Source organism: Protomyctophum parallelum (genome assembly GCF_964188405.1).
Source record: "Protomyctophum parallelum genome assembly, chromosome: 21".
Lineage (NCBI taxonomy): Eukaryota > Metazoa > Chordata > Actinopteri > Myctophiformes > Myctophidae > Protomyctophum > Protomyctophum parallelum.
Genome location: NC_139713.1, coordinates 21,872,739 through 21,995,273, shown reverse-complemented (window position 1 = coordinate 21,995,273; position 122,535 = coordinate 21,872,739). Strand labels below are relative to the sequence as shown.

Genomic DNA, 122,535 nt, shown 5'->3' with positions numbered 1-122,535 from the left:
AGTTCACAAGTTCCCTCCTCCTGCCTGCATCTGGTCTCTCTCAAGCAGAAACGATGAACCGGAAGAGAGTGGGGCCAAAAATCTGATATCTCCATAATGATTTTGAGTTGTACAGTAGTCTTGTTAGGTTGTGTTTACATTTGCGCTGTGGCAGCGCTTCAATACGTCATCAGTCTCACGTTGATCCCGCCTCTAGCGGCCCCATACAGCCGCATATCGCTCCGATCAGCATTTTATCGGAGTACATCGTCTCTGCCCAAGAGGGACCAGATTGGAACAGGAGGAGGAACTCACTGCTGCCGCCATCTGGCGGAGTCAGGTAGTGTATTCTCATGGCACCGACACCATCGTACAACAGTGTAAATGAAGCCTTTCTTACATGCTCATGCACAGACCTTGGAGCAGGATAGTGCGAATCGGGGCATATTGCTGCAAGCTACTGAAATCATTTGTAAGATATGGTCAGGAAATTCATGGAGGTCATGAAGGCCATTCCCAATATGCCCAATCAGTGTGGTAGTATGGCCTTCAAGTGATGTGCTCTGAGGCCACAGTGGCCTTGATGCCCAATCCACTCTGTCCCAATGCTCCGGCTGATTTAACAGTTTTCTCCTCTGTCAGCACCAAGAGATAATACAGCACTGTGTTTTTGTCTATGAACTATTATTCTTGGGTATTGTCTATTGTTGTTCAGGGGCCCAGGGGGCCTGGCTCCCATACTGTATAGCACCCATTGAAGCTCTTATGGAGGAGCCCTGTAGAGAGTGAACGGTGTAGAGAGTTCTGTATCCGAGTAGGAAACAAGGATTTGTCCTGCAGGGCAAAGCTGTGTCTCCATTCTGTAAATTCCCCTTTATTTACCCAGGGTAGTAGCTGAGCACAAGTGCTCATTTTCAGCAACACCCTGCACATAGAAATACACGACAGACACATTAAAACCTGGGAGCTGCAGTGCAACTTATACTGGCCAACTTATACTGTTGGCCACTAAGCAGCTCCACCGGAGCATTTGGGGGTTCAGTGCACTTGTTTATGGCCAATTCTTAACTTTATCGATTCCACACAGGTCTTTTCAGCAGACAGATGCTATTTTCAGTGTTTGTGTACAGTATGTTTACTGGCAACACATTCTCAGTTGGCTAATTGCTACGATAAAAACATTTTTCCACACAGCTCAGCATTTGTCAGTGAAAATTGAAGGGAGCCTAAGTCTTATTTGGATAAGGATGTCATCGAATTAAAGGCTCCATAATGGGTTATGAGCTGACAAAGACACCAAATCTTTGGTGCTCATTATTCCCATCTTGCCTCAGTACTGTATGACACATGGGTCTCGAATCCAGCAGCTCGCCTGGCCAATCCTGTGTATCTGAAGAGACTTTCATTTGATCATTATTCCCGTTCTGTTCCTCAGTACGGCTGCACCGGCTTTGATAAGACAGGAGTGATGCTTTGTACAGCATTTTTACTGGGTAATTGTCCAGTGCTGCTGAGGAATGGATAAGTACCAAACAGAATGCAGCAGTTACAGTATACTCTCTCTGAAGAATGAGTCTGCATCCCTTTTCCCTGAAGAAGAAGTTGTTCTATGCCTTCTAAGCATTTGTAGAGTTTGTGCAACACTCAGCTGCTTTGGCTAATATTCCAGATGCCGGGGGGAGAGGTTGCCCTTGCAGAGGGCCTGACCAGTAAGCACTCCATTACCCGCTCAGTTAACACTTTGACGTGTTCAACATCATTGTTCGCTGATGACACGCCCGTGTCGTAATTGTGACTATATAGCTCAGGGGCAATAGCTTCAACGGTCCCGGTGAAAAACGTGCACAAACATAAGCCGAGTTGATTGCCTAATGGCGTCAAAGAAAGTTGGTTTTAAAGGCTCTGCCTGAGGAGAATAGCACATAACTATACAGTACTGACTGTACATAAGCTTGGCTGTGCTGAGATGGCCTGTTATTTTGATTATTTTTAGACAGAAATTTTCACTGCTAGTATTATTTCAGAGTGGATATATAAGAATGGGACAAAAGTTGAGCTGCAGTTGAACTATGGAAAGGGAGTCTTTGTGCCCCATCACAAGATTAAAGAACTCATTTGAATAACCCGTCTTGCCCGCTCATAACCCTTCCAATGGTGCCTGTAATAACCACAATGCCCCAAACACACATTAAATCACACTTTTATATGTAATCAAATGGTGCTCATAACATCTGCATTGATACCAGACCAAATGGTTTCCTGGCACTTACAGTTTCATTGACTCCTACTGTGTGTGTGTGTGTGTGTGTGTGTGTGTGTGTGTGTGTGTGTGTGTGTGTGTGTGTGTGTGTGTGTGTGTGTGTGTGTGTGTGTGTGTGTGTGTGTGTGTGTGTGTGTGTGTGTGTGTGTGTGTGTGTGTGTGTGTGTGTGTGTGTGTGTGAGTGTGCGCGTGTGCGCGTGTGCGTGTGCGTGCGTGTGCGTGTGTGCGCGCGCCTTTGTACTTTTACCCAAGGATAAATCGACCCCTGAGCCATGCCAGATACCTTCCTCTTTTTTGGACACTCCCCCCTACATGTGTGTGTGTGTGTGTGCATATCATTGTCATGTTCTGGGAAGTATACGTGACTCGTGAAGGTAATGAAACGGGGAGAGTGATTTGTTTCTTTTATGAGGCGTCTTAAGAGAAGCCAGGCAAAATGCAAATATAGCCAGGGGAGGTTTGCGGTAACAAACAAGGGAAATATGAAGAGTTTCTTTCTGAAATGCATATTAAATGTTTTATGTTTAACTATTATTTTCCCCCTTTTTTGAAAATTGAAATTTTGCTAAAAAATAAAGAAATCTCATGGGAGAAATTTACCATACACTACATTCAAGTTTTAAAGGTATATTCAGTGATTTCACTTAATTCAAATATCACTTATTTTTTTGTTTTGTTGTGATAATCCTCCCTACTATAGAGTGTGCTGGCCATATAAGGAGTTCCTCCCTGTCCCCAGTTAACCCCTGGGGGTCAAAAAACCTTAGGTTTCGTTTTTGACTCTCCTGATTGGACGAAAGGCTGGGTCCCACAGCCAAAAACGAAACCTAAGGTTTTTTGAGTGAAATCACTGAATATACCTTTAAGGGGCTTTAACAATTTAAAACGAGAATAAAATCCACTCAGTAAGAGTCTTGTTTAATAATGGTGAGGATCCACAGCAGCAGTCAAATCAGACAATCGCGTTTCGGCGCGCAGGCCTTCATCAGTGTCAGAATTTCTGAGTGCGGATTTTATTCTCTTTCTATATGTTCTCTTTGAATCTGCACCCAGCACACGCCTGAACCTTTAAAAGACTGCCTGATTTGAGCGAGCCTTTTCCCAGGTGAACTCTTTAACAATTTAAACCATACCTACTTTGTGGACGAGGTTTGTTGTTGCTCTCCTTTATTCACGTTGCACCCTATTTTTCTGAAAATTGCCGATGTACAGGCTCACAACATGTTGCAACATGACACATTGTGAGCTTGTAGATCTGCTATTTTTGCTGAAGAACGCTCACCTCGTCAAATGTTTGCCTATTATGACATGCCCAGAATATGGTCACAAGGGATCAAGTGTTTTCACAGACGACATACTAGGACGACATACTAAAATCCTCATCCTTAAACCCTGAGAGTGTACAAATGAAACCAAGTGGACCCCTAAGTATCCAGTGGGTTCCTTTTGTACACTTAGAAAAGAGTTGCTGACAATGATGCAAACAAAGAAAAGTCTGGGTTTCTCATTGGTAAGCTCGCTCTCTCTCTCTCTCTCTCTCTCTCTCTCTCTCTCTCTCTCTCTCTCTCTCTCTCTCTCTCTGCATTTGGAATTTATTTTCCGCTTATTATTTAGTTATAATTTAGAGGACATTAACAACATGTATAATCCTTCCACCTGCCTCCAGACTGTGTTTACCAGTAGCCAGACTGGGAACTCCCCTGGTCTAACCTCTGCCTCGTTTCCCACAGTTCTTCATTAGACCACTTTGTTTGTGTCGGTTACCAGCGTGCCTCGCCCTCACTCTATGCTGTTGTACCAGTAGATTTTTCACAGTACACTCCCACATGTCATGAACACAGGAGACAATGTGATTCACTTCCCCTGGCGCCCCACGATAATGTGATTACTATGGTAATCTACTGATCGGATTCCTATAGCCATACCTCAGCACTGCTATAGATGTGCCCTGCATATCCTTCAGACATACATGGAGTTGATAGGTCACTTTGCCATTTAAGTTGTGTTGAGCTGTATACGGTCAATGTTTTCTAATCAACAATGTTGACTGAAGTTTACGCTATAGCCCACAACATCAGTCAAAAGAATCAGTTAAATCAGTTTGATTTAGTAAAACAGTATATCATTAGCAAATTCATACGGCGTGTCATTGCCAAAGTCACACAGAATGAGAATGCTATTGCCAAAGTCATGCAGTACGGATTAGTTCCCTACTGTATGATTTAAATGTATGACATTATTGCCCAGCCTAAGGTTAATGGCAAAGTAGTGCTTGGAGCCTGCTGTGCAAAACCTGTGACTGTTTGTATTTGTATTTATTTGCACGTTGTCACACACCTGTATGTATGTGACTAAGGTTGGTACTTGATAGAAGATGAATTGGAAACTTATATCAGGGGTTCCAAAACTTTTTCATGTCAAGGACCCCCAAATTGACACTAATTAGGCCACGCACCCCCATTTGAAGAGATATGCCAGGGACCCCCATAAGAGAAGATTTTTACGGGTCTAGCAGCGATTCTCAGGACCCCCAGTTTGACATGCATTAGTCTACGGACCCCCATTTAATGTCATTTCTAGCTGTGGGACCCCCAATTTATATTGTAAAATCAATGTTAATTTAACTCAGAGTGTACAAATGGACCCGCTCTCAGAATTACAGACCCATAAGGGTCCATTTGGTTCCTAACTATCATTTAGCTGGGGACCCCCTGGAACTCCCTTAAAGGACCCTTGGGGATCCCCGGACCCCACTTTGGGAACCGCTGACTTATATCAACATATATCAACCTAGCGGCTTGCCAGCCGCGCATAACCTTGCCACACCCAGTGGACTGTACTCCAGAAGATACAGAGGCTCATCAGGGAACCCAGACACTGTTACCACAGCTGGGAAACACAGTACCAGAGCATTTGGTCTGGATCCAGCAGACTCCGGGGCAGTCCAAGCCAGCAGGCCTGGCCATAAGACTCTGTAAATCAAAACAGTGACATTAAACTGTGCACACTGTGACTTCCGTATCCCCCATACATCATCACACATACAATGTATGCACTCACTTTACCATTATTACTGCAGCCAGTTAAGTTCTAGGGCGGCTATTCATTTATATTTGTACAGTAGCCTATATAGATTGATTGATTGATTGAAATATTTATTAACAGTTTGTAGAATTTACAGTACATTTTAAGCACAAACTCAATACAAAGACTGTCAACTGTGAGTGGACGACCCAATTAAGCATTACACTTGTTTACAACAGGGTCCACATTGTTCAATTCATCAAAACATTTAAAGACATACAGACATTTAGAGACATACAAATAGACATTTCTATGTAGCTAAAGTACAGAACAGGAATTCATCATATGGGAAGCAAAAAAGGGAAAAGATACAATATACAGTGAGGGAAAATGGGGGGGGGACTGTATACTGTGTGTGTGTGTGTGTGTGTGTGTGTGTGTGTGTGTGTGTGTGTGTGTGTGTGTGTGTGTGTGTGTGTGTGTGTGTGTGTGTGTGTGTGTGTGTGTGTGTGTGTGTGTGTGTGTGTGTGTGTGTGTGTGTGTGTGTGTGTGTGTGTGTGTGTGTGTGTGTGTGTGTGTGTGTGTGACCAAGCTGATGTTCGTTGACACCAGGGGCGGTTTATTGCACTACGCAGACCAACGTGGCCCCCTGAACAATTTAGTTGAATTGCCCTGTAGTAGTGTTTTCTGTTTATGACTATGAAAAGGGTCTGAATGAAGTTATTTTCTGTTCTGTGCGACTCAAAATGTGGCTCAAATGCAATCAGTTTTGTAACACGTACAGCCACAGTGGCTGTGTTACAAAACTGATTGCATTTGGCTTTGTGCAAATGGCCTTTATTTCCATAAGCCTAACGGATACATGCCATATCCGCACAAGTCTTTGACAGTGAATGTAAAAGCCAATTTCCTCCCGGATTTCCGATAGGACCCTGATTAATACCTTGTAACTGCGCTGTGCAGAGTAAGAGCTGGTTTTCACCTGGTGATGAATGCCATTATGTGGAGAGAGAGATAGAGAGAGAAGACATATTATTGTAGAGAGAAGGCCGAGGTGGAAGGCCAAGAGAGATCTGATTTCACCTCGTGCTGAACAGCATTGTGCCGTGACCATGATTTGTACCTTTTATCGTAGAGATGGACAGATATGGACAGAACGAGAGTGATGCACTGTACAGTAAGCGGAGAAAGCCTTTTTACAGGGCGGACAAAAGGAAAAGCACCCCATTGTTATGTGTAGAAAGAGAGAGGTAGATATATAGCAGAGTAGTATAGGAGCCGGGCATGGAAAAAAAGCGGCATTCCTTCTGCAGGTTTACTCCAAATGCCATCTTTTTTTCTTCATGTTTCTGACAAAGGGCACTGAAGGAGGTGTAATGGTGTCCATATGACCAGAATAGCATCACAAATGTAGATACCGGACCGGTAATGCCTTGGGGTTTCCTATATCGGCAGGACACAACATTCTTTGAGTATGACAGCATTATCCCCACGGCCCTCACACAAATAGACTTACAAAGGCATCTCAAGGTGTTATATATTACTGTTGTACTTTTTTCTTTGATGTTGGTTATTCCTACATTGTCGAACAGCCAAATTCAAATAATTTTACTCTGGTCTACCATTGATTATTAATATATCAGTACTATTATCATATTGACATTGGTGTAAGGTAAGTAATAAAATATCAATAGGGCCTATACTGCAATGTAGAAATACTCTCTTACAAGAAAATGTTTGGAATTAAAAATGTACCCAAATTAGAAAGTACTCATTATTGCAGAATGTCTCAATTTCACAAGTTTTCAAAATGTCTTTTGGAAATTGCAGATCTAACAAGCTCACAATGCATCGCATCGCAAAGCATTGTGAGCTTGTAGATCTTCTATTTTAAAATGTATATACAGTAGCGCTGAAGAGGGTAATGTTTTGTAATAATCCAAATCTACATAGTAACTACTAGTAACTAAAGTTTTCAAATAATTGTAGTGGAGTAAAAGAAATACCATATTTGTCACCGAGATGTAGTGGAATAGAAGTGAAAGTGGGAGAGAAGAGAAAGATTTGTTTGAAGAAGTAATCCTCTGGGTTTAATTGGCCAATTGTGTGTGATTTGGATGGCTGTAGAGTTTTGCTTGCATGGCACTGAACCTTTACATTCAAGGTAAATGGTAAATGGTGCATTTATATAGCGCCTTTATCCAATTACATTCACCCATTCACACACACATTCATACACCAATTGCGGCGGAAGCCATTCAAGGTACCAACCAGCACATCGGGAGCAATTTGGGGTTTAGTGTCTCAAGGACACTTGTAGACCGGAGGAGCCGGGATTCGAACCGCCGACCCATGGATCATTGGACGACCTGCTCTACCTCCTGAGCCACAGTCACCCCACAGGTCTACTCTGTGCTGCATGTGATACTAGTATACTGTGTTTGTCAAAGGACAAACACAGCAGCTGAGGTAGATGTCCCTTCTCCTGGCATCTGCTACTGTTGTCCAGTCTGTTCTCACAGACAACCAGCGGCAGCCCTGCCTCTCTGAACTCTTATGTTGAGCAGCCAGGCTCGGCCTGCATCCTGTAGATGCCACTGAACGACGTGTCGGAGAGATTATACAGACAGCCCCGTGGCGTTATTGAGTGGCTGTCATGGGCCTAGTCTCCTCGCCTGGACAGGTTGCATTGTCTCGCTCTCTTGTGTGTTGAACTGATTCCCATTGATTCTCAAGTGCCGTATGCGTCCATGTCAGCAGTCAAACGTAACAGGATTTGCGTGGCCGGTTAAGACTCACCCTTGGCTCCCCGACATGCGTTGCAGGTTAAGACCCATGCATGGCCGCCTGGCCGGTTAATGAAGACTCATGCATGTCCGGTTAAGACTCACCCGTGGCTTCTGCGTGCGGTTAGGGTTATGTTTATGTTATGTGTCGGACGACTCGGACCAATGCGTGTCGGACTGTTAGTATGTCGGAACAAAGATATGCACCCTTCTAAGACAAATGGAGGAGCGCATGCTAAATGTTGTGGAGATGCCGATCACGATGAAGAGATCAAGTTTAAAAGACTAAGCAGTCGCACACTCATAGTCGATGCAATGCGGATTTATTAAAAATTAAAAACGTTTCTTCTTCAGGGTATGAAGAAAGTTTGGTCTCTGTTTTATAAATCCACATTGCATCAAGGCTTCGAGTGTGCGACTGCCTCACCTTTTTAATATATTTTGCTGAGCTTTTTCTGCCTTTATTTGATAGAGATAGTAGACTGACAGGAAATGGGGAGAGAGAGATGGGGAGTGACACGCAGCAAAGGTCGTCGGGGATCGATCAGGACTCGAACCCGCAACATGCTGTCAAGCTGGATCAGCAGCCTTTAGGTGCCCGGACGACTCTACGGCAGCCGTCCGGGCCACTGCTTCATCTTTTAATAGTGTGTTTGTGAGGGCGAACAGGTCAGCCTGGTGCTCCATTGGTCCAAAAATAAATCATAAATACTGTAGACATGCTCTGTGTATAACGTTGCACATTTGTTCATATTCTACCTCTTGGCCATATTGAGTTGTCATATGCATTTGTTATTGGTTTCACAACTGGTATTGCTGTACATAATGTTTTTCCTTTCTCTCGTGTCAAATTAATGTCACACCGACCCCACCCCCGGCGTGCATAGGCTAAATCCACCTATAGTCTGTTGTCTTTGGATTCACATCACTTGCAACAGCACTACCTCCACTCAGTGAAGCATTCAATCTATGCATGCCATGCACCCACCTGTTGATATGCATTTTCATGCTCTCCCCCCCCCCCCCCCATGCTGAATGGCTGTGTTTAGGTTTGCTGAAGTAATGCCTGTTCTGTGAAGGAAAAGCCATCCAGTCAGCAGGAATGCTGTGCCCTCCCTGACCATTTACAGCCATCGGAGCCACATCTAATATTTACTGACACTGCCGGAGAGGAGAGGAGAGGAGACGAAGGGATTTGCACTTAAAGAGTGGTGCCTGACCTGTCACTGCACCGAGACACAGGCCAAGCCATACTAAAATACATTAGAGCCGCTCAGCCTTGGGAATCTAATTTAAGGAAAGGAAAGGAAAGGAAAGGAATGGAAGGGGGAGGATGGGAATGGAAGGAGGGGCAGATCTAATTCATCTGTGGAGAGTTCAATTCAACACACTTACACCCATATCATTCTGCTGGGAGTGGAAAGCCCCTCAATGGTATGGATATAGCCACAATTCAATTTGTAGGAAAAAATAAGATAATAATCTTCACCACTCAAGCCTTACCTTTGTATGACAAATACGGTCGAGATGCGTGAATAAAAATAAAAAAACGTTTTTGACAGATTTGCCCAAAATATGGATGCTATGTGGTTATAGAGGGTATGCGCGTGACATCATACCCAGAAGTTATGCAGGAAACACCACTGAGTGACAAAAAATATATACTTTCTGGCCTTGACAGCCATACATAGCCCATACATCCAAACAGAAAAGTCCTAACTGATTTTGTTAAACGATGTTAAACGCACTTGGCCACTCGATTTGCCACTCACTTTATGTACCGGTATGCACATACCCTCTATCGCCTGCAGCAATTTAAACCAGTAAGAAAGGTGAAAGGCCAACAGGTCAGGGTTTGCTGTTGATCTACTACATACATTATGTACCTGTCAACTCCCCCAATCTCCTCAGAGACTGAGAGCTTCAGTTTGACAACTACCCTTACTTAAACCAGTGGTTTGGGGGCCCCAAGGTGCTTTCTACCAGCACATCCAGCACACCCTCCTGATGTGCTGGTTGGTGCCTTGCGTGGTTTCCGCCGCCATCGGTGTGTGAATGTATGGTTGAATGTATGCACAATCTATGTAAAGCGCATTGGATAAAGGCGCTATATAAATGCACCATTTACAGTACCATTTACCATTATTATTATTACTTACGCAAGCACTGTAATCGGCTGCGTATGTCGGTCGTATGCTGGTGTTGTCCGTCGGCCAATCAGGGATTGGCTGATGACGTAACTAAGGTACATTTGGTGATCGGCTGTATGTATGTTGGGGTAAGAATGGTGGTCCCTTATTGGCTGTTGATGGTGACTTAACTAAGTCAATAACGGGTCTAAAGGATTTCGAACAGCAGTTGTAATAGACATTAGTTAAGTAGCAGTACTTGCACACTCTGCTTGCGCACAAGGAGGCCATGTACTACTGTGAGGTGTTGTGAACTACTAAGTATTTATCTGTGGAATCGAGTCATGAAATATTTAATGCATCAACTCCTACATATTCCAAGGGCTTGTCAGGTTGGGAGTTCCCAGTTCAAATATGATTATTTTGAGGGGTCACGGCCTAAAAAGAATGTTGAGAACCACCGACTTAAAAACAGCCGGGTGTTTTTATTTCATCCATTTCCCTGCGGCTGTGCTGTTTCCCCCACAGGAAACCTGAGGAAAGCAGCAGTGACTCCCAACAGCTCTGACGTTATATTTATCCATATTTCCAGTCTTGACATTCAACAAATAATCAGTGGGGGCCGTGACCTGTCTGGGTCTGATTCTGAATGAAAGCCATGATCAGACCTGCAGGGTTTCCCCTCGGAGACAGCAGGGGCAGGCTGCTCTCGATCTGGCCTTTGACAACGCCGAGCTGTCTAAGTCTATAAAAGTGTAATTTCAACCTCTCAAATTCAGACACCGGCCGCAAACAGTATATTATACTATACTATAAATATTTTCCCTCAGCGATGTAGTGGAGTAGAAATAAAAGTATTGACAATTTGAAATACAGTACTCCACAAAAGTAAACTAAAAACAAAAAAAACTCAACAATGTATTACAGTACTTGAGTAAATGTACTTACTTCACACCACTGGTAATAACCGTACTGACACTGACTGAGCTGCTCCTCCTGGGGAGAGTAGACGATTGAATTGGGTGTTTACTAGATAGTTGGATTGACCCATTTCACATTTGTGTTCTATTCATGATGGTAGACGATAAGAGTCTGAGATCCACATGGAAGGCACGCCGTACCCCATCCCTTGAGTCTTCCAGAAATGTGCCTGCCTGGGTTGAGAAGCACTGCTGTAGAGGCACTATACTGCCTGAGCCTGTCTATGAAAACGAATGAGACGACTAGTTTATAGACATTATGAGCAAGTTCGAGAATAGCAAATGGCCCATAATTATTGTTTATTGCCTGCCTTCGTAAAAGTTCATGAGGCATAGGTATGCTTCATGACCATGTAAGATTATTTTTGCAATTGTATTGTGCAGGCACTGGTTTCACACAGTGACTGATCATGTTGTGCCTGATGTGGTGGGGGGAAAAATCATGTTCTGCCATGGTAATGGCACGCACACACATTGTGAATGTGTGTGAATGGGTGAATGTTATGCACAATCTATGTAAAGGTTTATGAATGTGTGTGTGGATGGTTGAAAGTAATGCACAATCTATATGTAAAGCACCATGGATAAAGGTGCTACAGTATATACAATAAATGCACCATTTACCATTTGTAAAAAACTGTGAAATTGCGTTTGGATGTGTTGATTGATTGATTGAATATACTTTATCAACAGTTTACAAACGCTGTAGGATAACGCAAAAAAGCCTGATGGCTTGTTTCCGTTGTGGTACTACAGTACGTACTTACTGTAAAGATTAGAGGCCTCGATGTGTGATTCAAATTTGGGTTTCGATTTCTGGCAGTTTTTGCCAATCGTAGCAAATCTAACTGATACTATACATCTTGATCACATGACTCTAGAGAGAATGTAATTTGAGTGAGTTTGATTGTAATTGTGTGTTACTTATCTGATTAGTTGCTTAGACACACACAGTGAAAACATGATATGGGGCGAAAACATGATATGTCATTTCACTCTCCTCGGCACTTCAGGTAGACCTACCGTTTGTCTCAGTGGTTGAGGTTAGCCTTATGATGAGGTTGTCACCAAAATGGGCATGTCTGCTGTCCAAGAGTCAGTAATTCACAATGTGAAACATGAAACGAATGCTATAAGAACGAGAATTATGGGTTACATAATTCACCCAAGGTCACTGACCATGATTAGCAAGTCTCAGCACTATATGCTTTAGTCTACACTTTGGTAAATGAGCGTTTAGCATGAGTGACACAGTGTCAACGCAATATTATAAAGGATGGCACTGTTCATGTTAGTAATGCATTAGCGCTGCCATAATGTAATTGGACCTTCTCGTGAGGTCAGCTGGAGGCTCGCCGAGTTGTATACAATATTATTCATTTATGCTAATCAGAGCGGAGATTATGCAAATATTTTCATTGCCTTTTGTAGAATGCGTTTTTGCGCAAAGCACAGGGTCAGCAGAGGGCTGCCACTAAGGCCAGGCCCACTAAGTGGAAAGCAGCCCGTCTGTCCCCGCCGTCACACGCAGCAAGACACATGGGAGCGCAGTAAGACCCTCAGATGGAATGCGATTTTCATTGGGTCTTGACTCAGAGGCTTTCAGCTTTCAGGAAGAAACCAAAAATACACAGGGAAGACATTAGGCTATTTGAATATTCTAACCACAATGAGGTCTTTTGCAATGTTAACCAAACAGAAAAAGTCACAAAGCCACAGCACTCCATCTTTAAATGAACACAGAGGATTTTACAGTGTGCTACTAATACTACAACAATTGTGCTTCAGTATGTTGACAAGCTTCATGGAGATGCTAATTTTCCTTTCCAGCTCGACTTGGCACCTGCCCACAGAGCCAAAACTACTAGTAACTGGTGTACTGACCATGGTATTACTGTGCTTAACTGACCAGCCAACTGGTCTGACCTGAACCCCTGACCTGTAGGATACTTTGGGGTTTCCGGTTCAACAAGTTTCAGATGGTCATATCTTCTTGTATGTAGTTTCATAATATGTAAAAAACTGAAAAATGACCATGGCTGCCTTCCGTTCACTTTTCTGCCCTATATTATAAGGCAGAAAAGTGAAGACCAAATGTAACCAAATGGACTATTTGGTTACAACTTACATTCGTCCAAGAATTACAACACTCAGGATTTTACAGTGCAGGAAGCAATAGAGATATGGCCTATTGTTCTTTTTCTTTGTCATGAACCCCTTTCCAACATCCTTGTTTTGCCAGCTGCAGCCTGTCAGAGTTTGTTTGTGCCGTCAATTTCAACTCCCGGACAAAGAAAAGGCCTAAAAAAGTCCAGCACACCACTCATAAAACCTAACGCTCAAGTTATAGCATGAATTCTAAGCTTACGGCCTTACTTTATTCAGACCACCATAGCTCTACAGGCTGTGTTGTGGGCCGTAAACCATGCTGCGTAAGCCATTATAATAAATGTATCAAAATAGGGCACTGAAAATGTCACACCGAGCGAGATCATCAAAAGCAGCGGCCTGGCTCTCAGAAGTTGCGTCATAAAGTTTTGACAGAAACGATGCCATTTCATGTGGAACAAAGCCAGGAATACTTAAAAATACAGCTCTTGGATTTTGTTTCTTCCTTTTTCCATTTCGTGTTGTAAAGGTCACACCCTCTTTTTTTATAGTGCGCTGTGAAATCCTTGGTGTTAATGTAACTCTGGGTCCATTTGGTTCCATTTGCACACTCTTCGGAGTTAAATTAACACTGGGCATTTGACTGTGTGTGCCCAGTTATATAAAACGACATTATTGGCCGGGCGGATAATTAGTGGAGAGAGCAGGAGGGATAAAGGCACATGTTATGTTGGCTTGTGTGCTCTCTTTGAGATGGATCCAAACATTCATGTGGACAGTGTGGTGGGGGACAATATTAGACTGGACTGACTGCGCGTGTGTGTGCGTGTGCATGTGCGACTGTGCGTGCGTGTGGTACCCACATTGCATGCAGCACATGTTTAAAAATCAATAACAAGATGAGAAAAAGCTGAGAAGGAGCTAAAAGACACGTACATCCTACTAGGCCCTCCCAGGTCTGACTGAAGAGCCTAGTGGCTCCAATTGTTACCATTGAATAATTGCGTATGGAAGCATTATACTGGTGTGCAGGCTTTTATTCTTTTAAAAATCAATAACAGCCATTTATAACACTGTGAGAACTGGAATAAAAATGTGAAGTCATCCATACAGTAACAATGACGTTAGAAGTCCAAGTCAAATTTCTATGGCAACCTTGGATGAATAATTGCACATAGTTTCATGCTCAGTATTCTTTAGCACGTTCTTTCTTTCTTTTGAAATAGAGGCTCAGTAAAAGTAACAGTGACCTGTCACAGTTATGACAGGTCACTCAGTATGCCCAATTAACCACCAAACCAAACCCCTATATGCTTCATTGACCGGAGTCCCCCAGGGGTCTACTAGGCCTCCTCCTACACCAGATTTCTTCCAGATATCTACAAGCCCTCAACATGACACATTGTGAGCTTGTAGATTTTGTTAATTTTGCCGGATGTTTGCATTCAGGGTTCATGTAGTTAACATATACTCCCTGCTGTCCCTTGTGGCTTGTTTGTTACTTAATGCTAACTGACATCGGTCCTCTAGACCGGTGTTTCGGGACCCATTTGTTTGGGAACCACTGCTCTGGACAGAGAAGTGTACTCAGCCTCACTTCAGCATGGGATTCTTTACGCATCATATTTTACCCTGAAACTAGATATTCCTAATACTCTACTCTACTTCTGCTGAAATCACATTGGAAGGTTGTTCGGACCAAACGTGGCCTATTTATTTAATCCCCAGCAGGCTACTGACCAATGTGTTATTATACAGTAATGAGGATGAATTTCTGGGGTTACTGCTATAGAGTAGACCTCAAGTCATAAATGCAATGGAAGGTTACAGCTAATGCAAGCGCTGGATAACATAACATAACATAAACTGGTCCCTGGAGGGGATTTAGGAGATCTAATACAGTAATATATACATACGTTCCTGGCAGAGCTAAATGAGAAATCAATATCTGTTATTGTGATTACATTTGAGGACAAATCGATGCAACGGTTAAAAAGAATAAAGTAGATGAGGATATCTGCAATTAATTGCAACATTTCTAAGAGGGGCTCATGGAGACGTCTGCGAAATGGACATTTCTCGGTTTGGCTGTGTGTCAAAATGTCCTTGAGCAAAATGCTGCACACCTAAATGCTTCCAATAAGCAGCTATTATGCAGCCAAAGTGTCCCAATCTCCCAATTTTTAACCCTAATTTGAGCATGTCCTTATTAATCCTTACAAGGAAACATTTTCAAAAACAGCTGATGCAACAAGCTCACAATTTGTCGCATTGTAACGTGTTGAGTTTGTAGATCAGCTATTTCTGCATGGAAAGTACTGCAGATGTACACTTTAGTACAGTTTCAGTTTAGCATACAAAAAGTTATTTGAGTTCATTAGTTTGCTTATAAGTTAAATGTCAAATTTGATTTAAAACCTTTTTTTAAACAAACGTTTTTCAAATAGATATAATAGAGAATGTGGAACTTTTCTTTTTTTTACCAAATATCAGTCAAAACAACTTTGGGCCCAAAAGTCTGGCATCGGTCTGGCTCCAATAATAATGACCTACATTGAATAAATACATGGTGCAAGGTAGAAGGTAAACGGAGACTTACAGTGGACAGTATAGTCAGCGCACAACAATCATTTAATACATTTAAGCTTTGTATTTCTGTGCACATCTGAGCAGCAATGGCATACAGTATAGTTGCAGCTGCAGTGGGAAATGCAGCGAGTGACCAACTAATGTTGCATATCTCCAGCGTACCATGAGATCCACTGAATTGGATGACATCCATGAAATAATGATGAGCACTTGTAAAACCAACCGCCCCGGACGGTGGCTGGAAATGTGCCTCGTGTCATGTCTGAGGCATACAGGGTTCAGAAGGAGACATTGTAGTAAAGCATGTGCAAAGAACGTTGTTTCTAGAAGTGTAGGACGGGAAAAAAAGCCTTTGTATCATTTTAAATCATCTTTAATAAGACATTATGTACAGTATATTTGGGTTATGGTGTCACATTTAATGTTCATGACGGCAAACATGGGGGTGAGGTACTAAAAGCATAACACACAAAGACCCAGGGGTCTTGTATCCATTGTGGTACATTGTACTCAATTTATCAGTGGGCTAATGCATATTAATAAAATATAATATATATTGGAAGAAAATCCAGTAGCATCATAGGGTAGGCTATATTTACAGAGAAAGGAGGGGTCCAAGGAGTTAAACTATGCTCACTTGTTCCATCATTCTTTTATGTTCATTTTGAGAGTTTTAATGCAGGTCTGAGGTTATAGGTTATAACATAGCAAGCCAAGAAATACTCATAACAGTATGGGCATATGTTACATTTGTGACATGCCTACCATCCACATCCACCAGCATGTTTGCATTTCTGACACCCACAAGGCCATTTTAATACAGGATTAATTTATATTCTATTCTACTATTTGAAAGAATATAGGCAGCAGTTTCCCCATTGGTGAAGGAGAGATCCAGGCTAGATGGAATCTTAGCATACCATTCAGTAGGAGCAGGGGACAGCTATATAGCTGCAACAAGAACCCATCTTCAGTTGTCTTTTGATGAGAGAAGGGAAACTCATGGATGAGGCAGTCTTGGGATTGTCCTTTTGCAAAGATGAATGAACTCAATGAAGATGAAAGATGATTAGATGAATCACCTTATTATCCACTAGACTATATACTGTAGCCACTATCTGAGGCTAGCATGCATAGTCCCAGTGGCATCTCCTTGGAGAGAAGAAGAGCCAAATCCTCCGCTCTGATCTTGATTGATGTCCAAGCTGAGCTCTAATTGAGGAGGTAGTATAGCTTCAGAGTGTGACTCCCTCCTGTAGTTCATGGCTTCACCTCTTAATAAGCCGTGTGTGTGTGTGTGTGTGTGTGTGTGTGTGTGTGTGTGTGTGTGTGTGTGTGTGTGTGTGTGTGTGTGTGTGTGTGTGTGTGTGTGTGTGTGTGTGTGTGTGTGTGTGTGTGTGTGTGTGTGTATACTGTGTGTATATACACACACACATACACAGTATTTCTGTGTACGCCGAATAGTGAGAGTGTAGACACTATATCTTTGTAAATATATTTTTGATAACAAATAAATAAAACATTTACATATATTCTCCAAAAATAGAGATGCCAGGGTTAGTATGGTTAATTTGCACGTCTTCAACAACAAACAACAAATAATGAACTTATTTTCAACTGAAATGTGTTGATGTGATCGTGTAACTAGCCCATAGATTAATGCTCGAGAGGTGAGTCATCTACTCACCAGTTTTTCAAAGCCTTGCAGTAAACTTTCAAAAGTAATGTTATTGTAATGTTGAATTAATGACCGCAATCACCCCAAGTGAAATGTGTGTGCGCAAGGGTTGGAGACATTTTGTAAATGGAGTAATGCAGCCGGTGAGGTGCTGGGCCGCCATGCTCAGGTTCACCTGTGATTACCGCCGTTAAACAGAAACACATGCTGCTTTTATTACGTTTATTACATCACCCCCCCCACTGAGACGGACACCGTTGCACATGAAAAGCTTAGCAAATCACATTTCTGGGATGCAGCCATAAGTGTTTCCTAGAGGGCTAAGGAGGTTTGTGTTGCTGTCTGTTGATGCATGCAGTGATGCCAGATGACATTCACGGTCATTTGGCTATAATAATAATAATCACTGTCACAATCCAGTGATTCTTTAACCACATTAACTCCGGCGGTTCACTGTAGGTGAAAACCTTCAGTTCTGCAGTATAAGCTCACATCGTGACCACCCTGGGCAAGACCTACGCTGAAAAGACTATCAGCGGAAGTTGCGGGATTTTAGCGGAAGTATTGCCCAAGGAAATTACGTTGATGCTTCACAAATCAGTTTACATTCTCCGCGAATGAAACAAGTGTTGTGAATGGTCGGGAAAATATCGTATCCGGGGGAAATACATCTGACGGATATTCCGGAGGATACGTCCGCCGATAGCTTCTCTGCCTTACGTTGTGACCATGGCTTTTCTTTTCGCAGATAAGTAAGCCTGGGACAGAGGCTACATCGTGTTGTGAGCTTTGGCTATTTTCACTATTCGTCGTGCAACAAAGTATGGGCTCACGTGGCTTCCGGGTCCATTTGTGGTAAAAAAAAGTAATTGCCATGTATTCGTGACTCGTGAAGCTAAGCGAGGACACAGGTTCTGAAGCAGCGCGGCGTGGGCGTGGGCTTGGTGATCAGAGGGCTTGTAGTCACTGAGTGACTCACTGTGCTGTACATCTAAAAGCCAGGGACATAAGATCATGGACTCCCTTGAAAAGCCTGGAGGGTAAATGAGCTTTCAAAGGAACGCAGGATATGGATATCCTTTCAACGGGAAAGCACACATCATATGCAAAGCGTGGTCTGGGTACTGTTGGTCGTAGGATGTCGTCAGATAGCGGTATGGCTTATGGCATCACAGGCGGTCATTAATACATTGTGAAGTTCCGGCCTGATGCTCAGCAGCTCTGAATGATACGAGGACACGTTGTGTACTCCTGACTACCCAGATAAACATGTTGACCAGGACACACATGTTGTAGACGTGGTAAGAATGTGACACCGTGTCCAGTGAACCAGGTTCAGAATCAGATGACAGAATGTCCTCTTAAGGATAGGAAAAAACAGACAAATGTGACAAAGTATGTATGGGGACATTTTCCTGGTCCACTTGAGAGTAAAGGTCCTTGCAGACTGGTGCGTTTTTCATATCTCTTTTTTGCAGAGTCTTTCTGCCCTTTTTCTGGCGGAAGTCGATCTGCAGGGACCTTATGGTCATTTTCCTGACTAAGAACAGAGCTACATACATTAGTAAAAGATTCAGGATGGGGTCAAAGTAAGGATTAAGCATTTGCGTTAGGCTTAGTGCTTAGTGGTCAGGTTTAGGGTCATGGGTTAAAGTTGGGGTTATATGGGTCAGGGGTTTAATGAAAGATTTATTTTGACGTGCGTGTGTGTGTGCGTGCGTGCGTGCGTGCCTGTCTGCGTGCGTGTGTGCGTGCGTGCGTGGGCGTCAGATCTATCATTGGCCTCAGTGGATCTCTCTTATTGTTGCCAATTAAATCTGCCATGTGTGCCGGGCTGATGAAGACCACGGTGCAGCTGAGGGCACCAAGCGACAATATCTTCATCTCCTCCTCTCTCAAGTGGAAAATTACTCGCCTTCAGTGTATGACAAGTTGTCCTTTGAAACCAATGATCGGATGCACATGACATCCTCCTTGGGTTTCATCATGCGCAGAACGTGATAGAAACTGAGACAAATAGCACATTGCGAAACCGTGGAGGGTCCATCTCTACATCTTCAGAGTTATGTTCACAGTCTTGAACTTTACTGTTCATGGAGTCAGCTACATGTACACATAAAATGTTAACTTCAAAACAGAACCCCTCATAAATGGACCTATTAGTATAGGCCTATATAGAGGGTATTACAAAACTCTGATGCTGGCATTCAAAGCAACCAAAGGTATGGCTCCCCCATATCTTGCAAGTATGATCGAACCCTACAAACCCTCCCGCGCACTCAGATCAGCCAACGCAGGGAAGCTGGAAGTACCATCACTAAAAACGCCGGGACAACGCTCCACACGTCCCAAACTCTTCTCCCTTCTGGCTCCAAAACTGTGGAATGCACTTCCCATTGCAGTCAGAACTGCAGCATCACTCCCAATCTTCCGCCGTAGTCTGAAAACCCACCTTTTCAGACTCCATCATGGCCCATAGCACTTACCCTTAGATAGCATTTCTGTAGACTTAGATAGCATTTGATACAGACTTATAACATGTTATGTAGACAGCACTATAATTGCATTGTATGTAGTCATAGCACGTCATAGTACATATGTATAGCATAGTAGTATATGTATAGTTTATATGTATAGTTTCATTATATAGATATTCCACTGTTACTTTCTTAGCTTACGCATGTTTCATGATAAATGTTTTTATGTGATGTATTCCCATGCTTTTTTGTTCTTGCTTAATGTAAGTCGCTCTGGATTAAGAGCGTCTGCTAAATGCCTAAATTGTAAATTGTATGCGTGTGACATCATCATCGTACCCGAAAGTAATGCAGGAACGCCTACTGAGTGGCAAAAAAAAGACTTTATGTCCTTGACAGCCCAATCCATACAACCAAACAGAAATGTGATCTTATTGCATTAAACAACGTTAAACGATGTTAAACTCACTTTGCCACTCGATTTGCCACTCACTTTATGCATACGAATAGCCTCTATTAGGTCCTTTCGCAGTGAAACATGTTAACTCTTGACTGTGTAAAAATAGTTTTACAGGTATAGGTCTAAACTCTAAACTAACACTATCAAGTTAGTTAAAGTATGTGTGTTGTCATACGTATTTATACTACAAATACTGTCTAACATGTTCCATGCATATGTTCAAATTGTGGTGTAGTAGTGTAGGATCCTCCGCAGCCTTTTCCATATTACATGTATAATTCAGAAAAGCACGTGTGCAGCTGTTTCCATGCAGGCTCATTAGACAGGCATCACACAGACTAATCACATGGTGATGGATATGATCTCAGTCCAGCTTACAGTGAGGATCAGAGCTTGTCAGCAGCAAGACAAAGGGACTTTGAAAACCACATGGATTAAAGAGGGAAAAAAGAGGAAGGCTCAGTTGACCATTTCCTTTATTCCTCCAACATGTTTTGGTGTGCACGAAACGTGTACTTATATTAATGCATATTATTAGCAGTGATGCATTTCCACGGCCGACAACTTTTCTGAAAACTGAGTGAGTGAGTGATGGTGCAAATGCAGCAATTTCTTTCCCATCTGTTCTGGGTCGCCACTGCACACTGAAGACACTGTATATATTTTTGTAAATTTTTGTATTTGAAGTAGGCTACAGATACATGACTATTATCAGCAATGCCCAGTTTCATCACTTCTAATCCTTACTCTGTTAAAAAGGCAGTGAGGGCCATTATTAGTTTGGGTCAACTATTAGAGCCAGATACAAACTTTGATTACACTTGGTTTTGAACCACAAGGCACTGGCATACTGTATTATCTCCTGCACCACAAGAGGCATATTGATGACAAATAACTACTTAGTTTAGAGCCAGGCACAAACTTGGAAAAATATAATTTATACTGCACTGCTGCAGCGTCAGAAAGACAGTTGAAAAAAGTAATACAGTACGGTATGTACTGTTTAACAGAAGAGGTTTTGCATTCATAATATTTTCGACTTGGGAACAGGAAACGCAGCCATGCATGGCTGCAGCAGCACACAGTGATATCTGAAGTATTAATTTCACTCTGACAGTCTAATGCAAGTACGCATTTAGGTCCATTAGGTCCATTTTCACTCTTCAAAGATAGTAAAGTAAAAGTACCACTCCAGAGATTCCAGAGACTCCAAGATAGGGTAATCCTCTGCCTAGATATCCCCTGTACACAAAACCTGTGAAGGGAGATACATCGGCCGTTTTGCTTCGTTCCCCGTTCTCGGAGGCTTCTCAGGCACAGAATTTATTTTATATATATTTTTTATCCCACGATTTTGTAACCCATTTTCACCCCTGTGTCAATCATCTAATGTGATCCTGGGCTCTACACACCCTCCACCAACCTAGTCCCCATATATGGGGGACAAGGGGAGAGCAACGGACTTGAACTCATGCTTCCTTCATGCCTGAGTGCTCCTTTACACCTGACAGGGGGGAGTTTCCCTGGTTGGACGTAGCGCGTGGAAGGAACACGTTATTCCAACCAGTTCCTTTCCCCTCCATCAGGCGCCTCGGCTGGCCAGGGGGAGGCAGTTTTCAGGCACAGAATTGAACAGATTAATGAAATACTTGGGGAAACAGCAGCAACCAAGCCCCCCACCCCCTCGATCCAGCCACCCACCCCCTCCCTCCACATCTCCCCGCCTCACGCACTCTGATCCAGCTGCTAATTAGGGAAGTGCTTTGAAAGGGTTATACGCAGCCATCTATGGGGACACATAAATCAAACGTTCTTTTTTCTCCCCTTGTCCTGATAGATTGCTGCCACAACAGTCATTGCAGCGACTACACACAGTGCAAAGGCAGATACCTTCAAATGAGTGTACGCGTACATAGGTGTGTGTGTGTGTGTGTGTGTGTGTGTGTGTGTGTGTGTGTGTGTGTGTGTGTGTGTGTGTGTGTGTGTGTGTGTGTGTGTGTGTGTGTGTGTGTGTGTGTGTGTGTGTGTGTGTGTGTGTGCGCTCACGCAAGTGCATGTTTGCTTCTTAACAGGCCTTGTTCTGCTTAGGTGAACAGTGCACAGCATGGGCTTGATTTTGACGTGAAAAATCCTGAGCCTGAGAAGAGGGAGTATATCATGGATTTAATGTTTTCACACCTGTAGTCCTGTACTGCCTGTCTGCCTGTCTTTCTGTCTGCGATGTCTTTTAACAGAAAGGGGGGAATGAAAAGTAGAGTGAGGGGGAGGAGATGGTTAGGGTGAGTGCGGGGATGTTAATAGCTCCTTCGCCTCCATTCCTCACCGAAGGCAACATCACTGTCCAAGGCCCTAATGCACGGCAGAAGACTGGGCAGCTTAGGCAATTTCATGGAGCCAGAGAAGACCATGATAATCCAGTTAAACTGAAGAATGGGAATGTCAATGGATCCTTGTTCATCCTCCTATTAATCCTTTTATACATTCATGCACATGGATAGTTTTATATGATTAGCATTGACTGGGAATAACACTGTGCTCAATGCCGCCCTGCTGAAATAGCCTCGGTTGCCACTGAGATGTTGACTGAATATTTGGTCATGATGTAGGATGGGACAAAATAGGGCCTGTTTTTATAGGGCTTTTAGTGTGAAGAGTCCCTCGGTGATGCTGGGCTATGAATAGTTCCCCACATTGTGTACAACCTTTAAATTTGACTTGACTTAATGGAAAGAATAAATGGAGTAACTATATGGGACAGAGAGGGACGGGGAGAGAGATACACAGGTTTTACTGAATGTCCTACAAAGCCAAAAATAGATTTGTGTCCCATCTATTCTGCGGTGACTATCCCTTGTGTAGGACTATACAGTCAAGTGTGTACTGTAGTGTAGAGACATTCATAGCCTGTTCCTGTGTCAACAAGAAAACTATATGCAATCAGATTGACATGTGGGTCCATTTTAATAATTGTATCTTACTGTGCAGCTGACCCCGTGAACTGCAAAATCCTGAGTGTCAATTTAACATTTGAGAGTGTAAGAATTGACCTGTGGGGGTCCAACGTTTACTGTGTGGGCTATGCAAAAATAAAGGGGGAAGGGAATGGCAGGCAGCTGAGATTTAATTGGGGTTATCAAGTAAGTGTCTCGTATCCCAGACCAGACGTTTAGTTGAATTAGACCTGGGACACTTCCTGAAAGAACAACAGTAAATTATTGCATCCCGCATTCCCGCTATTCGTCCCAGCCTGTCCCTTAGGCTCAGTTCAAGGTTAATGAAAGTGGAGACATTTTATGGCCCCTGACAGCTCTGGGCATGGCACTTAATGCTGTAGTTTTAGTAGTTGTCGGGTTAGGTTTCCATTCCAGCTTCTCTCGTGCATGCTTGGCTGGATTGTGTGTGTGTGTGTGTGTGTGTGTGTGTGTGTGTGTGTGTGTGTGTGTGTGTGTGTGTGTGTGTGTGTGTGTGTGTGTGTGTGTGTGTGTGTGTGTGTGTGTGTGTGTGTGTGTGTGTGTGTGTGTGTGTGTGTGTGTGTGTGTGTGTGTGTGTGTGTGTGTAACATTTTATTCAAGGAGAAATTGTGGTCATTATACCGCGGACAGTACAAGACATCTCAGTAAAAACGTAGACCAGGAATGCTTTGGTCAGCAGGACACCATATGCAGCCGGCCGACATCCCTCTGATTGGTGATTTAATCTCTGTTCTGTTCCGGCAGCAGTAGGACTGGTGGTGAACTGGAAGCTATAGCTGTGTCATTCCTTAAAAAATGGATCGATGTCAATGCATTTATATTGACACTGCCAACTACTGCATGAACTAATGAAGGACTTCCCTGCTCAACTCGACTTCTCCGTTGATGCAATTAGATACCTGAATTTACTCTAACTCTAGCTCTAGAGTTCTGAGCAAGAGGAGAGGACATATTCACTCTCTCCCTCGCTCTTCCCTCTCCTCCTCGGCACACCACCAAGCACCTTGCCCGGTCCTTATAGCCATCACTTTTTTTTTTAATACTGTTTTTATTAAGCATTTTTTGTATGACAACATCAGAATATTATCGACAATGATAATGAGTAGTTCTGTTAAATAAAACGAAAGAAATAACAGGCAATGTAAATGTTCCACATACAATACATAATAAAAAAGACATATAAATGTGATAAACATGAAAAAACAAAAAACAGTTAAACAATGACAATTTATAGCCATCACTTTGACCCCATATGACAACTTTAAAAGCTGCACTGTTTGTTACTGACTTTTGGCTGACTCGTGCACAAGGAGTGGACTACTCTCGTGCACAAGGAGTGGGCTACTCTCGAGCACATGGATGGACTACTAGGACGCAGTGGTGGAAAGTAACTAAGTACATTTTCTTAAGTACTGAGCTTAAGTACATTTTTTAGGTATTTGTACTTTTACTTGAGTATTTTAACATTTCCAATACTTCTACTCCACTACATCTCAGAAGCAAATATTGCACCTTTTGCTCCACTACAATTATTTAAAAACGTTACTAGTTATTTGTAGATTTTGATTGTTATTACAAAATGTACTGTACATGGTATTGGCACCGCTGCCGTTCCAAACATCGTCTCTCTGTATAGTGCACTAATGTGTACTTTACGTGGAAACCACAGATCAAAAGTGTTTTTGCTGGATTTATGAAGGACAACCACAGAGATTACCACAGGGTTATGCTTTATTAAATGTGTCTGAGCCCTGAGGCCTGATATTTTGAAAGGCCAATGCTTTCAGAAGGGTACATTTATCTTTCCAAATGCATCAAGTGTTGGCTGTCCAACTGTGCTCTTCTCCTTATTTCAAGCCAGATTGTAGTGCATGCACTCCTCTAGCGAATGCGATCTTTCTCAACGCCGTTCGTCGAATTGGCATTCAATAAAAATGTGTGATATGTAATTTAGTTCAGTGTTCATGTATTATGGATGAGGTTTTAATGAATGGTTTTATTTATTTAAGTGTCATGCCACCTTGTGGCCCATCCCTCATGGGATTATATGACACCTTTTCATACAGTTACAATAAACAGTTATACACTTATAGTTCTTTACTTACGTATACTGCTGATCGCATACTACTGATCGCATACAACATAAATACAATAAAACTAAACTAAACTAAAGATGTTTCTTTGAACTTCGGCTGCTTTGTTTCACCGTGGCAGCTGGAGCTCCTGGGCATCTTCTTTCTGTAAAATGTTCTTTTCCAGAGCATGTGGCACATCTTTAACTCAACAGATGTCTACAGATGCCGAGGACAGAGGACAAAACAACACTTACTAATAGATAAGCCATAAAAGAAGACAGATCCTGGAGCATAGCTTTTTGTGGAAAGGGTTAGTTATACAATGAGCCATGACAACCAGTGAGTCACCTGTTGAATTTGAAACTGCCAATCAATGTATTTTTCCCATTTCCCATTTCGCAGAGCACACCTCAGAAGCGCACGCACGCACGCACGCACACGTGCACACACGATCTGGTAAACAACTCACGATCTGGTAAACAATGCATCATCACTACAGGGCGACGAGGGCGTAAAGGAGAAATCGATTGGGGCAAAGAATGAGAGATGTGGATTAACTTGGGAATGTAGCCTATTCATTCATTCTGAACTAAATGGAATGTAAAAATGAGTTTTTGCCAGTCCATTATAAATCCTCATCCTCAAATTAATGTAGTATTGTAGTATTCTTGAATCTGGCTCCTGGTAGCCTATGTCAGATGCAGCATGCCATTACATCTTTTATCATGCATATTTTATCATCTTTTATCATGCAGCATGCCATTACACCTTTCCAAGCTATGTGAGCTGAGGTGATACCAAAAAAAAACATGAATTATTTCGCAGACCCCCTGGCTATTGGACCCCACTTTGGCAGCTGTGGCCCTAGAGGTGTCACAGAGACTAAACTTTTTGGGGGAACGTTTAACCCATTGTTGGCTGTCTGAATACTAAAGGTAAAAAAAGAAAAACAAAAGTGTAATTTAAATGTTGGTATATTATTACTTATAGCTGCTTCAAATGGATACTTTGTGGAACCTTTCTTTTCAGTTTAGTTATTGGATAGGAATACTGCAGCCAACCTTCTCCTCGGGCTATGGGACGTAAACTCATATGCTCTCTGGGGAGATGTGCTCATGTTTCAATAATGTTATTTTAAAAGTTAATTGATGGATGTCTGGAAATAGGTAATGCTTTTTACTAGAACCCCACCCCTTTAGTTTGACTCTGATCATGACTATGTTCTTATTCTCCAGGCAGAAAATATTGAATCACCTAAACCTGGAGGAAAAGCATAGTTTTTGTAGATATAGGGCTATCCTAAATAAATTGTGGGTAAATTGAGAATTTACTTTTGAAATTGAATGACAGTTTCTATGCTACCATGTCTAAAGGACAGGGTTGGTTATGTGTGATGGATTTTTTTATTGTGGCAGGATTGTTCTGCAGAAGCGCAGGAAGAGATGTGTGCACTGTGCAGCCATCACAGTGCTGGTCAGGTGTTTGTGCCAGAGGGACAAAACTTTCACGTTTGCAGCCTAATAATATATTTTAAATTGAGAGAGGCAGAAGCCACCATTTCACTAGCTGTTTCTTTGCTATTCTGGCCCCTTCATTGTTCCAAATGAATCATGAGATGATGGGATCTGGTTCCTTGAAATTGTGTAATGGTATGACAACTATGAAACTGTCTGCGTTTGTTTGTCTGTGACACTTGTGCCATTAGGGCACCCTGTCGAATTCATGCATAACCCACTGCCAACCATGCTCTCCACCAATAGCTTAGTGGTTAGAGACGTGGTCTAGGAATGGGAAGGTCACCAGTTTGCCCTCCAGCCTGCCCAGGCTATGTGTCGAAGTGTCCTTTTAGTTTAAGAGTAAGGCCACGACAGACTTTAAGGCTGTTCTGTCTCCACCCCAAGGACAGCACAAATTAGATTAGAACACAGAACAAATTGAATGAGCTGACAACTCCAAACATGCATTGTGTGTTTCATCCAGCATTGTCGAGCGTCTATACACACAAACTCAATTGGTCCACGTTCAGGGGACGGAAGGAAGCCAGGCGGGGAGGGTGCATGATAACGGGCACTGCAGGTAATCGTACGGGCTGGAGCAGCAACTGTCAGCAGGGAGTGCTAGGCGGGAGGAGCAGGACGAAGGGCCTCCCGGTGAAAGCTCCTCTCTGGTAGATGAGTCAGTAGGACAGCAATGAGAACACAGAGATGTGTGTCATGGGGACTCTGGGGAGGAATCAATTGACATAACTACTAATTTGGAGGAGAAAATTGGTAAAAAAGAAAGAAGGAAGTGAGCACGCTGAAATCTGAATCTGATCACTGTTTATTGTGTTTGTATTTGACGGTTTTGACGTTGTTGGCTTGTTTAAAAGAAGGCAAAAAATAGTACCACAGAACAACTGACTCATTCTTAATACATAATTGGAAGTGACATTTATTTATTTAAGGTTTATTTATTTAGTTAGTTAGTTTAATATCTTATTTTAGCAGTGTGAGAAACTATCAAGAATGGGTTGGTTAAATTGTTTTATTTTTAATGAACACCCAAGAGTATTGACAGTGATGATTGTGTTTATTAATTAACAAGAGCTGGCGGAATAGCATTCTTTTTCCACTTGTGATGACATACATATTCAGTACACAGCAGGTCAGCCAGCTTAAGCAGACCCTTACGGTAAAGCCTTTACACTCTCACTGTTAAATTAACACTCGTTTTGCAATGACTATTAATTAATACGCATGGTAAACCGTGATGTTAAAGGCTGCCTTGACTGCTTAGTTAATTTCTCATTGTCTGTCCCCACAAGGAAGCTCAGCAGCACAGCAAACGTTCATGAGGAACATAGCTGTTGGGGCGACACTTTTCGAGCCCTTTTCAATAGTATTCTGCAAAGTTTTACTATTTAACAGAAATAGACGATCTACAAGCCCATGTTCTAATGTGTTGTGAGCTTGTAGATCGTCTATTTTCAGTGGGCAACACTGGCTGCAAAAAGTATAACTCAGGCGTAAATGTGTTAGAGGGAGGGATGTGGAGAGAGAAAGGAGGAAGTAAATGTGTTGGGCGTAGCCTATAGAGGGAGGGATGTGGAGAGAGATAAATGTGTTGGGCGTAGCCTACAAGAGGGAGGGATGTGGAGAGAGAAAGGAGGACGTAAATGTGTTGGGCGTAGCCTATAGAGGGAGGGATGTGGAGAGAGAGTGTGTGGGTCTGCCTCATATCCTGTGGTCGATTAGCCACATGGTATGAGGCAGTGAATACATATCTCCCCAGTTCCCTTGTGTCTTACCCTTTTTTGTTGTTTTTGTTAGGTAACCTTGTTTTTGTTTTGTCCTTCTTATTTAATAACATCTGTTTGTTTGTTTTTTGTTTGCTTTACTGTTTTGAGTTTTTTTTTCTTTTTTTTGTCTTCTTCCTTTTCTTCTTATTATTATATTATTATTAATATAATTATTATTATTATTACTATTATTATTATTATTGTTATTATTATTATTATTACATAGGCCAAATCTAAGCCCTGCTTAGATTTATCTTTCTCAGAATCTATGGCCAGTACTTTATAGTTTATTTCCATTAAAAAAAAAAAAAATTATGTAATCTAAATCTGACACTATACTCTGCTTAGTGTATTCTGAATCTTGCTCAAACAAGGGTAGGCGCAATAAGCCTCGGCTTCAGCCTTCACCTTTTCGGTACCACTAGTAACACTAGTGGAAATTCATGTATGTACTGTACATCTGTATGTACTCCTTTTATTGACCGAAATAAAATCTATCTATCTATCTATCTATCTATCTAGATAAATGTGTTGGGCGTAGCCTATAGAGGGAGGGATGTGGAGAGAGATAAATGTGTTGGGCGTAGCCTATAGAGGGAGGGATGTGGAGAGAGATAAATGTGTTGGGCGTAGCCTACAAGAGGGAGGGATGTGGAGAGAGAAAGGAGGACGTAAATGTGTTGGGCGTAGCCTATAGAGGGAGGGATGTGGAGAGAGATAAATGTGTTGGGCGTAGCCTATAGAGGGAGGGATGTGGAGAGAGATAAATGTGTTGGGCGTAGCCTATAGAGGGAGGGATGTGGAGAGAGATAAATGTGTTGGGCGTAGCCTACAAGAGGGAGGGATGTGGAGAGAGATAAATGTGTTGGGCGTAGCCTACAAGAGGGAGGGATGTGGAGAGAGATAAATGTGTTGGGCGTAGCCTATAGAGGGAGGGATGTGGAGAGAGATAAATGTGTTGGGCGTAGCCTATAGAGGGAGGGATGTGGAGAGAGATAAATGTGTTGGGCGTAGCCTATAGAGGGAGGGATGTGGAGAGAGATAAATGTGTTGGGCGTAGCCTACAAGAGGGAGGGATGTGGAGAGAGATAAATGTGTTGGGCGTAGCCTATAGAGGGAGGGATGTGGAGAGAGATAAATGTGTTGGGCGTAGCCTACAAGAGGGAGGGATGTGGAGAGAGATAAATGTGTTGGGCGTAGCCTATAGAGGGAGGGATGTGGAGAGAGATAAATGTGTTGGGCGTAGCCTACAAGAGGGAGGGATGTGGAGAGAGATAAATGTGTTGGGCGTAGCCTACAAGAGGGAGGGATGTGGAGAGAGATAAATGTGTTGGGCGTAGCCTACAAGAGGGAGGGATGTGGAGAGAGAAAGGAGGACGTAAATGTGTTGGGCGTAGCCTATAGAGGGAGGGATGTGGAGAGAGAAAGGAGGACGGAATGACTTGAAGATCAATTCCCATGATGCATTACTTTCCCACATCCCCTATGGCACAGTGGTTTGTTATCTGTCAGGGTCACAACACCGACTCACATACGTACACAAAGAGGTCGTCAGCTGCCCCCGTGCACAAACTGCAACAGATAGATTTCAAATGGAATCGGAGAGCAATCTCTGCCTCATCCATTCGTATTTGTCTGATTCTGTGCGTGCACTTCCACTGTGAATGATAAGGTGGCTGTAGAGGCTGGGAATAAATTAAGTTACCTCTTGACGGTTGCAGAAAGACCCACGCTCAGCCTTAAGAGCACTGCTCCCAATCTAAGAGAATACTCTTGTCTTTACAGATTCTCTGGGCCCATGCAGGGAATCTCTATACGATATTGCACATGAGATGAAAGGCCCATATCTATGGCCCACAGACTGTATCCATGTGCAACCTTTTCGTTTCTCTTCTTTCAATATCCCGGATAAGTTTCTGTAGGCGGTTTTGAAGGAGGAAGGCAGGCAGTGTGTGCTGGGCAGTAAACAAACCTACCCATGTTCTTTGTTTTTTTTATAACAGCTATACTGCTGCTGTCTGCATTCAACCCGTTTTCAGCGGGGGATATCAGATTTTATCAAGCTGTTTGGAGCTGGGTTACAGCCACAGTCTTAATCACACATTTAATCATACGGGTGACAACCAACAAGACAGGGATCATTTTACATGTCACAATGATAGAACTCCTAACAGGAAAACATTTGGTGGCCCGGCATAATATATCTGGGATGAAATCAGAGATGGAGAGACACATGGATTAAATGATTAAATGTGGCCTGTGTCAAGGTATCATTGCAAGAGGGTTGGGGGCATCTGTAACTCCTCCTGCTCATTTCCGTTAAGTGCAATCTGTAATGTGTAATCTATAAACACTATAAATCAGCTTTGGAGAACTAATTTAATAAATTAGCCCATTAAATAAACGCAGAATGAAAGAGGGAATGGTTTGGTGGCGTGCGCCTCTGTTCACAGAGGGCTATAGCACATGGCCTCAAGCCCCTTATGAATCTGTCATTGTGTACACAGTTACAATTAGGGATGCCTCGATCACACTTTTTCCACTCCCGATCCGATACCGATCAACCATCATCAAAACCGAATCGATTACCTTTTATTACTGATTTTCTAATCTGGAATGTTATAATCAGGATTGATCAAGTGATATTACTCAAAACAGAGAACATAAACTCCCCAGATTAATAGTCAACAAACAAGTTCCACAACAGTACGTTATGAGAATAACTGACCCATTAATTTTTCACCAATTTGAGCCTACTCACTTCAAATGTGGATAATGCATTGATCAGGTTTTTTGTGTTAACACATGTATCAGTAGGCTATACGCTATTTGTATGTCTCTAATTGTTATGATGAATTGAACATGGTGGACCCTATTGTAAACAAGTGTAATGCTTTATGGTGTCATCAACAGTTAAGTCTTGTATTGAGTTGTACTTGAAATGTACCATAATTCTCCAAATTGTTAATAAGTACTTCAATCAATCAATCAATATGCATTCATTCTGAATATTTACAGTTTTGAAACTAATTTGCCCCAATACAGCAGCTGTGTGTCCCCAGTGGCAATGGGGGGACACTGGGGAGGCACTGGGGGGGCACTGGGGAGGCACTGGGGGGCACTGGGCAGACACTGGGGGGGAACTTGGGAGGCACTGGGGGGCACTGGGCAGACACTGGGTAGACACTGGGGAGGCACTGGGAAGACACTGGGGAGGCACTGGGCAGGCACTGGGGAGGCACTGGGGGGGAACTTGGGAGGCACTGGGGGGCACTGGGCAGACACTGGGTAGACACTGGGGAGGCACTGGGAAGACACTGGGGAGGCACTGGGCAGGCACTGGGGAGGCACTGGGCAGACATTGGGGAGTCACTGGGGAGTCACTGCCTCACTGGGCAGACATTTGGCAGACACTGGGCAGACACTGGGTAGACACTGGGGAGTCACTGGGCAGACATTGGGCAGACACTGGACAGACACTGGGTAGACACTGGGAAGACACTGGGGAGTCACTGGGTAGACACTGGGAAGACACTGGGGAGGCACTGGGCAGACATTGGGCAGACACTGGGAAGACACTGGGGAGGCACTGGGCAGACATTGGACAGACACTGGGTAGACACTGGGTAGACACTAGGAAGACACTGGGCAGACACTGGGTAGACACTGGGAAGACACTGGGCAGACATTGGGCAGACACTGGGGAGTCACTGGGCACTAGGCTACCAGGAGACTGATTACATGATCGGATCGCGGCATCTCTAGTTACAATAGACATTACCGGATTCAGCACTGTAGACCAATCCACAAGATCCACACAGAAATGTTATTGTAAGAGTGGTCAGTAAAAGTTAACGAAGACAAGACTAATTGAAGTGGAAAGCCAGCATAAAGTATGCAGCCAGCTACATTAAAAAGCCTTTATCCAAGGCTTTACATAGATTGTGCATTATACCACACACACATTCTTACACCAATGGTGGAGGAAACCATGCAAGGCAACAACCTGCACATCGGGAGTAATTAGGGGTTCAGCGTCTTGCTCAAGGACACTTCGACACTAACTCTGGGGGAGCCCAGGTTCGAACTGGGAACCTACCTCACATTCCCATCCAGCTGTTCTACCAGCCACTCTACCCCTGAGCCACTGCCGCCCCTGTTATGCTGGCGCTAATACTGTATTTGCTGCCAACAAACGCATACAGTAGTATCTATGGCAAAGGAATGGAAATACTGCCACTGTAAGGCAGATAAAACTTCAAGACATATTGCCCATTGCAGCTGGAGGAGAGTTGATAATGCTCTGTGAATGTGATCTTCACAGCACATTATCAGTTCTCCTCTCTGTGATGAATGGAACTATCAGAACACCTGCGGCTCATGCCGGGATGAGGAAGATGGCTGTTGATCTAAATCATTGATGGCTCTCACACAGGAAAATACAGAGTGTTGATTTGTGCACTTTCAGAGTCACAAATGGATGAATTATCACACAGGATTTTTACTGTGCACAGTGGCTCAGTGGCCCGCAGATTAAAAAAAAGGAACACGTTCCCAATGCGGAACACGTTTTGTATTAATGTGACCGACAGAAGGAGATGAGAGCAGGAATTATGACTCGCTCCGCTGCTTCGGCTGCTGTAATGTGGTCACGAACCAGCCACAGAGGGCAAGGATGGGAGACCTGTTCTGTAGTTGGAAAACAATTATAACAATCACACACTGGAAGGTGAGGGCAGCCCCACTGTCCCCGAAGACAGACATGTACTCTTAGAAAGGCCTTTGTTGATATCTCTCCCTCCCTCTGTCTTTCCACCCTGGTTAAGGAAGATGACCAAACACCCTATAGAGCAGAGATTCTCAACCTGTGGTACTAGTACCACTAGTGGTACCCAGGACCTCCTCTGGTTGTACCAGAAATCTTCCTGAACATGACAAAGGTGGGGGTGTGGGGTGGGGGGAGTTTCGTTGTTGGCTTTTTGTCGAGCACTGCCGACGATACGTTCACGGATCACAAAGGACAATATTTTGAAAACCACTGCTATAGTGCATGAGGGTTCTTCCTAAAAAGTGCTTGCTCAGGGTGAGACAATGCCGGGTCTCTGCTGTATATGTATGTAAAGTGCTTTGAGACAACTAATAAAACACTATACCGAGAGGGAAGAGTGAAATGGAAGAAAAGATGTATAAAGATTGTAAATGTCTGTGACGCTTACTCTCCTCTCGGCTCACGTTGTATTGTAGGCTACAGTATATTGTGTCTATATTGTGAAGTGCTCCTCAATAAACCGAAATAAAATGTATCAATTCAACCAAATTGAATTGGAAATTGAATTCTGATTCTCATCTGAAAGGGAAAGCTACTCTGAAGGGCTCTTAATTTAAAACTGTTTTTTTAGGTAAGAGGGGACCCTGCAAGAGGGGCCCCCTTCGACTCTCCACTGGCGGCCTGACTTTGAAAACCACTGCACTAGGGTTCATGTGGTTAAAAAACATCACATACATACTCTTATCGAGTACGATTTGAAAGAGATTCTGGGAGTGTAAATGTCCTGGCTGTGGCATGGATATGTGGATGTGAGTAATGTATGCTTCAGCAGTGCACGCAATGGAAATTGCATATTGCAAATGGATGCATGCTGATGCAATCCCACATGAATTTAATCTTCATGGATGAGGCTGGGTCACAAAAGTAAGAAGAACAGGAATGGGATCCTCCACCGCCATGGCCATTTACAACACAGACCTATACTTCGCTTTAGAGTTTAGACTAGCCTGAAAAGAAATATTACCATTGCACAATATATTTATGAAAACCACTGATGTGTTGCATCTCAACATTGAAAGACAGACGTCGTCAGCAGCAAGCTTGACTGACAACATTCCCTCTGGCGTGCAGGCTGAGACTATACACAACATCATCATAGCAGAAAAACAAAAGTCTGCATGCTTATTGCTTATTGTTTCGTGCATGGACTACTTCAAGACGATTTTTGATTGATTGATTGAAATATTTATTAACAGTTTGCAGAATTACAGTACATTTCAAGCACAAACTCAATACAAAGACTGTTAACTGTGAGTGGACGACCCAATTAAGCATTACACTTGTTTACAAGAGGGTCCACCATGTTCAATTCATCAAAACATTTAGAGACGTACAAATAGACACTTCTATATAGTCAAAGCACAGAACAGGAATTCATCATAAAGGAAGCAAAAAGGGAAAAGAAACATAGGAGGAGTCAAGGGATTCACATGTCTTAATGACTGTTGGTAGGGCGTTCCACATTTTGGTGGCATAGGAGCGGAAATAATTTAGTCCCTTGTTTGTGCCGAATCTGGGTTGTACGTTGTTGTTGCACTCCCTCTGGTGTTGTGGGTGTGGACTGCGTTAACATTAAGGAAGTATTTAGACAGGTACATGGGTATCTTGGTGGTGTATCGAATCTTGTGGACCAGACCCATTGCTGTCTCGCAAGCTAGAATATAGCCTGTGATGTGGACAAAGTGCTATGACCAGATCCACATGACAGATGAACAAACGATGCCTGATTTTATTTTGAAAAATGTTTTAGTTTGAGGTTTGAGGTAACCGGTTCAAACTGACTCAGACACTATGGTCACATTGTTGAGGGGCGGTAGACCCTCCAATGCACAGCTTTGTGTGTGTGTTTGTACGACTGTGATTTTTAGATGGATACATTTCTGCCATACCTGATTTGAATATGGAGCTTTGAATGGTGAAGGGTGTGCATGCGTGCGTGGGGCACGTGTGCAAGTCTAGAATAATTGCACATAATTAAAAGTATAATCTGTTCAATTTGAACTGAGCATGCCGAGTGACTGCTTGTGAGGTTGGTGTACCAATTACTGAGCTGATTGATACAGTATATTAAATGGTTGATTGATACAAATCAATCACTTTTTGGTGTATATGAGTTATACTTATATTTAGAGGGCTGGAAGGCATTTATCATAATAAGTTAGGGTCATGATGAAGCATAATAGTCTGAGGAATACATGAAGTCACGTTGTCTGACACCGTCTTTTTGAGCGGTGCCTCCGCTCCATTACGGAGCTTTGTGTGTCACTATGTATGTATGTCTACAGCACGGATGAGCATGGAAAGCTGCAACACGATAACTGTAATTTCTGTTTCGGACGCGGGAAGGCTCGCCGGAACAGGCCCGGTCCCCTGGTCCGGATGTTCCGGGGACCCCCACATGGTAACTCTGTCATTTCTCGACCGTTTCGGACGTGGGAAAGATCTCCGGAACCGGGCCGGCCCCCTGGGCGCGTTCCTGGGGGATGCACAATTGCACATGCAAAATTCGACACATCAACGGACCGACATGCGGAAACAACGGTCGGACATGCGGTCGAACATGTACTGCTCCCGTGCTTGCTGTTAGGGTTAGGTTAGGGTTTGAGGTAGGTTGTCGGTCTAATGACAGTTGGACCAATAGTATGTCTGAACTAAAGCCTGTACCCGTTCCTGCGGGTCTGGATGTTGTGGGGACTGCCCGGGGACCCCCACACAGTACAGTTGCACCGCTCACTTCACACAGGTGTGATTTTCTAATGCACATACATTTTATTGGAGCCTCCATTTTATTTCCAGTGTTGTCCTGCTCCAAGTGGAGGCTGAACTCTCCATTGGAATCCACTCATGTCTGTGTTCTAGTCCTAACGTCATCTGAGCCAAATCTTCTCGTATGGGATTCCTGGCACAAACCCTTTCAGATGGGGATCTGCTGCAGCCAAATACATATTGATTTGGTGGTTCTTGACAAAGGTTTTGTTAGTAGTGTATATTATTATCTCACTGTGTATCTCTCTCATCCTAATAATGTTCAGATTTTCATATAATTGCGTTTATCTCTGCAATTTAGCAAAATGGTTTTGTGCTTTCTTGTAATGGTGGCTCTTTTGTAGTGGAAATCACAGCGAAATGAGGGGTAGAAAATAAAGCATCTCTCTGCATTTACGAAACACATGCACTTTCTTCAGTCCAAGAAGCAAGAACCTACTGATATGTATATTTAATTAGGTGTCAGTTCACGCTCTGAACACAATTAACGATATATCTATTAAAGTTTTCAAACACAACCTTCAGTTGAAATTGTGTTACAATAATTTCAGCAGCACAGAACATTAAAGTTTGATGTGTAAAAATGGCACTAAATTAACTTAACTAAATGAGATCTATTAGTCATTTAGTGGCAGTAAATGCAAGGTTAAGGATTCTTTCAATTAGTGTATTCTCTGTATCGTCATGTATATGTGTGGGTGTGTATATACATACTATATGGGGACGTGTGCAACTGTGCATGAGCGTGCATCTGTATTATGCTTCAAGATTTAACAGAATGATCCATGAGGTCACAGAGGCAAAGAGACTTTTGTTCTCAAGTCTCAACATAATTTCACCAACACAGTTGCCAAAATAAGAACATAAAATATTTGTTGTTAAATGCCAAGGCAATTACTTAATTGTTTACCATGTAACTTACTATTTTTAGTTTGTATATATTTTAAGCTGTTGTTAACTTAACATTGCTGTCCTTGCCAGTTGTGTCCAATTATTTTACAGGAGTCAATAAATATTAAATAAATAAAATCCACCAAATCTCCCACAAAAGTCGGCAAAGAAAAACGTTGGCTTTGTAAGGTTCTACAAAACACAGATTTGTTTATTAACATTTCTGGAACAAAAAAACATGTATATATCAACATTTCCAGTTGCGGATGTCGAAAGTAAATTGTTATTGTAATGTAAAATATGTCAAACTGGTCACCAAAGAAAACATTGGCATTATGTTGATTGATCTTATATGGCTCTGGAAGAGATTACTTTGTTACAGACATGGCACAATCATACTGTATGGCTCTACACATACTGTAACTTAGAAAATGGACCAGCGTTATTGTCATTCTAGATTTCATTGTGCATACAGTAATACCTCCATCTTGACATTGCCAACACTCTTATCCTTTCCATCCGCTGTGTTTGGGCAAACCCAGCTGGGCGTCCCATGCAGCTAACGATTGGTCACCGTTCAAGTGAATACAGCTGGAGAATACCCAATCTAATGGAGTGGGCAGCTGTGTCCTAATGAATATCAAAATGGGGGTCCTTGAAATTGAAAGGGTTGAGTATCAAAATTTGGGCCGCCTCGTTTATGATCTTGGGTTTCAAATCTGATGGTTGAAGGCCCCTAGTCTTGATTTATTTTAATGGAGCATATCAATGATGATTCTGAACAAAATGTTTTACCAAAACCAACGCAGTTCAACCGTTTCATTAAATTGTTTGACTATTAAATAATTTGATTAATTGATTGATTGATTTAATACTTTATTAACAGTTTGCAAAAAAAAGCACAAAAGAGTAGGCCTACAGTTTAATACACATAATTATGCTAAAAGGATTTCATCCAAGAAAGCACTATGGCTTGTTTTCATTGGGATTCTGCAGAGGCATGTGCTCACTGTTAGCTTATATGTGTCACTGTGAGGTACCTACAGATTGATCCTACACACACATGAACTTGTGTGTGGTATGATCTGGAATCACTCTCTTTATACATTTGGATTTTCCCATTCTCCTATGCACCTGTTGTTAAGATAGTGATACAGTACTTAAGGTGTGCATTGTGCAATGTATCCGCCTTCAGTTAAACTGTGAGTCTGTGAGGTGCCTGACTTGTACATTCAGCTATTATGCTTCCATGGGGTGGGCAGAAAATGTGCCTATGGTAGGCGAGAATACACCCCTGCAAGTGCACTTTTATGCATTGAATGCAGTTGAAATCCATTATCTATAATAATGCCCAATGAGCCTGAACATTTTCTTTTCTATAAGCATAATGACTGACAGATTTAATAACTTTGGGGTCATTGGTCTTAACCCTAAATAGCCCCTGATGTGTGAATGTCCACAATCTGCACATCATACTCAATTTAGCTACTCAGTCGCAGCTGTGTTTTGCTTGCCGAACTTGCAGATCTTGTAGATCTTCTATTTTCAGCACCACCATTAGACTAAGTAAATTGTGGTTAAAGTTATTTACACATACTCACTGGAGTCACTGATTACAGTATTTCACATCAAAACAACAGTGCAAAACATTGTGTAATTTACACATTTCACTAAGCTCCAGTGTTCCCCGGCTTGCCACCAAAAACCGAAGTTAAGGCCTACACCTTTTGTGACATGTTGGACCAATGTTGTAGATTTGCATATTTATTTTTGGTGTGTGACACCATATAAGTATAAATGACAAATTAGCCAAAGTTTACACGCCAAAAGAAAACTAAATTATTTCCCTTAAAAAAACTATTCATAGCCTATAGTTGATGAATAATCATTAGCTACAGGTTGATGTCTTTACTTTCCAAATAACCATTCATTGCACTGTGTTATGTGTAGTATAGTAGGCTATAGGGCTTTACTTAATTAGGCTACTCATTGAGAGTCATGACAAAAACAGTTAAAATATATAATTTCTTCGGGGGATTTTGGCATTACGCACAGGGTGAAAAAACGTTCCTGGATTTTACGCTCTGAAATCCCTCCTCCTCCTCCTCCCTCCCAGCTACAAGAGAAGTTGCCTCTCTCTCACCGGCGTTCAGCCAGTGATCTCCTCTGTATTCTTGCTGCTTGCTTGCTGGGTGGACGACACGACTGAGCCTTTTACCCATGTAGGCTAGGCACGAGATACAAAGCTCGGATTTATACTCGCGGGGTACTATACTCTACTACTACAGTAGGCCTACACACGGCTACTTTGATGGAGACGCGCGTAATAAGTGTTTCCACTGACTGCAATGTGCTTCAAGACGGATTATAGGCTACAGACCTTGCATGAGTATAAATGATCGCATTTCTTTATATTCTTTCTTTTTAGAAGAAACTGAACTGCTCTAAAAAATCAGACGTTTTTGCCAATATGCAACGGTGAGATAGAGTTTTTTCTTTTCGTTTTTAAATAATTGATTATTATTTATTTATTTATTTGTTTGTTCATTTATTTATTAACTGCAAATGAGAACAAATTGGACTGGTTTGAGAAGGCGGCGGTTGAACGTGTTCTCTCGGTCCACCAGGACAGGAGCATCCTGCCTGCCTGCGGTGGGCTGCCTATCCTAGTATGGACGATAAGATTCCTCTCCAGAAGTGCGGGAGTGCGCGGCGGCGCGTGTGGATTATTTACCCGGAGATGCTGCTGCTGTTGTCCACGTTTTGTTTGGTTCCTCTGGCAAGAGCGGCACCCTCTCTCACGACCGAACAGATGGACATGGGGGTGGTAAGTGCTGTTATACATATCTCCTTGTCTTTTTCCATTTTAAAATGGTTTGGTGCAGGTTTGTTGTCTTGTTGCACACCCGACCGGCGCAATTAAGGGAATCATTTGACTTAATGATGTTGACACGTGAAGAGTGTGGCTGACTGGCTTTGGCGACAAATGGAAACGCAAGAGTGCACGAGTGCTTTTCAGAATACACAACAAGAATGGCTTTACTCAACAAGTGGCCTACATAGTACTACAAGTCACGTGAATTTGCCTTTACGCCGTAGCCTATACACTGTCAGTGTCACTGTGTCACAACATGGATGTGAACGCTGCGCATTACAGAACTGGGACTTGGGACAGCACTGGGCTGTCCAAACAGAGGTATTTTACCCTCAAGTCACGCATATGTGAATGAATGGAATGGTCTGCCACAGAGCATGATATCTGTTATCTGATGCCAATTAAATTCAAACTATGGCGTGTACGATGTGCTAGTGCACTGATTATCATATTCTTCTTTTCAAGGACCCACAGTTTGATATACTTTTATATAGGGTACGCCACGGACCCCATATTCAACACTGCGAAAGCCTTATATATAGTGCTCATTAGCTGAACTCTGAGACTGAGAGACAGTGTACAACTACAAAACTAAGAGCCAGGTAGGCTACCGCCCCAATGACCCCTGGCTGGGGGGTCCCCAGACCGCATTGAGAACCAGCTGTGTGCTAGAGTATAATTATGTATCTGAACAAATCCATGCCTCTTTAGATGGAACATATGAGATTGCGTGCATGCATACAATGTGGGATGCATGTGAATTGTGAACAGTATGAGGGATGACAGAAAGTGGGGCTCTTGCCATTGAAATGAAATGTCTATTGTTCATAAAATGGGTTAATATGGTAGGTTAATATTGCTCCACATAAATAGGCTACTGTGCGCTCAAATTGTATTATCCAGGGGGTTTATGTAGCTAAATAGGCCAACGTTTTTTTTTACAACCAGCGGATGAATCATTTGTGGGGGCTGCTTGGGGAACCAGCGAAAGGGAAACACTGATTGGGAAATTCTGTATATAATATATATTATACAGTATGAGGCCAATAATAGTGTGCTACACAGACAGTCTCTAGTCTAGCATGTATTGTATTCCCATTTCCCTCATAGCCTACTACTCCAGTTACAACTGAAACAAAGTCCAAGTTAGGCTGTACAGTATCAATCTGAGAACCCATCGGCAAATAAAGGAGAAACAGCACCCTCTTTTCCTTTTGAATTTGACTGAGTCAACAGTCTGTCTCGAGAGACTATAGTACAGTATGAAGCAGTACACACGCCCGCACGCATGCGTGCACACACGTGCACGCACGCAAGCACGTATGCACGCACGCACGCACGCACGCATGCAGGCACACACACACACACACACACACACACACACACACACACACACACACACACACACACACACACACACACACACACACACACACACACACACACACACACACACACACACAATGGAGACAGACAAATCAATCACACACACATCGGTCTCAATCTACAGATCACTCTGCCCCCACTCTCTCTTCGTTGCGTTGGTTTACTTTGTTTCCACTTCACTTCACCACTTTGCAACATCTCTTCATATACCACTTTTTTTCTGTGTCTCATAGGAGTGCTGTGGGCAGTTCAGAAACCCGTCCACCAGTGACATCATAGGCAGATTGTTTTTTAAACAAGATTTTTTTCAAAAAATATTTAGATTTTTATTATCCTGAGAACGGTAGCTTTCATTTCACATTGCAACTTTTCAGGAATAGAAAGCCTGCAGTTTCTATTAGCTTGGATTCCCCATCGATGATGTCACTGGTGGACGGGTTTCTGAACTGCCCACAGCCCTCCTATGAGACACAGACAGAGTAGAACAAAAATTGTGGCATTTTATCATCATGAACATTAGTGAGGACCAATTATATGAAGGTAGGTTGAAAAGCGGCGAAGTGGTCCTTTAATGCCCTGTATATACAATTAAAGTTTCTTGAAGTGAATTAGTAAGTGAACCTTCTTGTTTAGTTTTGTCTTGTGTTAGCCTACTTCACCTTTCCTTTATCAAATCGTTGATTAGTCCCTGTGTCCACATTGTGATTGATCCAGCACAAATTGAAACACACAGACCTTATATCGTAGACCACTAGACCATAAATCTTCGGCGTTTAGTTGCTATTCTCGGCACTGCGTGCGTATGTGCGTGCGTGTGCGACACACTACTGGGCAGGCTCAGGTGTGTAGCAGCTCTTAAGTCCATCTGAGGGACTCAGACGGACAGACTGACAGACGAGCACCACTCTCACATCCCTGCTGAGTATTTGTTTTTAAGCAAGCCTACTTTCACCAAGGGGGAATTGCTGTCAGCGCTGGGGAGCAGCTGGACGATCTGTGCTCCGGTGAGGGTTAGAGGAGGCTATCCCATCACAGCAGAACGTGGCTATTACTCCCATTACACTGCAAATGTGGTTCATCGAAACAGACACTTATCCACCAACATACAGAGGTTCCCGATCGCTTGCACTGCTGCTTTCCAGGCGAGATAATGTCAGAGAGAGAGATTGCACTGCATTTGTCTTTGTGTGTGTGTGTGTGTGTGTGTGTGTGTGTGTGTGCGTGTGCGTGTGAGTGTGCGTGTGCGTGTGCGTGTGTGTGCGTGCGTGCGTGTGTGACCACGTCTGTATGTGTGTGCGCGCTCGCAGGAGCATAGAATTGCACATGATAAATAAGACATCCACTTAGTCTTGGACCAGTGGCTTTCTGTCTCAGGCACCGAAATGATCCAGTGCTTTATCAAACCACACGGTAAAATCCTCAGGGTTCATTTAACTCTGAGAGTGTATCTGTAGATGTATCCAAATGGTCCCACATTAGAGTTACGAATGGATAAACTAACTAACTAACCCGGAGGATTCCGGATTCATGGGGTTTTAGGGAATAGCAGTGGGTGTGGTTTTCTGGCACCACTGAAAAAACTGCCATTCATTTTTCCCATAGAGATTCACAAACATATGTATATAAATTATTTTAATCTTAGAATCAAGCCATCCAGGATCCTGGTGAATCATGACCATAAAACGTTAAAACGTTTTAAAATAAAATAAAAATAAAAAACGCTAAACAAAGGATATTTATTAAATGTAGTATATCATATAATTAAATATTCACAGAATCAAAGGTTTTATTGTCATGAATCAACAGGATCCTCGATGGCTTGATTCTAGGCTAAAATTAATTGATATAAATATTTTTGTAAATCTCTATGGGAAAAATGAATGGCAGATATTTCAGTGGTGGCAGAAAACCACGCCCACTCCTATGCCCTATACTTACATCTCAAGTTCTTGTTCAACATTGTAGCAGCTGGATTTGACTGTTGCAATAAAATCTGTGCCATGATTTCTGTTCATCATATAATTAATTTAGCTCCAGAACCCTTTTTGTATGTCCTTACAGAAAGACAATGCAGTCTCCACAAACAACTATTCTTTATACATGCCTCGGATCTCTCTCTCAGAATAATTTTAATACTCGGTTTTAAATTAATACTGACAATTTCACTGTTAACTTGTAGATAAAGTGATATTCTGGAGTTGACAACACTGTTCACACTTGGACTGTCCCTATAGACTCCCTATGTTCTTTATATTCCTTTATATATATGGTCCTTTATATTCCCCCTCTTTATATCTGTTATGATTCTTTTCTGTTTGGAGTGAAGGTTGCTCTCGTACCCCTCCTGAGGATTGGCGGGACAGTTGGGGCCACACCCTGACAACCTGTATGTGTCTTAAAGAACAGCCTCTCAATTTTGCTTTATAATTTAATTAATGAGAACACCATCTGGCTCCATCTGCGGCGGAACAGATGAGAAGAGGAGTGGTGCACTCAATTCCTCCCCTCACTCATCCTTCACTCACCCCCTCCCCCCCCCCCCCCCCCCACCCTACACATCAAAATATGAAGTAAGGATGGTCTCTAGTCTCCACCACCACTACTCTCATCATTAGCTCTTTCTTTGCCTCAAATTAGCACATGGTGTCCGGAAGCGTCACATTCCCTCAGCTTAAGCTCATGCACCCCCACCTTGCGCTATTCTCCATGAAATCCACATAGGACTAGGAGTAGGAAGCTGTCCTTCACTGGCCCTCCTTGATCTTCTAATTATGCTCACAACCCCCCATGGATAGGGTAGGATCAAAGAGAAAGCTGGACTGACTGACAGTCAAGGGAATATAGGAGCTACCGTACCACCAGTTTCAAATGAGGATATGGCTAGGGAGAGAAAGGGCAAACCAAGTAGAAAACAACAGTTTAATTTGCTCCTAGACAACAGACTAACATGAAATCAATAGTTTTTTTCTCCTGGGATGGGGGCTTCCTCTGCTTAATGAACGGAGGACATACAGTATTTGCACCTGCGGACGGGAGAGGAAACACTTTAAAAATTGTTATTATCAGTTTTGTTCAACTCTGTGAGTGGGGTGAAATATGTAAGGACATAAAATCATTAAAAGTTGCGTTTTTAAGTCAAGTTAAGGTCTTTACAGGACCATAAGTAAACAACACCCACTGGTATTATGCCCTCATTCTGCCAAGGACAAACAGATATGCAATAGGAATAGGTGCCTTCTGGGCAATATACTGCAACTACAAATTTACTGTATTAATGAAGTAATAGTAAACGGTTATACACAATAGTACAAGCCCATCCATCTTCAACTGCTTATCTGTACTAGTCGGGTCACAGGGGCAACAGTTCTAACAAAGAGCTTCTCCAGACTTCCCTTTAGTTAGTTTACCAGGTTTACCAGGAAACATTAGCTTCTTCATCCCAGGGGATCCTGAGGTGTTCCAAGGCCAGTGTGTTGATATAATCCCCCCAGCTGGTACTTGGTCTACCAGGGCATGGGGTGTCCTCCCAGTGTGACATGCACCGAGGGCCTCCATAGGGAGACGCTCAGGGAGCTTCCGCGTGCTTAGTGTGCTAGTTGCCCCAATCACCTTACACCGGGGCTTCACCAGGCGCGTCAGCGTCGCGTCTCCGTCACCGTCAGGGAATGTTCCCTTTTTAATCAATGAAGGATGGCTCGACTGCCTGCGATGCGTTGCGTGACTGCATTAAAATTGCCCCGGTTCGTTTTTTGACGCATGCGACAGAGACGCAATGCACCCGGTGGAGCCCCCGTTAGCAGGCTAGTGAAGAGTCAGCGGCTCTACTATGTTTCTCGCAGATGACTGAACTTCTCACCCTATCTCTAAGGGAGAGGCCAGCCACCTGTCTGAGAAGACATTATGATTATAATGATTATGTAATGATATAAACATGATTATAGGCTATAGCTTATATCCGTGATATTATTCTTTTCTTGGTTGTGACCCACACTTCATGACCATAGATAGAACAATAGTAAGTACGGTAGAATTTTGCCCGAGCCCGACACAACGCGACGTTTTCGGGCGGGGGCTTGACGAAAATGTATGCTAAATTAGTCGGGCCAGACCGAACCTCGTGTTCCATGAAAATAAATAAGTAAATCATTATATAGTTATATATCCCCCCTTGTTTTGGGGGGGGGGGTTTCGGGCCTAACATTATGCTAATGTTAGGCCGGGCCTTCAATTCCAGGTCCCTTGAGAACAGAAGTACAGTAGTATGGTATATATATATTTTTTTAAAGATTTATTTATTGATAATGCAGATATTTACAACAATGAATTACAGAATCATGATTTAGTAGTATGGTATATTAGTAATAAATAAAAGTATGTATTGAAAAGTGCATTGTATTGTTTTTGTGTGTTCACATTCCCAGGCTGGGCTCCTAGAATAATTTGTACGTCATATAGTTACTGTCTACTTCAGTCATACACATCAAGCACTGTGACCTTCTGTCCCTCACTACACTGCATTGTGGCTGCTCAGATTCTGGCTGAGGAGATTATTTCAGTAACAATATCCAGTGGGAGAGATTCAGAGAACATGTAGTGTAGAAACTCTTGTTTCAAGATACAGTGTAAGAATTGAGAATGGAAATGGAGAGTGAATGTGTGTGTATGTGTGTGGGTGGGTGGGGGTCTTCTCAGAATGACAGTGAAAGAGAAGTTGTTCTGTCTCCTCTTATCTGTCATGTAGTCTCAGTCTCGTTAAGTGCAGTTTTGCAGACGTTTTGAGGGCACTTGTCAGATTTTTTGGAATGTTTACTGTCCTCAGAGACCTACCTACAGTACATTACCTTACAGACGTCAACATGACACCTCATTGGCTGCCGCTGAATTCCGGGGCTTCTGGGATTTGTAATTTGGCACAGGTCTGCTCATGACCCTTTCAATCAGTGAGACAGAACATTTCCAGATAAACATTAATAAGGTGAATCTACTGGACAACTCTTTGTTGTTGGTTATGAGATGTATTTTATTTTTTTCAGTCTACCAGTAGGCCATGCTGCTGACATATGCTGTTATGACCCGGCTCTAACATCATAGTCAATATGTCAGTGGTGTAAGTGGATGAGTGTAAAGTAAAAAATACAAATAAAATAGTTCGGATACAGAGTTGACAAAATGTGATAGTTTCTTTTAGAAAAATGTGATATTCATTTTCCAAAGAAGTGCACACAAACAATTGTCTCTCTCTCTCCCCCCTCTCGGGTACTTTTTTTTGTCAAACCGTGGAGGTGGCCTATAATAGTAATAATACTCGGTAACTAGCTGACTCCAAGACAGACATCCACAACAACTATCACTCCCTGAAAACAGTCAGCACTGTCCCATTTCTTCATTGTGCTTCCCCGACAAGCTTTCTTGAAAAATGCACTCCATTATCACAAGCCAGGTGCCACGTGCAGGCAGGCATGTGCAAATGTATTCAAATCAAATGTTCTGCAACTGGACAGAAAGTTGACAGGCTTTTACAAAGGGTCCGGACACACTTAGAGTTGAATTGACACTGTGGATTTTACTGTGCAGAAACACAGTAATTTTGGTCTGATTTTGTGATTTGTTTGCCAATGGAATGGAGTCAGTAGCCTAACATGTTTAGCTAGTCCCCTTTCTCCTACCCTGTTTGGATGAATACACAAACGTGAGAGCTTCACTTAAGTTCTCGCTCTCACTTGGGCGTTTTAGAATGAGCGTAAATTAAGCTTTATAGGTACCGTATTGTGCCGAATATAAGACAACTTTGATTATAAGACAACCCCCATTTTTCAAGACTCATTTGTGGAAAAACAAACATTGAATGTCAAATAGTCTAGTCCCCGATTATAATACAACCCTGTTTTTTTTAGGATATTTCCATTGGATAAAAACGTAGTCTTATTCAGCACAATAGGGTAATGAATTAATTATTAATTTTCATTAATGGCTGAACATAAAATAGGCTGAGTATTAGGCTATGATGGAGAAGTCGAGTATGAAAGTCCTTCGTTAGTTCACTAGCTGATACATACATTCACATGTCTCTGTTTCATGTTTTAACCACTTTAACCCTATATACTTACCGTTCTGCTGTTATGACCTGCCCATAATGGGGACGCTAGGTTTCATGTGGTTATAGAATGTTGTACTGCAGGCATCAGAACAGAACAGAGATTAAATTACATATCAGACGGGAAGGGTGCTGCTGAATGAGGCTTGATATAGTAGGCCCCGCCGATAATATTTCTTGAAATATTGTTAGTGAATAAGTGAAGCTTCGGCAGTAGAGGCCCAGAAGGTTGAGTGGAATTGGCAGGTTGGCGGCTCAATTGCCGCCTCAGGCTCTGCCTGGCTGCGTGTGGCAGTGTCTGAGCAATACAGCCACCAAACTGCTCCCGATGTGCAGGTTGGCAACATGGTTGCCAAAACAAAAGTGTGGGTGAATCATGTAATCCACATTGTAAAGCACTTTCGAGGAAGATGCTATGGAAATGCACCATTTACCAAGTCTTATTTTGCCGTACCTTGATTTAATAGAATATTCACGAGTCCATATCTTACCATATTTGAATGCATTCAACACAGCACACATTGCCATTATTCCGTACACCATTTCCTTGGCATTTAGTTGAGATTCTCTGTGCTGGAGTGTTAGCGTCTGATAATGCCAAAGAAAATGGATACATAGGGCTTCACTCTTTCCCCAGCGGAAGGGCAGCCTTTAACCCTGTAAGACCCGGACATATTTCTACTTGCAAAAAAGAGATTTCAACCTTACTACTACTTTGTACTACTAGGATTTATGTTTAAAAAATATGTAAAAAAATATATATATACCGGTATATAATAATTATATAATAATATAATAAATTATCCCCCAAATTTACATTTGGGGGATATCTTTCACAATAATGAATAAAACATGTTCTAGACATTCTAATGATAACAAAAAAACATATATTACAATTAGGGTTAAATGTCAAATGTCATAGGTAAAACATTGTTCAAAATTGCACAGAGCTTAACAGGATTAAAGAGGAATACTCTTTTTCAACCTCCATGTCTTTATTGAGTGATGATCAATACATGGTGCTAAGTTCTTCTATGCTCCCTGTATCACAGGGGCAACAAATCAAAAGTGACAGTGTCCAACTGTCCACGGCATGTGATGATAGTAGTTATGCAGACATCAAAATGTGCAGTGCGGCAGTGTCCTCAATAACAGCTTGACAATCTCAAGCCTTTTGGAGGGTGGGGGCATCTCTGAGTGCCTTAGGGAGGGCATTCCACAGGGTTGGGGCAGCAAAGGCGAAAGCTCTGTCACCCCACGTACGGAGTTTTCATTCTTCAGCTGGTATTGCCATAGAGTACAGTGTAATCAAACATGTTTCTATTGTTCCGCACAGTTAATGACACAAATTGACTAAACATTTGACCGTGGAGAAATCAGGTGTCCCGAATCAAACTGCATGATGGCTCTTTGGCCAGACACCGAGACAAAAACATGCATCACGCCCTGGCAGACACAGACAGAGCCAGAGGATAGTCCCAGGCCATCCCTGGACACCCATAAAACCAAATGGGCCCATAAGGATTACATTTACATTACACAGTTAAACTAACACTATGGTTATTACTGTAGTGTAGGGCTGTAGGCTATAGAGCCAATGCCTTGGGGGCAGGTCCTAGCTTCTCCTTGTCTATTTTCCCTCTGGTAAGGTGCCAATATATGCTAGCAAATAAACAACTTCCTCATTATACTGTGTGATGAAACTCATGAAATCGCTTGTCAAAGCAGGCAGAAGCTTTGCTGTACTTAGACCCTCTGTCACAAACCTTTAAGCTCAAGCACTGCTCACTCCCTAATATATAAGTTGTACGCCAGTTTGGACTGTTTGAAGTCCAGAAGTGGCCTAAATGCTCCCTTTGCAGTCATGAGACGCAGCGATTTGTTTCATGTACTGAAAAACACCAGAAACCAAAAGCCAGAGTTGATGACTTTACAGTAGTAATGGATCAAACTGTGTGGGCGGCTGAGTGGGAATTATTTCTCCCCACAAGAGAGCTGCACGCGATCCTCCTCCATTCTCCATTGGCTCCTGCTGATGTCAATGCTTAACAACAGAGGTTTAGGAGCAAGCGGGGCCATTCCAAGACTCCCCTTATAGAAAACCCCAAATCAAGTCCATGTGGCGTCCCAGTCCTATTTTAACAGAGGGTCCCCCCTCTCTGTCCTAGCCCAGATCAAGGCCCCGGTAGGCTGTAGCTATCCAAAGGACCGAGCAGATCTAGTAATTACTGTGGGTTTTCTTTTTTTTTGCGCTGGCTCACATGTGGAGGCTTAAAATAACACAGAGGCCAGGCAGACTGTGCTGCTTTTGAAAACACCATCAAGGAAACCCCAAAGCAACAACAACAGAGTGAAATATTAAACAGTTTCCACTTTCCAGAAATTGTCAGACTTTTAATGAAAGCTGTGCATAACTGTGTTGGTGTATGTTTGACTGCCTGTACGTGTGCACGTCTGTGTAGTGTGTGTGTGTGTGTGTGCGTGCGTGCGTGCGTGCGTGCGTGCGTGCGTGCGTGCGTGCGCCCTACCATTTATGTGAGTGCACTAGAAATGATTTTGTTAATGGATATAATTGAAAGAAGAGCCCTTACTGTATACTTCCTAGGACTGAATTAATTTCTGAGATCAATGGCTGATGGCTGCATGTTTCACAGCTTTATGAATGCGTATTGTTGTCTCACTTTGCTGGTTGCCCTGAGTCAGTTCTTAACAAGTTGGAGGAGAGAAGAGGCAGATAAAATAGGAAAATGAGAAAACAGAGACTGTTTTGAAGAGATGTGTTTGATGATCAACTTCAACATGATGTGTTCCATTCTCATGAGGTACCCTAATTCAGGGTACATATAAGGGAGGGGGGACAATAGTGTGAAAATAGATTAAGTTGATGCAGGTCAGACGGTTGTGACTGAAATTACTTAAATTGTTGAGTCCCTGTTCTATTCTATGTGTCACAATGTAACAAGTTGTGACCTTGTAGATCAGCTGTTTTTGGCGAAGATATTTGGTGTAGATGGGGGGTCAAGGTGACCCCTGGGAGGTCAGCTAAGTAGGATGTTAGTGGTTTAACACTCCATTTGCCGGGGTTATTTAATCCATTAAATCATAGCGCCCAGCGATTTATAGCAGCGGAGCACTTTTACAGACGGACCGGATGTTATTCCGGATGTGGATGTACAGTAGCAGCTAAATGTAGCCAAAACACTCTAGAACCGATCGACAACAACGGGAGGTATGATTAATTCTATCTCGACTAGCGGCGGGACCGCAGTGGGCCGTCTAACACATGATCTTTTCTTAGAATTGGACGGGATGATTTAGATCAAGAGTTATTAACGGGCCTGGGCCATGGCTCAGTGGTCCAGGCACCTTGTGCCGCGGGTTCGACTCCCGATCCCGACGGCCTTTACTGTATGTCTTCCCCCATCTCTCTCCCCATTTCCTGTCAGCCTACTGTCTGTCCCTCCATAAAAAAATATAAAATAAAGGCGAAAGCCACAAAATTATTTAATTATTAACGTCGTCGTCGGCTAAACAGGGGGGGAACATTTGTGTGTGTGTGTGTGTGTGTGTGTGTGTGTGTGTGTGTGTGTGTGTGTGTGTGTGTGTGTGTGTGTGTATTATGTAAGTTACAACAGATACATTACTATCAAGGACAAGCCAGGATGAAACCAACTTTCAGGTTCCCAGACAACTGTAGTGTGGCAGTGCCACCAGAAGGGCTGTCTTCAAAGAGAGTTAAGAGACAACCCTTACGTTGAACTGAGCAGCTGTTTGAGCTGTCCTGTTGGAGACCAAGCTCCCACAGTGAACCTCACTCTTATCCAGAAGAGGATGAACAGCTTACAGCCACCACCAGTATAATCATGTGTTGTTGTTCACGCATAGGGCTACATTTGTGTGCGTAGACATTAGACAATAGTGGAGAACCTCTCATCAATATTCTTGGCAAGAACGCACCTCGGGATCGCAACTACAGAGCCCATATCCTGTGGCTTACATTAAGCAAAAAAGCTAAAGGGCTTTGTCAGTCCCTGCAATTTCAGATCGATTGGCCAATCCACCAAGGAGAAAAATGCACGAGAACGCCGCCACACAAGTATAAATGTCCCTGTCTGCCCATTGGTCATTATGTCACTGTAGCACGCAGAGTGCAACTGTGTGTTCTTTCTTGCCAAGAAAATTGATGAGAAGGTTCTGCACTTAATTGACTACAATACTCATGTGTACATGAACAACAACACAGGATTATATTGGTGGTGGCTTTGAGACAGTTTCAGGACCTGCTCACACAGCTCTGCTCAGGTAAACACAAAGGTTGTCCCTTTGAAGACTGGCCAAGTGACACTTGGAAGGTTCTTGTATTGGTTTGATCCTGGATTTGTGTCGAAGTGTCCTTGATCAAGACACTGAACCGCTAGCTGCTCGTGATGATTCTTTTGTATTACATTACATGCCTGCCTCCACTGTGAGTGTGTGAATGTGTGTGTCTGGGAATATATGTAACGCATCCATTGGAAATAAATGCAGGCCATTTTCCAAATGCAGACCATTTAGCATAAGACTGCTGTTTAAAAAGGTTTATTCACATTAGATTGAGTTCAGGGTCAGACTATGGATACAGTTGCACATCTACGTCAGCGGTGAGGCTTCAGACGCATCCCATTTCCCATGTTGTCTTGTGGGCTATGGGCAGTGAATGCCAGCTTACTGGCGTGTAGTTTGTTTGACTTATGTTAGAGTGGTTGGCTCACTGAAAGAAAACTCCAAGCAAAATGCCTGCCGAGTGGGGTCGGCCCCCAGCGCTTTCTTGGTTGACAGCTGGTCAAAGTTCACCAACTTTCCGGGCTGTCTAAATGGGGCCATGCACCAATGGGAAGCTACAACCCCTTTGCTCCACTGAATAGAAGTGAACAGACTGACGCTTCTGGCTCATACTGTATGATCCATTCTCTACAATAATTTTTGCTTTAATTGTGGGAGCTGTGTTGCTCTACTCGAGTGACATTTTGTGAATTTGGCTATCAATAAGTACAGCCATTGTTGTTGCTCCACAGCTACATCTTTTTCTCCAGTTGGTTTCTGTCTCTGTTCACTTAATATTGAACTATGTCGCACAAAAACCTTTAGGTCACTTTTTTCACCATGATGATAACATCTCTCCTGAAGCGCTCAGCCACAACAGAGGAGGGGTTTAGCCCTCTGGCAGAAGGCACAATTGGGTGTGACCAGTGTTTGATTGGATTCAACAACATGATTATCAACTAGATAGATAATAGAGGTGGTCCTTGCTCAGGGAACTGTCACGTTTATTAGTTTTTCTTTCTTTTCTGCCCAGCACTAGCCCATCTACACTGCCTGCTGATGTGTGAACAGCACTGAGGGAATTGACACGATAGACCTTGTACAGGGTTTGAACTTGATGTGAAATGACACAGACTGAGTTCAAATGTATAAGCTGTTTGAAATACACAGAGGTGTACATTGGTGTCAGACAACAATAATGAATATCATCCCATACTATTGTGTGCTGAGAGAACATGAAGAATGACGTTTTTACTCACCGCCAAATGTGAGTCTGAAGTACACAGTAGAATACTTGCTACTAATACACAAAAATATTTTTGTCTTTCTCTCCTCCCTGACTTTGGGTATTATGTTCACACTGTCCTTAAAAAAAAGTACTGCCTTTTACATTAAAATGAACTATGAGAAAATTACCGAAAGGCAATGACAAAACGTGGCCACCTTTAAAAAGTGCTTGGACGTGCTTACAAAAGTTGAGGGTAGTTTAACTTTTTTGATTAGTGTGCATGACATGGGCCACATTTTATCAGCAGACCGATGACAAGAAATTGTAGCTCGAGATTGCCGGCCCAACTCTCCGCAACAGGTCTTCAAATTGTCCCTGGCAATAGCCTGCAGTAAGCCGTAAAATGAGCTTTGTCCAAGAGCATTTGGATATATATTCCCTGTACCGCTTTCGGCGGTGGAGGATGTCGTGTCTTTCATTTCCAGTGCTCTAAGCAATGCTTTTTTAACAGGCAGACTGTGCGAACACTCCCATATTCTCGTTTTTGTCTCCACCAGGCCGAAGGCATGTGGGGAGAGTATGTTTTGCACTCCGTCCGTCCGCGTGTCCGTCCGTCCGTCCGTGTGTCCGTCCGTGTGTCCGTGAACAGCTAATCTCGGCCACCGTTAACCCGGTCGATGCCATATTTTGCACACACACTCCCTGGATGCCAACCATGAACCTCTGCCCCAAACTTTCCAGAACGGCCTGTTATAGCGCCACCAGGAGGCCGCTTTGTGCAAAACAAGTTTTTGCACAGTACACCTACAGATTTTGTCCAAACATCACGCAAATTGGTACACAGTCTCTCTAGAGCCATTCAACGAAACGGGTCTTTCAGATTTATCAGACTCCATCCTGATTGGTTAAGATTGGCTTCCAAAGTTCACAGGAGTGCTCAGTTTCAAACAAAATGCTGCAAATCATGAACACATCGCGTGATTTCCGTGAAATTGTGCACCCACATTCCCACTAGGCCGAGGACGAAATGCCACATGAACAATTTCAACTCAGCCTCAAGGTGGCGCTATAACTGGCCGAAAAGTGTTTTTACCTCTAACTGCACGGATCTGTGGATAACCTGGTGGAGACCTGTGCCCGGAAGGGCACTTTTTCTAGTTTGCTCTTGATATCGCACTTCTCTTCTACCTTCTCGCCGCCTAAGGCTAGATTAATTCCTAAATGTGTCTTTGGAAAGAAAATATCTTCTGCTACAGATACTTTGCGTATATCAAATTATTATCATCGCTGTCAGGCAGAAATATATAGTGTATATTTTTATATCGTATGACGTCACGCAAAAGAAGTGACAATGGTATCTACAAATCTACAAATTCACAATATTCTGTGAGCTTGTCGACCTTCTAATTCCGCTATTTATTCATGTGGAAAGTTTTTGCCTAGACTGACATGCCCAAAATAGGTACGCCAGGTTGACATTGGTACGGCTTCACCCATATTCAACGTATCTTCATATAATTGGTCCTCACTAATGCTCATGATAATATGGTCCTTGTGGCATGCTCTGTGTGACAAATATCATGCTTTTATTGTGAAGTGCACGATTGCGCGTGGACGGATGTCGTCCAAGCATCAGGCAAATCAGTACACATCATCTCTATAGTCATGTCATCAAGACGGACCGGTCTTATTTTTGAGGGGCGCCAGTCCCTCCTATACACAGGTTTAATATTTGTCTTTAGTTCAATGTTTGTTTTGTAAACGCCATTGTCAATGAAGGGAAGATGTATGTCATGATGTGCCTCATTACGTCATATTGTATCTTTATTGTTAATGGCGTTTAATGTTTGTGTTGGCACTGTTTGTTTTACATCACCATTACATCACCTAATCAACATGAGTTAGACTTTAATATATTAGCACCCCTCACTTCACACGGGTGTGATTTTTTTTTATTTCATCCTGATTGAAGATTGACTTCTACTACCTGGCCTGGCAGAGCCCTGCGCTCAGAGGAGCACATTATAGTAGTTAGTTATTCATTAAGTTGCATGCTGTTTCATCAGTTGTTCCATTATACAGTAGCCTACCATACTTTATTACATGATGCTGCAGTTGGCAAACAACCAGTTATGCGTTGTTATTTGACACGCAATGTATTCATTGTACATACCGGTAGTCGATTCCACATGAACTTTTATGTTCTTTGTCTTTTATGGATCCCATTGTAACGTTCGGGTTAGGGTTAAAAATTGCTTTGGTATTAAAGGGACATTTCACCACTGGACGAAACTGCAGTCACTCAATGTTAATAGTATTTATAGATTTATAGATAACAGTAGCACAATTAGAATTTTGCACCCTATGGCCAGAAAAAGAATGAAGCCTGTGTGAATGACTGGATTGGAATTCCTACAATGACCATAATGCTTTGGTGTACTGCCCCTCCTTGTGGAGAGAGGGGGGATGCTGCGTGGAGGTGTGACTTGTAGTCCAGGAAGGAAGTGAGACCACATTTGTATGACAAATTTTGGTCATGAACATGCAGGTGTCATGACTAAAATAAAAATATCTGAAAGTGTTTATTGTGTCCTAGTAAACATCATTAAAATAAGATCTGGTTGCAAAAGGGGTGAAGTGGCCCTTTTATGATAAAAGTAAAACATTATTTTTTTGTATTTATCTTTTAGATGAGTTTTCTTTTCATGACATCACTGACATATTAAGCTTTGTGCTGCCCCATAGGTCTGTGCTCTATGTTTGTTTTCATTGCTGTTATTAATATAGCTTTACCACAGTGATGATTTAGATTGCCATTATAGATCTTGATAATAAACTGGGGCCTTATGAGTGTGTGAATTCAGGTAATAACATGTAATCTTGAGTTCTCAGAAGTTTTCGCCAGCTCCCGCATTACAAACAGCAGGGGAGAGAAAAACACATGACATTGGAATGGGAGGAAAGGTAAAAATCTAAACATGAGCTCCTCTTGTATCTCACTACACATCCTCCGGGAATACAGTTTCACAGCAGACCCTGCAGCTATTTGCTATGCTATGTGCTTGGCTAGGAAAGCAGTTTCTGGCTGTATGGCTTAAGTTCACAGCTTTGTCCACAGGGTATCTTTCAAAGGAGGGTTAATTAGTATTAATTTGTGATCAAATACAAGACATTATCTCCTGTCAACTGTGGAGGCTATATCCACAATGGGTTAGATGGTAAAGAACTAACCATGACTGCATACCCGGCCAGTGTATGTGCACGCACACAGGCGCAGACGGAAAACAATAATAGAAGACACACATACATATACTGCATGCCAATACATAATTTAGTGACACACTCTGTGGAACTGTAATTACTCAGTACTCATTACTACTTATGTTGTTATAGACTATCAGAGTCTGTTTGATTTCTCCAAGCAGTGCTGTAGGTTGAACTATGACCCCCTTTCTAACAACAATCCAGTCTAGCGGTGTCAGGTAGCAAAGCGTGCAGTCTCCCTGGCCACCTTGCTTTCTCCATAGGAAGAGAGGGGGTCGACTTCAACTTGTTTTGAAAGGTTATTCACTGAGAAGTGCTGGTTCCAGTCTCTGGCTTTTGGTAAAGCCTCATCTTCATGTGAATCTTTTGGATGCCAAGCCATACTCGTAGATTAAGTTAATTTCCTATAGTATAACGGCCATACCTGGTTCCAGGTTCCGTATAAGTTGTAGACGGTTTCAGAATATACTGTAACCTGGTGTACTGCCTCATGGTTTAGTGAAGTTTAGTGAAGTGGTTCATCATATCGTCAAGAAACAGCAAAATAAATGCGAAAATAGCGATGTACATGCTCACAACGGCGACACCACAATGTGACACGTTGTGAGCTTTCCAGAAACCCCTATAAGAGAAGATGTTTGTTGTTACAGTATATTAGATTTAGTGCAGCATTCTGTCTATATTATAGGACATACAGTATGTACTGTAGACAGTAGTCTATGCAGGTAGTCTTGCATAGCCTTGCATATCTGCGGACCTCAATTCAATGAATGGGCTAGAACTGGGTGGAAACTATTAGAAAGAAGGACAAAAACAGCTTCACAGACTCCAGGGGTACGCTCCTTCATATGGGATGGCATTGTGATTGGTTTTCAAAGCGGTGGTTTTATGTTTGTTACTGCTGGCGTCCAAGCGGCCCATTCAATGAATTTAGATTTCCCCAGACATATCAGTAGTCGCCTGGCCACGTGAGACGGTATACGGCACTCTACGGCAGTATAACAGTGAGAGGAGAGTGAAATCTATTCTCTGAATAGGCGTCCATACATCGGGGTAACTCCTAGCCGGTGAAAACATTCTTCATTATTGCCGGAGACCCCCTGGAGGTCCCAGGACCCCACTTTGAAAAGCACTGCCGTAGGGAACATCTGTGAATGAAATAAGCCTAAAATTGTTTCATGATTTCTTCCACAACATAAATTACACCCATTAACATTCTCATCCTTGAATTTTAAAGGCGTTTTATATATGCTTTTTTAAAAATTGAACATGTGGTTCAGCACTTAACACTGAGGATTTTAATGTGCATCATTAAAATGCACTGTAAACTTAACCGTAAACCAATCCTTTCTGCAAGTAAAATGTACGAATATACAATCATTCCTGTTTCTTGACGGTATGATGAACCACTTCAGTAAACTTGTGTGAAATCGCCCGTGAGGCAGGACACCAGGTCACAAAAATACTGCTGACTCAGGACTACGTTACACAAACAAAATGGCCGCACCATACAGTAGATTTATGTGCCTCTACTGCATGCATTTCCATGGCACTGGCCTCCAATACACTCATTTCAACCAATCACATTACAGTACAAAATGTTTAATGACAGCGTCTGCAACTTTGCATTTTCCGAGGGGGTGCAACACACTCTGAGAAGGTCATTCTTACTGCGAACGAGCGTTAACACTACCTTCAGTACCATTGCTCTTCTTGCATCGCCCCAAGCCTCGGCACTTCACCCACTCTCTAGCCCTGCTAATACATCTGTACACACAGTAACATCCTGGGTGTTAATACTAGCGTCCTTATCCTGGAAATGTCTTGAACTCGTCATAATAGGCAAATATTCGAATATAGGCTAAAACATACAGTTTTTCTCCAAACTCACAACTTGTCGCAGTGCAATGTAGAGAGCTCCTACCTAGCTTGTCGTAAGCTTGGTTGGTACCAAGCGGTTGGTAATATTGGCAAAGATATTTGGTGCATGTAGAGAGAAAAAAGGAGAGGCCCCAAGACAAACTACAGACCCCTGTGGGACCCTGTTCATTGAAGTATATAGGGTTTTAATTAAAAGTCTAATATATCCACCGAGCTATAGGGAATTCCCTTTTAGATGTTGGCTTTCCACACGGGAGACCCGGGTTCGAATCCCGGGCGTTATACTAATAACAAATTTAGCTGGGGACCCCTTGGAACCCCCCCAAGGACCCCTGGGGGTCTCCGGACCCACTGCTGTGTGACCCTTGGCTCATGTCTCAGTCGGAAAGCATCGCCTGCTGTTGCCATGCTGTTTTCACAACCAATGATTACTTATATTACTTGCTTTCTTTCTTGTTCTTCATTCATTGCTCTTGTCGACCTTATTCTGGGAAAGGTACACTCTGGTAGGTGATGTTGTGTTTGATAAGCGCCTGAGGGTGTAACGCATGTGTGCGTGCGAGAACATGAAACTAAACTAAAAGCCTTGCTTGTGTCTTGTGTGGGAAGAGGTTCACCATTTTCATTAGAAGATCTATAGGGGCCGCAACTATTGATTATCGATTTTTGATTCTTCATTGTATGACAGTGTATTGTTAGTTATTGTATTTTTATATACTGTAACAATGTATCGATTTAACCTACGTGTTTTTCTATTCTTTATTTTTAAGGAATGTTCTAAAATCAATTTGGGGCAATTTTGACAGCACTGGTGCGTGCTCAGGGGGCTGACAGTTTCCACCATTACTCATGCATGTTGTCACTCAGGGTCCCAAGTAAATACAACTTAACATTGTGCAGTGAGTGACAATGTGCGGCACAAGCTAGCTATGCCATGATCTTAGATGTTGAATCAATTACATTCAAGGACAAATATCCATTATGCACACATGCATACTCATGAAATGAGTATTACCTCTTGCCATCTGCATGATACAATCTCTCATTCCATCTCACATAATGCAACCCAAGGCAACCAAGAAGCTATTTTCATTCAAAGCCTCCACATTCTGTTTTAACAAAGAAGTACACACACACACACACACACACACACACACACACACACACACACACACACACACACACACACACACACACACACACACACACACACACACACACACACACACACACACGCTCAGTTCACTCACAAGTTAATGATTATCCCTGGCAGAGAGAACAAATCTGGTTGGCAAGACTCCGGGTGGATTGTACTACTGAAGTAGGTCTGTGTTTAAATAAGTATAGTGCGTGCGTGCATGCGGGTGTGTGGTGGTGCTGTTGTTGTTTCTTTAGTTTGCGTTCATCTCTCTTTTCTTTGTGACATATGGAATGAATCTCACGGTGGGACAGTGGCCACTGAGCTTGATTCACTAATTGTGTTTGTGGCCTTTGGCAGGGCGCCACGTTACACCACCCACAGTCACCCACACATCAAAGGAAGTCTGGCTGAGTTCTGTCTCAGTGGAGCCACTTCTTCTGCCACATACTGTACATTAAACATCGCTTAAGAAATCATATGCAAACAAAATATCTAATATAATAAGATCCAGATTCTTACTCTTGAGAGCCTAATGTAACCAAGCAGAACCCTTCCGGGTCCATTTGGTTGCATTTGTACCCTCTCAGACTTACAAATGCATAACTCAAAATTGAGGATTTTACTGTGTTAATGATGTGTTCTTTTACTCATAATGGCTGACATTCTCGGTCTACATCTATCGCTCTCTCCTTTAGTCAGTTGAAAGCCTCATTTTAAATCATAAGCTCATTACACATAAATGATTGACACATTTATAGGCGGTGGGGTCAAGGACAGAACTGGAAGGCATGCGCCCGAAATATACACTTCCTCTTCACCAGTGTAACGACTGCAAGGATCAGACTGGTTCTATTCCAGTTCTTGGCATGACATGAAAGCCTACATGCACGCACGCACGCGCACACACACACACACACACACACACACACACACACACACACACACACACACACACACACACACACACACGCTTTTTCTAGTTTACACCTTTTTCTCATGTGTAAAAAGAGCTACACCTCTGTTTAAGTTTCTCACTGTACCTGTAATCTGTCTATTCAGTCAGTCTCTTTTACCCCCCCCCCCTCTCTCTCTCTCTCTCTCTCTCTTTCTCTTTCCACCCACTTCTTCCTCTCCTCTCCCTCTTCTTAACCCATCTCTCTCTCCATCTCTCTCTCCTTTTCTCTCCTCTTCTCTCTCAACAACTCTCTGTCTCCTCCCTCTCTCTTTCGCTCTCTCTCCCTCCACTCCCCCCCCCCCCCCCCCCACTCTATCTCTTTCTCTCTCTCCTCAGGGTAGAGCAGACATTCTCTCAGTTCTCTCTTTACAACCATCTGTCTCTAAACCAGGGATTAAATGATTCACTTACCGGCCTCGTTTTAATCTTGCCTGTCATACACACACACACACACACACACACACACACACACACACACACACACACACACACACACACACACACACACACACACACACACACACACACACACACACACACACACACACACACACACACACACACACACACACACACAGCATCCAGTGATCATGTGGTACAGTGTATGGCTACTGGATTGCATGCGTCGGTGGCTAGGGTGAAAAAGTTCAATACAGCAAAGTGCTAAAGTCAAACAATGAACAAGTCAGGTAGTAGCCTGGGCAGCATTCCTCTTCTGGTTTATGACCCGGTCGGGAGCGGATGATATTTGTTACGTCATCAGCTAAACTACGCCGCTTTCACACAGCGATTTAGTAACACAGAACAGGCTTTCCTCCGAGAAGGAAAGCCTGGTGACGCTAGGTTTTGTATTATTATTTAGCCAGCACACAATGAATGTCCTTTTCACATGACAGACAACTGAGACAAGTCACACTTTTGGGATTTTCTTAGCATTTAGGAAGGCCTATCAGGCCAAAACGCATCCAATGTGTCTCATTTCCTACCCACAACATTTAGCAGGACTTACATAAAAGGGTTTTAAGGCTTATCAGTCTTATGCAACACACACAAATTAAACATTTACCCCTCTAATGCTAGACTTTTTTACATCCTTTTCTCACTACTTAATGTGATCTATCTGGATCACGGAGCTACATTTGTATTTGTATTTTTATCTATTATTTCTCACTGGTTGATAGTTCACATGTGGTATTCTTACTTCTGGTATTGACTAATCTTAAAATGAGAAGAGAGCGGTCAGTGTGTGACACTGCCACATAAATGTGTGAAATAATGTATTTCCTGTCCTGGTATGAGTATTGAAAGATCATGAAACATACTGGGGGATAACAAGGGAATATATTGGTTAAACTATGGTTGAATATTTAACCCTGCAATGTAGTGTACAGAGAATATATTGTGTTTTGTGTAGTTGAACCATGGTCATCCATTTTCTGTTGACAAAATGACAAAGTTTGATCACAGGGGGAGCTGTGGGGAAAAAAGCATGTGAGCAATAGTTCCAGGAATAGTTCAGATTCCAGGAAGTGAACTGGCAGGAAGCTATAAAGGAACAGGAAGTGAGGTGCCGAGCCTGAGTTCCATTTTGGGGCAGTTAGAAGAGTGTTTGCCATGTGATGGTTGTCACTTGTTTGTCAAACACACTCTTTTCAATACTAAAACAATATCAGAACTTAACTAAAACCGATACGTAGTTTGACCGAGAGTTTAAAAGTAGTTTGAAGAGCTTTGGGTAGGGGAAGCAGAAAAGTTTGGTGGGACATTTCTGAGGCTTGGTGCTCTGAACAAACAAATCATTTCTGAGGCTTTGTGCTCTGAACAAACAAATCAGAACTTGTGAACAGAGGAACCAGCGGAGGACTCCTGACTTAAAGTTTGGGTAAGCAGGATATACTTTTTTTCCAGTGAGCAATGCCTTTTTGTTTTATAACTTTTTGGACTACTTTATTTAACAAAAGAGAGGATCTACAGCGTTCAGAATACTCAGATTACTTGGATTACTTTGGGATACTTTGTACTTTGATTACACAACGTGTAACTTGTTTCAACTATACGATTCAAGCTGCAATCTTAAGTGTGAAAGTTTCATCTTGTAAAACCAGCCTAAAAGATGAGCAGAAAAAACAGTCTAATACTGTAGCAGTATCCAAGAAACTCCCCAGCCGCGTGGTAGCGCGCCGCGTCCTGTTGGTGTTGCCGTGCGGCTATGGCGCGCGGCAATACTGTGCCGCGGCAGTACGCGCGGCGGTCGCAGACGGTGTGTCGTGCTTCAGCTGGCTCAGAAGTGGCGACTCTACTCAGAGTCTCTCTCGCGTGACTGAACGTCTCACCCTATCTCTAAGGGAGATGCCAGCCACCCGTCGAAGAAAACTAATTTCGGCCGCTTGTATTTGCGACCTTATTCTTTCGGTCATGACCCACATTCATGTGCTCGGTAGACAGAGAGCTTTGCCTTCTGGCTCAGCTCTCTTTTCATCACAACAGTGCAGTGATATATTCGTATTCCATGAATAATGGGAACACAAGCTTTTTTGTTAGAATAACTTAACCCACATGGGGTAAATCGTGCCAAAGGAGCTTTTTTTCCCCTCTGCTGTCAGGTGCCTTAGCTCTGAGCGGGATTAGCTTAGCTTTGAGAAATAGCTGTTGGGCTAACAACAGGACAACACTCTTAGTCAACCGGGCCATGTTGTTTAATGCTTCAGTGTTGTTCGCACAAGTGCTCCTGAATACATTTTACAGTTTGCGTCGATCTATTTTCTTTTGTGTGAAATGTTCCTAGAACTGACAAACAAGTCAAACATACATAAAGCGGGTTTGTGTGATTTTTGGACACGTCCATCTGGAAGTGCCTTAGAAAGTAACACTGGGGCAGAGGAGACCTAGCGCAGAGTGCAGATCCATCACACACCCACACCACACCCATTCAGTAGATGGAAATCTGAAATCTTGTCCCAGATATGACAGCATGCCCCTTCATTTCAATAATTGATCGGCTCAGATGCCCCAAACATAGCCTCTGGTCTCATGGAAACGTACACGTCTTCTCTCACTCAAGGGAACATGAATTCACATAGTCTCGCTGGTATGAAGTTCTTAGTGGTGAATGTCAGGGCTTATGTCAGGGCTTATTAAATGTGAATAATGGAAGCAATGTGTGTGTGATAATATGGTCCCCACCCCTTTGGGGTATGTTCTGTCACAGTACGTTTGCACATACTGTATGTAAAATGTGTCCTCTGTATTTTACCCATCCTTTAGCAGCAGTGGGAAAGTGCCATTACAGTGCCCGGGGAGCAGTTAGGGGTTAAGCGTCTTGCTCAGGGACACTTCGACACAGATCGCTTAAAAGGTGTGTGTGTGTGTGTGTGTGTGTGTGTGTGTGTGTGTGTGTGTGTGTGTGTGTGTGTGTGTGTGTGTGTGTGTGTGTGTGTGTGTGTGTGTGTGTGTGTGTGTGTGTGTGTGTGTGTGTGTGTGTGTCTGTGTGTGTGTCTGTGTCTGTGTCTGTGTCTGTGTCTGTGTGTGTGTGTGTGTGTGTGTGTGTGTGTGTGTGTGTGTGTGTGTGTGTCTGTGTCTGTGTCTGTCATACAATTCAATTTTATTATAGTGCCAAATCACAACAAGTTGTCAGACCCTTTTCCATACAGCACAGAGCGGAGACTCAACATTTCCTCCCCTTGAGCAAGCATTTGCTAACAGCGGCAAGGAAAAATGTCCCTTTAATGGAAGGAAACTTAGAGCAGAACCAGGCTCTGTGGTGGGCGACTTTGACTTAGAAGTGCAAGGTCCTAGTAAAAATAAACACGAGGTAAATGGTCCCATAATTGGAGCACAAAGAAAGCAATTTAGTGCTTCAAAGAAACCAGGATATTACCAGGTAAACGTCGACTTGAAATTGGGTCGTGATTATTACATTTTTATTTTGGTGATGTCATTCATACAGGATGATGATTTTATTTGAGGTGAAAAAAATATCTTGTTTCGGGAAATAGTTGTCGCTTATACCTTGTTATAATTTTGCGCTTTGTGTGCTTGTACTCATAATACAAACAGCAGTTTACATTTATGACCTCCACTGTAGAAATGGACCTTACCAAAGATATGGTTGGGAATAGTAGTTTGATCATGGATGGAGTAATAAAGAGCTCAGTTGTGGACGTACAGTAGTTACAGATTTGTGCTTAAAACACGAGGAATGAATGGGTCAAATGTATGCAGGCGGGTTGTGGTTAGCTGTAGCAGGGTCAAATTCCATTGCGTGAGATACTGAGCACACTGATTGGAAGATATGGCTGGGTATGCTTCACTGATTGGCACGAGGACTCGATGAGAGGGGTTGTAATCAGGGGGTGGTCTTCACTCCTGAACTTCAGTTGTTCCAACTCCACTAAAAGCAGGAAGAGAAAATCTAGAAAAATCTATTCCTCGGAGCACAGGTCTCTGCCAGGGCAGGTATCTTATCGTGGGCCAGAAATGTTTCGCAGCAATTGGATGCTGCGTTTATGATTCATGATTTTGTTCAAAACGGTCCACTCCTGCAAACTTTGTAAGCCAAACTCAGCCAATCAGGATGGAATATGGAAAATCGCACAGATCCGTCTTCATCACATAATTATAGACATATTGTGTACCGATTGGCGTGATGTTTGGACACAATCTGTAGGATTAATATAAAAATGCAAAAATCAGCCTTGGGCATGCACAGTGCCATGCCAATCAGGCCAACGGTACCAGAGATTAGCTGTACACAGACAGACGGACAGACAGACAGTGGTGATAACTTCCGGCAAAGCCTTTGGCCTGGATGGAGACGATAACATTGTCTTTGAAGTGAACTCACTCATGCATGAGGTATGAATACAAATCTGGATGAATCGCTGATGTTCTGGATGTCTTGATAATGTGAAATGGTGTGAATGAAACTTCTTGAATCTAAGATTCAAAATGAGAAGATAACACTCTTTTAGACCATTGCTGAGTCATATCGACCGATATTCACTCTGATCGGTAATCAGAATTTACCCTATCTGTGATCGGCAATTTATCTGGAGAAACTGACCTTTTACACCATTTTAGTGGTATAAATGTCAATCCGATATAGAGTATAATATCATTTTGCAATTTGGTGACAGGCCTAAACATTCTCCCCTTCCTCTCCACACACACAGAAACAGTTTTGACGTTGGTTTTGACATTTTTTAGAAATCAATTATTATATGATAGGTATCGGACCTATCGGTATCGGCCGATCATGAGAAAAACAATCGTCCAAAAATACCTGATCGGAGCATCCCTACATTTTGTACAACAAACATTTCTCAACATATTTTGATCTCCAAAAACGAAACAATAACCTTCAGCAGACCTACATGCACGTGTAGCTTCCCTCCATGCCGGTAGTGGTGTATACAAAAACATATGTAGCTTAGTATACCTCTAATATATCCCTAAAGCAGGTATACACACAAGGATTACTGATCCCACAAGTGCAATTAACTTTTCTGCATTTGACCCAGCGGCATGCTGCTCTTGTGAGCGCACGGCGGAGCAGATGGGGGTTAAGCGGCTTGCCCAAGGGTACTTCGAGATGAAGCCTGGAAGAGCCGAGGATCAAACCGGGGACTTTCTGATTCCCAGGCAGCCGCTTTACCAACTGAGCCCCAGAGCGGCTGTGTGTGTGTGTGTGTGTGTGGGGGGGGGGGGGTTTACTCAAGCGTGGAATTGGGTAGTGTCTGTGAGATGACTGATGAACCCTCCAGAAATGCGTATTGCATAATGTTGGTTGGTGTTGAATCCTAAACGGTGCATTATTGATCAAACGGTGCTTGTTTGTTTGCTCTGCCACGAGCCATATGGATATAGAGCACAAAGAGAAAGACAGACAGGAGGATATATCAGTTAATAATCTTTGTGCATCTATTCTACGGTGTGTGTGCTGCACCTGTCTACTGGTCTGGAACTCACTGCTATGTCTCTCTCACTCATGGCTGTCAGTTTAAATTGAATCTGACACCAATAGAAAAAAAGGCCTTCATTTCTTCAGATGGGTATATAATAGTATATAGACCTATAAATTAATTTGATATGATAGAAATGCATGACACAAAATATCACCTGGCATTGGATTGCATGCAACAATATAAGCCTTTACTGCATGCCACAGTGCTTCGCATTAGGGATATATTCTGCTTGCCGGTGTGTATTTCCGTGGCAGCAGCATTTTCCACATGGAGAACTCATAATCCAGTTCAGTCAGATAACCCATGAATAGATTGAAAACGTTGTATTTATAAAAATGTAAAGTGTGACTATTATATTTATTTGATCTTGGTGTTCAGGGTCTGCTATATACAGTATTACTCCCTGCTCAGCACGCTAGAAGGAAACATGTAAGAGCAGGGGGATATACAACCCCCTCAGGGGGAACGGAACGCTTAGCGATGCAGTGCCGGGGTTTTTCCTGTTTTGTATGTGTCTATGGAGTTAACATTACTAAATAGACCCCCAGGTACTGTATGGTTATAATATTCAAATATGTCTTCCCTGTGTATTCTTGGTTTGTTCCTGAAATCCGAAAGCCTTTGAGTCAAAAGCCCAATCGAAATACACCACTTTAGTGTCATGATAATAACCCTAACTCCTCCCCCATTATCATACCAACAGCTGTGAGCGAGGCTTACGTTCAGGTGCTGAGGTGAAAACCATGGTGGGTGTGTGTGGAGTGTGGACACATTATTTAAAACACCATTTTAATACTTTCTGTACACTTTTTTGAAAAACAAAACAAAAAAAAACCTCTTCCTCCTAGTATAATCCTGATGATTATGGGGTTTTGTTTTGGGGGGGGTCATGGCACTCCATCTTTAATGTAAGGAAGCAGAGGGCCGCTGGGGTGGCAGAGGAGCAAACTAGCACACAAAAAACCTTCAGTGACACTGACCGCCAGAGAAACAACGAGTGAGCTTCAATAGACCGCCAAATTGGTCAAATGCTTTACAGGTGTATCCGCATGTCACGTCATACACACACACACACACACACACACACACACACACACACACACACACACACACACACACACACACACACACACACACACACACACACACACACACACACACACACATAGCAATGCGTATGTGTGTACACCTCTCAAGAGTATTCGCCTGAAGTGGCTCACAAGCTACGAATCATTTGTTGTTGTTAAATGAGGCTGCCCGTTGTCGCCATGAGGGAACTCCGTCTGACAATTGGAACCTTTTTGAAGGATCACAGCTGACCCTTGCTGCTGTGTCCCCTAGCTGGCCAACAACAGAGGGGGGCAATTTTGGCCTTTAGCTATCAGAATGATCTGAAAGAAATGGCTTTTTGACTCAAAAGCTTAGTTTTATCAGGTCTACTATAATCACTTCCTTTATATCAGTAAGAAAAGAAAGCTGCAGCAGCTTCATCATAAACACAGCATATATATTTGTATTACAGTTTTATGATGACAGAGTAGTGGTGGTCTTGGCCTTATGCAGTGGTACTCGTGTGTTCAAATGATGTGTACTTCAAACTATCACACACCAAATGATAAACGTATAGAAATTCTAAATAAAAGATGAATACCATTTATAACAGCCGTACAAAATCAATAAGAACAAATGTAATGGGCTAAACAAAATTATTTGATGAAATTACATTTTAAGCGGAAGCTTATGTGTTTAGACAAATCCATGAAAATATAATTCACAGTAAGTACTATAGAGCGCCGAAGTCCTGACGTCACTCGCTCATCCCCTGGTTCACGGAAGTAATTTCTCTATGGAGAATAACATGGGCTCATCTTAAAGTCGTTTCATATAAGAGTTGTGGTCCAAAAATAAACAAGCTGTCTCTTGTTATTGTCAGGGAGGTGTCTCTGTATCGTTTGCGACAGTCAGTCACTCATACAGTATATGATACAGTATGTTTCTAGCGAAAATGTAACTAATTCAGTAGCAGTAACATCAGTTTTCTCTCAGTCAGTTGATTCTTCATATCCATACTGTATGTCTTGAGACTGAAATGGCCCGGGGTGACATTTTTTTCTATTGTTCAAACTCACTTCTTATATGAGGCAATCTAAAATCGCCCTATGGGGATTACAATGCAAATAAAAAGTACATGAACCCGTGGATTTGCGCCCTCTACCGATATTGACGTCAGACTTCGGTGCTAGTGTATACTATACAGTAGGTTTGAGCAGAGTGGAGCTGTCCATGGTGCTGAGTTTGAGTAGTGCTGGACAGGTGAGCTCTGTCCGCCCTAGTCTGAACCACATGAACTGTGAATTGTCCATGTTCTGAAATAGCCGATCTACAAGCTCACAATGCGTCACACCGATCACAATGCCTCTCAATGTGACGCATTTTGGGCTTGTAGATCTGCTATTTTCTAAAGATTTGTATACATTTGAAAACTTGAAACAGGACATTCTGCATAATGAGTACCGGTACTTTTCGTACTTTACGTAAGTTTTCTTTATGTCAATAGTTATACTGTTGTACTTTTACTCAACTAAATTTGGAATTCCGGACTCTGTTACAGTAACAGAGCACTACTATTGCAGTTTTTTTTTTTTTTTTAAGATATTTTTTTGCGGCTTACGCCTTTTATTGATTTTTGAAGGGACAGACAGTAGGCTGACAGGAAACGGGAGAGAGATGGGGGATGACATGCAGTAAAGGCCGTGTCGGGTTCGGGAGTCGAACCCGCGGCACACTGCGACTGGATTACCAGTCCGGTGCCCAGACCGTTACGCCACGGCCTGGGCCTACTATTGCAGTATTGATACTTTTACTTAAGTAAAACATTTGAGTACTTTTTCTACCACTGCCAAACACTCTTCAGCTCCATCCATGAAAGAATACAGATGCTACTCACTCACTGGGTTTCCTTTCTCCTGCCTCATTCATCCTGCTTACACATGGTAATAATCCTCAGTCTTAGTTTAAGTCTGACAGTGTACACATGGAACCAAATAAACCTATAAGGAAGGAGTTAAGCTAACACCAAAGATTGCACTGTGCACTCTCAAATGTGGATCCCTGTTGCTGTGTATTTGCACGGGTATCATGGCATATTCAGGTGTGCGTGGTCACGTATAACTGCGCACGCTCGCATGCACGCGTGTCGATTTTGGATTATTCATGACCCGCAGGTTAACATATGCTTCTGTATTTGCATACTGCATACACAGCACCGCTGTATGTTGGATTTACATATTCAACGTACAGTATCACATGCACTAACAAGCCATGCAGAGGGCATCTTGTTCCTTCGGATAGCAAAATGTTTGTGTAGCAACCTTTAAGCAGGCTTAACTTTGAACGCAACATATACGCCCAATTAGCTTTAGAAGTGGCTGGTAGTGAGGTGTGTGTGTGTGTGTGTGTGTGTGTGTGTGTGTGTGTGTGTGTGTGTGTGTGTGTGTGTGTGTGTGTGTGTGTGTGTGTGTGTGTGTGTGTGTGTGTGTGTGTGTGTGTGTGTGTGTGTGTGTGTGTGTGTGTGTGTGTGTGTGTGTGTGTGTGTGTGTGTGTGTGTGTGTGTGTGTGTGTGTGTGTGTGTGTGTGTGTGTGTGTGTGTGTGTGTGTGTGTGTGTGTGTGTGTGTGTGTGTGTGTGTGTGTGTGTGTGTGTGTGTGTGTGTGTGTGTGTGTGTGTGTGTGTGTGTGTGTGTGTGTGTGTGTGTGTGTGTGTGTGTGTGACAGTGACACTTGGCTTTGGGGAATAAACATTATGGGCCTAAGGGAGATGTTTGTCTCTCTCCCTCTGCACGTCTGCCTGCCTGCCTGTGCTTCAATAAGCCAAGCGCGCAAAGCCAGTACCCTACATACAGAGTGCAGATCTAAGCAAACAGACAAAGCAGACATTATTGTTAAATAAATGTTCATTAATATGGTTCAGCCATTGTGTGTGTAGTATATATTTTTTTATGTATTATCAGACAAAAAAAACATTGAACAATAATATTATTGGCATTATCTATCGTTCCTGCTCTGTAATTATCGGCATTGGCCTTTGAAAAAAACCCAAATGGCTCAAATACCATCATTCATGATTCAATGATGACGTTGTGGTTGCAAGTTGACGTTCACAAGGGCAGACAGAGCAAATCATTGATCAATCATTTTGAGCACTGACAAGAAGTGAGGTAATATGCATCACACACATCACCTCTGACAGTTTGGATATACGTAGAACACGATTTATTCCCGTGTATTACTGCCTGCTGATCCAGCTCCCGGTTTTGTGTTCCATTAAATGCATCTTCATGATGATGATTCAGGAGGAGAGTCTCATATTTATCACCTCGTTAACCCTGAGCTGGTATATGCGGCACCACATCAAACAGCTCTCCCACTATATGGGAGATATAATACAATATGTCACCTTGTTCGCTATTGCACCCAGCTTGCCTCATCTAGCACCCATTTTTACCTGAGATCAGATTCTAAAAATGTCTTCTACATCCTTGGTGGTTCCCGGTATTGGGTGTTGTCAATTTCTCCCAATTTCCATCTTCCTTGACTGTGGCTCGATTGTTTTTTGTTTTGTTTTTTCATAGTGACTTCTTCATGACTCCTGCGGTCCTTGTTGTCGCTGTCAACCTCCCCGGTCGGCCAGGGGAGGGTGTAGATAACCACATGCCTCCCCTGATACACACGGAGTCACCAGCTGCTGTTATTTTTTCTAACATGTCTTATTTCGTTGTTTTGTTTCTGATGATGAGAGCACCTGTAACACCTTGGGCATGAATACACTACCTGTCCATTACCATGATCCCCTCCATGACGAACAGGCACACAACCACCCAACCAACCTGTATGAGTCACTAGAGCATCGGTGCATCGGTGGTTCTCAAAGTGTTGTCCTTGGAGGGGTTCCAGGGGGTCCCCAGCAAAATTTGTTAATATAGTATTACAATCGTTTTAACCACTTCATCCATTTATATGTTGGGTCCGTGGTTGTGGTTGTGGATGATGATTTTACCTCTACACCACCCAGATGTTCTCTCTTGAACTAGCAAAGCTGTGGTTGTCTCTGGTTTTCACCCTATCTCCTCCCACCCTCTCTTTGTCCTACCTACGTACATGTCTTAAAATAAGTCCTTGGCTGAGAGCCAATAATCTTTCAGAAACCAAAAGAAATGCACAGGATTTAAGTCGTACTAGAGGTTCGGCCGTGAACATTCAGCGAAAATAGCAGATCTACAACTCCCAATGCGTCAAGTTGTGAGCTATTTTCGGTGAAGAGATTGGATATAGAGGGGAAAAAGGAGGGGTGGAAGTACTGCTCTACATGCACATACAGTAACTACACCAAGAATCAAACTGATTAATGATTAAAAATGGCTTTAAAGTGTTTCCAAATGGGTAATCTGTTCATTAGGTAATTGTTTGTTTTATTTTTCAAAAATGTTCAAAAATAGCAGATGCACAAGAAAGCTCGCATACGGATGCTTATTCCTGGTTTTACTGGGCAATTTTCATTGCCTGATTATGATTACTCTTACTAAGAATGATGGGATTTGGAAGACAATTGCTACAATGCAACTATCTTATGAATTATCCTTATATCCATATAAACGCTCTTTTAGCTTGTGCTGCTGTTCTTTTGGGCCGAGTGAGTTCATACTGTTGTCCCTGTGGGGTGGAATGTTAGATCAGTGCAGAGACTCTCGCAGTGGTCTGCGGTGCTTCATAGATTTCTGGAAAAGACAGGGAGTTCACAGGGGTTAAAAGTCTCCTGATGACTCATTTCCTGTCAATAAGGCTGGAGATGAAGGACTCTGAGCAGCTGGTCTTCAGGGGGACACAGAGAGGGGCATTGTGGGACAGAGGGGATCATGTGCACGGGGGCACAACACATTCGGCTTCGCAGAGAGGTTGCCGTGGAAATAGCGGGGTGACAGCCGACAGCTGACAACCTTTAATGTCGGCGCTGTGTGTCTTTGTGCGAGTGAGAACATGCGTGCATTTTTGTGCGCACAACGTGCATACATGTACATATGTGCAGTTGTGCACGTGCCGCGCATGCAACCACCTGGCCGTTTCAATAGTGAACAGTGGGTTCCTTTGAGGGCAGGAGTGTTACCCATATGGTCGCTGTTGGGGTGATATATATCTTGTATCATCATGGCAGCCTCGTAAAACGAGGATCTGTTCTTCTCAGCCATTCACTTCTTCTCCTTCTGGACTAGTTGTTGCTATTGCAAAAAAAAAAAACCTGTGTTCCAATGCATCCACAAGCTTGTTTTTCATTGGTTAAATATTGATAAAATCCATAGACAGAATTTATGACTTTAGCTTTCAATTTTTTTTCGAAAATAGAATATCTATCCACAACCCGTCACTATGAGCCACATTATGAGCTTGTAGATTTCTGTTACTAAAAAAAAAAAAATTAAGTTGAAATATGGAGATACAACCGCAACGATACACTGAATCAGAAAGAGGGTCAGTTCCCTCTGAGAAGACCTGTTGTGTGTGTGATGATGTATATGAACTGACTATAATCTGCGTCAGATACTTTCTCGAAAATAGAAAAGGAAAAAGAAGAAAACAGATCTTCCTCTCCTAGTAGAGAATTCCACTATTATGAAGTATTATCCAGGATGGATGTGCAGCTGTGGAATAAGTGGGAGGGGGTGATGGAGTGTGACAGAGAAACTGAATATTGTTTTAGTTTCTTGGAGGACTGCAACTAATGGACTATTTTGAAGTCCTTTTTCCCTGTTAGCTCCAGTCGACAGCACCGTAGGATTACACACGTTAAAGATATTATCAGGGGCTTCTTTTAATTATATTATATTTTAACAAATACAGTATTGTAGGGCTGACACTAAAAAAAATTATATTCAAAGCTTCGTTCGATGGCATTTTTTCTTTTTATTTAAAAAAAAAAACAGTTTCTTTGCTATTTAATATCAATCTGATCTTGATCTACAAGCCCACAACGCATTGCAGCTTGACATGTCGAGGCTCGAGAGCTTGTAGATCTGCTCCCTTCAAAGCCATGTGCTTGAGCTCCACCATTCATGAATCACTGACTCGTGAATCGGCGTCGAAGCTTTCAATTTGGCTTGTTTTTAGGGCTGGAAGATTTCACCTTAAAAAAACATCCTGATGTATGCTGGTAGAGCATTTTAAAACAACACTATCACATCTGTAGTGGTTGGAGATGGTCTTCCCACTCTGCTATTCAGACCCTGGGCCTGGTGTCGGGTATACAACACCTACTGGTTGACGACTGTCAAAGTTATTTGAAGCAGATGGCCAAGTAGATTGAATTGTAGTTCGGACATCGTCGCAATTGCCTCTCTCCATCGGGACAGGACATTAAAAAACGTACAGATCGTAGCTTTAAGCATTATAGAGACAGATAGTGCGTGTGGCGTGTGTGTGTTTCTGTTTCAGTTTGTTACAGTCTCTCAGTGGGACAGTGAGAGGCATGCATCATGCAGTCGAGGCTCGAGGCCTGTATGCTGTGCACACCATGCATTGCCAACTGCCTTTGACAGGGAATTCTACACTGAGCTAAACATTCATACCACCACATCCATCCCTGTCTATCTGACAATATCCTTTCTGACAAACTAATGGCTTACTCAGACCAACGATTTGAGCCAAGACAAAACCCCTTCAAGCCCAATTCATACTTTGTTTGCGGTGACGGTGTCGCAAACAGAAAATAGCGGATATATTCTACAAGCTCGTGTCACGGATGCGATGCATTGGGAGCATGTAGATTTGATATACAGCGAAGCACAAAGATCACAGCGCTCAGAATTTCCCCTGACACTACAGCTATGTCTGTTTAATCATCAACACTTTCCTCAGGTTATTATGTCTCCCCCTTAGCCTGGCGCAGCCACACTTCACCCGCCCCTATTGCATATGCATGTGCCCTTGCCCCGAGGCGGAGCGCAGTGTTATATTAGTATCGCAACGCGAGGCTTTCTCCCCTTGCCTCTGCCTCCCTGACAACATGACCGTTGCATGTCCATTACGTCATTCTTCTCCAATGTCCACTCTTCCCATACTCTGTCAAATCCCATCACATATTGAACTTTGACCTGGAAGTACTGAGGGAATGGTTATAGTCCTGTGGGGTCCTTGGAGATGGGTATTCTTAGCTTGTTTCTCTTGTGCCTACAAACAGCTCACGTTCCATTTGTCCTCTATTTTCACAGCATCCTGTCCTTGTTCTATTAGAAAAGAAGTAAAGGAAATCCTTATTCTTAAAAGAACACTACATTTCAGGTAATTGTTGATGATTATCATAGTCTACAAAAACTATATTTATGATACAGCCCGTATTTGCAGAGAATATATTCTGTGTGAGCCTTTCTCTGTGCTGCTAAAAAATTATTAAGAGAGGAGGGAGTTTAGAGTAGATAAATCAGCAATCCAACAGTGGTGGTTCCTGTGGGTACATATTAGTGATGCGCAGGCCATCCTGTTACCTGTGGGGCAGGCTGAGCCAAGTCTAGACATTTTCATAAAAAACCCTGACCCACGCATCACCCACTAAAACCCACCGTATATACTTGGTTTACCGAAGTCCCCCAGGGACTTGGTCCTTGGTCCCTTCGGTTTTTCTCACCACACGAAATCCCTCACAACGTGACACAACGCAATGCATTGTGAACTTGTAGATCAGGTATTTTGGACGAATGTTGGTCTACTTCGACCAAATGTCCTTCTATCATTACATGCCAAAAATAGGGACGCTAGGTTTCATGTGGGTAAAATGCACAGGGACATCCTGTGACTGTTAGTTTAACTCTGTTGTGAGGAGCAAGTATCACAGAAAACGGCAATTTAGTGTTGGGAATCAGACTGTCAATCAAGAGATAGAAAACAACTCACTGCTCGCAGGTGGTGTTTATTCAAGAAACACTTAAGAAAACAATGTTCAACATTATGGCCTTTAAAGCGTAATGCATGCTACTGTAGGTCAGTGCCAATGTCAACTTTATTCAAAACCAGTTTCAAAATGAATCGAAAACCTGCTTCAGGACAAATTGAGCAGCATAAATATGGTGTATTTAAGAACTTGTGTGCTTGGCCTCATAGATTTTAGGCTCCTTTCCATGATAGTTCTGAGGTCAAACGAGGCCCACGTCTTTGAGCCAGGCTCATATGAACTGTTAACATTTGTGTTTCCACTAGAGGTGGAGCAGTTTATTCAAGTACAATTTTGAGGTATTTTTTACTTTACTGGAATAACTCTCATTTTCGGTTATTTTACTTGACTTGACTTGCGTCGACATGTGACCTTGTGACAAATAACTTAAAATTTGTAATCGTGACTCTTTATTATTTTGTTACTGTTACTATACCTGTCTGCATTTGTTCTCTATCCTGGTCTAGGCATCTTTGTTTTATCCGTAATGCAGTATGACTGAATTTCCATCTGGATTAATGAAAGTCTATCCTAAGCCAAACAGCCCAGAATTCTTTGTGCTTTTCGCATTTGCTCAATAGTTATCTACTCTAAACTCCCTCCTCTCTTAATAACACACACACACACACCCCTCCCCTGAGTCTGCAGTACTCTAATTTCTGAAAATGACTGGAGTCTGTTTCATTTCTATCCAAAAGTCAGTGGAAGGCATTGTGGTCTTGTGTGATGACTGCTGGGCCTTGAGGCTCTCCCAGATCCACAGAACTCCCATCTCAGCAATACACTGCCTAGAATTCCAGAGGTAACTTCTGACCCTACTTTGTCCGATCAGCAACACCAGAATGAACTGCTGATATTGCTGTTGTTGTCAGACCTCTGAATCAGCCGGTTTGATGACATTATTGCATATATTCTATACTTACACATAGTGGACACTTTATGTCCACTTGTCCCCCCTGTTACTCCGTGCGTGCGTGCGTGCGTGAAATATAGTGAATCGTAATAAAGATTTTTGCACGGATAATGTGTACCAGTTTGTGTGAGTTTGGACAAAATCCAGGAAAAAAAATTGATAGTATCACTACCACTATGATTCAAGAGTTATTGGTCAAAATGTGTATTGGGCTGTTGTAGCGCCATCTTGAGACCGATGGTCATATGGAGGTTCATCCTTGTCCTACTGTGATGCAATCGGGCCCCTCCTGCAAGGTTCAGATGGAAATCGTAGCCAATTCCAGGGTGTGTGTCATACAGACATACAGAATGACAGACAGACGCACACACAGCTGAACGGACAGGGGCAGGACAATTATCACTGACACCAGAAGTGCCACATCTGGATTTTCTTTTTTCCATTTGTTTATTTATAACACCCATACAAACCTTTCTCACGGCTCACTTTAAAGCGATCCCACAAACTTTCGATATAGCATTTCAATTTAACTTCAATATAACTTCCCTACAGATTGCCTGTGAGCCATCCCCGGTGTCGCATTTGGAAAGGCTTTTTCTCAGGAGATTGATTTGTCCCCTCATTCATTTAGTTAATTCCAATTCCTTTTTGACCTTTTGTTTTGTTTTATTTTTTTTCCCGTCAAGCCCCAAGCAGGGCCATCAGTGCTACGGGTGGACAAGCCCATATCAGTGAATGGAGTTATTTGTGAGAGCAAAGGTTATTTAGCTAATGGAATGTCCCACTGTTGTTCATAGAGGAGGAGATCCTTCCCATCGATCTGAGTCACTCAGCTCTCAGTGACGATCAGAAACCCATTTAAAACCAATCACGTCTGAACGGCCATTTGATCTAGGAGGATGGGCGTCTCGGCCGGTAAGGAGGAAGAGGGGGACAACAAAGCTAGAGAGAAGAAAGCGTCCGAACAGAAATAGAAGAGATGCAGCAGTTTGATAAGGGAAGAGCGGGAAAATGAACAAATGGAACAGAGAGAGCGAGGGGAACGGTCTGAGGGAGTGAGGGAGAGAAGAAAGAGAAAGCGCAAATAATCGAATCAACGCGTGGCTCCAATGACAATGTGGACCTCATCTCGGACCTCACGTGACCAGCCTGTGATGTCATGTCAGTCATCTATTATGATAGTTGACTATGACAAATCTATTATGATTCCAAATTTGGGCAAGATTTCGGTCTGATCAGAGCCCTTTGACTTCCATTATAAAGGGTATGTGGAGGAGGTACTTTTTTTTGGGGGGTTTGGGGGGAACTGCGACACACTGTCAGGTTGTGGCCTACTGGCAGTGTGCACAAGATATTTGACACTGATCGGTCCAGTGGTTTGTGAGATTAGCGCCGTACACACATATCCTCCAGACAGCTTTAGACTCCCGCTGCAGAGCAGGAAAATATACTGGAGCAGACACACACAAAGATGGGTGACAAATTAAATGAAAAACCAATATAAAGTGTCCTGCCTCTGGTTGCTTTGTAGGCCAGCATGTGCGAGCAGTAACTGGGAGCCAATGGGGGGAGCGGAGAAGGAGTGAGACATTCCTAAATCTCCTATACTTTAGATGTTTAATTGAGATGAGATCTGGTGACTCTGGAGGTCATAGCATAGTGATTCACATCATTGTCATATTCAACAAAGCATCCATTGACAGCATCATTGTGCCCTGTGGATGGGCATTGCTCAATATGTCCACTAGAGGGCAGTTCAGAGTCAAACGTTTTCTGCGAAACATTGCCCAATATGTCCACTAGACTAGTGGATATATTGGGCAATGGGCACATTTTCTCAGAAAACTTTTGACCCTGAACTGCCCTCTCTCTAGTGACTAGAGGGCAGTTCACAGTCAAACGTTTTCTGAGAAATACATGGCGGGCGACAGTTGATGATGTCGCAATAATGTAGCCTACCTAAGAAAGAGCTGTTCTGTAATACATGTTTGTCCCCGTGTCCAAAGTGACCCAAGCTTCAATAGGTTAGTCATTCAAGATCACTTACTGTACAGCAGAGTTTCCCAAACTTTTCCATGCCTATGACCGCCAAATATCCAGAGTCTGTCCCTCCCCCCTCCCAAACTAATAGTGAAAATAGCTGATCCACAAGCTCACGTACAACACATCATGTTGCAACATTTTTGCTCTTTTTAATTGGAAATTTTATATCAAATTTATACTGTGTGTGTGTGTGTGTGTGTGTGTGTGTGTGTGTGTGTGTGTGTGTGTGTGTGTGTGTGTGTGTGTGTGTGTGTGTGTGTGTGTGTGTGTGTGTGTGTGTGTGTGTGTGTGTGTGTGTGTGTGTGTGTGTGTGTGTGTGTGTGTGTGTGTGTGTGTGTGTGTGTGTGTGTGTGTGTGTGTGTGTGTGTGTGTGTGTGTGTGTGTGTGTGTGTGTGTGTGTGTGTGTGTGTGTGTGTGCGCGCGTGCATGCGTGCGCGCATGTGCATGATTGTATTATGTTTTGTGCTTGTTTATTTGTTAATTTGTTTCCCCCTCATTTCCAATTGCACCCACTTGGCGGCCCCCACTTTGAATACCACAGAACAGGATCCACAAAGACTCACCACATCAGCAGGTGTCATTCCTCCGGGAGGCCTGGAATACCTTGAAATGAATGTTGGGAATGACAGTTTTAACACTCTCGTGTGTCAACTGTTTCTCTTCCAGGATTGGCTGAGCAAGTTTGGTTACCTCCCCCCGTCTGACCCAGTGAATGGCCAGCTTCAGACCAAAGAGGCTCTGTCCACGGCCATCAAAGCCATGCAGAGGTTTGGAGGCCTGCAGGAGACTGGCATCTTGGGTATGTCACTGTGTGTGTGTGTGTGTGTGTGTGTGTGTGTGTGGGGGGGGGGGGGCATGCAGGCAGGAGTAGTCTCGCATAGCCAGACACTCAGACATCTCCGGCTACTGATGTGTCTGGTGACCGACGATGACACTAGCCTGAATGTCTGACTCTGAGCAGTGCGCTCAGTGGAGTGGGCGGGGTCCGTGGGCTGGAAACCAGGCTAACTAATTCAGGCTCTGTTCCATTTAGTGTACAGTGGTGTTCAAAGTTTTTAATTTCAAGGACCCCCATAACTCTGATAGTGTACAAATGGAACCAAATGGACCCTTAGGGTACACCCGTATGGGGCCATTTGTAACCCACTCAAGGACACGTTGAGTGTTTCCAGTGAGCCAAAATGCACAATAGCAGCACCTGATACTCTGTTTAACCAGAATGGAATAGAGCCTTCATTAGTATCATCAATAACACCTGTGAAGGAAGTAGTGAAGGGGCCCGGAAGTATAAGAAATTAGGAAGTTATATTCTGTGTGCAAACCTACGTCCACTGCCTTGAAAATAATATCAGAATTCCAATAATGAAGGACCACCCTGAAGCCTTCACATTGGTTCGGCAATGCAGTTGTTATTATTATTATTATTATTATTATTATTATTATTATTATTTAGTATTAGTATTATTATTGTTTAGCCAGTGTAGTCCATGTGTTGAATTTAGAAGTCAGTGACCAGAAGGAGATCAGTAGGCGGAGGTCTCTGCTTGTCTATAACTACACAAGACTAATGCCGTGGTACAGCACTACAACTGGATGACTGTACTGTATGATTTGTACATTCCTGCTCAACATATTCTGTATTTGTGAGTTAACTGACTTGAATACTTTCCATCTGTTTGTTTGTTTATATCGTGCAGAGAGCGTGGCTGAAAGTGACACATCTGTTAATTTCCGTTCCGTTCCAGACCAAGCTACGCTGGGTCTAATGAAGACGCCCAGGTGTTCCCTGCCCGATGTGTCCGAGCCTGAGGCCATGAGAGGCCGCAGACGGCGAAGTCTGACTCCTCAGAACAAATGGAGTAAGAGGCACCTGTCCTGGAGGTAAGAATGCAATTGAAAGGTCCCGGGCGTCCGTTCGATATTTCATTGGTAACAGCAAGGTCCTTCTTAGTTCAACTCTTTGCTGAACAGGCACCCTGACCAACCTGTAGGAGTGGCTAATGCATGGATAATTCAAACCGCTAGTCTCTGTGGTTGTGGGCAGACATTTTACCCCTGCCGCTTTCGGGATCCTCGGTTACCTTTTCTGTATTTGGGATGTCAGTATGCTAGGGTCCCTTGTTTGATTGATTGATTGATGTATTAACAGTTTGCAGAATTACAGTACATTTCAAGCACAACTCAATACAAAAACTGTTAACTGTGAGTGGACGAGACCATAAAGGCTATTACACTTGTTTACAATAGGGCCCACCATTTTCAATTAATCAAAACATTTAGAGACGCACAAATATACACAACTACAGTATATAGTCAAAACAGGAAATCATCATAGGAGGTAAAAAGGGAAAAGAAACACATACAGTGATGGGAATAGGGGTGGGTGGGGGATTCAGATTTTACGGGGGCCAGTTTCGAATTGCAGCCGTCCGTACAGTATGTGCCCTTTGGGAGCAGTTTTGAAGGAGTCAAGGGAGTCTTAATGACTGTTGGTAGGGCGTTCCACATTTTGGTGGCATAGGAGTGAAAATAATTTAGTCCCTTGTTTGTGCCAAATCTGGGTTGCACATGGTTTGTTGAACTCCCTCTGGTGTTGTGGGTGTGGACTTCGTTGACATTAAGGAAGTATTTAGACAGGTACATGGGTATCTTGGTGGTGTAGCGAATCTTGTGGACCAGACCCATTGCAAGGTGCTGCACTCGTCAACCCTAAGCCATTCCAGCCTGTCAAAGTGGGCAGGGGTGAGGTGGGTTCGGGGAGTGAGGCCAAGTAGTAGCCTGACCAATTTGTTTTGGGAAGTCTGGAGCCTTAATTGTTTTAAGGGCCTTAGAGGTGCTGTGGTACCAGGAGGTGCAAGCATAATCAAAGAAACCTTGTACGAGGACTCCTGTTAGGGTCTTCAAGGTGTTTTTGTTGACCAGTGAGGAGATCCTGTATAGGAAATAGGAATCTTGTTCTTTTGTTGACTTTTTTGATTACGTTGCTGGCCATTATATCACCGGATAGATTTGCCTCCAGGATGGAACCTAGGTAGGTAATTTTATCTTTTCGTGTGATAATATTGTCACCCACTCTAACCAAGAAGCCATCTGCCTTGCTGAGATTACTATTTGATCCAAATAGAATGTCTATCCACTCTCCATGGGACGCACGGCTACCTCTGTCTGCTCACGGACAAATATAACGTCGCTTGAGTGTGGATGAGATGTTGATGCTTGATGGTTTTGAACGTATACAAGAATATTGGCTAAATTAGCATGTATAGAGTATTTCCCCTGCACTCGACATTGTGGTAAGAAATTAGTCAGAAATCAAGCGCATGCATTATTCCTGAAGGGGAAATGATTTGCCAGCTGGTCTTTAATGTGTCCATATCAACCCAGCAGCGTGGAACATCTGTCACAGAGAGGTAAGCCCCAGGATAGGGTTAGAGATGCTTACAGATGCTGGTCTCCATGCTGATTTACACACATTATGGGCCTGAACCGGCTACTTCACAGCAGACAGGAGAGTGAGGAGGAGTGGGAGATGCTGTAATCTGGTTGGTGGAGGACACTATTGTATTGGGCCAATGTGAATGTGTGTCCATGTGTGTCAGTGTTTGTTACGTTTACATACTGTATGTGGACGAGAAAGGGGAATCATCAAGATAATAGCTTTACCATGCACACATTGGGTGGTTTTACATAGACCATAATGCATAGTATCTACTTAGCATAATAATGCTTGCCAGAGGTAGTGTCCATAGCAGGTAACATAAGACTAACATGAGTGTTAGTAACTCTGGTCTCGTGTCTGAAGACTGATTAGTTGGGAGTGTGTGTGTTGCCATTGGTGAATGCAACGCATGGCGGTTTTTTGCATATATTTTCATATGTAACATTGTCTTTGTGTAAGTAATCAACTGGGGAAGTTTCATGGTTTTGCACACTCAATTTATAATTAACGTTCCAATTTTGGAGCTCTGGCTCATGGACTAAGAACCAAAAAGAACTGAACCGGTTCCCAGCCGGTGGAAAAGGGGCCTATTGGAGTATTGGCAGTGGCACCTGTAGTTATTATATAAATAAATACAAGTTTTGGGCCATCTTCTCTTTCTCCATTCCACATGCACTTCGACTGCGTTATTGAACTTGAACCTGTTGTAACAGGCTAGCCTATCATTGTGTTTTGGTGATCTGTGCCGAGTATCAATGCTTCAAAAAGGATTTGTCGTGTGCATTTGTTACGAACAATGGGTGCGTTTGATGACACGCATCAGTGTGTAATGGCTTTAAGAGCCCTATCTTGCATCCCCCACAAATTGGTGGAGGGCAGCGCAATTGTCACTGCTGGTTTACAACTGATGCAGTTGTCGTTTTCACACCCAGCACTCCCGTTGTGCAAGTGTATTGATGTGAACCTATCTGTGCTCTGCCTGTGGGTGTGGTGGTCTTAAAAAGAGGTGTGGTTATAGGCACAATTGTAGTGCATTGCTATCCTCGGTGGAGTGAGAAAAGTCTGAAGTCGATTGCACCTTAGACAAGCTCTAACTGATCTAATGCTTAGCACAATCCCCCAGTGCAGTATTTCCCTTCTATTAGAGCGAGTATATTGGTTTGGAACATGCGCACACTGCTTCGATCAAAATTAATCTGAATGCAACACAACAGACCTTCAGCATGGTAGATTAGATATCCATATATGGATATCTACCATGTCATGTCTAGCTGAGCATGGCAAATTGTCTGGTGCTGTGCTGATCCAATTATCACCAGCCAATTTGCCATAAGAGAAACAAACTTTTTTTTTTTTGTGTGTGCAGACTTTGGAACGTTGAGGGGAGAGAGCGAGAGAGAAAAAGAGAGGGATTTATTTCAATGAGCAGCCTATACTTTCTATTAGATTTTTGAGAAGATACGTTCAGTCGCTCTGGATCAAGAGCCTCTGCTAAATGCCTAAATTGTAAATTGTAGATACCACTCGCCGGATAAGAATGTGGTGAACCCATAGCCTCACGACTTTCTTTATCTGTCTCTGCTAAACGTAAAGTTGTAAGTTGTAACCTTACGCCAGTATCCATTTCAGATCTCTGATGTGGATGGTTTAAATCCAGAACCTAACTGAGAATGAGCGTGTGATTTATTACGTTGATATACCAATATATCACAGATGTCTCTTGGACATAAATGAGGAGACATTGCAGGAGGAAGAAGTCATTCTGAGCTGCATGCCAGCAGCCACACAGCCTCTGTGGGCGGTCCACCTCTCGTCTCCATTTGGGAGGTGAGCAGAGAGCTGTTGTTGCACCTGTCTCCTCATTATATAACATTATTAATGGTGCTTCTGTAGATGGGAGCGCACAAGCAGATCCATTTCCTAGGCTGAACATTCTTCATGTCTCCTCCAACTTACCGAATCTGTCATTTAAATAACAATGTGCTGGGTGGAGGCGCATTTAGCTCTTAAAGGGAATGGGAGATGACACTCTAATTGGTCTACAATTTACAATTTAGGCCTTTAGCAGACGCTCTTAATCCAGAGTGATTTACAGTAAACAAGGTAAACATGAGGTAATACTGTACATAAAATGCATAGAAATAATAATCTAGGATAATAGGTATAAACCGAAGACATCAACAGTAATATAAAACTTTACAAATGATAGGATGCCAGGTCAACAAATTAACCTGACAGCTGTCTACAGTACATGACATGCTATTTAATAAAAATTAAAATTTTAACCTTTGCATACTGTATAAGCCTGCAAGGTCGTCAAGGCTAGGGCAAGTGCTATGGGCTACGGTGGAGTCTTCAGCGGCTAAAGATCTGGATTGAGACAGAAACTAAATACTGTATAACCCCTTCTCGACGTGGGGCCAGGGGGTCCCCTGCAACTCTTGAGTGTACACAAGTTAAATTAGCAGTATATATTGGGATCAGTAGCCTAATGCATATTAAACTGTGTCCTTGAAATAAAATAAGAAAGTTGAGAATAGATGATTATATTTCAGTTTTGTCACACGTTTTATATATAATTTATTGAAAATTATTCAGGGTTTACAATTCATGCATATATTACATGGAAATTACATGATTCAATACAAAAATATATCGAGGCATTTCAATACAAAAGTGCTTTTTCACCCGGTTTACTAGGCCCTGTCAATGTAAAAACACCTAAGTGTGTGTGTGTGTGTGTGTGTGTGTGTGTGTGTGTGTGTGTGTGTGTGTGTGTGTGTGTGTGTGTGTGTGTGTGTGACAAAAATACCTCCACACATTCGTAAATCCTGGTTTCTGTCATTTTCCCTTTCTATGTTTTCCTCTCGCTTCTTCTTCGGTCGTTGTCTCACTTGTGTACCGATGCCAGACACAGCTTGCTCCTGTCTACCTGTTCCTTCTCTCGCCCCTCACCTCGCTGTCTGAAACAGACAGGCTGTCTGTGAAACAGACAGGCTGTCTGTGAAACAGACAAGCCCCTCTGCTCAGTCCAGAGAAACCACCTTTATATTTAACAAGATCGCAGAGGTACAATGCTCAGGTTTACAGAACACGCACACACACACACACTGTTCTTTTTCTTCTCACACAGTTTTTTTTTTTTTTTGGGGACTCTGACCAGAAATCTTCAGAAATCGTCTAAAATCTGAGAATAGTCTCTCTCCGGACCAAAATGTTGTGATTCCCATTTTAAATATTGCATTTGTCGGAACCAAGCACACAATCAACTATTGTTCAAAACTTGCATTAGTTTTATCCCCTTTCCATACCAATATAAAATGTTCCACCTTCTTGCCTCCTCGGCCCTCCAACCGTGGCTGTGAATTGATTTGCCCTCCACCATCTTGCAGGACGTTCCAATTTGTAATGTAATGTGTTTCTTGAGCCAAGAAGAGAGAGGCTCCAAGGAGCTTGAAGTGGGAACACATCACGTGTATTGTGTTTGTTGGTGGTGCAACTGGACAGGTCAGCTTCACCTTCATGAATACTATAGTTTCTCTCAGGTATCTGGACAACACACAGACACATGAACAGTTCAAATGTGCAGCCAATAGGCATATTTATTCAGCTCCAAACAGTGAGTCCCAATAATCAGTCCAGGTCAAACGGAACAAAAAGAAAGCTGCTTGCCAAAATCCATAACCATACACAACGAATCCTCACTGCTTACCATTGACTATTTCCAAAATAAACAGTCCTTCTACTTTTTTCCAGAGGACAACAGGAAAGGCACACACACACACACACACACACGTTATTATTATTATTTTTTTTACAAGTTATTCCAACCAGTTCTGACCAGGGGGAGGCAGTATAGAGACTAGGATTACTGCATGTTTTTTTGTGAGGGTACCTCACAAAACATGGGGAGAACATGCAAACTCCAGACAGAAAGGCCCTTTTGCCAACCCCACCTACTGTAGGGTATGGGCACTGATGACGTGGAGGAGAGAACACGCCCCCAGCGCCCCTGCCGGGAATCGAACCCAGGACCTTCTAGCTGTGAGCGCTATACCGACTGCGTCAAGGTCGATTGTTTTCACCTGACAGTCGTACCACATGCGGAGGAACACACAAACCCGAGTCGCTAGTGCTGCGACAAGGGTCGCCCTCCCAGCCCAGCTCGCCCACTTGTTGGAGCGCCCGGCAAAGCCAGATGCACTGCACAATGTTCATTTTTAGCTTCAGCAGACTCAGCCTTCTCTCCGTAGCCCTACTACTACATCAGTGTCTGGACAGCATGTTCAGTCCAACCTTCCCTTTATTCAAAACAGCGTATTTCTCAAAATATCACAATTTTTTTCCCCCTCTCCTTCACTCACCTGGAAAAACTGATCTGTGTTCTGTTTGTTTTTTTTCATCCAGAATTGAACCAATTAACTGAACCGCTATCCGACAGCTCCAATGACATTCTTTACAGTAAAATATTTAATTTATTCAAAACGCTGAATCCTGAATACTGCAAACATAGTGCAGCAGAAACATATTACATATGGTTGCATTTGTACACTCTCGGGGGTAAATGAATGCTCAGGATTTTACAGCATACTTCGTCCTCACACGACCGTGCCACACATCGATGATGAACAGATTTATTTTATTCCTGATGCAGTCGTTTAGCTGAAAATAATGTTTTTCAACATCTTGTCATCTTCGCCGAGCGAAATTACAAAGTGTGGCAAAGTATAAATCAGGCGTTAACTCTCTTCCTGCTGGCTTCCTGTACAAACAATGTACAAACAATGTACACTTCTATTTACAAAACATTACACAGCCTTGCATCATGAACCTACTTCATGTACAGTATTCCTGGCAAGCCTACTTATTCATTCCTACACAACAACAAGAAAGGAGCAGTATGGAGGGGTAGAATAAGATTTCTGTTCAGATATAAGTTGGTGTGTACTGTTTCTTCAGACTCAAGTCTGTAGTTATTTAGTGCAGTCCCAGAGGCAGTAACAATAAGGGATAGTAGAGGAGGCTGAACAAACAGTTAAAAAAGGACACGCACATCTATACCTTTAGGCTGGACGCTGGATCAAAATGAAGTCATATAAGAAATGAAAAAATCGGCACACCAATTCAGGCTCCCAAGTTTCTTTACTTTTAATCAGGTAACGTTTCGGGCCACAGCCCTTCCTCAGACCTAGGTCTTTTTTCATTTCAATAAGCGCAATGGAACAGACCCAACTGAAGGAATTGAATTAAGAAATAATCTGAGAAATAACAAAAGGGGATATGGTGCCAGACAGTTTCATTTGGATGTAATAATAAACTGTATGTTGTTGTTAGTCTTGTGTAGCCTGACTGCAGAACCAATACAAAGACTTGGGTGCAGTCCTTCATAGTGGGACGGTATTTTGGTTTTCAAAGTGCCACGAGTAAGTTTGTTAGTGGACATTTTCTCCAGTGTTGTAGCCCCTACATTGAATTGAGACGTCACCAGACATATCGTTAACTAAGAACGGGTGGTTTTGCCGGGAATGCCGCGGCAACTCTAACCTTTCAATTTATACTCGTACAGCATTCATTTATCTACAATATTGTGCACACACACACACACACACACACACGCACACACACACACACACACACACACACTTCTTTCTTTCTGTCTTTTTTCTCTCCTATAAGAAATTGATTATTCCCAAAGCAGTACAGTGTTACAGATCATTAGTTTCTCCCTTGTTTGAGTCATAGTCATCATGTATAAGTAATTGTACAATTAAAAAAAATGTAATGATATCATCATGATAATAATGATAATATCATACTGTATGATAATTAAGGAAATTACGTTCAGGATGTATGGAGGAATTGTTGAGCACTGATATTTGCCGTTTGCTTACTTCCAAAGGGAGACAGATTTCTGGTTCTGTTACGGATCAGGGAATATCTTGATAGACAGTGAAATCCTAGGTGTTCATGTATGCATTTGTAACGCTGTTGGTTACATCAATCAGCGCGTGTGGAGGAGGAACAACGTAGTTCAATACCCAGCACTGACCGGTACTTTCCCATGGCTGCACTGGTGCAGTGAAAGAAATTCGTCTCTGCCGCGAACATGGCCAATTGTGTGGATGATGTATATAACTATGCAGTGGTGTAAACCAGTAGGACACGTATACAGTATACTGGTTGAAAATGTGGTCCGCTTGGTGCTAATGAGCCCAATGTCTCCCTCCCCTGGCCAAGGGAGGATTCTCTCTCGCATGATCGATGGATTCTTTACCGCCAACGCGGGAGACCAGGGTTTGAATCTAGGCGGGCGTTGCAGTTGCGATTACCTTGTGGCTCGGAAGAGGATATGCCGTATAAGTTACAACATTTATGGATTGCAGCTTTAATTGCGGATGGGTGTCTCTGTGTGTTTCTATGGCTCTGAACTTACAGTATTGACAAGCCATGGTAGGTGTAGCCAGTGGTGTGTGTGAATAAGGGTTCTCTCTCTCTCTCTCTCTCTCTCTCTCTCTCTCTCTCTCTCTCTCTCTCTCTCTCTCTCTCTCTCTCTCTCTCTCTCTCTCTCTCTCTCTCTCTCTCTCTCTCTCTCTCTCTCTCTCTCTCTCTCTCTCTCTCTCTCTCTCTCTCTCTCTCGTTCACGTTAGTGAAGACACAGGAGCACACATGCAGGAGGAATGGATGCACATTCAGCTGAACTCAACATAATACTGTATACTACATCACACCATATCAGCCCAATTAATCTGGACCTGAGCTTTTCTTTTAATTACTTACAGTAAGTAGTAGTGATGAGACATTTAGAATTTCAGTGTGGCAATTTCCCTGCCTCAATGTCATACCAGCATGAGGGGAGTACTATACACATCAGCATGCATGGGTGCAGGGTGAGTGCGTGCGTGCGTCCACGCCCGTGCCTGTGTGCGTGCACGCGCGTCAGGGACAGCAAAACTACTGGAGGTGAAAATCTGCTGAGAGACTGAACGGGAAATGAGTTTGATCTAAGTGCTCTGCAATCTCCTCCCCCCACCACTCACCCACCTCACGCTCTCTCTCTCTCCATCCTTCTCTAATTCTCTCCACCCCAGTCATCGGGCTGAGAGCCTGTGTGTGAAAGGGATTATGACAGGTCTACAAAATTAAAAGTCAAACTGCTGAGGTGGGATGAGGAATATATTATGTGCGTGCAGCCGTGCACTGTGTCTATGATTCATTATCTTTGAGGAGAATAAAATGGTCCCAATGGGGGGGGGGGGGGGGGGCAGTTGGCAGTGCTGTCGCCTCAGCTTTAAGGTCCTGGGTTCGATTCCCGCTGGGGATGCTGTGGGCGCTGGGGTGTGTACTCTCCTCCGCGTCATCAGTGCCCATGGGGTTGGCCCTTCTGTGTGGAGTTTGCAATGCATGTTCTCCCAGTGTCCCTTAGGGTAGGTACCCTCACAAAAAATGCAGTAATCCTGGTCTCTAAACTGCCTCCCCCTAGCCAGCCGGGGCGCCTGATGGAGGGGAAAGGAACTGGTTGGAATAACATGTTCCTTCCACGCGCTACGTCCAACTGGGAAACTCCCCCTGTCAGGTGAAAAGAAGCAGCTTGGACTCCATGCATTGAAGGAAGCATGAGGTCAGTCCGTTGCTCTCCCCATGTTGGCAGAGGGAGTGTAGAGCCCATTACATTAGATAATTGACACTGTGTGAAAAAATGGGTAATCCTAACTCGTGCTGCGACGCATTGTGAGCTTGTAGATCGGCTATTTTCAGCATGCAACCAAGCGTAAAATTAGCCATTACAATGCCACCAAGGCCCGCCAAAATACATTTTAGTCTACAAAATCAACTGTAGATTTAGTGGACTAAAACTACACACTAAAGTAGACACATTGGGTGACTAAAATGAGACGGGGGCTAGCACCCCTCAAAACATTTGCTGCCTAAATCAACACGACACTAGTGACTCCTGCTGATTTCTAGGGACCTCTTCAGCAGGGAGGGGAACTGTAGGGGGGGGGGGGGGTCTGTGTTACGCTCTCCAGGTGATGAAACACCGGCTCAATCAATGTCTCATGGTCAGTGACACCACTGTACAAAGGAGGGGAATTGGCAATTAATACATTATGAGAAAATCTCCAAATCTTATTATGTGGTGTATAATCGTAAATTATTCCATTATTACTTGCTCTCTAACCCACCCTCCCACCAAATCATCCTCTCTCTCTCTCTCTCGCTCTCTCTCTCTCTCTCTCCCCCCCACTATTTATTTCTTCCTCATCAACTTTACTACCACCTCTCACTCTGGTTGTAGAGTAGATGTTCTCTGTACTGTACACAAATTATATATATTCTATTTTGGAGAAGTTGTACCCAACACATGGCAAGAAACCCAAAGCCACAACAGCTACGTCGCTATTGCAACACCCACAACACCATCTTACACACTACACCCACACACACTCGCACGGCAGTGACGTCACACACTTACCTTCGCAGTGTTCGGGACCTATCTCCTCCTATCGCGCCCAACGCCAAAACTCGACACCACCCGCCAAACACTGGCACTGGCACTGCCACCAAAAATGCCTCCCGTCCACACTCACGCCGCCAATGCATTTTACTACAAACATTATTGCCCGAGGGACCCACACCCCCGGAACACTGTTGCCCTTTCACCACGCTAAATTTGCCAGGTCTATGCAAATGAGCACAAATTACATGTGAGAAAATTCATTCACAAGCCCACAAATGCCATTCAAATGCCATTCAACACACACTACGACTCGCTTACAATTCGCGAACCTGGCAACACTGCCCTGTCTTCTAATAGGCCCACACTAGCTCTCAGAATCTGATTTTGATCTCCCGCAGGAGAAGAGAAACGAGGAAGGAGAGGAACTTTCGCCTCACGATTTTGCTCATTCCTTCTAAATCTCTGTATATTAAATATCGCTCTCTCAGCGAATCTCTTAGTTACATCAACATTGCTCTTTCACAGTTTTTGGTTTGTCCCAAACTATTACAATTACACCGTTCGAATTCGCCATTTCGCCTGCCAGCCATACTGCCGAGTACATTTCATTGCGCACACAAACACGCACACGCACGCCTGGAAGCCACGATCTCTCTCGCCACGCCACGCACGCACACACACACACACACACACACACACACACACACACACACACACACAGGAATAGCCGTGCAGCCTATACAAGGTGGCAGCGAGACAGGACGTTATAATCTTGAGTTTTATTAAATAACTGTCTTTCTCCGCACGCGCACGTGCGCACACAACATTATTCAAGTGAAATGCGTAACGCCAATATTGGGCTAATATAGGCTACCAATACAGGACGTTATAATCTTCACTTTCATTAAATAACGCTGTCTTTCTCCGCACGCGCACGTGCGCACACAACATTATTCAAGTGAAATGCGTAACGCCAATATTGGCCTAATATAGGCTACCAATATGTGGTTAGCCTACAGGGATTTACATATATATATATATATATATATATATATATATATATATATATATATTTATATATATTCATCTATACCAGGGCTGCCCACACTTCTTTTTACTTCAGAGCTACTTTCAAAACGACCAGTCATATACCCACCAAAAAAAACCCATTGCAGAAAATAGTTACAAAATGTAATTGAGGCCACATACAGTGGTGTCCCCTTCGTCTGTACCAGGCTGACTTCTATAGGTTTTGAAAGGTACCTTTCTTTTTTTTTCTTTTTTTTTTCTTTTTTTACCCAGGGAAGTAGCTGAGCACAGGTGCTCATTTTCAGCAACGCCCTGCACATCGAAACACACACACACACACACACACACACACACACACACACACACACACACACACACACACACACACACACACACACACACAAAATGTCATGTCAAAGGTACCTCTGGAAGCCACACCTCTGATGGATCGGGTTTAGTCTTAAGGGGTGTGTTTTTTTCACCCACTGTGTAATACAATGAATGGACGGTAGGTGGCAGTAGTACAGAGGCCAGAGAAACTATAAGACAAACGCACATGGAATGGGAAATAGAGGGGGGGAAATGGTAGGGTTTTTATTTTTGGTATTTGACTTTGCTACTGATGATTGTACGCAACAACAACTACTGCATTGTGTGTTTGAGCTGACAGGCCCTTTTTTATGTCAATCAATCAAGTCATCTCAGGTCATCTCAAGCGGCAGATGCAAAAATAGTTTTTTATATTAAAATTATATATTTTTTTAGGGCCATGTCATGTGCTCTACCTGCAAAGCCTTTGTGATCTATAACTTTTGGCCACCACTTCAGATCAGGGGTTTTGTCGGCCAGCGCCAAAAATGCTCCCCGACAGCATAATCGGAGCAAATACCGGGTAGTGTGTATGAGCCATAACGTGTTGACTACACTACACTACACTAATAAGGACACATAATAATAACTAATAACCCATCCGTTACTACATGTGGAGTCAACTCCCGCAATTTCCTTCTTCCCATAGTGTGCGGCAACGTAACTCTGGGATGAGCGGCCGCAAAGCGCTTATCCAAGGCGCTTTACATAGATTGCTCAAGGACACTTCGACACTAACTCTGGGGGAGCCCGGGATCGAACTGGGAACCTTGTGGTTTCCATCTGGTCACTCTACCACTGCCGCCCCGGGTGAGAGTAGGAGGGGCCATGTTCATTCAACAACAGAGCCTTTGGGTCGACTCTGCGGACTGGAGAACTATAGTGGGAGTGGCTCAGGAGATTGATCTCTGGCCTCCCCCTGGCAACGAACTGTCCTTGAGCAAGACACTGAACGCCTAATTACTCCCAACGAGCAGGTTGGCTGCCTCCGCCGTTGGAGTGTGAATATGAGCATGATTGTGAATTGGTGAACTCAAGGCACTTATAAAGCACTTTTTAATGGCCGTTATACGCAGTAAATCCTCTGCGTTAATTTATCTCTGGGAGTGGACAAATGTCCATAAGGGTCCATTTGGTTCTGCATAGGTGAGACTGAGGTTGATGGAATGAGAGAGAGAGAGAGAGAGAGAGAGAGATGTGGTGTTGTGTGGTGTGGTGTGGTGTGGTGTGCAAAAGATGAGAACAGAAATAGAAGGAGAAGTAGAAGGGAGAAGGGAGCAGAGTGGACAGTGATCAGAAGAGTGAGCCAGAGAGATTTGGGAACAGAAAGACGGAAGGCATGGATGAAGGAGTGAGCATGAAGCGTGACAGGACCTTTTTCTATTCAAATCCTCTTAACCGCTGAGAGGCGGGGGGAGAGAGAAATTCAAAGTGCGGCAGACAGAAAAGGTGGAGAGAGACAGAGAGATGGAGAGAGAGAGAGAGGGGGGGGTAGTACAATAGAGAGAAAGGATCAAGGAAAAGAAAGGCATCTGCAGGGGGCAACAGCCGAAATCAGCAGCCGAAGAGGCACATTTTTTGTGATCTCTTGCCAGAGTTCAGTTCCGAGCAATGCATAATGCAAGGTACACAGTGAAATCCTTTAGGTTTAACCTGGAGGTAAATGAACACTGAGATTATATTGTGTACTTGCAAAATGTTTGTCAGAGTGAGGAACAGGGGCAACATAAAAGCCATAAAATAAAATATGTGATGAAATCACAGCTAAATCAGTCTGGAACCGTAGCTGTCATCTTTTTTTTTTGGGGGGGGGGGGGGGTTACCTTTGATAACTGGAAGCTCTTTAAACAGACATGTGCCGTTTATAAAACTTTCCATGATTTATGGTTTATTCAAGTGCTGGGGGGAGAAGTGAGGGGATTTTGAGGTGCAGTCTATGCACAGCCTTTGTGCAAAATTCCTTTCAGTGCAAGCGCAATTTGGAACAATCTACCCAGTAACATAAGAGTGCAAAAAGGATGGATCATTGGACAATCAAACATGTGAACTGAACACTTTAAATGTAGTTTTAATGTTATTTTTTTTATTATCTTCTTGAGTGTCTTGTATTTTAGGTAAAAACCAGGGCTTTTTACTGCTGTTGTTTTTTTTGTTTTTTTTATAATGTGCTCTTTTTTGTAATGTTGCTTGTTTTCTGTATAGGGACTATACAGAAAATGTGCATTATTGCTAAATCCGGTGTATTAGCACACAGCATTGTCTGTGTGGTGTTAATTAGTAATTATAACACTTTATTTCTAGAGTAACCTCAACATTTGCCGGTCCCACGCACTTGAGCCATAATGTCAAATCGACCGGCTTCATCTGGAATCGTGTGCTTGCTTTCTGCTAAGATAACTGTATAGTTTAATTGATTGGTACACATGATCTCTGGACCGATCCGATTAAAACACCACAGGCAGAATTCTGATAGTCCGTATCGTTCGGCTGGCATCAACCCAGAGTCAAAATCAATTAAAACTAGAAAAAGTGCCCTTCTGGGCACAGGTCTCCACCAGGATTTCTTCCTCAGCCTAGTGGGAATATGCGTGCACAGTTTCATCGCAATCGGACGCTGCGTTGAGGAGTTGTGGCGATTTGTACAAAGCGGGCTACTCCTGAAAACTGTAGGAGCCAATTGTGGCCAATCAGGATGGAATATGAGAAATCAAACAAACCTGCCTTGATCACATGACTATGGAGATCATGTGTACCGATTTGCGTGAAATTTGGATAAAATCTGAAGGAGTAATAATAGAAAATGTGTTTTACATATGTCGGCCTCCTGGTGGCGCTATAAAGAGCAGATGTGAAAAATTCCAGGCAAAGGTTTTTCCTTGGCCTCTAGGGAGTTGGCATACAAAGTTATCCACAGATCCGTGCAGTTAGAGGTAAAAACACTTTTCGGCCAGTTGTAGCGCCACCTTGAGGCTGAGTTGAAATTGTTGATGTGGCATTTTGTCCTCGGCCTAGTGGGAATGTGGGTGCACAATTTCACGGAAATCACGCGATGTGTTCATGATTTGCAGCATTTTGTTTGAAACTGAGCACTCCTGTGAACTTTGGAAGCCAATCTTAACCAATCAGGATGGAGTGTGAGAAATCTGAAAGACCCGTTTCGTTGAATGGCTCTAGAGAGACTGTGTACCAATTTGCGTGATGTTTGGACAAAATCTGTAGGTGTACTGTGCAAAAACTTGTTTTGCACAAAGCGGCCTCCTGGTGGCGCTATAACAGGCCGTTCTGGAAAGTTTGGGGCAGAGGTTCATCGTTGGCATCCAGGGAGTGTGTGTGCAAAATTTGGCATCGACCGGGTTAACGGTGGCCGAGATTAGCTGCTCACGGACACACGGACACATGGACGGACGGACACACGGACACACGGACGGACGGACGGACACACGGACGGACGGAGTGCAAAACATACTCTCCCCACATGCCTTCGGCCTGGTGGAGACAAAAAGTTTAGGGGATAAATCCGTCACAGGGGTGACGTGACATTGTAATTGGCTAGCAAAATTAGTCGGAACGGCCTATATTAGCGAACGAGGCAACCACACGTCCCTCAGAGCTCCATACTGGTGTCTTTTATATTTTCTGTTACCAATGGGCAACATTTTGTAGCTGGCATTCGTAGCTTGTCAATTCTGAAGTGCTCTGATCAAGCCAACTCGCCTAATAGCTCAACTTGTTATCATGTTCTTTTTAGTCACTCTTTCTTTTGTTTGTCACACTGTGCTGTCCTTTGCCCACCTATTTGTTCCTCTCCTCATTTTCTCTCTTTATCTCTCCTCTCGTCTCGACTCCTCCTTCACGTGTTTTCTAGTTATATTCCCTCTCTTCCCAATCCCATCCCACAGAGTGAGAACATTCCCTAAGGAGTCACCTCTGCTGGGGAGAGACACGGTGCGTGCTCTCATGTACTACGCTCTGAAGGTCTGGAGCGACATCGCGCCGCTCAACTTCCACGAGGTGGCGGGCAACGACGCCGACATCCAGATAGACTTCACCAAGGCGGACCACAACGACGGGTACCCCTTCGACGGCCCGGGGGGCACCGTGGCACACGCCTTCTTCCCCGGGGAGCGCTTCACCGCCGGGGACACCCACTTTGACGACGACGAGGCCTGGACCTTCAGGGCACCAGGTGAGAGCGAGGCATGTTGGTCATCTGGCTGTGTTTGTGTGTACCTGTTTGAGTATGTACACCTGTCCATCCATTCGTGAATGTCCATCCATACGTGTCTTGCATGTGAACATATGGATTATTTGGATCTATCCAAAGTGTTTCACACATCCATTTACTTCCCCGACACTCCACCAGCCTCTGGAAAGGGAATAAAAAGAAAACGGAACTGGAAGAACAGAGATAAGATAAAAAATCTAATCATGTGGATCTCAGGATCTGCGTGGGAATGGTGTGGCTTCGATGTGGATCTGTAACTTTATGTAGCCAGCCTGTGAGCTGCCCAGCTGGGAGCTGCCCCCACACAAGCCCTGTTGTTTTCTTGGCCACTGAGCAGCTTAGTCTGGGGGTTAAGTGCCTTGCTGTTCAACAGTTGGCATTGAGGGAGGCATTGCTCATGGACCTGGTGGTCTGGGGAATAGAACCTGCAACAAGCGTGCTCCTCTAAACTTTGGGCCAGCGCACAAAGAAGAAAGCAACAACTAAATGAATAAATAAACAAATCAGTTGACGGTCTAGTCTCACAGCTGTTCCGTCTAATCACACAGATGGCCACATCCATCACTGACCAAACTTTGCACTCCTGCTTCCTTGGCCATACTCCTCCGTTCCTGCATCGACATCCCAACCCCCCTGCATTGAAAAATGAGAGCAAGGAGAGTTGGACACGGGAGACAAGGGACACAGAAAAACGAGGGCACAGGATGATCTGAGGGAACATTTGCCCCGAAACATTTCTCACAGACTGTTTCAGCTGCTAGTCTGGCAAGAGGTACCGCAACCTCAACAAGGCCAGACAGCCGTGGGTGGCTGGCTGTGTCCGTCCCTGGCTGGGTCTGTCTGAGCACGAAAATTTGCTTGGTTGGTTTTCACAAGTGTCACTGTTGCGCAGCCTAAAACAAACACACACACACACACATATTAACTGTATGATGATTCCGGGTGTGACAGTACAGTACAGTACAGTAGAGGGACCCCCTAAGGTCCCCCAAACGGTAACTCTGTCATTTATCTACAGTTTCGGACGCGGGGTGGTTCGCCAGAACCGGGACGGCACCCTGGGTGCGTTCCTGTGGGTCTGGAACTTCCAGTGACCCCCCGTGGACCCCCACACAGAGTTGCACGACTCACTTCACACGGGTGTGATTTTTTTAAATTATTGCAATGTTGACCCAAGCAATTCTTCTATAATACAAATCTTGAATCTTAATCGTGAACGATGGAGGTTGTGGGAGCGTGGCTACTAAGCTGATGCAGCTGGGATTCACCTCCCAGTCCCGTTTTTACCATTTTGAAGACTGTGGACCATATGTTACTGGACAGCAATTCTCAGTTCTAATTAGACCTCCCGCCAGGTCATAACCCATAACCATGCAGAAGAATAAAAGACTGTGTGTGTGTGTGTGTGTGTGTGTGTGTGTGTGTGTGTGTGTGTGTGTGTGTGTGTGTGTGTGTGTGTGTGTGTGTGTGTGTGTGTGTGTGTCAGCAGCTGTGTAGACGTGGGCTGAGGGTAGGAGGGAGCAGAGTCAGTGGAAGAGCAATCTGAGAACAGCAAATAAAGATAAAATAGCGCCCTCTTTCCCATTAAAAAAATGACAATTACTGCAGTCTCTCTCTGCTGAAAAAAGTCTCTTAAAAAGTAAACAAACAGACAAACTGAGACTGAAATCAAACCAATTATTTTGGGTGAGGTTAAATTATTTATTTTTCCAGTCACTTGGTCAAGAAAAAGTCACTCACTGGGAGGGTGAAACATTATTATTTCAGAGCACATTAATAGAATCCTCCATTGAACCCTCACATGGTTCCTTATTTAAGTGTTTGTGTTTGAAGGTGGAGTAGTAGAGTGCAGTGTATGTTTATTGCAGTTTTGCCTGTCCATTATTTGTTCAGGGATGGGAAAGCACTGAGGCACAGAGAAGCAATTTAATTAAAAAATGCTTCCTTTAATTTGAGTCACAGTCTGTCGAGTCCATATTGATGACTTGAGCATACATCTGGCATTGCTGGCTTGTGTCTAATTCATACATTGTATACGCTTAATCTTGCTTGTAAAACGGCAAGCTTTAAACCAATGTTAAACTTTAGTAGAACACTGGCTTATTCCAGAACTAATTTATGTGTTGGCAGAAAGTTTTAACCGGTTTCACCATACAGTGAGAATGAAATCACAATCACTATCAACATTATTAATATATCATGCCCATGTAGCAAGCTCAGTGGCCTTGTGGTTAGAGTGTCCGCCCTGTGACTGGGTCGGGGTTCAATACCTGGCCGGGTCATACCAAAGACTGTAAAAATGGGACCCAGTGCCTCCCTGCTTGACACTCAGCATCAAGGGTTGGATTGGGGGTAAGTCCCTGCGACATACTAGCGTCATGTCCAGGGGGTGTACTTGTACATCAAGCTGCCTCACGCTACAGAAACAGGAGATAGGCTCCTGGCTCGGCAAGGCTACTATGTAGCAAGCTATACAAAGTTACAAACCAAGTGAAGTCTCTACAAATGTTCAACATCGATCTTTACACCAATTTTGTACAAGCTCACAACCCGCTGCATAGACCATCACCAGCGCGCGGCGGCCATGTTGGCATTTTCCATTGAAAAAGTGGGCCAGCATTTCATTAACTTAATGGCAAGATCGCCGCTGTGTATAGGTTGTAGATCTTCTATTGTTTGCTGGTGCATGTGGTTAAATCCTCCCTTAGCCTTAGCTTACCCTGTAGGTATTAGATCCCTGAGTTATTATTCTCATTGTCCCATGGCCATAGGCATACGCATTGGCGGCCTTATATGTTTCAATCGTTTCAATTGAAAGCCTCCAGGGGCCTCCCTGTAAAAATAAATAGTAGTAGTAGTAGTATTAGTAGTAAGGTTGTAGTAGTAGAAGTAATATTGCATTATTCAGTCTCATCCGGTACGTCCACTTACCTAGTTGGCAGCAGCTAATAATCACTGCAGGTACTCGACCTGTCATGTCTATGTGTTCAATGTTTGGTTGTAATTGTTCCCACTTCCCAGTGTGTGCACTCACTGCTCTACAGTAGCAGTGCTGAGAGTTGCGATTGCATCATTGTATAGCCTATGCTGCCTTCCAGTTATACCTTAAAGTAAATAATTGTTTAATCAAGCTTTTGTGTATTTTTCTACTTGGCTGTGTATGCTGTCCATGCTTTGAAGTCCGATAATACACACTGACACTGAAAAGAATAATAATGATTCATTATTAAAATGATGACGTCATGAACGGGGCCTCCCGATCCTTAAGGCCGCCCCTGGGCATACGGCACCAAAATCAGAACACTAATAGACATTTCATGGACGAATTGCACATGCACGGCCAAAATGGCACATAGGGCACAGGTTGAGCTGCAACAGCACATGCGTGAATTACCACACCACTGCACCGTGGCCTTCAACATATTCCTGCTTGTTCAGCAGCAAAGAGGATTGAGAGGATTCAAACTGGTTAGGTCAGCTCTGAAGTTAAAAAGTGAATGTTTTGAGACTTCAGCAGATTGAGGAACAGCATAATCTTCTTAAGAGGGGTGGACCTTATCAGATGACCACTTTCATTCCCCTTTCCAAGTCTCTGAATAATTAATGTTGCTAATGCTCTTAGTTCCTCCACCCCTCCTTGTCTGCTGTCTAGGTCAGGAACATCTCCTGGTGCATTGTGCTCAGCGGGACCTCAAGAAAGGTTCATCCAATGTCATCATTAAATGTGCACAATTATTGCTTAATTGAAACTGGGCATTTAGAGCACAGCAGCAGACTGGTGAAATGCTAAATGTCCCCTTTAGTGATAAAGCTCTTCCCTGCTGGTTGATTGGTAGTTGAGGCATCCATTAGTATACATGAGAGGTAGTATTTTGGTCGGGTAAGCAAGGCCTGGGATTGCTGCTCTTTCTTACGACAGGCAACAGACTGCTTTTATTAATTGTTTCTCTGATGGTGCTCTGAAAATGCAGACTGAAAACATTGACTGTGACATACAGTAAGCCTCATTAGGCAGGTGTTTTTTCATGACTTCCACAATATTGCCGTGTTGATGTGCGTGCGTGCATATGTGCATGGGCTTGTGCATGCACAAGTGCACAGCATTCCAATTCAATTTGAACCTGAAGGTGCTGGGGGCGATATAGCTCTGGTCCATAGCCTATGCTTCTATGATTCTGCCCTGCATTGGCTATGCTACTTTCGCTTTTAAATCTCACATGGAACTCAGACCAGCCTCTCCTCTTTAGCGTAAATAAAAGTGGCAACGTTTTTGCTACTCACCAAAACAAAGGCGGGTTGTGTCATTAGAAAGCCTACTTTCCTTAGTAAGAGCACTCTGAGCCCCCCACCACACATATAAACGTTACTTTTGGGGCAAAAGGGGATTTTGTTTACACCGGGAAAAAATACTGCCTGCCTGCCTGCCTGCCTGCCTCTTTCTTTGCCTTCTTTCTCTCTCTATCTACACCAGCACAGTCTCCCTATAGAGAACTTGGCTCATACGCCTAAATCTCTGAGCTCTGACTTAGTTCGGAGACACTAAGTCCAATCCTGTCACCTCAGAGATGAGGGACATGCCACTGGTGTTGGTTGGACTCTAAATAAGATAATACATTACTGACTTTGCATTCAATCTCTCTCCTCTCGTCTTTCTTGCTATCTCTTCACCACGTGTTCTTGTGGATTAACTGTCAGCGTTTGACATCTCAACATCCCAAGCAGCCTACTGTAACCATGACTGCATCTCGCTAATTGTTCTTTGTCTTTCTCTGAGCACGTAAAGCCAAGCCAAATGGGAATGCTGCCTCTAGACTCGGACCTGTGCACTGCACACATCCAAGACAAATGAAACATTAATAGCTTTTTGGTTTCGCTTCTGGACCAGTGGTGGAAAAAGTACTCGCATGCTTTACTTAAGTAAAAGTATCAATACTGCAATACAAGTAAATGTCTTGAAATCAAAATGTACTTGAGTAAAAGTAGGCTACAAAAGTATTGCTATCAAAATGTACCAAAGGTAGAAAGTAGCAGAACGTGACAAGAGGGGTTTTGGTGGCTTTTCATTTCGTAAACGCTGAGTGGGGGTGCTTTTATAAGCCACTTGTCGTCTCCTCAGGTGTGTGGTTCCACACTCAGATTTTGATTGACAGCCCGGGGGCTCAGGTAGTATTACCATAGTTATCTCACAGTACCGCGTGCCTGAAAGCATTTAGCGCCTCCAAGCTGTCTGCTGCCGCGACTCTTAACTTCCACTACATAAAAGATGAGTTTTAAATGCAGACCGGAGGGTGGTGGGCGGTGGATGTACTGCTACACTTCTGCAATGATGTGAAGATCTCTGCTTTGTCCGAGTGCATTACAAGCCTAGCGGCAACGGCAAGGTTGACTGGCAGGAGATGAGATAGGAGCAGATTCCTTCATTAGTGCCGCACAGTTTTCTCAGCACTAATTACTTGACCACGTATTCTGGACTCCATACGGTTCGGTCCGATCTTTGCAATGCAATCGTTAAGTGATTCTGAAGACGAGCACGCGCTAAAGTGAAAAGTTTGCAGTTAAGACATTTGAATTAATTGGTTCTGCTGAATGCTTAATTTCTAATTATAAATTGTAATTTACTCATCTATTAAAATTGCAAATTTCTCTCTCTCTCTCTCTCTCTCTCTCTCTCTCTCTCTCTCTCTCTCTCTCTCTCTCTCTCTCTCTCTCTCTCTCTCTCTCTCTCTCAGATGCTCATGGGATGGACCTGTTTGCCGTTGCTGTCCATGAGTTTGGTCATGCCATTGGCTTGGCCCACACGTCAGCCATGGAGTCCATCATGAGACCATACTACCAGGGGCCCGTGGGCGACCCCCTCAAGTACGACTTACCCTATGAAGACAAGGTCCGCGTCTGGCAGCTTTACGGTACGGAGAGTCTACCTCAATGATAACCTCTAGTCTGGAGCTCATCTTTCTCTGCGCGCGCACGCACACACACGCGCACGCACGCACGCACGCACACACACACACACACACACACACACACACACACACACACACACACACACACACACACACACACACACACACACATTAAATCAGTGATGCTTCGACGGCACACACATTTCATTACCAGTGAATATTAGGTTTCAAAATACAACATTTGCTCAATTTAACGTGCCTTTCTGCATAAATCACAGGCAGATGTCTTCTATACGAATACAGAAACAGAGACGCATAATGACGTCTCTGTACATCATTGCAGTGTGGACTGGAATTGTCATCCAGAGTGCTTTACAATCATTCACACATTGACGCAGCAAAGAGACACCGTGTACGTCCTGAGCCTCTGCCGCCCCATTAACTTCAGTATTCGCTCAACAACTATGCCTGCATTTTGATTGGTTCTTTACTTCTTATATTTGAATGCCAGATACCGATGTGAAGTTATTTTCGATGGGAAAAGTGGTGTTATGAATTCCACCTGCGCTGCATCATGTTTTGTGGTACAAGCTCAGACCCTTGATGGAGCCTGGAGTTACATTTGCCAGGCTATACTGGTCCTTGTTGGTTGGATATCCTCATTCGATGTTGATGTTCGATGGTGATAATTTTTTCAATCTGTATCCTGGACCAGTTCTGCTTGTTCATCTTGGTAGCATCTGATATTTAATTAAAAATGCAATATCGCTATTGAACCAATATCAAAAATAATTCTGATATTTATTCACCGATATTGGCCGACATTTTTTCACCAATAATGACCGATATTTCACTGATATTGACATTAATAATGTGACTGTTATGGGTTTGAAAATGAAAACAAACTAAAAAATCAGCAATGAGCTAAATATAAATCTAATATATCTCTGCTGTCGGGAAGAAATCAAAATCCAAAATGTTCATATTTCAGAAAATGAAAACATTATTTTTTTCTGGGAATGAAGAAAACCAAAGCAATGCCTCATCAAAGTTGGTGTTGTGACATGATTATATATTATTATATAGTCATGTGGTTTTCCTTCCCCCAGCAGATCTACAAGCTCATAGCGCGCCACAGAGTGGTGCGCTATGAGCTTGTAGGTCTGCTATTTTTGAAAAATCGTGAAAATGTGGCACAAATCTTTGAAAAAAAAAAAATCTGAAGACTAAATGGGCTAATTCCACTCATCCTCGTTCTCCTCCCTTCCCCACATATACTGTACTCCCTCCCCACATATACTGTACTCCCTCCCCAACATGCATCTCCTCATACTTTCCACCCTTCGCCTCGTCTTCTTCGGCCATCTCTCAGTTCCTTTCCTTCAAATGGCAGGCACACTGCCAGTGTGGTTCATACACCCCTGACAGTTCATATCTACAGACACGCAGACAGACAGAACAGCCCTTTCCCCCTGCTCACTGTGCAGTGTAATTACCCGTGATGATGAGTGTCTCGAAGCATGCTGGATCCCAGTGGTGGAAAGTACATTTATTTGAAGGGGAGTTCCGCAGTAGACATTTTTTTTTAAATAATTTTACTTACTTACTTTTGGTAATTCAAGTAGATTTTGATACCAATACTTATTTTTTTTAATTCCCGAACAGTATTTCTACATTGCAGTATTGATATTTTTACTTAAGTAAAACATTTGAGTGCTTTTTCCATCACTGATGGATCCCATCCCTGATGTGGGTGAGAAGAGCAGTGCATCTCAACCTTTTTAATTTCAAGGACCCACAGTTTGACATGCATTAGGCCACGGACCTCTATTTGATAACTTTTCTTTTTAATCTCCTGGACCCCAATCTTCCCTGCAGTGGCGTGCGCACAGACATTTTGAGGGGCAGGTGCTGAAGTGGAAAAAGGGCACCTTTTGGGTGCATGGAACCGCCAGCTGCCTTAATAGTGTGTGAGATTTAAAGATTTTGGGGCGTAAATAATATATTAGACGCTATTAATCCAGAAAGAACGAACTTTTGAAAGGGTACTTTGCTGTCCAGAGGGCAAAAGGGCAGGTGCTTTAGCACCACTTGGTGTGTATCTTTGCACGCCTCTGCTTCCCTGTAAAATCACTCTCAGAGTTACAGACCTGTAATAAGGGTCTATTTGGACCCCTAGTGGTCCCTGGACCATATTGTACATTGAGAACCAGTGAAATTGAGCATACAAAGGTCTCCCCTCACAGGAAACCCAACTCATTAAAAGTATTTATTGATTTACTTAGCATGCAAGACAACTGGAGACTGGCTGGAGGGCAAGTTTAATAATCATAATTATGCTTCCCTGTGCCATATATTTTCTCTCTCTGATCTGCCATAGTTTTGCACCTTTTACACATATCTACATATATTATTGAGGACGCACGTGTGTGATTAATTGTTCAGTGGTGGGAAAAATCACTCGATTGTAAAAGTATCAATACAGCTTGTACAGTAGATCAGCTATTTTCAAATTGTCGAATTGTATATAGGGTTGAAGTGGTTAATGTGAGTAGAAATTAAAGTATTGGAAATTGAAAATACTTAAATAAAGTACAAATACCTCAAAATTAAAATTAATTAACCTGTAATTGTTACGGCATGGCTCTGCAAGAGGCTAGCCGTCTATGACAGGGTCCAGTGTCCGCCTGAGATTCTTTTTCAATTAATAATAGAAGTAAATGGGCCTTTGATCGCTCTGTAGCCCACATTTGGAGTCATACGTCATAGACGACTGACCAAGCTGGTCACATGAAGTCTGACATTTACATTGAAGCCAAGTCCAAGTTCCACACACTGGAGACACGCCGTGGGATCCACATAATTTAATTTGTCTTTTGTTTCTTTTTTATTCAAAGACTTACATTACATAGCACACTGGGGGATTATACAATGTTGTTGTCGGCGGAAATCTTTGTTTGCTTTTCTGCTTTTTTGTACTGTACATCCCAAACAAAAACACACCCTCCCGTTGGGGTTAGGTGTTGAGACCCAGAGGAATCAGTCATCCATATGATACAAAGTATGCCAGAATCCTTCCGTGTCGGTCCATTGGTGCGTAAGAAACACACATACTAAAAATAAAACCCTTGCTGCCCAATTATTTAACCAACACATTGAAACCCATTTAAATCCAACTACCGTGTTAGATATATTCTCAATCAATTGCCCAGCCCTCCCTCTCGTCATCTCTCCCCAGTCCCACCCTCCCAGAGGTCCTGATTCTTCAACGCGTTTACACTGATATAATGACGTGACGCTAGCGGAAAGGCATTTACGTGGATTTCCCACATTAATTTGGAATTCATGGAAATGGCCGTGAACTTGACGCTCACGTATATTGGTCGGAAACTCCGCCAAATCCTACGGGACCTCTTTAGGTGGCGGAGAAATCTACGCAAGCATACACTTGCGTATAGATTTATTCAGAAGGCTTTAGTCTTCATGCTAAATCAATAAATTGTTCCCAAATCTCAGATAAAATATGTAGGCATGTGTCCCCAACATATTGGTCGATCAGCACATAAAAAAATGATAGCATATATATAAAAGCCGAGTGCACTTGTATGCCTAAATGCATGCATTAGGATATTTCTGCATGCGCGATTGGGGCTGCTCACTCGGTAGCCTTCTACTCGAAGTGCAACGGTTGTGAGCTTGTAGATCGGCTCTCGCGGACTCGCGCTGCATGTTAAAAAACAAACTCACAATTATAATAAGAACATAGGCTTATCTGCATTCTGCACTGTACGAATCCAACATTGTTTAGTGTAGTAATGCCTGCAGTAGGCGGCAGGCCTATTGAAATTGTTTTGTTACGGAGCTCCTTGAGTTCACTGTCGGTGTGTGTGTGTGTGGGAAGGGGGGGGGGGGCAGACAGCAGCGTGCTGCCGATCCGATTCACATTGGAAAATTAATAGGGCTAATTAGCCCTATATAAAAAATAGAAGACCACATTAGCCTAATGAATGGCATCAGCGTGTTTGAAAGTCGGCCAGTCATATAGTTTTAAGCAAGATCACCTCCACTCGCGCTTGTTCACAAACATGACGGACAGACAGACAGAATTTATAATAATGTATATTGATATTGATCACATGGATGCCACACACAGAATAGTTTAACTCACTGGATAAACTCACTGGATTATAATTTCTTCAGACAAGAGGATCCCAGGCCTACGAGGTAGGCCTATAACTATTCACTTATGAATGTATAGGCTACTGTTCTTTATCGTGCAAACAGTGTCGAGGGCCCATGTCCCTCTAGCTCTCTCTCAAAAGACGACTTTTGCATTGACAATTTGACATATATCCGATATTTTAAATATCGGATATGTTTTACCTCTGCAAAGGTGTGAGTGAGCACCCGCCTTGGTCCCGAACTTAATTAAATAAATTATAATTATATTGCTTCAGCGGAGCACGAACCGTTGTAAGCTTGGAAATCTTTTAATTTCCTTTGGTGTCCTTTGATGGATTGATGTCAGTTTGTACATATATGGTAGCCTACAGTGGTAATATACAATGGTGCAAAAACGACATAACATAAAAGCCCTAACTGTCCTCATGCTCCTACATGTGTAGAATTATTAAATTAATAGAGTGCGGGCTATATTCATAGCAGTGACCGCGGCTGTGATTTCTTTCCAGCAATCATTTTTATTGTAGGCTAATTTGTGAACCGCTATTATAGTCTGCGGCTGCAAAGCCTTTTTTCTTTTTTTGACAGACGGATCTCAAACTGCTGTCTGCTGAGTCATGCTTGAAGCCTTTTATGGTACGATATGGGGCGTGGATCAATGCAGATGAGGTTGTCGGGTGCTTTTCCGATCACTTTGCACCCTCTTCATTCAGTATGACATACACCTGCGATACGCCTGCGAACCTGTGGTACACACCACTCTCTGAATAATACATCATCTCAACGTAGCTTGATCGGACGGATAAATACGATATCTGTTTCCGCCACAGTGTAACGGTGGCGTATTTCTTTTTAATGAATTAGGACCTAGGGGAGGCAAAACGTTACTATACCCTAAACTGGTCAGTCTACACAAGCTCACAACATATGCTATTTCAGGGCTCAAGTTGTTTAAGGTCCTTTTTGTGCGGGAACCGCTTTTGGTGTTAGCATTATGTTCTGCTTTAGCTATTGAAAAATAGCAGATCTACAAGCTCATATCGTCGAAGAACGATGTAGAAGACCTTTTTAGAATCTGATCTCAGGTCAAAATGGGTCCTTTTTGGTGAAGTTTGAAAATGTGTTCACCGTAGTGCAACATTCCTATAAATTCTGATTCTCATTAAGCCTTGCAAAGACATTTCTTTCATCGCACAGCACAGTGATGATAGATGACGACTCCGAGAGAGCAAAGTTACATAAAGTATTAAGCGGAGAGAGGGTTGATTTCATGCGGAGATGGAGAACTAGAGAGGTAATGAATGAGAGGGAAAGGCAGAGGAAAAGAAAGTAATCTGGGAGGTACTATTCACATGGATGGATATAATCAATGCAGCTGTGTGCTGTGTGGAAGTGGGTTGAATTGATTCAATTTGACAACTAGTACGTTGTCAAAGGACCTAGAATAAGGTCAACATACCTTTGCTGCATGCCGGAAATAGTAGATCTACAACTCGCAGTACGTTGTGAGCTTGTGGTTTGGTTATTTTTGCGCATTTCACAATTATTACATAATCGCCTAATCGCAATTATTTGAGTTAATCATAATTATGTTTGCAAAATCATCAATTGTTTCCACGTTGAACATTTTCCATACATTTTCAAACATTTGGGAAAAAAACAGATCAAATAGCAGATCTACAAGCGGAAATAGCAGATCTAGAAGCTTACAACACGTGTTGTAACCTTGTAGATCAACTATTTTTGCTATTTTGTACGTTTCTTTTTTGGGAAAGAAAAAAATATTAAAAATTATTAAATGTGTCAGTGATTTATTTGTATATTTAAGTTATTTGTCATATCTGCCCTGTGTGATTTATGATTACAAAGCCTGAAAGGCAAACGCAAATACAAACTGTAACGTTCCAATGTTCAATGCAAACACAATTCAATCGTTAATCGCAATCATTTGCATGACAATCGACTTAAATTTGTAGTCGTGACAGCCCTACATTTTCCGTGCACTTATAGAACGGCGGTGCGCCACACCATTGCACGTTGACGGATTATGAAGTGCGGCCATTAGAGCTCTGATGTTTGACCCCCATGTCCTTCCCCAGGGGTCAGGGACTCTGTGTCTATAACGTTTGACCCCCATGTCCTCTCCCAGGGGTCAGGGACTCTGTGTCTATAACGTTTGACCCCCATGTCCTTCCCCAGGGGTCAGGGACTCTGTCTCTTAGAGCTCTGACGTTTGACCCCCATGTCCTCTCCCAGGGGTCAGGGACTCTGTGTCTATAACGTTTGACCCCCATGTCCTTCCCCAGGGGTCAGGGACTCTGTCTCTTAGAGCTCTGATGTTTGACCCCCATGTCCTCTCCCAGGGGTCAGGGACTCTGTGTCTATAACGTTTGACCCCCATGTCCTTTCCCAGGGGTCAGGGACTCTGTGTCTATAACGTTTGACCCCCATGTCCTCTCCCAGGGGTCAGGGACTCTGTGTCTATAACGTTTGACCCCCATGTCCTTCCCCAGGGGTCAGGGACTCTGTCTCTTAGAGCTCTGACGTTTGACCCCCATGTCCTCTCCCAGGGGTCAGGGACTCTGTGTCTATAACGTTTGACCCCCATGTCCTTCCCCAGGGGTCAGGGACTCTGTCTCTTAGAGCTCTGATGTTTGACCCCCATGTCCTCTCCCAGGGGTCAGGGACTCTGTGTCTATAACGTTTGACCCCCATGTCCTTCCCCAGGGGTCAGGGACTCTGTGTCTATTACGTTTGACCCCCATGTCCTCTCCCAGGGGTCAGGGACTCTGTGTCTATAACGTTTGACCACCATGTCCTCTCCCAGGGGTCAGGGACTCTGTGTCTATTACGTTTGACCCCCATGTCCTTCCCCAGGGGTCAGGGACTCTGTGTCTATAACGTTTGACCCCCATGTCCTCTCCCAGGGGTCAGGGACTCTGTGTCTATAACGTTTGACCCCCATGTCCTCTCCCAGGGGTCAGGGACTCTGTGTCTATAACGTTTGACCCCCATGTCCTCTCCCAGGGGTCAGGGACTCTGTGTCTATAACGTTTGACCCCCATGTCCTTCCCCAGGGGTCAGGGACTCTGTCTCTTAGAGCTCTGACGTTTGACCCCCATGTCCTCTCCCAGGGGTCAGGGACTCTGTGTCTATAACGTTTGACCCCCATGTCCTTTCCCAGGGGTCAGGGACTCTGTGTCTATAACGTTTGACCCCCATGTCCTCTCCCAGGGGTCAGGGACTCTGTGTCTATAACGTTTGACCCCCATGTCCTCCCCCAGGGGTCAGGGACTCTGTGTCTATAACGTTTGACCCCCATGTCCTCCCCCAGGGGTCAGGGACTCTGTGTCTATAACGTTTGACCCCCATGTCCTCCCCCAGGGGTCAGGGACTCTGTGTCGCACACCAACGGCACGCAGCAGCAACACTCCCACACGGCCGAACCACCGGTGCTGCTGGACCTCCCCATAAACAGGTCTACTGTTCTGTAAGTCCAACATACATCTATTCTATACTGTTGATTTTGACAGCACATTTTTATCATATAGTCTTTTGAATGAAACTTAATTGAGTTTTAGTCACATTTTTTGTCATCTGAAATGTTTTAGTGTTAGTCTAGTTTTAGTCGACTAAATATCACAAGAGTTTAGTCGACTAAATCTGCAGTTGATTTAGTCCACTAAAATGTATTTTGGTGGGCCTTGATGTTGTCATAATGGCTGCTCACGTGCTGGAAATAGCAGATCTACAAGATCACAACACGTTGCACAGCTGCGCTGTGACACGTTGTGAGCTTGTAGATCTACTATATTCAGCATGCAGCCTAACATAAAATGACTTGTCGTTTAGTTCTACTGGATCTCTTCTCCACTAGTCCCTCCCTAACATTTTTAGTGGGATTCTCTCCAGTCTCCACCTCCATCCACAGTGCTCAAATTGGAAATACTTGCGCTTTGCACACAAGTTGGCCATGAATGGCCTACTTGTGCACGAGCAGAGCATGCAACTTACCTCAATCAAGTTATTGAAACATCTGAGTTATATGTCTGTATATGAATCCCATTTGAGATATCCACTGGGATATTATACATTTTTAAATTGTCCTATATATTAGTTTGATACTCAAATTGGTTACGTCATCCACATATTTATACATATTGTGTGTTTTTGGTGGCCCCCTTGGCCAGTCAGAGATTGGCTGATGACATAACTATGTATGTTTATATAAAAAGGGTGGTTCCTGATTGGCCGAGGGACAACACCGACATATGCCCCTCGGCCAGTCAGGGATTGGCTGATGACGTAACTGTATGTTTATGTAAAAGCGGTGACACAACCCCTGATTGGCTGAGGGAGTCACCGACATACGCAGCTGAAAACAGTACTTGCGCTCTGCTCGCGCAAGTAAAAATACCTCAAAATTGTACTTAAGTACAGTACTTAGTTACTTTCCACCACTGCTGAATGGAGATCTTTGTTGATAGGATGACTGGCGTCTTGCTCACACAGGGAGCCCCTGTGGTGGCGATGGCCTCATCATTGGCAGTCTGGCCATGTTGCCACTGGTTTAAAGTACTAGACAGCCCATATAGACCAATGAACTGGAGGAGCTGATGTCATGCTCTGATATTTGGCTAGCTAGAAGTAGGTTTAACCACTCTAACCCTGTATACTTGATGTTGAATAGCCGGAGTCCCCCAGGGCTCTATACCAGGCCCGCTCTTTTTTTTTCCTTCAACACCTTCAAATCTCTTAGCTGAAAATCGCAGATCTACAAGCTCACAACATGTGGCGTTGTGAGCTTCTAGATCTGCTATTTTCGCAGAAGGTTTGACCGCACGCACACACGCACGCACGCACGCACACACACACACACACACACACACACACACACACACACACACACACACACACACACACACACACACACACACACACACACACACTTGACAAAGATGACATGACAGGATTGGGATACAGTATAAGAGAATACATGCTGTATTATTTAAACACTCGGTCCCGTTATGTCTAGCAGCGCAGTGAGCGCGCACCGATACATTAAAGCACGCCCCTCATTAGAACGACCCCACCAAGCGCAGGTTTTGGTTGCACAGTGCTGCTCACACAAGCACACTGTACCATGTGTACATAATGTATTGTGCACCGCACAACGTTTTTTCCACACCATTCACCTGAGTGATCTCCAGACATATAGTTTATATTGGGGACGATAAGGTTCAGTGTTTATAGGTCGCTTAATTTCCTGGGTTAGTTTTATGGTGTGTCTACACTTTCTGTGATCTAGCACTTTGTTATTGCCAATCCCTTTCCTCCATCCTTATCTCTTCTCCTCCCACTCTTGTCCTCTCAGACTGGCACGAGATGCCCCAGACAGATGCACCAGTCACTTTGATGCAGTGGCCCAGATACGAGGCGAGGCTTTCTTCTTCAAAGGTACGGAATTAAACCCAAAGATGAAATGAGTGAGGGTGGCGAGGTGAAACCAAATGAGCGTTGAACAGAGAATGAGAGAGGACCAGTGGTGTCATGCTCGTAGAACACAGTACCACGGCGTGTACTGGTACCCCCAAAACATTTTACGTGCACGCGCAGGTACGGAACGGGGGTACGGCAGGTACGGTGCACGTGCGTGCACACTAGAACGCGTCCCCAATCCCCATAACAGAAGAGTAGCGTCTGTTGGGAAGCCCAGTCAATGGGCTGCTGAAAGACGGAAGTGAGAAAATAAATTGGCACCTTTTACCAAACTACTAAACAATATCCCACAAAAAAATGTTAGTAGAACTAAAAGACTAAGTAATTTTATGTTTGGCTGCATGCTGAATATAGTAGATCTACTGTAGGCTAGTCTGTATAGGCACATAGGCTACCGTGTGTTGACATGTCGGAACCAGTAGATTATCAACACAGTATGATGGTGCTAATGGAATGTGTTGTTACTTGTTACCTGTTGTTTTATGGTCGTTTGAATTATTATTTGTCACGAGTTGACTCATACACTATAGCTGTGCTGTGCACGTGCAGGTTCATAGCTCTATGAGGCGCACGTGAAGTCATTAAAATGCTGTGGTACTGAAAAGAAAAAACGTCAGACTGCCCTTGAAGTTCCTGGTTCAATCCCAAGCTCCTCCTGGTTTGGGGTCAAAGTGTCCTTTAGCCCCCTATGAGCAGGCTGTTACCTTGCCTGCCTGTCACTGTGTGAATGGGTTAATGTAATGGACATTGTAAAGCACTTTGGATAAAGGTGCATATATATATATATATATATATATATATATATATATATATACTGTAAATTAACCATTTATCAAATGAGCACAGAGATCATTAATTCAGACTGTGGTCTTGCTCTCTCTCAGACCAGATGAATAGAACATTGAGTGGTTGAGTAAAACTGTGCTTAGTTGTCACAACCAATCCAGATACTGTAGAATGAGCCAAGTCATGCAGCTGAGAAACTCCAGTCCAACAGGACCACGGAGCTGTGGTTCCCAAATGGTGTGCCAAGGCGCCAGTGGTGGAAACTAAGTACATTTATTAAGTAGTATTTCCAATTGTCTGTCACTTCGTGCCGTGCTGCAAGCTTGTAGATCTACATTTTGTCTTTTCTTTTTTTGAGTGGTACAACCACTCCAAGGAACAGCAATGTCCGTGTCCGTGTGTTCACCTATGTGTTCACCCACCTGTGTTCATTAATGAGCACCAGTATAATGAGTACCAGTAGGGGCGCTGTTTGCCAGAAACAGAGAGAGAGAGACAGTGCTGCACTGTTGCCTGCTAATATGAGAGAGGGGGGGGGGGGGGGAGAGAGTTGCACCACTCGGTTCACACAGGTGTGATTGTTTCTTGAAAGTATGACTGATTTGGAAGGCATTTGTAGAATCGAACCCATGGATAAGGAATGAAGCCATTAATTCGCACACTGTGGGCTCCGATGCTAGTGATGCGTGGCTTTATTTGCACAATGCTCCTCCTCAGACCTGAGGAAGAGCATTGTGCTCGAAACGTCACAGTCATTAATTTGTGCAAATAAAGGCACATATCACTAGCATCAGAGCCCACAGGTAAGGTAAGGTCATTTTAGTGTGCGAGCGTCTTCATTCCTTATCCTTGTATACTACTCATCGCTCGGCTGCGGCACCTGCCCACGTTTGGGTTGGATTGTGCATGTCTTTGTACTTTTTTTTCCGTAGAATCGAACCCATGTCATAATGGCTTAAAGCACCTTTAACTTCACCCTATTCTTCTCTGTCACGTAGGGAAGTATTTCTGGCGTCTGACCAGAGAGAAACACCTGGTGTCTCTGCGTCCCGTTCAGATCCATCGTTTCTGGAGAGGCCTGCCAGCCAACCTGGACAGTGTGGACGCCGTATACGAGAGACCTGGAGACCACAAGATCGTTTTCTTTAAAGGTACTATAGGACCGCCCTCCGGGTGCCGGCCTATCGCAGGCCACGTTTATTTGTTTATTAACGCATTCTGAACGGGAACCCATTTTGGTGTCAGCATCATGTTATGCTTTAGCTATTGAAAAATAGCAGATCTACAAGCTCATAGCGCGCCACCGAGTGGCGCGCTACGAGCTTGTAGGTCTGCTATTTTTGATAAATCGAAGAACGACTGACATTTTTAGAATCTGATCTCAGGTCAGAATGGGTTAATCAGACCAGTGTGTGTCCAGTGGAAACCTCGTATGAATCTGATCTCAGGTCAGAATGGGTTAAATGGATCCCCATTAGCTAACACCTCGGTGACAGCAAATCGTCCTGGGGTCCATAGAAGATACACTGCATTCAGTAAAAACATGATAAAAATACACAATATTGCATTATACGAAAAGAAGACAACGTAAGATTGACGGATGTGCAAAACAGTGTTCCAGGCTCTGATCCAGACATTTCCTAGCTCTAGTAAGTGCAAAACAGTACCTGCATTGTACTAAAGTCCCCTAGTCTAGAGTACCTATGTCAACCTATACTTGTCAGACACGCTAGCAAGCTGTTCCAAGCTCTGAAACAGAGATTTCCTGGTTCTTAAATGGCTGTCGGGAACAATGCAAGCCGTTCCATTTATACTGCTGTGCAGCACAAATGTTATTCGGACAATCAGGGTTGGGTTAGCCAATCGGGGACTTACAATGGCCTAGAGGCATAAAAAGTGACGTGACATGACGCCAATATGTTGATTCTATTACTTTAGACCTCTAATTGTTTGAAATTTGCACGTTTGAAAACATAACCTGACCGACTTCAAAAACTTGAACAGTTCAGTTCTCATTGTGAATGAGTTGTCTCTGGTGAATGGTACAAACAACAAACCTTTAGATATAGGATCGAAACCTCCTGTGTTTTGTTTAATCTGTAGTGTTGCGGGCATTCTGCATTTACGTGCTTTCTCTCAAATTATCAATTATTAGAAAATGTCTGGTAGATAGTCAGCATCAGTTATTAAGCTCTCTCTCTCTCTCTCTCTCTCTCTCTCTCTCTGCCCTTGACCAACACTCAGGTCTAAAATACTGGGTCTTTAAAGACAACAACGTGGAGGAGGGATACCCCCGTCCAATCAGCGACTTCGGCCTGCCCGTGGAGGGCGTGGACGCCGCCTTCGTTTGGTTGCACAACGAAAAGACCTATTTCTTCAAGGACAATCACTACTGGCGTTACGACGACCACCTGAGACGCATGGACTCGGGCTACCCCAAAGACGCGACGCTTTGGAAGGGGCTGCCTCTGCACCTGGACGATGCCATGAGGTGGTCTGATGGTGAGCGGCCGTAACCACTTAAACCCCTGTACTAGTCTTAGAGGCCCCTTTTCCACCAGGATTGAACCGTTTAGTTTATTTTTTTCCCACCTGTTATTGAACCAGTTCAATATTCAGTGTTTCCACTGAAAATGAATTGGTTCTGAACCCTAACATCTGGTTTGGAACTGGAACCAAAAAATTTCCGCCGGTTCCGTGAAAGCACCACCATGGTTCCAAGAATCTAGAACAGAACCTGCAGTTCTAGAACCAAAGTTATTTTGGTGGAAAAAGGGGCCTTAGAGATTTGGACTTGGGTTACAACTGTACTCTTAGACCACTATTTGTGCCTGATCATTTAACTTTGAGTGTCAAAATGTACACGTTTAGGGGCTAAGGTGTAGGTGTACAGTCGGTTAAGTTCTGCCTTTACCCGCTAAGCAGAACTTAACCGGCTTCACTCAGAGTGGAACAGTCAATGGCCAAGCATGCGTGCACCGTGCGCAGTGCGTCCATGTATGTGTGACAGTAAACTTGTTCCTCCCTCAATGACAGCCAACCTTATGTCCATCAACCAGTGTTCCTCTCTCTTTATAAAGGTCACTTTATATTCAGTTCTAGTTAAAGTAGCACTATGTCACTTTTTTTGTCAATGACTAAAATGTAATTTTTTACAGTCTGAATGGGACAGTATGTTTATCTCCCTGCTATTCTATTGAGACATTTAGATTGTACTGTATATGTCATGTCTCCCCGAGACAAAGGATCTGATACCAATGTTGACCTGATGGTCAAGATTCAATTGATCGCCTGAGCAAGTAGTCAGGCTCTATTAGCTCAGTGGTAAAAGAAGTGAGGTAAAATAAACATGTGCAAGTACTGTATGTAATGCGTTCTGTTTGTTCTGTTGGTGCTCGCACTCATGCACTCATGCACGCACGCGCACGCACGCACGCACGCACGCACACACGCTCGCACACACACACACGTTCACTAACATTACCCCTTCCATCTTCTTGCAGGCTCCTCCTACTTCTTCAAGGGGAAGGAGTACTGGCGTGTGCTGGCCAGCGACATGGAGGTGGAGGTGGGCTATCCCCGGCTCATTGCTAAGGACTGGCTGGTGTGCACGGAGATGCAGTCGGACTCCCCGGACACGGAGTCCAACGGCACGGAGACGAGGGTCAACGGGCAGCACCACCCGGACCACGCCGAGAACGGCTACGAGGTGTGCTCCTGCACCTCGGACACGGCCTCCCCCCTGGGGGTCCATCGCTCCCCCTCCCCCCTCTGGCCCCCGACGCCGCTCTGGACGCTGTCACTGGCCCTCCTCCTGTCCTCACTGCTATGATGTCAAAGGAAAGGGGGAGGTCAAAACAACTGAACCAGGAAGTACTGTACTGTACTGTACGTCCAGCCAGTTGGCTGAGAACCGCCGGTCAATGGCCTAGAGACTCCTTCATGGAGGGTCATTGTCTTCTCAACCCAAACCACAACTGGACCAATTTGATCTTGTACTTATAAGTATATTCGTAGCATTTTGTTATTATTTCTGTTATTTATTTCTACGTTTAGTGGACACCGTCATCCGAAGCGCCTTATGAGGAGTGCGTGCATTACCGCGAGTTGATAGTCAGACTCGTTACCTTGACAGTGCCAGTGTCATACAGTACACACTACAGTGAGTTGTTACATAGGACCACATATTCATTTCACAAAGTTTCTCTGAGCGAAATCAATCGTTTTGGATTTCGGTCGTTTCCTTTTGATGAGAAGGCATTTACTGTACGTCGGTTTGAAAACGTGTCGATATGATCCCATTTGGAAATATTAATGAAAAGATGCTCCGTGATTATTTTCTCCATACAGACAGAGCAGATTTACAGAAACAACGGCTGAGACATGGCAGAGTAAACAGGTGAATAGATGTGGCTAGAACTAGAATGTTTAATAGTAATGTTTAATATAGAATGAAGCAAGGTAGAGATCAGAAACGTGAATAGTAAATAGGCGAATAGACAGGAATATTGCTACCTGTGAAATACACCCACAAACCCAGTTGTCATTTTCTGTGCACTTAGACAACGTGCTAAGAATCCAAGAATCCACTAGTACTTAACACACGTAACCATGGCATCAGTATTCTGAGGGGAACCTTTTCTGAAAATGGGACTAATGTGAGGCATTGTGAGCTTGAAAAGAGATTTAGTGTAGAAGGGAAAAGGGAGTTTTGGTATAGAGGCCCGGGCTTAAGCGGTTAAACTGACATGCACCCACCCACAAATACACAGTCAAGGTTCACGGTTCAAGGTTAACTTGTGGAGAACTTGCAGGTTAACTTGGGAGAAATTTGTGTTGGAGACAGAGTCACAGCTGCATACAAATAACAGACACGTTCACATAAGAAAAGGAAAAACACCATGAAACACCCAACATACTGTACAAAACAGAGATATTGCACACATTCCCTTGATAAAGTGCAACTAGTCAATAAAGTGCATTCGGCAATCCCTGAATCTCTGATTGAGTCAAAGTGCATTCGGCAATCTCTGATTGAGCATTTTGATTGACAGGGGAACAAAAGAGTGTTTAAATCTATTATACACATACCGTGGAGTTCTATACCTCCTACCGGATGGCATTAGCTCGTACTCTCGGTACAACACATGCAAGGGGTCACTTCATGTTTGTTTAGAACAGCGTCTGAAAAAAGCTTTGGTCATGTAATGTCTGCATGTCTTTTTTTTTTTTTTTTAAGATATTTTTTTGCGGCTTACGCCTTTTATTGATTTTTTAAGGGACAGATAGTAGGCTGACAGGAAACGGGAGAGAGATGGGGGGATGACATGCGGTAAAGGCCGTGTCGGGTTCGGGAGTCGAACCCGCGGCACACCGCGACTGGATCACCAGTCCGGTGCCCAGACCGTTACGCTACGGCCTGGGCCATGTCTGCATGTCTTACCCACTGGACGAATGTTCCTGTGGGTAACGTTGGAGTGGACACTTGGGAAGTTGGGACACTTCGATACCATGGGAATATAATCCGATGGATGTTTGGATTGAATGGTTGGTTGGAGAGATCGGAAGGGCTCTGTCATGTCCAACACCTTTCTGGAAAGTGTGCCCCTGTATCTCCATGGAATCATCAACTTAATTCTCTGTTATGGAAGCAACGGATAACTATTGTTTTTGCTGAGACGCACAGATGGAACGTCTATGACTGTGGATGAGGGAGAACCAGGCATTTTGTTTATTTCATAATGTCCCCAAAAACACCGTCATAACCATGGGTCCCTCTTCATCACACCTGGACACTTTCCTTTCTTCGTTCAAGTACTTTGGTGAGAGGAGACCCAGGATGGATACTGTATACAGGATACCAGAGAACAATAAGGATCATTTATATTTTGTCTCATGACCTGTTCAACAAGTGAAGATAGTGTTTTCAACTGATTCACTCAACAAAAAATGATGGGTAAAGCGACAAATGCCTTTAGACGGCTTGTAGACCTCACAACTTGGCAAATGGATTTATTCTTATTGTTAAGATATGTTTACATACAATAGAGACATATATTTGAATTGAAAAGCTCTACAGCTATTGGGGGGGGGGGGGAATGGAATTGTGAGCATTTCAAGCCATTTTTTCTATTGTGAGATATTTTTGTAGAGAATAAAGAATCAAAATCTCTTGTTTGCCAAAAATAATAAATCGACAGAATGTGTCTTAGTCACTTATTGGGGCTGAGACAAGGGTATTATTATTCACAGTACACACAGGTAAGTAGACATAATCCTTAATTTAAACACATGTTTGACAATAGACCCAAATGGACCTGTCCCTTAAACGCCTTAATACGGTCCATTGTTTGCACAATCTTGCGCCACCCCTTACCTCTTTTCCCTAAACTTCTTTGCAAGTTTTTACTATTTTAAAATAGTTCAAATAGCCGATCTACAAGCTCACAAAGTTTCGATATAGATCAGCTAGTTGAACTATTTTAAAATGTTTTTCAAGATAATAAAATATTTTCAAAAAGGTTTAGTGATAAAGGGTAAAGTGCACTCAAGATGCAGATTATAATTAAATGAACACGGGATGTTTCTGTGTGAGAGCCCGGTGTGCATACAATGGCTTCTTGAGACAAAGCTCAGGTCTGAATCTGGAAGGGATGTCCATTTATTTCTGTGCGTCTTCCTAACCAATTTGGTTTGAATGTTTTAACATTCTGTGCAAGAGGCTACACATGTACACAACGCACACGTAGAGGGATATGTCATTTGATTGAAATGTGTCCAAATGTTGCAGGTCTGTGGGAACTCTTCCATCTTATGAATTGAGCGGCTACAGAACAAACAGTGCATCACACTGCTGTACTGTATGTCTGTCACTAGAGTGAGATCCCCCACCTCTGCAGAGGCCTGGATTACAGTCCCAGTAGTGGACTGGGCACATCGACAGTCACAATTCACTGTTCACAGGTGGAAACCCTGTGACAGATTATGTGCTTTCCAGCTTCTGTTCAGCAGGGAGGCGAACTGGGGGAGATAGCGTGAACCTCCTGCTGAGGAGATTCTTCACTGTCAGGTAAAAATAAATGGCTGGTGATGACACACTGCTTAGTGGAATGTGGTACAGTAGGGTATCCTATTCAGTGGGTGTTGGCAGTGACAGGGAATGCAGTACACGTTGGGGTGCTTTAATTGGGGAGGACACGAGGGGGAAACGTAAACATTCAAATAAGCCCAGACAGTGTGGCACTGGCTGGACCAACGGGAAGTAATGACATGTTCACAAAATCAATGGTGTATACTCGGTATTCAGCAATGCGATGTGAGATGAGAGCAGACTACTGTAGCTGCTGACATCAACTTGGGACTCTCTGGGTCTGGGGCTGGGCACACCTAAGATTCCATGCGCTGTCAGAAGAAGCTGTCTTTTGCGTAATTTCCGGGTTTTTAGACAGCTGGTGGATGGAAATTAAGCTCCACCCATGCGGCAGATTGCCGTGTCGGCCAGATTCCCGTAAAAGCTTGCCCCAGCGGCATTCTTCCGCGTGGGTGGAGCTTCATTTCTATCCACCAGCTGTCTAAAAACACGGAAATGACGCAAAAGACAGCTTCCTTTGGCCGCACATGGAAGTTCAAGTGTGCCCAAGGAAGCTCTGAGAAGGAAGGGAAGTGGTCACGTGACTGGGCTGCGCCATGACACTTTCATTGACACTTTCATGGGAGCCAAACTCACACCGGAAGTGCAATGAATACATGGCAATGAATGGAGCCGGCTGGACCAGCTCATAACAAACATTATTTATGAACAATTTAAACCTTTTGTAAAGTAATCACTTTTCTAATCATTTACTTTTCGATGTGCACAGAGTGCACAGTATATAATTTTATCTGAGGATCTAAACAGCAGCAGGTATCGTTTCTGGCTCCGAAGTCCTACATACTTAAACCTACCAACACCATTCTAGCCTACTTAGGTTCATCTTACGGTGGACATGTTTGCCTGAAAAGGAATCTTTGAAATGTTTCATAGTTTTAGAACTATAGTGCTTTCAAATTTACAATGGGGCTCAATGGCAGACATTGGCACGTCAAAAATTACTTTCACCTAGAAACTCCATTCACACTATTTTATTATTATTTTTATGAATAGGCCTTCATCATCGGCTCTGTCTGACTGACATAGTGCCCAATCTGCCCATCATATAGATATTATGCCAGCCTCATCCTTATCTCCCTGACCTTGTCGGTGACCTGCGGGAGACCCATGTAGATCTATGCATGTGTTTGCAATTTACACAATAAAAGCCACTTAAAGCAGCTAATACTGCATACTGCATGACCTATATTGGGCATGGTTGTTTAGGCTTAGTATAATTTTAGGTGGAATACATAGGCCTATTCTAAAATGCTCCTACTGTAGCTGTTTCAATGACTCCCATTGAATCCTTTGCATAGGACTACAGTGCCATCTGTTGGACAAATAAAGTTAATACATCAGGACTTGACTACTTCCCTGCTGAAAAACAAAACCAACTTTAATATGATTTTGGTTTTAGCTTGCTGCTTTTAGTTTGCCAGGCTGGTCAGTGGTCAGGCTGGTCTTTCTGGTTGGTCAGCTGGTCACCCAGTCAGGTTTCTGCTGGTCAAGCTGGTTGGCCTGCTGGCTAGCTGGAATGACCAGCAAAGCCAATTTGGTGTTTGTTGTTTATTTGACTTGAGAACAACTTGACTTGAACAACTGTGGTCTGTAGCCTACTCTCCACCAAATGTGAACACCACTCATATGAGGGCAACATCGGGCAGGAATGGAGCTATAGGCTACTACTGGTCAGATGACAATGTACTCATATTGTATGTAAGCTGTGATATTCTGGTCTGATCATGTGATAATAATAACTAGAACTGCACTCTGTCGAGTGCCTACTTGCTTGTTGCACGCGCAAGCAGAGCGTGCAAGTATACTGTAGACAGATACAAACTTTCAAATCTCAGCCTCTGTGAAGGAACGTTTGCAATATTGAATTATTAGATTTAGCTATTTGCTACGTACCTTGCTTTTGGAGGAGAAAAGGTAGTATTTTGAAGTATGGTAATGATTACTTATGCCTGTTATGGCAGTGGTGTCAGATTACACTGAAACGTGTCATCATTACGTCACCATCGATAACGTCATATGCTCATAAGTCTATATATGTGTATATGTCTATATGTATGTATATGTAATTTTCTAAGTGATTAGTGGTATAATGTGGTTAGATGTCCCTGACACTGAAACATATCATCATTACGTTACCATCGTAAACCAATTATACCCTGGCATTGGTACATAATCTTCATCATGTCATGGGACATCCGCGTAAAATATACCTGCACGGCCTGCTTCCATATGTCCGGGCCAGCATATGACGTCATATCATATGCATTCTAAGGGACATTGGTACATATCTTCATCACGTCATGGGACTTGGGACATATGCTTCGTAGCATGACTGAAAACATACCTGCACGGTCAGCTTCGTGCCAGCATATGACGTCATATCATATGCTGGCCCCGGACATGCGCACCGTAGCACCTGACTGATAACATTACTTGCACGCTCTGCTTGCGCAAGTAATAATAATAATTAATAATAATAAATATAGCTGCAAGCAGCTACAAGACGGGGTCAAGCCCAAAATGAAAACAGCTATACGCAATACACAATGAGCTATATAAACATTGATGACGTACAACTCTGCAGAAGGCCGTTTTATCTCAGTTCCAGATCACTTCATACTATTGGTATTAAGTGATCCGAAACTGTGATCTTTAACTGGTCAGATGTGTTCATATCACAGGCAAAATATATAAAAATATTTTACCTGGGTCTGAATAAATATATGACTTAATTTAAGTTATTTTTGAGGGGAGCTAGCCCCTCCCAGGTCCAGCTTTGAGGGTTTCATGTAAACACAAACATTGTGTTAACAAAAACATTGAATGCCATTGGCAATGAATGGCCAGCTTTGAGTGTTTGTGTAAACACAAACATTAATGATGGTGAGGATGCAAATAGTGATTGGCTGGAATGAGATGATGTGTGATAATGTGTGATGATAAGAGCGCCCCTCACTTCACACATGTGTGATTTTTCTTTGCAAGCCCCTTAAAAAGTCCCCACACATCTCAATATTTGCCATTGACAATGAATGGAGAAATGACATCAGAGTTCTTCATCAAAACATTAAACGCCATTGACATTGAAGGGAAAACGTATGTCATATGTAAATGATCAAATTGGCGGATAGAATGATGTAAGCGAAGGAGGCCTCGCAGCCTCCCAATATTTAAAGATTTCTATTGGGCAGCAAA

General features: G+C 43.3%; 1 protein-coding gene across 2 annotated transcripts; it reads left to right on the top strand.

Annotated features, from left to right (window-relative positions):
- The first annotated feature begins 39,445 nt into the window (after positions 1-39,445).
- On the top strand, positions 39,446-117,406 carry LOC310878726 (matrix metalloproteinase-17-like). Of its 2 annotated transcripts, XM_083793102.1 has the most exons (11): positions 39,446-39,761; positions 39,911-40,110; positions 78,967-79,099; positions 80,046-80,181; positions 95,495-95,781; positions 101,550-101,726; positions 109,290-109,395; positions 111,280-111,362; positions 113,189-113,341; positions 114,435-114,692; positions 115,694-117,406. In XM_083793102.1, the coding sequence occupies exons 2-11, from the start codon at positions 39,955-39,957 to the stop codon at positions 116,020-116,022; spliced, it is 1,818 nt and encodes a 605-aa protein (XP_083649228.1). In that variant the 5' UTR covers positions 39,446-39,761; positions 39,911-39,954; the 3' UTR covers positions 116,023-117,406. The 2 variants fall into 2 exon arrangements, with proteins under 2 accessions (XP_083649228.1, XP_083649227.1); XM_083793101.1 differs by having other exon boundaries at positions 39,446-40,110.
- The last annotated feature ends 5,129 nt before the right edge of the window (positions 117,407-122,535 follow it).

Coding starts and splice junctions, on each gene's coding strand:
- LOC310878726 (XM_083793102.1), top strand. CDS start 39,955: ATGGACGATAAGATTCCTCTCCAGAAGTGCGGGAGTGCGCGGCGGCGC. Junction 79,100..80,045: donor GCAGGAGACTGGCATCTTGG/GTATGTCACTGT, acceptor GTTCCGTTCCAG/ACCAAGCTACGCTGGGTCTA. Junction 111,363..113,188: donor CGAGGCTTTCTTCTTCAAAG/GTACGGAATTAA, acceptor TCTGTCACGTAG/GGAAGTATTTCTGGCGTCTG.